The sequence below is a fragment of the Lonchura striata genome, chromosome 1 (genome assembly GCF_046129695.1).
Source record: "Lonchura striata isolate bLonStr1 chromosome 1, bLonStr1.mat, whole genome shotgun sequence".
NCBI lineage: Eukaryota > Metazoa > Chordata > Aves > Passeriformes > Estrildidae > Lonchura > Lonchura striata.
The window spans coordinates 142506191-142650369 of record NC_134603.1 but is presented as its reverse complement, the minus strand read 5'-3'; the positions used below and the strand labels follow the sequence as shown (position 1 = coordinate 142650369).

At 39.6% G+C, this 144179-nt stretch overlaps 2 protein-coding genes across 12 annotated transcripts; both read left to right on the top strand.

The window, feature by feature from the left end:
• The first annotated feature begins 7674 nt into the window (after positions 1–7674).
• Positions 7675–41493, top strand: KIF5B (kinesin family member 5B). Of its 2 annotated transcripts, none has more exons than XM_031503806.2 (26): positions 7675–8013; positions 15247–15334; positions 16897–16970; positions 17411–17515; positions 17923–17971; positions 18253–18308; positions 18420–18507; positions 19905–20029; positions 21497–21601; positions 21996–22141; positions 23898–24046; positions 25368–25561; positions 26495–26563; positions 27671–27877; positions 29636–29779; positions 30434–30619; positions 31420–31537; positions 31927–31988; positions 32102–32211; positions 32388–32489; positions 34473–34533; positions 34644–34715; positions 34889–34993; positions 35493–35709; positions 37404–37533; positions 38934–41493. In XM_031503806.2, the coding sequence occupies exons 1-26, from the start codon at positions 7888–7890 to the stop codon at positions 38938–38940; spliced, it is 2895 nt and encodes a 964-aa protein (XP_031359666.1). In that variant the 5' UTR covers positions 7675–7887; the 3' UTR covers positions 38941–41493. The 2 variants fall into 2 exon arrangements, with proteins under 2 accessions (XP_031359666.1, XP_021398647.1); XM_021542972.2 differs by having other exon boundaries at positions 7676–8013; positions 30431–30619.
• A 26819-nt stretch (positions 41494–68312) lies between these two features.
• Positions 68313–141899, top strand: ARHGAP12 (Rho GTPase activating protein 12). 10 transcript variants are annotated; one of them, XM_021542974.3, is made up of 19 exons: positions 68317–68393; positions 69330–69430; positions 74415–75166; positions 100805–101068; positions 106173–106313; positions 107891–107971; positions 116208–116333; positions 119558–119632; positions 122401–122462; positions 124071–124152; positions 130333–130437; positions 130770–130868; positions 133372–133480; positions 134222–134341; positions 137189–137287; positions 139350–139427; positions 140211–140345; positions 140593–140695; positions 141116–141898. In XM_021542974.3, exons 3-19 carry the CDS (start codon positions 74498–74500, stop codon positions 141288–141290), a joined length of 2523 nt encoding a protein of 840 aa, XP_021398649.1. In that variant the 5' UTR covers positions 68317–68393; positions 69330–69430; positions 74415–74497; the 3' UTR covers positions 141291–141898. The 10 variants fall into 10 exon arrangements, with proteins under 10 accessions (XP_021398655.1, XP_031359667.1, XP_021398648.1 ...); XM_021542975.3 differs by lacking the exon at positions 68317–68393 and adding an exon at positions 68791–68883; XM_021542980.2 differs by lacking the exon at positions 69330–69430 and having other exon boundaries at positions 68313–68393; positions 130336–130437.
• The last annotated feature ends 2280 nt before the right edge of the window (positions 141900–144179 follow it).

Below are 144179 nucleotides of genomic sequence, written 5' to 3'. Positions count from 1 at the left end.
AAAACCGACCTAGGGGCCTTGGGGGATTTTTTTTCTACACTCAGTATGGGACATTACATATTATTTCTGACACCCTTATAGCCAGCTATATAAGACCACTGGACAGATTCTGATGTGCTTGGAACTACCCAGGATATATGACTAATGTATTTTGATAGATAATACATGTCATATATATTTATGGTCATAAAAATACATAGCTTGACATCTCCTTCTCATTCAGCCTACTTTTTGTACTCTTCTTTCTCCAAGTTTGGGGTCTAGAGGACTACAAATTAGCTATGACCCAACACAAATTATATTAGAGTGGCAGGGTTTTTTTGGCACATAAAAGCACTTACATTAATAAAGCAATAAAGCAATAAAGCATTTGTATGGTCTATAGACCATACCGATGAGGAGCTGTGGTTGGCACTTTACAATCAAGAATAGATCCAAAGATTGTGCATCCTTTAAAGTTCACAGTGTAACTTGTGATCCCTATATTTTTGTGTGCCATTTAAAAGTTGAGGAAAAAAAACCAAGACTACATTTTGAGGAAATAAGCAAAGCTTCAGTTTCAAATGTAGACCTTTTATTCATATTTTTGTTGCTTCCAGGCAAGATTATCAAGATATGCTACTTCAGAAGAAAAGTGCTGCCATGAAGAGAAGGAGAAAGTAAAATTGAGAACAAATAGTGGGAAATAAAGAAGACCAATTCCAAAACTGAGTCAAAGAAAAGTGTTGCATTCAGATTACACTGGTGTTACACAGTTAAGGCTGACTTACATTTCACATTTCAGGCTGCTTCCTGTGAAATGATAGTTTCCCCACCAGCTAAGTATGTAACAGAATGATCATCTCAGTGGGATTTCTTGCCATTTCTGCATGCAACCTGAGGTGCAAAGCAATGATGTTCATAGCCACCAGTGATTTGAAATCAGGTTATAGTGAGACCACCTTTCCTGTCAATACCAGATCTTTACAGGTGGATCAGCCAAGAGCAATTTTATACTCTTTTGAACCCTTCAGATGTTAATTTTACAAAGCTTGTTCAATGCATAATTTCTTTGTCTTCAAGAACTTGGAAATTTCTCTCTATTTCTATATATTGCTATATTATAGTACTGGCATGAATTTTGTTCTGCAGCACCCCAGCCAGCTCTTTTCTGGAGTACCTCAATAAACCACACAGACACTCTCATGATCACACTTTGCCCCTGCCCCTCCCACTAACAAAGCCCGTGGCAGCTATAGGATGGTGTCACTCTGAGCGTGCCAAGCTTCATGTGCTCGTTCCATGTGTCTTTGCTCACGGTAGAAAATGAGGGATCATAAATCCCATTCCTGATGCTGAAAGAGCTCTTGCAGAAATCACAGGTTTTTGCATGGTTCTTCTGTGTTCCCAAACTTCTGGTTTCTGCTTTGCCTCTTGTACCCCAACTACTTTTCTTGTTTCCTTCTGTAAATTCAAAACAGTCCCGCTCCTTGCCTTCAGCTCTGGCTCTCAGATCAAACAGACTGAAAAAGCAAAGGCTGCTAAACCCCCTTGCCAAAACACGGAGCAAGATCATTTGTTCACTGATTCACACACAAGAACAGACAGCAGTGGGCATGAGCTGGGACATTTTAATTTCAATAAAAGATTCTGAAGGACTCTAAAAAATATGTTCATATTATGTTTTTCCTAAGTGTCAGCTTTGGTGTTTTGACAATCAAAATCGGAGCCCTACAAAAGTCTCCCCACCAGATTTCAGTCTTTAGGTTCTCTTTTATAATTCCCACATTAAAGGATTCTACATTTTCCTTTTGCAACAATGTAAAACAATTTCTAAATTAATTTAAAAAAAAATAAATTATCAATTTTTGCACAACTATAAAAAACTATAGCTTCAGGCAGGCACCCAGAAAGCTAAGATTCAGTGGTCCGTTTAGTAAGGGTTATAAACAATGAAAGCAACTAAGAATAGAGATTTATGATAGGATGTTCTACACAACATATGCTGAATGCTTTTAATGGTTAAGAATATAAACAAGGTCCACAAGTGTGTTTCTTCTTCAAAGAGAATTGGAGTTAATGCTTTAGGTAGTGAGCAGACAGAAATTTTTGCATTAATTTGCACAAATTAGCTGAAATAAACATCTAAAATGTGACATTATTCCCAGAGTTTTCTTTTACTTTTAATTAGTCTATCGCTATCAGAATATTAAATATGATCTTGCTGATTAGGAACAAATTAGAGGGTTTTCGGGTTTTATGCATTTCCAGCTAAAAAGTGGAATAAAACTGATTTTTTAAATTAATTACATTTTTCCCAAGAAGAAGTTACCACATATCAGCAGGAACACTCTCAACATATTTCACACTAGCTCACCTAAAATCCATAACTTGATTTAGACAGGAGATCCATTCCATATCGTATTATTTGCTGGAATGAAAAAAAGCTTTTTTGCAACCAGATAAGAGCTTAAAATGATCTAGTTGGACTCCAACAGTTTCTAAGGCCATTGAACTTCATTCACCAACCTTCTAATCTCAATAAACCAGTTAGTGAATTTCTCAAGCTGAGCTGACCAGACACATTCTCTTGGTAAAGAGACTTAAAATATATTTATATTATTTAAGATATATTTGCACAAGCTGCTTGAGCCATAACACTTTGTTCATTTTAATTACACAGTTTCAGTGTCAGGTGATGTTGCTAGACTTCATAAGTCATCTTAATAACCTTTATTTACAGAGTGTGCTGCAAACAACCAAGAATTTTGTTTGAGGTACACTGTATCTGGCAGATTAATCTCTCTTTTGTCCTGCAAATCCACTTGCAAATTTGGAAGAAATTTGACCCAAAATGCACCTCAAATTCTCAGAAGTAATGTAATATATTTTCCCAGCACACTGCAAATTAAAATGAGAAGAGTACTTGTGTTTGCATAAAGCACTCTGAATGTCAGCAAGTGCTGTCAACCGATGAATCTCAGAATTTAATCCTTTAAAGGGGCATGAGGAAGCAGCTTTAATTTGCTTCTCCACAAACACCCGGTTTAAAGATTTATTCAAATATGTAATGTTCTTTTAAAACCAAATCAAGATCACTTTTGCTCTGCTAGAACAATTTCGATGGTTAATTACATAATTATCCCGATATAGCTTCCCTGTAAGGCTTAGGTTTGCCAATTTGCTTTGCTTTGCAGGTTTTTATTGCTGGGAAAGACTGAAGATCTGAAAGAGCCATAAGTCATAAAAGAATTTGCAGAGGTTTATTGCACAGTTCATAAATGGAAAGAAACATGGTTAGTGAACTAACAACACAAATTCCTCACATAAATTGCTTTAATAAAACATGTTAGTCTTTACTAAGAAATTTTACTAAACTTATTGTCAGCTACAACTGAGATATAGATTTTTTTTCTCATTATATTACTTTTAAAGATAGTCTCTTATCCTAAGTGTCAAAAAATGTATGCTATAGACATTACATAACAACATAGAAGACAGCAAATATATTCTTAATTGGCAAAGAAAGTGCATTCTGTTATTACCACAAAATGGGAAACTTTCCAGGATGCTTGGTCTCTGCCATGTTCTCAGGAGACCACATCTTTAAACACAAGTCCTCAAGGCTGCTCTTCTGACACATCTTGGCGCCAGTAGAGATAACACAGTGCCCTCTTTGAGCACACGGCTTTGTTGTGTCAGCCTTTAAGTAGGTCATGCCAAGGAGCAGTTGCTATTTTGAACAGATCAGAGAAGAGAAACTTCATGGCAGTCCCTGACAGGGATCTGAGAGCACACGAGTGGTTCAGCAGAGCACCTTCACCAAGAGCTCCCACAGCTGGGATGGGACACCATCAGCCTCTTCTCCTATGGGCTCACACAGGACAGCTTCAGAGTGGCCAGTTCCTACTACAGAGTTCACACATGCTGACATCTTTTGTTTCAACATAGTTAAAACGAATCATTATCTACTCATGTGTCTGTGTTGTCCTTGTGGAATGTCTGCTCTGTCAAACATTCAACAGGTAGGTAAGCAAGGCCAAGCACCTATTTTCTTGACAATCATGTAATCACGAGGTTTCTTTTTTGACTGAGATGTTCTAACATCGGGCACTACATGTCAGTAAATGCAGATAAAGGTACATTCCTTCTGCTTACGGATAACAAGAACTAGAAGTTTCTTCAATACATTAGGGGAAATGATATTCAGCAGGTGAAATGTACTTCTGTGAGTAATAATCACAAAGTTGTTTATTATGCAGCTAATATTGCTTTTTCCTGATGTACAGAAGTAAATTAATTTAAAAAGTAGTAAATATTCAGGTTCCTTTCATAAAAATAATAACCTTCTGTCACAGGAAATCTTTGATGATTCAAATCCTACAGCTGCATAAGAATATTGCTAGCCATAAGCTTGTGAATAATCCCAGAAATAGATGAGATAGAAGCATTAATACATCTTGCTGCTTGAGATACAATGTAATAATATCTAACATAGCAACCAACTAAAACAGGTTTTCTGACATGTAAAACCTAGTAACAATTATGTTTAAAGCATTTTATTGAAATCTGTAGACAGATGTCTGTGTATATCTCATATGCTAGATGTTGTGGACTAGCACTGCACCTTCTACAGACTGAGCTTATATCTTGCTTTTTCCAGACAACTATTTCCACATGTGCTCATAGGTGTGGACACATCATTGTTGCTGCCCTGAATAAGACAGCACAGTCCCGCTGCATTTTTAATCACAGTGGAAAAATAAACTTGTTACAACATGAACTCAGTTTAGAAGACATAGCTTACCTCATAAGATAAACTAAGCACAGAAATATTTTTTGCATTACTCTGTGAAAAGAACCTATAAGTGCAACTAGATTATTAGGTTATTTTTCTGTCATGTGGAGCAGTTTTGAAGTGTTTGCCTTGCACACCTATCCTAAGTAAAAACACATCACTAAAATCCCTAAACTGAACATCACTAAAATCCCTAAACTGAGAAGTCTTAAAAATGGGGGATGGCTGATTACAGATGGTCCCTGTTAAAATTTACAGTAGTTTCTCCTTTTTTATAATGAAAAATGAGTATTTTTAAGTACACTTAAAACTGCTCTTCTGAGTAATTCTGGCTTACTAAAATACACTAACTTAAGAGAAAGGCTCCCTATTCTTTTTCCATTTTTAAAAATTAACTTCAAGGCTATTTGAAAAATTACCAGTACAAATTATGATTTCTGTCAAGAAACTGGCTGAACTCAGCCAAGCTGTGAGTTTGTACTCTGTTCCAATCTGAAAGTTCATGCTTGGATGAAAGAGGCACAGTTGTAAAAGTGTGAGATTTTTGGGGCTCTCTGTTAGAATTGTTTACCTGATGCTTTTGTCTAGATACAGTCCCTAAGTTTTGGTCAACTACATTTAGAGCCCCTATAATAAATATGTAAACAAAACTTGCAATAAATTAAGCTTAAAAAAATTCCTGTCCAGATTTTCTTTTTTTTTTTCATTTGGGGTGAAAAAGTGGTGAGAGTCTCCATCCTGGGGGCGACATAATGAGCTGTGAGCTGTGTGTGTTCTGATCCCACTCGCTGGGTTCCTGCTCCAGGATGCACACAGGCAACGAAGCTCATGGGCACACTGGCATCTGTGAACACCTCATGGGTGGGAATTTTCTCTCTTTTAGCTAAAAGAGGAAAAGAAATGTAAACAAACAAACTAAAAAACCCCAAATATCATAGGTTCCTATCTCAACCACCTGCTTTAAGCCTTTACCTCACACTCAGCCCCTAAGGTTTATCACACATACACTGCTGTCCCCAGCAGTGCCATGCCCTGCTGGGGTATGTCTGACCTGTCCAACACCAGCTGCCAGCGGAGCTGAGGTGGCAATGCAGATCGGTGTCTGACATGGCCATGTCACCTGTCCAACACCAGCCACCAGCGGAGCTGACGGAGCTGAGGTGGCAATGCAGATCGGTGTCCGACATGGCCATGTCACCTGTCTGACACCAGCTGCCAGCAGAGCTGAGGTGGCAATGCAGATCAGTGTCCGACATGGCCATGTCACCTGTCCGACACCAGCTGCCAGCGGAGCTGAGGTGGCAATGCAGATCAGTGTCCGACATGGCCATGTCACCTGTCCGACACCAGCTGCCAGCAGAGCTGAGGTGGCAGCACAGATTGGTGTCCAGCATGGCCATGTCACCTGTCCGACACCAGCCGCCAGCGGAGCTGAGGTGGCAATGCAGATCAGTGTCCGACATGGCCATGTCACCTGTCCGACACCAGCTGCCAGCAGAGCTGAGGTGGCAATGCAGATCAGTGTCCGACATGGCCATGTCACCTGTCCGACACCAGCTGCCAGCAGAGCTGAGGTGGCAATGCGGATCTGTGCCCCACATGGCCATGTCACCTGTCCGACACCAGCCACCAGCGGAGCTGAGGTGGCAATGCGGATCTGTGCCCCACATGGCCATGTCACCTGTCCGACACCAGCTGCCAGCGGAGCTGAGGTGGCAATGCGGATCTGTGCCCCACATGGCCATGTCACCTGTCCAACACCAGCCACCAGCGAAGCTGAGGTGGCAATGCAGATCAGTGTCCGACATGGCCATGTCACCTGTCCGACACCAGCTGCCAGCGGAGCTGAGGTGGCAATGCGGATCTGTGCCCCACATGGCCATGTCACCTGTCCGACACCAGCCACCAGCGGAGCTGAGGTGGCAATGCGGATCTGTGCCCCACATGGCCATGTCACCTGTCTGACACCAGCTGCCAGCGGAGCTGAGGTGGCAGTGCAGATCGGTGCCCGACATGGCCATGTCACCTGTCTGACACCAGCTGCCAGCGGAGCTGAGGTGGCAGTGCAGATCGGTGCCCGACACTCCTCACTAGGGCGGCAGCGGCCTCATCCCTGCAGCCCTCTGCCCATCACCTGCCTGAGGGAGCTGGGGGTGATTAGCCTTCAGAAAAGGAGGCTCAGGCGTGATGTTTTTGCTCTCTAAAACTGCCTGAAAGGAGGCTGCAGCCAGGTGGGGGTCAGCCTCTTTTCCCAGGCAACCAGCAACAGGGCCACAGGACTTAGCCTTAAGATGGCCCAAGGGAGGTTCAGGTTACACAAAAATAATTGTTAGACATTTGAATGGGCTGCTCAAGGAGGCTGTGGTGGCTGTCCCTGGATGTATTTAAGACTGGATGTGGCATTTAGTTGATATACATTGTACTGGATGACCTCAGGGCTTTTCCAGCCTGATTCTGTGTGGATGATGCCAGGCTGTGCAGGAACGTGGAGGAGTCACCATTCCTGGAGGAGTTTAAGAGGCATCTGGACTGGCGCTGGGTGATATGGTTTGGTGCTTTAGGGGCCACAGGTAGTGCTGTGTTGACAGTTGGACTTGATGACCTTAAGTGTCTCTTCCAACCTTGATGGTTCCATGATTCCATGATTCTATAATTCTATGATCCGATGAGTTTACGGCCCCATGACCCCAGCGGCACCGCGACTCCAGGCGCTGCCATGGCGCCCCGCCCGCCTGAGGCAACCCCGCCCCTGCCCGCGCCCTCGGCGGCCCCGCGGGCACCGCCCCGCCCGGGGGCGGAGCCGCGCCTGCGCACAGGGCGGGGCTGGGGCGGGGCTGGTGCTGCGGTGGGTGACGTCACCGCCCGCCCCTCCGGCGGGGCGGGGCGGGAGCCGCGGCCGCAGCCGCCATGGCCGGTGCCATGTTGGGGAGGAAGTGAGAGCGGGAGGCGGCGGCGGCGGCCAGGAAGGAGCCCTTCCCTTTTCCCTCCTGCCGGGGCGGGCGCGGCTTTCCCGGCCACGGCGGCTTGCGAGACCCCCCCGGTGCGGGCGGTGCGGCGGCGGCAGCTGGCGGCGGCGGAGCTGAGCGCCCCGGAGGCGGCGGCGGCCTAAGATGGCGGACCCGGCGGAGTGTAACATCAAAGTGATGTGTCGCTTCAGGCCCCTCAACGAGTCCGAAGTGGCCCGAGGCGACAAGTACATCGCTAAGTTCCAGGGCGAGGACACCGTCGTCATCGCGGTGAGGGCCCGCCCGGGCGGGAGAGGCGGGAAGCGCCGGGGGAGGGAGGGAGGGAGGGAGGGGGCGGCCGGGGTCGGCGGGGTCACGCCGCGGGGATGGGCGCGCTGTGGGGCGGGAGGGCTCGGAGCGCCCGCGGGCGGGGACCCTCGGGGCGGGGAGCGGCCTCCTTGGAGACCGAGGCGAAGGGGAAAGGGGGCAGGGACGGCTGCGGGCGGGGTGAGCCGGTCCGGGTATGGGGGGCGGTGGGGCAGGTCGGGAGACCTTTGACAAAGGCGCAAGTGCCGAGGTGCGGAGTGAGGGCGAGTCCCGCAGTGTCCGCCGGCCGGGCGCTGCCCGGGCCGGCCGGCCGTGCTGTGAGATGCTAAATGCACGCGTGGGGGCTGCCGCCCGATCGCTGTCTGCGGAGAGTTTGGGCAAGAAATGCGGAACGGCAGTGCAGGCTCCAGAGCTGTACATCGGTCTTCAGCTGATAGCTTCTTTTTTGTTGTTGTTAAATCAGAATAAACAGACCATTTGCCTTACTGCATGTTCCTAAGTGTATTTTAAGTGGAGTCTCCTTGCAAGGTCTCCTGTTAAAAACATTATGGATGTTGTAGGGGAAAAGATAATCCTTTCCTTTTTCTCCAGTGAATCATAGCTAGCTACAAAGTGGAGCTAGAATATAAAAATAAAGTGCAGTTGTTTGTTGCCTGGTTTGGTTGATGTTGTACAAACACACTTTAGCCCCAATGTTTGTTTTGTTTTTGTTAACTTTTAATTTGTGTTTTCGTGTAAATATATTTCATGAGAAACTGCTGATTCTTGCTGAAAGTAACTTAGAGACCAGTTATCTGTCTAAAAATTTTAGGGGTTTATGTTTTGTTTTTTGAGGCTACCAATAATAGCTTTTTTTGCACAGTATCTGAAGCTGCAGGAAGCAATAGAGGCAATTTAATAAAATACTTTTTTTGTAATAGGATTTACTAAATACTAGTGCTTTAGTCTGATAATATTCAGCTGAATTTGCCAATAAAATATGGAATTCCATGAGTCTGGAGTGACAAGAACAATAGCATTCTTGTGAAATGAGGTAATTTGGGTTTATTTCAGCTGGCAACTTACTATCTTGGAGTACATCACTTCTTCCTGAGGTTGTACAGGTAAACTCAGAGGAAGGAAGCAATCCTGGAAAATGGAAAATATAACTTGAGTGAATAATCTCACTTTCATCAGTAAATACCCATTCATTGTGACACTGCATAGTCTGTTTATAATCCACAGTTCATTGTAGAAACCCTAATGTGTTCTAACTTAAAAATAAATTTTCTTCAGTAGCCCTCGTATAAATGAAAGCTTATATTTCTAAAATATTCTTTAGGTGCATTTTTAAAATATCTAAAATGTAGAGGTAAATAAATATCTGAATATCTAAAATGTGCAGAGGTAGTTCTGTATCTGAGTAGAACAATTTGACATTATGTTCCTGAGGGATCAGGTGGGCTTTCTGTTCAGAATTGATGTTTAGTGTTGCCAGCTGTACCTTGGTGATTTCACCTTGGAAAAAATCACAACAGATTTCCTAGTTGTCCTGGATCCAGGACTTGCCATGTCTAACTTGGGGGAAGATGCCCCCAAAATTATTAAATGGGGTAGCAGTGACAGTATTTGTGTCTTGTTTCACAAAATTTGAATAAAGGTTTGATAATCTCTGATTTTGTATTTGTATAATGATGGCTATAGGACAAGATTGATATACTCAAAATTTTGACTTGAATCTCTAAAACTGTTGACAATAACTTGTGTTTGGTGCTTTTGTTTTCAATAGCTTGAGTGAGTTTTTACAAATTTAGAGAGCCTCTAACCTGGGCCTGTAGTCAGGCACCACTTCTTTCTGTGTGTTGCAGAATTGCCCAAGGGAGGATAACAGAAGCAGTGCTCCTGAAACAGTGTCTGAAAGGCTTCCTCCATAAGCTGTGTGTGTGGTTACCTCAGCTCTTTGGTTTCTGCCCTTGTTGCTGCCTGTTGAGCAGTAATTGAGCCACTTTTGGTTTTTTATAGCTGCTTCCCTCAGCTGCCTGAAGGACTTGCACCTCCCGTGGGTGCCTGGCTCGGGGCTGGAGCAGTGGAGGCTGCCTTAATAATCCTGGGAGTTGCCTGTGATGGTCGATGGGAGGGGAAGACTGGGAGGCAGCAGAGCTGATCCCAGGCTGCAGGTTTGACTCCTCTGGAGGAGGGTGGGGAGGAAAATCAGTGACTATAGCCAAACCCTCCTCCTTCCTTGATTCCCCTGTCATCTCTGAGCTAGCTGTCTTCCCTTCTTTTCCTAGCTCCTGCAAAATTAATGTCATCTTTGTCTTTCTGGACAAGTGAGTCATTTTGATCTGTGTTAGATAAAATAAAAGTTTTAACTGTAGCTAGTGTGTAACAGCAGTTTTAGGGGACATAATGGTGTTGGTCTGCTTTAAAGAGCAGATTCTGAAACACAGTATTTTCTTTCCACAGGATGAAACTTTTTAACTAGTAAAGGGCTTTTAATTTTTTAATTGCAGGTGACTTCTTTCTATCTCAATAGTATATTAATTATTTTTTCCTAATGGCTTCTTCTGTTAATTAAATACAAGGATTTTGTTAAAACAGATTACTCATTATATGACTTTTATGTTAAACATTAGAAATGTACCTGTATGTGAAAATTGATAGCAATTTGCTAGTGGATTTCAGGCTTTTGAGTAAGATACAACAAGGAGGAAGAGCAGTTTAATATGGGATTATGTCCTTTGTTTTATCAAACATAAAGCTGCTTGCAACTGAGTAGCTTTAGAATTCTGCATAATGTATCTGAACATCTTTAAATAACTTTCTATATCTAGTCTTGTTAATCTTAAAACTACCCAAAAGATACATTACTGAATACAGTGACACTCTGGGGTTTGGAACTGAAGCCTGAACCAAAAGCAGCACTCCCCAGTGGCTGCAGTGATGAGGCCTTGTGGATGTGCACAGAAATGGGTAGTGTGCCATTGTTGTCCAAAAGGATTTTGGTAATGATAATTGTCCGTTCCTCATTTGTATGGCTTTCAGGAAAGAATCATGCCTACTTATCTATTTTCATATTTAAGATGTACCTCTGTAATCCTGGGAAGAGCTTGAGACATTTGGCTTTCTTTTTTCATTGTCTTTTAAACTAGTGTTGGATTGTAAATGACACAAGGCTAGGTTAGAAAGTTGTTAGAATCAGGTAATGAAAGTCACTTGGTACGACTGCAGCTTTTAGTAGTATGTTTTCCAAAAGAAAAATGCTGAAGACTGTACTGGACTGTATAAATTCAAGAAATTAATTACCTTATTTAAAGAAAGCAGTGTTTAATTAGAGGAAAAAAAGGCATCAGGTCTATAGTGGAACTTTAAATATGAATCAGGAATTGCAATCTGTAGCTGAAACAATACTATTCTTCCAATGTTTCTCTCTATTTCTTTTTCTTAATTTATTCCATTAAATGTTGAGTAACAAAGGTGCTTTTCAGGTGACAGTGGTGTGATGATTTAACAGGAATATTCCGATGTCCAGGAATCTGTAAAGGCAGAGCTTTTCTCCCTGGCTGCAGAGCCACTTGCGTAGAAACACCTTGCTCATATTTGCCTAAGTTTTCTGTCCTGAATTTCACTGAAATTCAGTGACTGTTTTTATAAACAGCAGTACTTGCTTTTCTCTTCAGAAGACACTTTCTACTAAAGAAAAATTTTGGCTGAAACTTTTATTCAAAAAATATTCTGTTTCTGTTCTGGAAATTGAGTTTCTAGTCACAGTGTTAAATCACATGTTTTAGTCATTCTAGAGCAATAAATAACTGCTGAAAGAGTTAATACTTGAGTTGCAGTATTTCCACAGAAATAAGAAAAAGAGGATAAAAAGCTGAGATTCACTGACTGTTCTGTATCAGCTGCACTTTTGTATGCATGAGGCTAATGCAAGAAGAAAATCCTCTTTCTTTATCCTAAAATTAAAATACTCATTAGTAATTGTGCCTTTTCACCCCTTGACAGTGTTAGACTTGATTAGGTGTGTCAAAGCATCAATACCTTAGCTTAGTAATAGGAAGAAGTGAGTCAGGTATCTGACATAATACTTTCCAGAAATTATTCCATTTTCAATAAATCTTGTAACACATTTTGTGCTGATGGGAAGAACATTCTTTAATATAGATGGAGATCTTAAAGGCAAAGTAAGCCCATTATGTACTACTTTAACCTTTCACCAAGAATAGGCTAAGCGTGGGTAGGTATTGTAGCACTATTTTATCTGTCCATTCTAGTAAAAAACATTAAAGAGCTTCTGCCTGTGTTCTGGTAGAAAAATATGCTACTGATTTTTCAAGTGAGTTTTTTACTAATGATTTAGCTTCAGATATCAGTGCATAAGAAGTAAGGTAAACTCAGGTGATCTTATGAAAAACCAAGTCTGTACTTTATGGAAAGTTGCAATAATAATAAGGGATTTTTAAAATTACATTTATGGAGATAACTTTTAGTATTTCTCAGACTTTTGATGTAAGTTTTCAGTGTAGTTGTGACTGCAGATTTTTCTGTAGTCTTCATTGGATATGTTGACAAAAACCTTTTCCACATAAGTTCACGTGTACTCTAAATTTTGTATAATTTAGATTGGCTGAGCATCCTATTATATAGTGGGTAACTAGTCTTTAAGTTAGCTATGGAACTGTACTTCAGCATCATCCCTTTATTAAGACTCAGTTTAACTACTGCTAAATCATGTTGGCAGCTGCACCTTTCTGAAGGCTGTGAGGGCACTTGGAAAGTTTTGCTGTGAGACCACGTCCCTTCAAGTGCAAGGCAACTGCAGGAGCTGCAGTTGTCTTGTGGTTGACTACAGACAAAAGAAATGCTGGGCAAGGAACTAAAAGAGCCTGAGAGAGGAAGTTAAAAGTGCTGCTTGTTTGCTTGCTATTTTATGTCTCACTTATAAGGCCATGTGTATTAAATTTCTAACAGAATTTGAGCACCGGTTTCTGAAAATTTCAGGAGTGTGTCAAAGCAGCCTCATACTGTGTTGGTGACACTGCTACTACCCTGTTAGGGACACCACACAGTAGTGCTTGGGCCCTTTGTGTCTTCGGCTCATTGTTAGATCTGATTGTTTACTGCTTGGGGAAGAAAAGGCATCTGGTGCAGAAAAAATATCTGACACTTTAATCTTTCTTGATTAATCTCTTAAAGGTAATGAGGAGACTTTCTGGGCATGGTAATCCGTATAATACTGTTTTAGCTTTGTTTACTGCAGAAAGTAGACTGTGAAGAGAAGTGATAAGACATAGTATAGTGTATGTCAAAGATGTGAAACCATACTGAGTGGGAGTAATTTGCATTCTTAAAACATAATTATCTTGCAACCTGCTTGTCTAAACTTACTTGATTAGATACTGACTCAGTGATGATGAAGCAGGGACATGCCACTAATAGGGATTTTCACAGGTGTGATAAAAAATGAGGATGTGTGAGGAAATACTCCACTTTCCACATGCAAAGGATGAAGAATTGACAAGTGACAACAGGACCCCTTGTGAGGATTCTCTTGGCCAAAATTATTAAGTTTTGTATATTGGCAGCAATTGTTAACTTGAGGGAAATTGAAATTGGTCATGTGCTTCACAGCTTTCACCATATAAATAATCAAGATCAATTAAAGGCAAAACTGCCCAAGTGAAGGCCTTGCAGCTTAATTTTCTATTCCACAATGGAATTATTTCAGTGCATATAAATATGCACTAGAGTACGAAACAGAGCTGATTAATGTTTTGTGGTGTAACTGACTTGCAGTGTGTAGTGTAGTTGATTGATATCTGTGAAATTGGAGACTTTTTGAAACTACAACTGCTACTGAGAAAGATGGTGTCATCTTTTCTACAGGATCTTCCTTTTTTGTGTAATGTGTTCTCAGTCTTCATTTTCTTACCTCAAGGGGTACTTGTTAGTTGGCTCCCTCCTGGTGTATCTAATGGCCTCAATTCTACCTGTAGAGCATAGGGATTTGAGGTGTCTTTGGAGCTGAAGTGAGTAATGGAGAAGGGTGGTGTTTTCCCTGCTGTGAAACAAGTGTTCTGACAAACTTCAGCCCCTTAGGGACAGCTTCTGCCTACCGAGTCTTGTGGTTTCTTAAACATATTTATTCAGTGAACACTGTAATTACTTTTCCAAGAGACTGCTCATCCACCTGATTTCAAGGCCTCAGATAAATGTGTTTAGTCTGAAAAAACTTTGTTTCATACGGTGCCAGATATTATTAAAAGACAAATGGAAGGCCAGGCTAGGGAAGGCAGATGGGTGTGGGTAAAAGATGGAAGCCATACTTGTTCCTTTGCTGGAAGGGCAATTCCAGAATATCCTTGTGAGAGGATGATAATAAATTAAATTTAGGCAGAATGGAACACTTAACAGTTGCAGGGAGTTTAACAGTGTTAACTGACCTAGGTTTTTGTAAACTTTGTCCATCTGCTTGGCTACCTACAAAATCAAGCTCTGAAAGTGCTACAAAAATTGAGCTTTGTAAGATGAGTGTAATGATTTATAGCCTAATGGATTGTCAGCTGCTTAGAACTGTTGGGTTAGAGCTTCTTAGAACTCTGAAACAAAGCAATATCCAGCATTCCTCTCAAAATTTTGTCAGATCTTCCTCATGTAGTCTTTTCCAAAATGAGTCTTGTGAAAGGTTTGCTTCCCCAGTATCGCCTTTTCCTCTGCTTGGGGAACTTTATTTTAAGTATATCTTATATGGCGCAATAGTTTATGTTGAATGTTTCTTTTTGGTTTGATTGTTTTCAAGAAATACTACCAAGACAGATACTTTGTCATGGAGTATGTTTTTAATAATTTGAGTTTGCCAGAGTAAACCTACTACCAAGGAAGGTGAGAAATAAGGGGTTCTCAGATGTACAGACCAGGCAGTGGCTTACTTTGTAAATCAAGTGACTTGAGGTCATGTGGCAGAGTAGTTTTGCAGAACTATGTAGATAATACTTTGAAACCAAATATATTTAATTCAAGGCCTTCCTTGTAAGTAAGCGTGTGAAGATTTAGGCAGCACTATTTAAGCTGATTTCCGCACTACAGTCTTCAAGTGCTTAAAATAGAAGATTGGGCTGAGACAGTGTAGAGTACTTCTAAATTATTAACAAACACCTTCCAGTTCCACTTCCAGCATTTTTTGATAAGTATTTTGTTTTGTTTTTGTTTTTACAGTCCAAGCCGTATATATTTGACCGTGTATTCCAGTCGAACACATCACAAGAACAAGTATACAATGACTGTGCTAAGAAGATTGTCAAAGGTAAGGTGGAAGAGCAAATTTACCATAAGAAAATCTCATATTCGTATGGATTTCAGTGTTGGAAACGAATACTTCTATTCCTGCCTTTTATCTTTGGAATGTGTGATAAGTGCCAACATGATTGTAGCACCATACAGTCATCCTGTAGTTGAGCTAATAAATTATGTCAGTGCTTAACCTGCTGTTTCATTTGATTGCAACATTTGATAACATTTACCTGTTATGTTTTAGGGTTTTTTTACAGTTCTCTGCAATGATAATTTAAAACAATTTGTCAGAAATTAAACATAATGACTATTACTAATAAGTTTGAGATGTCATCTACTATCCACATGTCCCCCCAAATTTACTGGTGAGAAGCATGATACAGAAATTCATTTGGAGGAATGCAAGAGGAAATTAAAATTGTGAAATATAAGTTATTGCTGTGGATGCTAGGGTGTCCAATTTCTCCAAAACTGAATTCTCAGATTTGGCCTAGTACCTTCAGAAAATCAAGTCTTGTCACAAAGAAGGATATGCACAGTAAGTTTTTGTAGTAAACAACTAGCTAGTTCCCTGAAAATAAAATTGATTAATTTCTTGAGGACATCAGTAAGTTCTAATTGATGCGCTTTCAAAACAGCTATACAAAGCCTTGTCAGAAATCCCTGAAATACCAACTATTAATTAATACCAACAGAATATTGCGTAAGCATACTGTGTTTTTCATCATTAGAAAAGTAAATTGCTGTGGGAAGTTCATGCTGCTGCAAGTATTTAACCCTTTAATGAGTTAAACAATAATCAGGCTCAGATCAGAAAATTGAAAACTGAATTTAGCTAAGAATTGTAATACTGCCCCTCTTCTCCATGTAAGACTCTAAGCTCTGTGTGACATTTCTCAACTGTGCTGCATCAAGTGGCAAATGAGCTCTAGTGGCAAGACAAATGGATTTAAGAGTATGGTGGAGTGGCAAATACCTCCCCATTTGGAGTATCTCCTTGTGCTTGTTTTTGGAAAATAAAAGTTTGCTTGCAGGATGTAGTTCTAGAGTAACTTACACTTAAACAACCCAACCCACAAGCCCCTCCCCCCTTAATGTAAAACTTTGCTTGGTTCATTCATAATTTGAAATAAAAGCTTATGGCCTAAGAGTAAGATACTTGACACTTAGGGCATTACTCATTGTCATCACAACTGGACAATTAAACTTCCCTGAAGGCAGAAAATATGATGGAGTTCTCCTTTTTGGTTTCTTCTGAGATATCAAAGACCACCTCTTCAGCGTGGCAATTGTATCAATTTCCTTTTTTTCCTAAATGTGAAGTCTTGATTTCTCTGGTTGAAGAAACAGGTGCTTTAATCAGCCAACTTCTAAGACACTGTCAGTGATGGCAAAATGCATTAAAAGATATAGGGATGAACACCCTCCCTTCCCTTAACTCTAGCACAAGGTTCCCAAACATTGAGTGATTTAATTTGCTGGGCATTTTAGGACCTGCTTGCTTGCATTCTATTTAATTCAACTTATTTTTAGAAGAAGGAAATCAACACTAATGAAAATACTCTTTCCCTTTAGATGTGCTTGAGGGATACAATGGTACAATATTTGCTTATGGGCAAACATCATCTGGAAAGACACACACTATGGAAGTAAGAAATGTTAAAATATTTTTCTGTTTCTGTCACTGTCATGTCTTTTCATCATAATAGTCTTTGCTTTGTAGAAATAAAATGTCAGCTTGTTTTCTTCTTGCAACATTTTGATATCCCATTATTTTTTTTAGGACTGAGAACGGCAATTAGAGTGGGGTTTTTTCATGCTCAGTAACAGGATGAGAAACAGAGGAGTAATATCACTAGCATAGTTTCACTTGTAGTTTGGGAGAGTTCTGAGGCTGTTCTTTTAACTTTTGGGGAACTGTGGAACTTTTCACTTTGGGGGAACAGTGGGGCTCACTTCATGGAGTAAAAGCATCATACTCGTCAGCATTTTGTCTGTTAAACTGAACCAGATGTTTTGTGTTTGAATACTGTTTGTAGTGCTGGATTGAGTATGAATTTTTTGTTACATTCTATCTTTTTCTGTTAAGGGGAAGCTTCATGACCCAGATGGAATGGGCATTATTCCAAGAATAGTGCAAGATATTTTTAATTATATTTACTCCATGGATGAGAATCTTGAGTTTCATATTAAGGTAAACTTTTCTTCATTTTTACTTTAATTTGTATTCAAACTCAAAGGTATTCGGTGTTTCAATGGATATTCTATATCTGTTTAAAATATCTGTAACTTGGAAACCTGATAACTCGAGTTATTACTTAAGTAACTGATTTTTCCTAAAGAAGAATTATGTTAAAACTTTCATTTTGTTCTGGTAAACATTGATGGAAGCTATGCTGATAACCTGTGGCAGTGCTGATAGTGATTGAAACTTCTGATCAAAACAGTTTCTTCTTAAAGATGTGTTTTAATTCAGCCTTAAGAACTTGAGCTGGATGTAGTGTTGTGTGGGAGGTCATAGTAATCATACTGAATTCTCGTGATCAAGAAGCAAAGCATTTTTGCCTTCTGATGTATCTCTTTTCCTCTTCTTACTTCTAGGTATCATATTTTGAAATATACTTGGATAAAATAAGGGACCTTTTGGACGGTAAGACTTTTATTTGTATGAACTATAAAATAAGTTATTCTGGAGGGACATGAAAAACCCTTTATGTTACTTAGATATTCATTGTGCTAATAACTTTGCATGATAAAGGTACGTCATAATGGGAAAGCATGGAGGTCCTCTGTAAGATATTACTAAAGCTGCAGTGGTGGTGCTTTCTCACACATTAAGTTTTTGTCAGGTGCTGCTGAGAGGTACCATTTATGACTCGGGCATGCATTGTATTCAGTTTTGCCTTAACTTTGGAATGCTTTCTCTTCCAGTTTCAAAGACCAATCTTTCTGTTCATGAGGACAAAAATAGAGTTCCCTATGTAAAGGTGAGCATCAGTCTGATGTATTTTCATCTTTCACTCCTCTAGTGTGCACCACTTACTTGTGTCTTGTTTACGTGGTGTTATTTTTCACAATCCTTCCTTTTTCTTTCAAAGGGTTGCACAGAGCGTTTTGTATGTAGTCCAGAAGAAGTAATGGATACTATAGATGAAGGAAAATCAAACCGACACGTAGCAGTTACAAGTAAGTGTCATCTTCTGTTTCCTTTTAGCAATTTATTAATTTGCTTCTGGTATTGCCTTTAAAAAGTAGGTGAGGCACAGATAGCAAGCTAAACAATTCAGGTGTTTGAAAGGGTCTGGCATAAGCAGTTTCACTTCAGAAACAAGTATTTGAGTTCATTTCTGATTAGATCAGGTTGCTCTTAGACTGGGATTGAAAAGAGAAAGTAAGTAGTCAGTGAGGAACTATGCATCACTGGAGAAAAAGGTGTAGTTCTGCTTTAGGAATAGTGCAAAATCCCAGTTTGTGGAATTTATTTCAATTAACCTAGAAATCTGTAAGTGTGGCTTGTCTACAATTTGATCATTCTGTGGCATATTCTAAGAGCAGCTGATCAGAATTCAGACCTGCTGCAGATTTAAGCAGCATCCCAAGATTTTTTGCTGTAGCATGCAACTGAGTTGCAAGGAGCCATGCTGTAGGTGTGCAAATTCCCACAGTCGGCAGGATGTGGAAATGACAGAGGGGGTTAGAGAAGACAAGGGAAGATGTAGGTGCGTGCAAAGTAAGATTTGAGCTCTTAGCAACTGAGGTGACTGTCAGAAGTTTCAGAGCGAATTTGAGGATGTTTCACAATCTTTCTGTGTTTATTTAGTTCTTCAGGAAGAAGGATTATACAGTCATTAAGAAAATACAAACATTTTCTTCTCATTTCTTAGGTTAAGGATAAAAATAAAGAAATATGTTCCTTTTAAGGAATTTCGGTCTTGTGGTTTTGCTTCATTGCTCCTAAGTAAAAAGGTTCAAGTGGAGACTGCACAAAGAAAATTTGGATAGAATATTATTTTGTGTTCTGTGCTTCTTTAACATCAGTAAGCTGGTACTTTTAGAATTGTGAGAGATGTATACTTAAAAGGAAGAAGAAATGGCCAGATGTTCTCATTCAGATTAAATTTTTTACTGGATTAAAATAAAACTTTAAATTCAACAAGCCTTGTTTTCTCTTAGTGTTTCACAGCAGAGGAGGCAGTACAAGACCAGAATGAAAGGCTGTGGCCAGTTAAAATTTTCAGAGAAGGATTAAATAGGTTACCCTGGAAGTCTACAAAAGACTCTCCTATGAAGACCTAAATATACTTTCTCTTCTAATAAAGTAAATTAATGTGTGAAATCCATGGTTGAGAAGCTAGCAAACCTGATGAGTGAATTTATGTGATATTAAAAGGAGCCCAAGGGAAAACTGGATCTTTCTTACCCAGTTAGATTATACCATTGGTTTTGCTGCCTCTAGGTCTGCTGCTATTGAGAGATTTATACAGCTTTGTTAGCTTTGGATCTCTTGCTGCACTGTGGGGAGGTATTGTTTTAAAGGAGACTGGTTGTACAAATCTTTTTGACGTGTTTATTTTGAATTACAGATATGAATGAACACAGCTCCCGAAGTCATAGTATTTTTCTTATTAATGTAAAACAAGAGAATACTCAAACAGAACAGAAACTAAGTGGAAAACTTTACCTTGTGGACTTGGCAGGTAGTGAGAAGGTAATTATAAGTTTCTCTTTCTGCTCTGAAACAGTGTTTTTCTTTACAGTCAAGTATTTTACATTACTATAATACTGATGGTTCAGTTGTCATCTCTGAGGTATGTTAATTTTGATGTTTAAACATGGTTTCTGAATCCTAGGCTGACTTGGCTGTTAGACACTTTAACCTGATCCACATTTCTACAGGTGAGAGTTTGTAAACCTGGACTAGGGTGGGGAAAGAGGACAAAGTTCAGTTTCAGTATCTGAGAGTGCAAAAAAAAAAAAGTGTTACAGATGTATGAGTTAACCAGGTACAGGAATAAAGTTTTATGGCTGTGGAATATCTGGATTTTCCTATGTAGTGATGCCAAGTTTCTTAATTTGAAAATCTGATTAACACTGGTTGACAGCTTGCTTTCCTATATCAGTAGCTTAAAGCAGGGAAGGAAATACATACTGTAATTAGTCTTGTAAGAAGAGCTGGATTTCTGACATTCTTTTCATCTTAGATTCTGGGTTTATCCCTATCTTTGCCTCCAGTTTTTTCAGACATTTCTGCTTGCTGTTGTTTTTCCTTACATCATTGTTCTATGACCTGCTTGTTGTGTCTGATGCTATATTTATTCTGAAATGTGTTTCTTTAGTCAGTGTCTTCTTTTCTTTTAAAGAAGAGGACTGGGTTGCAGGTCTCCTTTTTCTGTAGTTCCTTTGTGTTTCAAACTTAACTTTTGTGCATTTCCCCAGTCCCTTTGAAATACTTGGGGTTTTCTAACGCCTTGTATCAGTTTATAGACAGGAAAGAAGAATTATTTAATTGTAGTCATGGTCACAGCTTGGTGGAAACAGTAAAGGAGATTTATAGAACTGTAAGTCAAATTCAGCCCTTGAGGCAAAAGAGGCAAGGTAAATATAATGGTATCAGGTCAGATTTTTTCATGTCTGTGCTACTTACTTAAGTTCCTAGAGCACTCATGTAGGTCAGATTCTGCCTCTAAAATGTGTTCTCACAGATTTATGCATGTGAGGATTTTCTGGTGTATTTTCCAGGGGTAGTAGTGGTATGTGGTTTGGGTTTTAGGGTTTGTTTTGTTAGGGTTTTTAAAGGGGAGAGGTAGTTTGGTTTTAAGGATGATTTATGGACAAACTATTTTTAATGCTTATTTACTTTTAAGGAAAAAATCTTTTTTACAGACTCTAAAAAACTTGAAGTTGTTAATTTGACAGAAATTATTAACTATGCATTTTTCTGCTACTAAAAGGTGCACTTTGCAGGGAGAATATTCACTTTAGTTAAAAACATGAGAAATATCTTCAGACACTGAGTTTTTAATGAGAAATTGATAATGAATTGGGAAAATAGTATTAAGAGTTTGCTTATGTGTACCTCATAAAGTTAGGAAGACTGAAATTACATAAGTTTTCTCTTAAATGTTGAAGGTATTTTTTGATGATGCATTTAGTAATGTCCTGAAATGTTGTATAGGTTAGTAAAACTGGAGCAGAAGGTGCTGTGCTGGATGAGGCCAAGAACATCAACAAGTCTTTGTCTGCTCTTGGAAATGTCATCTCAGCCCTGGCTGAAAGCAGTGTAAGTGTTCTCTTTTGTCTTTTTTTACTTAAAGGTTAAAAGTTTGCATCTCTGAACATACTGTGCAGAAATTCTTACCAGTCTCAGTGATATGAGCCAGTGCATTGCAGGTGGCCATTACTTTTGTACTGTATTGACAGTAAAGATTAATGAGTTGCATTTAATGCTGAGGGATCTGAGCATCATACTGAAAATTTCTTTGTGCTCTAAAGGTTACCAAACATAGGAATACAATTTTGTCATCTAATGGAACTTCAGTCTTATGATTAATTAATTAAAGTAGAATTTAATGTATTTCTAATGAGGTCATACCTAGCAAAAGTGTAGTTCATATTTCAGCAAATTAAATGTGTCTGAAAATACATGACTGATCATTTAACTTCTTCCTTGGTAGACATATGTTCCATATCGTGATAGCAAAATGACCAGAATCCTTCAAGATTCACTAGGGGGTAATTGCAGAACCACTATTGTTATTTGCTGTTCTCCATCTTCTTACAATGAATCTGAAACTAAATCTACTCTTCTGTTTGGCCAAAGGTGAGTACATGACTTAAGAGGAATAAATGCACACTGAGAAATAAATAAGTTGCTCTAAGATTCCTGAACCAAATTAATGAGAATGTTTACTTTCTTTGTGTAATTCTTCAGTGTATACATGGCTAAGTGTTGTGATCGATCTTGTCCCGTAATACATAAAAATCCTTAAACCAGCCAGGATCCTGAAGACTGTATTTTCAGGAGAAGCATATAATTTTGTTCAAATTGTGGTTTAACGTAAAATCTTGGAGGGCTACAAATACTTTCCTATCCTCTGCCCTCCCTGAAGTGAAAGAAGGTAGGAAGGGGCTCTTCCCTGGTAAGTTGAATCCTTTATTTGCCAGGAGAGCCTGTTCTCTGGTCTGTATGTAACAGTCCAGTAAACTTTGAAGTTATACTTGTGAATTCCTGTGTCGTTTTTAACTGAATTTATACATAGTTATTTCCAGTTAGGTACTTTGTTGGTAGTTTTTCTTTACCATTGTATTATTGTTGCTGCTCTGTTATACTCCAGTTCCTGACCCCTAGATTGAATCACACCATTTAGCAGAGCACATTAGAAAACCAGTCAATGTTTTGCTAGTCCATCTGGTCTTTGATGTTAGTGTACCTCTTCCACCTCAGTCCAACAAGATAGTTTCCTTCTGGTGTTCTCTGAGAAGTTCTGTATTATGGAAAATAGACCAGATTAGAAATCTGACAGAATATAAATATTGAGTGTGGAGTAATGACTGCATTCTGCACTAGTGGAGATTTTTGGTTTCCTTTTAGAAGGTAGGAGGTCTTTTCCTTTTATTATTTAGTGAATGAGCTACTGGAAAATGTCTTCCAGCTGCAGCTATGTAGTTTCACTGCCTTGTGCTCTTGATGTCTTCAGGAGTTAACAGAGTGCATTCCTGTCTCAGCCACTACAGTTAGTCCAGCATAATAATTCAACTTCCTAGGGATATCAAATTTATGCTGAAGCTCTCAGCTGTAGGAACTGAAGGCTATGTAATATTCATATAATACAAGAGAAAATCATATCTCTTTTCGTAGGAATGTCTCTCTAAGATTTTGCAGAAGGGTACTTACAGGAGTCAGTGCAGGGCAAGGGAGATGTTTAACTGCCATTAAGCTTTTTTTGGAGTGGGATATTCAGTAGTAGAAGATCAAACAGGGAAACTACTGAAATAAGTGAAGTATGGCACTATAGTGTAAACCATATGTTACTTTATGAATATGTTATCAGTGTCTGTTGTTTTGTCTCCAAACCTAATTTAATGGAATTCACCTGAAGATAGAGACTCACACTTGCCATTACCTAAGTAACTTGTAACACCTTTTTGGTTAGTGGAGATCCAGTAATGGGACTTCTGGTTGAAATGAGCTTGTTTCTTAGATAAGACAGATGGTTTGCATGCTAGAAGTGTCCTCTCCATTGAACAGTGTTTGCTAGATGTGGAATACTATGCTTTTGTTCAAAACTGTGTACAGCTGTCCTGACCTCAGTTCTTTCAGATGAAGGTATGCAGCTTAATTTTTCCAACTCAATCAGCTTGAGATTTCTCAGCTTTTTAAAAGTTGTGTTGCTCTGTCCTTTGACAGTTTTATCAATCCAATTGAAAGAATAGTAACTTGACAGGGAATAGAAATAAGGTTTTGGAAGAGATGGGAATGTTTGTTTTCACTTGTGAAATGTGAACATGTTATTTAGTAGCCTTTAATTCCTTTATTTGAAAATGAAGTTTCAGAGCTTTTTGCTTTCTCTGTGTAGAGCAAAGACCATTAAAAATACGGTCTGCGTCAATGTGGAGCTCACTGCAGAACAGTGGAAGAAAAAGTATGAGAAGGAAAAAGAGAAAAACAAGACTCTGCGTAACACCATACAGTGGCTGGAAAATGAGCTCAACAGATGGAGGAATGGTGAGAAGCAGTTATATTATTATTCTGCAAACTTTAGACAAGCCAACACACACTGAAATAGGCTTCAGGCTACCAGATATAGCTAAGAGCACTATGCAAGGCAGTAATAAGGATGTTAAAGCTACAGTAGTAAGTCAGCTTTGGAACATGATATTTTTTTGCTTTATTGCAGCTGAAATAACTTCTGATAATCAGGTTATGACCAAAATGTCTGAAGGTGTATTCCTTTTACATTGTTCAACACTTGGTTTTCTAGCAGGACTAGAGTTACTTACATTCAAAAAAATTTATTTTGGGGGATAAACTGATATTATTTGTAAGTGCAGAAACTAAGTAAAATGTTTCCTCTCTTTTGGTTTTCTGATTCAAAACAATATCACAAGATCTTGCCCTCATTTAAAACTCAAACATGTGAATAGACAAAAAACTCACTCGAACCCCAAAGTTGCTGACAGTGCCAAATACGTGCTTGTTAATTCTTCCTGAATTATTAACTTCTTATCAGTTCAAGTTGCTGGCAAAATGCAAGTTAATAGTGAAGCCATAAATTCAGGATAAGAGAACATAGGTCATACAGATATACTCTGGAGTTTCACAACTGTAAAAGATGATTTTGCAATCTGACAACTGCACCACATCCTGATACAAATCTAATAAAAAATGGGTTTGCTGAAATATGTTTGGTAGGATGTGGGGTTATTTTGATTTTTGTTGGGGTTTTTTTATTGTTTCATAGAGCTGATATGAGGCCACACCTGAAATGTCAACTTTCTGAATGAACTATACCTAACATGAGATACTGGAGTGTTGAAAAGAGCCTATACTTTGCAAGGACTGCATAAAATGTTTTGAATAAAGCACTAAGGAATTTAGTTTAATTTACCAGAGAAGTGCCTTGGCATGTTCTGTCCTCTGTGAAGTTAGTGTTCTCATCAGAATAATCTTCATGAAAATAAAAGGATAAAAGTGTAACTGAAAATATTTTAGATTAGAAGCAGAGCAATGTAAAAGTAAATGTGGCTACCTTGTAAAACAGTGCCAAGGGAGAGAGAGAGTGTTATGTCTCCTGGGAAAGTTAGGTGACTTTCTAGAAGACAATATTTGATGAGTAATTTGGAGCTCATAGCAGAGTAACTGGGTGAAATACAATGTTTTGTGGTAAGCAGGAAATAGTTTGAATGATCTAATGGTCTTTTTTTTTTTGCCAAGTAATCAGTTGAACTCATTAATTACTGTTAGTAGGAAATATGCAATAACTTTTAAGGGTAATTTTGTGGGAAGTATGTCATGGCTAACTACTAAAATTAAACTTACTTTTAAGGGGAGACTGTACCAGTTGATGAACAGTTTGACAAGGAGAAGGCAAACTTAGAAGCTTTTGCAGTGGACAAGGATATTACTGTTATTAATGATAAACCAGCTACCACAATTGGAGTAACTGGCAATTTCACTGATGCTGAGAGAAGGAAATGTGAGGAAGAAATTGCCAAACTTTACAAACAACTGGATGACAAGGTATGCCATTCTTACTTAATGTAAGATCTCTTGAAAATGTCTTGAATTATATTATTGTATAATATATCTTCAGCATTCTCAAGAGGAGAAGCGAAGGGGCAGGTACAGATTTCTTCTCTCTTGTGACCTGAGGGGGAGTGGCCGGAAGTTGTGTCAGGGGATGTTTAGTTTGGATATTAGAAAAGGTCCTTCATGCAGAGGGAGGTTGAGCACTGAAACAGGCTCCCCAGGGAAGTGTTCACAGCACCAAACCTGACAGAGTTCCAGAAGCTTTTGGGTAATGCTCTTGGGCACAGGGTGTGACTCTCAGGGTGTCCTGCACAGGGCTGAGAGTTGGACTTGATGAGCCTGATGGGTCCCTTCCAACTCATCTTATTCTGTGATTCTGTGTTTAATTTGTCAATATTGTTTTGTTAGCTTAGCTTAAGTATTTGCTGAGAGTGCTTCCTCTTAATTCTGATTAAGAGAAATCAAAGTTGCCTTATCTGGTGCTAAGGGATTGTTGTTTGTTAGCTGGAAAACAATAAATGTGGGAAAATTACTCATTTGAAGACAAAATTTTTCTCTCCATGTTTTGGATATTTTAATTGAAATAAATAATCTCAAATTTAAGCAGTAGTCCTGTATTTGAATAGAAAAATATTTTAATTAAATATTAATTATTCCTAGGAAGTTAGAACATCTTAGAAAAGACTTGCACAGGTATAAGACTTTTATCTCTGAGGCATGGGGTATTACACATACATGCCAGTTAGGAGCCTAATGAATCAACCACTGAAAAGAACTGGTTTTTACTTTTATTGCTTTGTTGTGTGATTACCTTGTAATAGGGAAAGGTTAGATACCTAATGTCTGCTGTCTGCAGTCTCATAGATTACTTTTTTCTGACTGGTATTTGTCAGTTTAATGAACACAGTCTTATCTCAACTACAGGATGAAGAAATTAATCAGCAGAGTCAACTAGTAGAAAAACTGAAGACCCAGATGTTGGATCAGGAAGAGGTGGGTTTTGCTCTTGCATCTCTATTTTATTTTCATTTGTCTTTCTTTTAATGAAATTGGTGGTGTTTGGAATAGGTCTCAGTTTATGACCAGGGAGGAGAATGACAGCTTACTACTGCACAATAGTTCTCTTCTGTGCCTTATCTAAATGCTCTGCCTGTTCATTCCTCCCACCTACACTGTGCTGATGGCCAAACTTAAACCAGCTTTACTTGGATCTTAAGTACCCATTAAGATTGAAAGAATTGAAGTATTTTATGCAAAGACAGCCACAGTCTTCCCTATGCAAAGTTAGCAGGTTGTCAGAGCTGAAGGTAACTTGATTTAATGTAAGAAATCTGTTCTAAGGTTTGCTTCTGGTCAGTTGCTGTACAGAGAGAGAAGGAAGAGGAGGAAAATGTATTGGCTCATAATGAAAGAGGAAATATCTATGTGTTAATTCAGACCATACTTGCTGGCATATTCAAATTATTTGTATGCATATGTTGCCAAGGATGTAAATTAATGAGGGTAAATTTCTATTAACAATGAAAATTTAATTTAGTAAAAATATAGGAAATTATTTCTCTATAACACAAAAGTTTTAAAAAATGGTAATCCTTGTGTACATACTCAGAGGGAAATGGGCCAAGGAGTAGGGAAGTTGGAGCTACTGTTGAATCTAATTTAAATAAATAAATCTGTTTTTCTAGCAATTGTACCCTTTGTCTAGTTACTCTTCAGCAGCTAACAGTGTTAAAATGCTGGAAGTTTAGTCCCTAGACTGTTGATAATTTCAGACTCATGAGTAGTGTTCAGTGGCTTGAGAATTTGCAATGTTCTGTGTGCATTTCTAGTTGCTACTCCTATACGTCTTCATTTGTAATCAATTCCATTTTTAAGATGTTTAAAAACTTAAAGAACTGTGAATATAGATTGTGAATTTAGTTGTTCATTATATTATGTTATTATGTTCTTGGAATCCTTACTGCATGAAGCTAGTCACTTGGAATATAGATACAAGCTATTGTAGCAGCTAAAAACACTAATAAAGTTCAATATATATGTGGAATTTTCTTAATGATTATTTATTGTTGTATTTTTATTAAACCTCTGTCAATATTGCAGCTTTTGGCATCAACCAGACGGGACCAAGACAACCTGCAAGCGGAGTTGAATCGCCTTCAGGCTGAAAATGATGCTTCTAAAGAGGAAGTGAAAGAGGTGTTACAAGCCCTTGAAGAATTAGCTGTCAACTATGATCAGAAGTCTCAGGAAGTAGAAGATAAAGCAAAGGAATATGAACTGCTTAGTGATGAACTCAATCAAAAATCGGTATGAAATTGGGATAAGAAATTACTGACAATCTTCAGTGTGACTTTCTTGCCTTACCTGTACTTTTAAAGTCATTTGAAAGTATATCACAAGGGAAAATGAGATCCTAAGTCTAAAACTTACTTGGTTTTTGCAGCAATCTGTAAGCTTAAGAAAAAATGTATGGTGATTATTGACCTTGATAGTGCTTGTCTTTTTAATGCCTGTGGCATTTTACTACCTGAAGAGTGTTCAGAAATGTCCTAGGTGTCAAAACTTAACACTTTCCTTTCATGCTGGTTTTGTTTTTCTTTCTGGTGCAGTTGGAGAAATCCCAGCTTAAGAATCTGCTTCTTCCAATCTTGAAGTTGCAGTGATCATGCTGCAGTTTTTCTTGAAAGGAATATGTATTTGCCTGCTGTGTGTTTGGAGTGTGAGATGACTTACCTTGATGCCTTGAAAAATAAGCAGTTTGGTTTACTTTCTGAAAGGAATAGTTGGGGAGATATCCCACAAGATAACCCTTGTTAAAATACAGATGCAGTATCAGTCTCACAGGCTACTGTGCACCTCCTTACATACATGCAAAGTTTCTGAATGGACAGTTTTGGTAGCCAGTTATTTGGCATCCTCAATCAGTTTTAAGCAGTCAGTACTCTACCTGTGGTCCTAAAATTCTAAGTAGTGGAAAGGATCAGATATTTGCTGGCATTGCAGACAATATTAATGTCACAAGTCTCATTCTTCTCTGTTCTTGAAGATGATAATAAGAGGGTCTGGGTCTTCTAGTGGCTGTGGCTTTCAACTTTCAGTTAGTAAGTTTTGACTTGGTAGAACACTAGTGATGTAATTGAAGTTCACAAGATCATGAAACTTCTCTTTAAACTTCTGAATATTCTAAGCTGAATAATCTTTACTGATAACTTACATTGCTTGAAGATTGGCCGAAAGTCAGAGAATTATGAAAGTCAGAGTCTTAGGAGCAGCATTTAAAATCTGTTGGAGTAGGCTTGCTTTGTGTGTGTGTATGATTCTGAAGTGTATGGGGTTTTTTTGCTGGTTTTTCTTATTTGCTTTATTGATGTAATTTTGCTTATAGGTACTAAAAGGTGTAGGTACTAAAAGTTATTAATGACATCCATTGAATGTCATTAATAACTCAATCTGCAAGAAAGCATCTGCTCAGAGGTGTCATAAAATTAAGACATCCCAATCTGGCACTGCTAACCCATGCAGTAACCATCCTTTGACATCTCTGCCTGAAACTTTTCTGCTGTAAAACTTCTAGTGTTTTTTAAAACTCGACAGCAAACAGCAGACTCTTGAGCATACAAGCTGCTGAGCTGCAGATACTGTAACCACAGCAGCTCAGACCAGCTGAAAAAGTGCTCAAGAATAAGAGTTATGATTATGAAATATCAGTACTGGAAGAGTATTCTCATTTTTTGATTTGCAAGTAGGGTTAAGAGCTCTGCAGATAGAGCTGAAATTGTTTTCATTTATCAAAATAGGGTGTAAAGTGTTTGACTTGCTGTCCATTTACCTTTTTTCTATATATGTGATTCCCTGCAATATTTAATTGTATGTAACTCTAAATGCTGTTTTACAGTGTTAGCACTAATTTTGCTGCAGAATTTTAAGATCTTGAGTTGAAGATCTCTGTCCCCAGTACTTTTTAGCTCTTTCAGAAAAAATACTGGTTCTTTGTAAATAGTATGAAGCTAGTTCCAAGAAAAAGAGTGTGTTTTGTTTAATCAAGGGTAACTTGTTTTACTGTAGGTCACTTTAGCCAGTATAGATGCAGAACTTCAGAAACTGAAAGAAATGACCAACCATCAGAAGAAACGAGCAACAGAAATGATGGCCTCCTTACTAAAAGATCTTGCAGAGATTGGAATTGCAGTAGGAAATAATGATGTCAAGGTAAGAGTTAATCACTGCTGTCTTCAGTGCCATGTATTAAATGCATTGTGGATAGGTGGGGGAATTTTCTTAGTATGGTAAAAATTGCCACTATAGGAAGTTTCATCTATATTAATAATTTGGACATAAGCTTCTCCATTGCTTATATTGTGACTTAATCAGGTCCCAGACAAAATTAGATTATGCATAGATGAGGAAGAGCATGCATGATTTTTTTCTGAAGCAATGTTCTCATTCATGTTATCAAACTGCTGTATGAAGTGGTCTTAATCAACAGTATTATCTTGGAAATCTAATATTGACCTGCAGTCATGATCAGGGTGATATTTGTATTAAAAATAGCATGAGGACATGAAATAAAAGACAAGTCTAGAAGATGGCTATAGGGCAAGAATATAAGCAGTATTAGAAATCAATAGTGAATTGTATTTCCTTGTTCAAGCAACTCATTGTCCTTGTACAAACTTCTAAATCATCCATCAGAAAACTTAAATACCAAAATGTAAGGTTTTTTTTGGTTTTTTTTTTTTTCCCCTTCTGTAGTTATCAGTTGTGGCTGGGGATGTGTCTTGGGCATTAAGACGCTCCAGTGTGCTGTTAGTTCACTTTTGTTATGTGAGCTTGCTAAATGTGCTATTTCACCCTTTCCAGCAGCCTGAGGGAACTGGCATGATAGATGAAGAATTCACAGTCGCAAGACTGTACATTAGCAAAATGAAATCAGAAGTGAAAACAATGGTAAAACGTTGCAAACAGTTAGAAGGCACACAAGCTGAAAGCAATAAGAAGATGGAAGAAAATGAAAAGGAGTTGGCTGCCTGCCAGCTCCGGATCTCACAGGTAAATATTTCTCTTCAGTGCACAGTGTTCTTTATAAATTAAATTCATTAACCTGTTGGGGAAAAAAAAATTGCAGAGTTTTTTTGGCACCTAACATAAGACTCAGCTGTTTCCTTAGTACTCTCATCAGATTGGATGCTTCTAAGTAATTCAGCATGGCAGGATGTCAGAATTCCTGCCATTTATCTGTAGCCTGCTAATGCATTTGTAGCACTTGTATTAAATACTGGAGCCTGTGTGTTCTCCATCACAGGTGGCTAGTGGTCACTCTGCCTGCTAATGCCCCAAGCTGGAAGTGGGAGAGGTAATAGCAGAGTAAAATTCCAGGAGGTTTGCATAGCAGATTCAATTTATTTCTAATGTGGGAAAGGCTGTTTTAATGTGATTGTTAGAAAAGATAAGTAATGTGACTTCTAACATTAGATCTAGATACACAGTTTAATATTTCTATATGTTGTTTTTTATACAGATAATCATTTCTTTTAAAATCAAGAGATGCACATTTCAGAGCCATCTTCTAAATACAGTGGGCCTCTCTTGCCTCTGTTAGTATTTAGCATGCAAAACGTCTCTTCTCCCAGCCAAAAATGTATTTCATTCCAACCCAGAATAAAGACACTGTGTTAAAAGCTGCATTACAGATCTACTTGAGTAGTCATATTCTTCTAAGAGTCTAGCTGGGACAATTTTTGTTTTGAGACAAGGTTACTTGTTGTGTGAAAAATAAGTATGAACCGTTTATGCAGATGTAATTCCATGGTACCTAGTTCCAAAGCAAATGAATCTTTTCATTCCACAAGCATGAAGCCAAGATCAAGTCACTGACTGAATATCTTCAGAATGTGGAACAGAAAAAGAGGCAGCTGGAAGAATCTGTGGATTCTCTTAATGAAGAATTAGTTCAACTCCGAGCACAGGGTAGGACTTGCCTCCCTACACCCCACTCACCACCACCATTTGAACACTACAGTGATAAATATAAAGTGGAAAATAAATAAATTATAAATAAATATATAATAAATTATAAATATATAAATTGGTCAGTTCTGTTTAGGTTGAAAGGTAGAGCTATAGAAAGGCTTTTTGCTACTGAACGTGTAGAATTAATCCATGGTAAAACATGTTTGCTGCTTCAAAGAACTGTTATTGATAGGAGTAAAGATGTTATTAATTCAGTTAATTTTTGTGGTGGGAGGGAACTTTTTCCAAATTGTAAGGTGTTGGCAAGGGAAGGGAAACAAATATCATCATCCATGTGATTATGTAGGTACCTGGCTGAATTGTGGTTTTTGTTCTGTCCCTTCTAGAAAAGGTTCATGAGATGGAGAAAGAGCACTTAAATAAGGTTCAAACTGCAAATGAAGTCAAAGTAAGTTAATTTCATTGCTTGAAAAAGAAGAAAACCTTAACAACCCGAATTCCCACAGAGTGAAGCCTGGTGGTAACTCAGAATATTTAATACGTTCTGGTTTTTTCTAATAGCAAGCTGTGGAGCAGCAAATTCAGAGCCATCGTGAGACACATCAGAAACAAATCAGTAGCCTGAGAGATGAAGTTGATGCAAAGGAAAAGCTCATCACTGAGCTTCAAGAGTAAGTACTTGACTTTGTTTTAGTGGTGCCAAATGTCTCTGGGCTGGGCAAGTACAGAAGCACAGTACAGGGGAAGGAAGTGGTGAGAGTTTCCTGCAGAACTGTCCTTCTGTCTTCCATTATGTTACTGAATGGGCTGAGAGTTTCAGCTGATTAAATATTTACTTTGTGTTCAGCCAAAACCAGAAGATGATGCTTGAACAGGAACGGCTGAGAGTTGAGCATGAGAAGCTGAAAGCAACTGATCAGGAGAAAAGCAGAAAACTTCATGAGCTTACGTAAGTTATAATGATTCATAAAACAAATGTGTGTGTAGGGATGCTTACTCTATAAGCTAATGATCTAATATTCACTTTATAATATGCTTGTTAAAGAGGCCTTCCTGAACCTTTTTTGAAACCCTTGCATTGCATGAATACTGAAAATAAGAAGTAAAATTATGGAAGATAATAAGGCTATGACTGTGTTATGGATTGGAGTAAATAACTTTTCAATTTGCAGCTAAGTATTTATTGCATTCTTTAAGATTGCAAGAATTTTCTAACAATTCCCCTTACTCTTTTTCTAGTTCTTGTGTTCCCTTAATTTTTTTATGGTTCTTATGTGATTTAACTTCTTAGGTGGCTCTAATTGGTTTATTCTTAAAATTAAACAGTTGCATGTTTCAATGATTAACTAAATACAATGTGTTAGTGAATTAGAGACTCGAAAGTTGGTGGAAAAAATGGAATTATATTCCGCTTGCAGGTAAGTATCCAAGTTCAAGCTCAACAAGAGTTCTCAGCTTCTAGAAATCTGACCTTAACCTCCTGGAAATCTTTCTAAGTGTATCAGTTATAACCCCTTCCTGGTGCATACAAATTATCTTTACAGAAGCTAAAAATACATTCTACTTAAAAGTACTTTTTGAAAAGTTCTTTTTGGTTATGTTTAAAACACACAGTGATTTTCAGGGATTTTTATCATGAGATTTGAAGTAATCAGAGGGACCTGACTGATCTGTGCTGGTAACCAAGAAGCAATGCTTGCTATTTTTTTTTTACCTTTTTGTTTGTTTGTCCTGTTTAACTGACTGAAATTTTAACAGTGCTCTGGTATTGTGATTCCATTTTATTTTGATTTATTTATCTGCCACAATTATTACAAAACCTACAGTAACTACAGGAGGTTTTCTTGTCTTGTAAGACTTGCTATACATACCACATTATTGCTTTCTATTTCAGATTGTAGGCTCAACTACATCTAACACTGACCACTTTAAAGCACCTGCTGTATAGGAACATTTCTCTTCAAAAGATTTGCAAAGACTTCTAAAAATTGTGTTGTGTCCTCCCCCAGACTTTTTAAATCCAGTTATTTTCCATTGAATATCATAAATGTGTATGGCAAATGACAGACCAGGAACAATGCATATTATTCACTTTAATTTTTTCAATTTGAAGTTGCAGAAGATGCTGGGAACTATTTATCCAGAGACACCGGGAAAATGGATAGGATAGTGACATTTAAAATATTTTAATAGGTCAAATATTTACTCATTTAACTGTGAACAAGTAGTGAAACTGACTGAGTAAGGAGAAATTCCAAGAGGAAAAGAAGCTTTTTAAACTACTTAACAGGAGCACTACACATTTTTGGCCTTTCTATTCTAATCTCAGGTCATAAAAAGGAAAGTCCACATATGTTTCCTGTATTCTATTATCTTGGTAACTGCAGTGACGTACAGTTCTGAGTTTCCTGTGCAGAAAATGCTTTCACATTAACTGGCAAGACAGCAGCTCTGTACACTGATAATCATCAGGTTCTATTCCGGTACACTGACATTGTTGTTTACAATGCTGGTTTTGCCAATGTGTTGAGGGTGAGGTGTTAAAAAGAAGAGAAAATTTTTAATCTGGCACATGATATTTATCATCTCAGCTAGTCACAGCTAAGAACATTTGTAGGATAAGATCTCTCCAAATGTTCACTCCAAAGCTAACTCTGAGAGTCTTGTCTTTTACTATTCTAGAAGCTTATATAATTTATGCATCTGAATGTACTTGTTTGTATTCTGTATTAAAAGTACATCCCTCTTTTTCTTTTGCAACTCCCCAAGTCCCATCACCCCCATGCCATACAGATTTCTGTTGCTTACGTCTTTAAGACTTCAACCATAAGATTTTTTTCATTTGTACCATAGAGTGCTAATTACTCTAGTCCTCTAAAAAAAATTTTCTGATTTTTCTAGGATATTTCAGGAACAATTTATTCTCTTTTAGGGTTATGCAGGACAGACGGGAACAAGCGAGGCAAGATTTAAAGGGTTTGGAAGAGACTGTGGTAAGATAGTCAGAATATATTCCAAAGGAAATGTCAATATTTGTCTTTTTTTTTTTTCTTTCAGCGTTTGTTTGGGTTGGTTTTTTTTAATTTCTTGTCTTTAATTGTAGGCAAAAGAACTTCAGACTCTTCACAATCTTCGGAAGCTGTTTGTTCAAGATCTGGCTACTAGAGTGAAAAAGGTAATGTGGTGCTGTAGTTAAACCTGTTTCTGAAGATGCTGCATGAATTTCAGTTTTGAACTAAATTAGGAACTGAAGTTTATTTGGTTTAATTTTTAAGACTTGATCTTAAGTATAGAAGTTCAGGTGTGTACTCAGACTCCTGTCTCACTCCCCTGCCTTTGTTACTGCAGAGTGCTGAGATCGATTCAGATGACACAGGAGGCAGTGCTGCACAGAAACAGAAGATTTCCTTCCTTGAGAATAATCTTGAACAGCTTACAAAGGTTCACAAGCAGGTACAGTGTGACTTCATTTCAAATTTTAATGAAACTACTCCAGATCCATTATTACAGAAACAACTGTCTATTGGTCATAAAGTAACTTTTATAAGTTAATACCCATACATCTTAAGTGTGTCTCTTGATACAGGAAAACTTTAGTCTATTATTTTGTAACATAAATTAATTAGCTGTTTTAAGTGCATGTGAGCGTATAACAAAATAGCTGCACTTAGACAGGGATCCAAGCTGGTGTTAAGACTACATATATGAGTCTAAAAGCTGCTGGCCTGTCTCAGATGGAAGAGGTCTCTCTGTTGGATAGCAGATTCTTCCACAGTGACTGATTTTTCAAATTACATTCTCAATGTCACTGACCTCTGTAGATTTAGTAAAAGCTTAAGCAAAGTTAATATGGTAACCCTACTGCTTTACCTCTTTAGGGGTGAGGGGGGGTTTTCGTTAGCTCCCCCTATGAAGAGGGATACTAAGAAAATAATCGCTTCTGGTTTTGTAGCTGGTACGTGATAATGCTGATCTTCGCTGCGAACTTCCTAAACTGGAGAAGCGACTTAGAGCTACAGCTGAAAGAGTTAAAGCTTTGGAGTCTGCACTGAAGGAAGCCAAAGAGAACGCTTCTCGTGATCGCAAGCGGTACCAGCAAGAAGTAGATCGTATAAAGGAAGCTGTAAGATCCAAGAATATGGCCAGAAGAGGACATTCAGCACAAATTGGTGAGTAAAGAATCCCCTGCCTCCTAAAGCTTCATCTGTGTCCTGCTTTTTTTGTTTTGTTTTTGTGTATATGTGCATCTTTCAGTCCTCATTGAAACTGCACATATCAATATGATCTATTTTCTACTGTGAGTTATATTTTGGTTAACAGACTGTGTGTGGAGGTGGTATTTATTGTTGTTTGGTTTATTATTTTTTAAAATGGCTTTCGAAAAGGCTTACCAACCTAGAATTCTAGCCTGAATATGTTACATTTCCTAGAAGAAACAATACACCGCATGTGAGTCTTAATCGCTTAGGTGATTCCAATTCCATTCCAATTTCTAAGACTAAATAGGTATTTCAAGGAAACAAGAAAAATTAAGCCATCACCTTCAACAACAACGACGAAATTGACCTGATCTTATGAGGCAGAGGAGCAGACAGAAACCCACAATATCCGAAGATCTTTAATTACCTTTTTGGTTCTTTGTTCCAAAACATACAGTATCCACAGCCCTCTCTAGGGGAAAATAACACAGGTAGGAAGGTGGAGGCAAAATAGTCATATTCCTTTGCTCCTCCCCCTGCTATTACTCTGTCGAGTGCTGAGGACCAAGAAGGTGTGTGACCTGTGGAGAGCTTAACTGTGCACATTACACTAAAGCTGAAGAACTGAAGGACTTAAGTCATCAATACACTTCTCTTAAATGTTAATGTGACTAAAATGAGCATTGCAGTTAAATTTTGCTCATATTCCGCAGATCTGCAAAGAGCTGTTGCAAAATAGTTTTTTGGTCACACGAAGTGGCAGCTTGCAGACAGGTGCTTTTTTGTCTTAATTTTCTCTCAAGTGGTCTCCAAGAAGACAAACAATTCTGTGGTGGCCTCACCTGAGGTGTACAGCCTCTTGTGATTAAATGTCTAGATGAACTAGTCATGTCTTCCTGAAGGTCAATTTCCTATAAGGCAGTAATTGAGAAGTGTTTCTCTGCTGCAACTGCTACCTGTAGGTTCTTTTTTGCCTGCTGAAATTTTAAGTGCTTCCATTTAATATTACAGAATTTTGTGAAGTCCTATGCATACATTATGTGTGTTCTGTTAAGAGCTAAGTGCAAAACTGATTGAAAATACAATTTACTAAGTGTATGCAGCTTATGAATGACCTGTCAAAACTACTGGATTTTTACTTTGGCTATTGAGCAAGTTTTATTTTTATGTGGTGGTAAGTTGATGAAGTAGTGTTATCTATGGAGTATTGGTACACAGAACCACCTACAGAGTGACTAGTAACTAGTGACTTTATCAATAAAGTAGATGTGGGAAGGACAGCAATTGTAATGATTCCTTACTGATACATAACTCTCAGGAATCTGTCTAGTGTTGTGTCTTATTTGAGTTCTTATTGCCCAAAAAAAAAGGATTCATAGAAGGTAATACATTAGGTGGAACAGATAATTCTTGTGAAGGTAATCTTTGTCAGAAGCTTTGCAAGCCTTAACAGGGATCAGTAATGCAAATTTTGTCTATTTTCCATAGTTTGTTGTAGTTGACACTAATCTGTTACGTTCTCAGAATGCCATCCTCTAAATTTGTTTTCTTATTCAAAGTGCATTCAATTGTGACTATTACATTTGGCTAATGATATCAGTAAATTTGAATAATCCAAGGTCTTCCTGTATATTTATTTGTAAGTCACATTTCTTGTCGTGCAGCTAAGCCTATCCGCCCTGGCCAGCATCCAGCAGCTTCTCCAACTCATCCAAGTGCAATTCGTGGTGGAGGTGCGTTCACTCAGAACAGCCAGCCAGTCGTGCTGCGCGGAGGGGGACGGCAAGACAAAGTGTAAGTTTGTCTTGTGGCATTCTGTAAAATGTGGGATCAAACTACTTTGTATTAAGTTTATTGTGGTTCATTTTGTGGCATAAAGTCACTTGAATAGTCAGATAAACTTCTTTTTACAGAGTTTTATAGCCAGTGGAATGGTATAATGTTCCCTGACTAAAGATGCTGCTGCTTTTCTTCTGAAACATGTTTGCTGTAAAATGGTAATTCTGGTGGTGTTCTGCAGGAGTAGAACAAAATGTGGAAACAATCAGCTGGGAGATGGTTACCAGTCAAAAGCGGTAGTTACTGTTTGGGAAAGGAGAGGATATTTTAAATTCTTTTGGCTTGCTAGTATCTTTTTAAATATGGTTTTCTTCAGGAAAACATTCAGCGATGAAATAAAATTTACCATATTTTCACATGTTATTTATTTGCTTTTCTTACTGTGTTTGCACACTGCTTCATGTGTCAGTGATTTGGAATTATTTAACAGAAGAATTCATGTCCTCATCCAGTAAACTTAAAATGTTAGCCTAGCTAAAATACCGTTACAGTAATTGATATTAAATGTGCACTTACTTTAAAACATCTCTAATCTCCAAAGTAATTACATGTTGCATGGTATTTAATATGTTTAAGTTGCTTTATAGAATCATGTCTCTTTTTAATTAATATCTGCTTTATGGTTGATTGATCTGTTGTTCACCTAACAGTAATGCTGTACTTAATATTCTCTGTTGTCATCTTCACTTTTGAATGTGTCTATAAATGTCTTGTAGACATTCCCTTAGTTAATTATCTGCATCTTCAGTTTGAAATAGTTGTAAAATGGGGTGGGGTGCTTGAAATCTGAGTGCTCTTCTTCTGAAGGGCTCCAGAACAGCTTATGTGAATCTTATTTCTATTTATTTCTTTTCATTAGCTGACTGACTTTTCCAACCTTTCTCTCCAATTCAGAGAAAACTGGGCGGTAGTACTAGTCAAGGTGCCTGGTTCTGTTCAGTAATGTTTCTTAGTAAATAAGAGATTGAACTGATAGGTACATTAACCTTGAATAATATTTGCCTTGAATGAGCAAAGAGTTGCCACTAGCCAGGAATAGCAGCAAAAGTCATGGGAAATGGAACTGGACTCTTAAGTGGTTTCTGTCTGTAATGTTGGCTCCATTATTGCAGTCAAGATTGCATACCCAGTCAGTTTGTGGTTCTGTGAAATCATTGGTAGCACACAGCATTGCTTAAATTCTTTGTATGTTCTGTAATTTCTTATTTTAAAGTGGGTTTTTTATTAGCACTTATCTGAGTGGTTTAAGAACCAGGCTCTTAAGGGCCATGTAAATAGTGATATGGTCTACTGTAAATGTGAATAACTTTGCTTTTTTGTCTTAACTATGATTTTTTTTTTTTTTTCATTTGCAGTTGCTGAAAAGTAAATGCAGCATGAGGAAGATCAGATATTGTGTAGAGGGAGTCATTCCATGACAATAATCTCTCCTTTTGGGGACTGTAGGATTATTTTTTGAAAATTGTATAAATTATACCTGGCCTGTACAGCTCTTTCCCCTTCTACAAATTCTGCTAACTGATTCCCAAAAAAAAACCAACTAGAGTGCAATTTTGGCGTCTTGAAAAATGACATGTTACTTAAAGTGTAGCTCTGCTTATTACACAGTTTGTCTTTCATGTCTTAAATTTAGTCCGCACTGTGCCAAGCTGAATGTACGTTGAGAAAAATCTTAGTTCAAATTTTCTAGCTTAATTTGTGTACATCTTATTGTCTTAGGGAACGTGCAACAGTGTTTAAATATACTTTCATTTTTATCACTTCACATAACACTACATGTCCCACTGAGTTAGGGCGGCACTGTACCTTACAGTTTTCTTTTGGAATGCTGCATAGAGCATTGGAAGTAACTGTGTGTGTATGGTGTGAGGATCCTGAAGTGCTGCCACAGCTGCCTGAGGCACCGCGACACCGCCGGCCTAAAGAGTTGGGAATGAACAAGGCTCTGTAACTGTTATCTCCTCCCGTGCCCGGCCACCGGGTGACTTAGAATTAAATACTGTACAGTAATAAGAGTAAACCCGAGTTTACAGAAAAGACTTTGGCAATGGATTATCCCATCTGTCCTGTTCCTGGTTCTGCACACAGTACAGTCTGGTGGAGTGAAAACATTCTGCTTCATTCTGATGAGCCTTTCTGTCCATTTGTCTATATCCGTGATAGTTCACTTTCACTATTTTGTAATAGTGAAATGAGGGCAATCTGAACTGTAAAGTTATATTCCACTACATAGAGTACTGGAATTTTTGACTAAAATTTTAATTTTAGGTTTAAAAAGCCTTTTTCAGCAACAGGCCAGTGAATTCAGACACATAAATAAAGGACACAACTTTTTAAAACTGATGTATCCTGAAATGCCAGAGGCATGTGTTTAAAATAACAATAAAATAAAGTGCTACCCTGAATTGTATTTGTAATTCATTTGTAAGTAGGTATATGAAATGTCCAAAGTAGTAGTTGTTGAATATTTTTCTTCTCTTTGCAATAAAGTCCTGTAAAGTGGCTAACAAAGTGAAACGTGGGGGTTTGACTTTTTTTTTTTTATTTGTTTGTTTAGAGCCCCAGTACTCTCACTGAGCTGAATATGGGGTTTAAAGTTTTATAGTATAATTTACTTAACTTATTCATAGGGTTTAGCCACTATAATTTTTAGGACGGCCTTCTCCTGTATAGAAACTAGTTAGTTACCAGGTCTTTAAGAAAGAAGAAATTTACTATTGCTGGAAGAATGCAATGAGTTTTTCAGACCTGGTTGATACAACTTTTTGTTCTGGCTTGAGTTGTTTGCTGGGTATTCAGTTATTGTGGAAACCGTAGAAACTCTGTTCAGACAGCAAATCACTTTGAATTTTTTTATTTTAAAATAGGCAAAATATTTATATTATGATGGATTATAGTCAAATTTTAGACCTTGAACCACTTTTTTTCTATATCTACAGTAGTCTGAATTTTAGTAGTTTGATTTTTAAAGGTTGAGTGTATCAGTTGGAAATCCCACTATTTTGGAGTTTTCAGCTTTTAAGACAGTTTTTTTCACTAAGGCCGCCAAGCACTCCAAACTTGCAGTTGTTTTAGAGCACAGTTGAAGGCAGGATGCTGAGGGAAAAAAATAAAGAAACAACAAAATATTTTGAGTTAAATCTCTCATCATGGAATAAGCACTGTCCATTATCTTTCTCTGTGTGAACTACAGGTTTTCAGGCCTTCATTTGTCAATGTGCAATCATAAAAACAAAGCAACACACTCAAATGAAGCAGGATTTTTTTTCTCATGCCTGTGAATGGGGGTTTCATTCCTGTAGGTAATTGTCATGGGTTTTGGTGCTGAAAATTGCTGTGTTTAAAAAATTAGATTAAATAGTAACTAGTGTGTAGCTCCGTGTACATCACCTTTTTATATTTAAACTTTTTTTTTATTTTAAACCTTTTATGAAGTTTACCAAGAACTGCCTCTTAAAATGTAAAAAAAAGAAAAACACACAACTTTCTTTGCTTTCTGGTTTGGCTGTCATAGGTCAGCCAGACAGGACAATTACTGTATTTTGTAAATGAAAGTATTCAGTCTATACAGGGAATGTTCAACACTGCTATTTCAACTTGCAGTCTTTGAGTGGTTCTTATTCTTATGTTCCTCTAGATCATATTTTTAAAAGATGGTTTAGGATAGGAACTTGGTGAAATAATATTTATTTCTGGTGAACAACTAAATTATTTACATAACTTAAATGCTGACTCACTACTGTGTGTAACTCTAAATTTGACATGAGGACAAGTCTACCTGTGGAATCTGATTTAACTTCAGTACACTTAAGATGCATTAAAACAATTGGTTTGGGGAAGACGCCATATAGTTTTAACTTACCTGCATGCTGTAAATGTATTTGTGTTTAAATAAAGAGGAGAAAAATCTTTGAACTTCTTTGTGCATTTATTCCATTTATTATCTCTACATGTGGTCAAATGTGGTGATGCAACAATCTTGTCCAGGTGTGTTGTGTTGTGCTTGGGGCTCTCCTGAGTGTGCTGTCAGTTGTCTGTATGGTGGTGCTCAAAGCTTCGTTACCCACATTCTTGGACAGTTGTTTCCAGAATCCATGTAAACGTGGTTGGAAAGGAGTTACCATGAGTTATCACTGGCTGTGTGAACCTCTCTTTTCTTAAACTTGGGTGTCTGCTGATTTGGTGACCCTTCATTCTGGTTGAGACAGATTAATCCATTTCCAGTGTTTCTGTGCCATCTAGACTTCTGTAGGCTTCTCCTTTCAAGGGACTCATTTTCCTTTACCAATTATCTGTAATAGTTGATTCTATTTTTCTTAGTGCTATTGAACTGATGTTTATTATGGAGCAGTGTAGTTATGCAAGGCTGCAATCAACTTCTGGATAATTTCCACAGAAAAAGATTTAGCCAGATATATAGCTTTGATACATATATATATACATATATATATATAAAGCATAAAAGAGGTCATTATTTAAGTCTGCCAATACAGTTACTGTAAAAGCAAAGATCTCAGGAGGGAGAAATTGCATCTGTAAAGCTGTTCAGCAGTGAGCTGGTCTATACTGTAAAATATTTCATAGTGTACCCTGTTAACAGAAGATGGTCAACTCAGACCTCTTTAATTGCAGACAACCACTAAGGGATGCTCAGAAACGAAAGGAAATCTTTCACTCTGAAGTTTCCTATGGGCAATGGAATGGTCCAAAATCACTTTCGAAAGTAAGCAAAACATATTACTGCATCTCTGCCAGGGAAAAGCTGTGGTTACCTGCACTGTCAGACTGGTAAGGAATTCATTGGCTGGCCTAGGTGCCTTCCCCCTTGAATGCACCGAGGAGTTGTAACACCCGCTTAGGAAGTGTCAAAATGAATCACTATTTAACACGTGCTATGTGCAAAACTGCCACTGAAGTACTCATTAAAGACATAATAAAACCTCACTAAATTACGGAGGAAACACATCTGGAAGATGATCACTGAAGTCTGATGGGTACGTCAGAATTTTCGCCTGGGGAGTTTTGAGCTCACGAGTCTCGATGAAGTCCGCACGGGGCTGTTCATTGTTTGATCTTGAGCCAGCCCTTGCTGGGGGCAGTGCGGGGAGAGCACTTGGAGCCGCGGACTCCTCCGAGTGTTTCACTGCCACAGCTGGAGGGGCAGAGGGTATCAGCCAGTCAGCTGCGCTGTCCAGGGCAATGGGCAGAGGAAATGAGGTGAAGAAGGAAAATGCTGTACAAAATAAAAGAGCCTGTTTAGCCTGTTTGCATTTGAAAAGAAAAGTAAGAGGCTAATGATTATAAAGGGAAAGCTGAGGCATTGCATAGCATGGTGTGGTATATCTGCACCCTGGGATGTCCTGCAGGCTCTGCTCTGCCTGGTGTGGGCAGGGCGGTAGAACAGAGCTAAATCCATCGACAGTCTCACCTCCAGTACCGAGGGAAGTGTTGATATGTACCTGCAGCAAGGAGGGCAGCATAACCCACATTCTCCGCGTTCCTGAATCCACAAAACTGGGTGTGGAAATAACTCGGAGGTGCCCCCGGGTGTGTGTTAAAGAGATTTATTTCCACAGCTCCTGTTGTGAGGAACAGATGCCTGGAAGCCCCTGTCCTGTAAGTCAGCTAAATTGTCTCCTACACTTGGACAAATGGACACTTCACAGTTTATAGTATTGAAGATACCTGTGAAGCCTCTTGCTGTTTCAGTGGGTTCTTGATTTTGCTTTTGTCAGGAGCAGCATTAAAAAGTAAAGGTAAATTAGCTCAGCAAAGTGTAAACGTCGGGCGTTATCCTGTTTGCTTATCACCTTCATCAACAGGCCCAGTTCCATCAGTCAGGGCGTGTTGTGCTGCCGGGACAGGTGTTTTAAGTGATCACTCATCATCCGATAAGCGAGTATTCGGAGGATATTTTGTAATGATCTTCCCTGGGAGGGTGTAAATGATTCTTTAAATGCTTTTACTGCAGGAAATACGCTTCAGCAGAAGCCAGGACAGAGTTTAGTTTGCTGCCCAGGAAAGCTCGTTTCAGGCACAGCTCACTGCGAGCCTTCCTGTGCGTGCACTAGCCTGGTTTGCAGGGGCGGCAGCAGGGTGAGCCTCTGCTGCTGCGGAGGGAATTAGGAAGCTGCTGTAGGAGAGGATATCCTCTCACACCTGGTAGGGGGTTGTCTAGCAGAGGCAGCGCAGCCCCTGCTGCTCACACACATCAAGAGAGAGTCCTGGTCCTGTCACCACCAGGCTCAGCCCCTGCCACCCTTCCCCTTCAGACTGCAGAGCTCCCCTTTGGCCACCTCGGGTGTGAGTGACTTGTCCCTGTGCTGGGGGAAGGGACGAGCTGCCTGCTTTTCCTGAAAGATACTGGTATTGCTGCTCCTACAGGTCTGCTTCCCACTCAGGCACGAGGCCAGGTGCTCAGGGTTGCACAACAGAGAGGAGCTGAGCCAGGCTGTGGTGGAGTAATAGAGGTTTTGAATTTGGTCTGTGACACTTTCTAGGTCTGAGGTTCAGCTTGACTTCAGGCCAAATGATGAGCTCCTTCACTGCCAGGGCTGTCATCCTCCCTGCCCAGCAAAGGACTGTTTGTTGATGAGCCTGCAAGGTCGTGATGAAGTGTAAGCCGCTCTTGTTATCTCACTGCTGGGAGCACTAAACCCAGAACTGTCCACCCGGGGCTGCAGTTCCAGCGGTGCCGAGCTAGGGAGGGACAGCAGCACTAACCCGGCCGTGCAGGAATCTGCCCGGGACCGCCCGGCCGCGAGAGAGCCCGGGGGCAATGGGGGCTCGTCCGCCGGGCCAGCGATCCAAGGATCCGCTGCTCCCTCCCTGGGCCCGGGCCTCTGCCCTGCCCCGTCCGTTCTCCCGGCGCCGGCCGGGCCCCGGACCGCTCGGGACCGCGGCGCGGCGCCCGTCCGGCGCCAGGGGGCGCGCGGGGCTCCCGGAGAATCCCGGACCGCCGCCGCTCGGCCCGGGGCTCCCGGAGAATCCCGGATCGCCGCCGCTCGGCCCGGAGAATCCCGGAGAATCTCGGACCGCCGCCGCTCCCGGCCCGGCCCCGCTCGGCCCGGGGCTCCCGGAGATTCCCGGCCCGGCCCCGCTCGGCCCGGGGCTCCCGGAGATTCCCGGCCCGGCCCCGCTCGGCCCGGGGCTCCCGGAGATTCCCGGATCGCCGCCGCTCCCGGCCCGGGGCTCCCGGAGATTCCCGGATCGCCGCCGCTCGGCCCGGGGCTCCCGGAGAATCCCGGATCGCCGCCGCTCCCGGCGCGGCCCCGCTCGGCCCGGGGCTCCCGGAGATTCCCGGCGCGGTTCCGCTCGGCCCGGGGCTCCCGGAGATTCCCGGCGCGGCCCCGCTCGGCCCGGGGCTCCCGGAGATTCCCGGCCCGGTTCCGCTCGGCCCGGGGCTCCCGGAGATTCCCGGCGCGGCCCCGCTCGGCCCGGGGCTCCCGGCGCCGCCGCGCACCCGCCGGGTCCCTCTTGTCCTGCCGGGGGCCGCGGCCGTGCTGCTCCTTCCCCCCGAGCCGCACAGGAGTGAATCCTGGCAGCTCTTTTCCCAGTTAAAACACACAATATGTTTCTGAATAAGTACCAGAGTACCGTGCTAGGCATTTTCCACTCTTTGTTTAAATCACAGTTTTTTACAGGAAGATACTTGGAAATGTCGCAAAAATTTGGTTTCTTTATTTGAATTGCAAAATAAATTGTATGAATTAATGACAGGAAGTCAGACCTGTGCAGTGGGTGAATCAAGTCCACTCATAGGTGAAGCTTGAGACATTTTTGTATTTTTCTCTCATTTCCAGCTGACTTGTCTCCATTCATCCACACACTTGAGCAGCACAAAAGAGGTGGGAAGAGTCATTCCTGATGAGAAATGGATTTTTTCCTCCTGCGCTCATTATTGTAGAGGACTGTCAGTTTCCCTTGGCAGCTTGTACAATGGGCTTGCTCTCTAATAAATGCAGATAGCATTAAATTAACATTTCATTCCCACAGCGACAAACAGTGGCATCCAATTCCAGCACAGGATAATTCAATGACAGTATGGCAGCAGACATGTACCTTGCCTGTTATGGGCTAATCAGCGATGCAGTGTTCAAACTGGACTCAAAGCATCCACAAAGCTTGGAGTGAGTTTATCAACCTTTATTAGCTGGTGAAAATGAGCTGGGAAGTGCAAATTGAGAGAATATGAATAATATTTTTTTTTAAGAGCCAAAATGCATAAAAATAAGCATAAAAGCATGAGTCAAATTGAATAAAATTTTTATTTCTACTCTTCATCTAATTCTAACTGGAACCTATGCAGGAGCTGTCAGGGGAGGAGAACTGTTTCCACAACTGACTGCAGGGCCGTAAGCATATGTGGACATGAAAAAAAGGATCCTTGGTTCATATGCTGGGCTGATAAAGCTGGTAGAAATTGCACTGCTAGCCTAGGAAAGGATGGAGTTTGGTTTTGTTGTGTTCTTGGTCGGAGTTTGGCAACCTAGGACAAAGCAAGGCTGTGGAGAAGGAGGCCCAGAGGTGTCTGGAAGCTGTTACACCAAAGATCTCCAGTAGAGAAGAGCAGATATCCACTGCAGGAGACTCCAGGGGCCAGTGAAGGGTGAGCAGAGCCCGCACACCCTGCCGTGGTGCTGGGAAGGGAGCTGCTGGCCCTCAGGCAAGAGCTGACTCAGAGGTTCCTCTCTGCTCCTGCTCTGCTGCCTTTGTTCCTTCCTGCTGCAGCTTCCTTGGGCCCGACCCTGAGTTCTTCTTTATTTTCTTTTGGAGTTACAGCACACGTGGGAAAACACTCCAGAGGGAAATGGATACTGAGCTTTTTCAGACAACTTGCAAAGAAGAAGAAGAGGTTTTGCAAGGACAGGAAATTCAGCCTTCACTTTTACAACATGCCCCGGGGTTTTGTTCTGCACATCAGCAGATCTGCAGGAGGGAAAGGACCAATGTCAGCCTTGGAAAACACAGGGTTCCCCTTTCGCTTGTGCTCAGCTTTCTGGGCTGTGTGGTTCTGAAAGGCTATTTTGGTGCATGCTTCTCAGTGAGAGCAATGCTTCAGTTAGTGCTTGGCATAAAATCTTACCGGTGCTAGTTGCTTTTTACTTTTCATCAGCTGAGATATTTAAAAGCATCTCATTCGTGTCCCCTAGAATTAGTCTGAAGATTCTCATCACACTTGGTATTTTATTAATGGAAGCTCTTGGAGACACATCTGGCATATTTTATTGATCATAATCTCATGGCTGGAAGATCATCTTGGTAGCTATAGCAACAGAACTTGTGGTTTTTGGTTTGTTTTTTTTTCAATCGTCAACAGAGCTCCACAAAAAGTGAAGTAAGGAGGAGTAGATAATTTAAATTACTAGACAGCTAATAACTCCTTCTTCTGTAATAACACCTTCTTCTGTAACCAGTTCTGAGATTTCTGGTTTGATACAATAAATAATGATAGGAACTAAATCTTTCAATGACTACCTCTGATATGGAGGCTTGTGAAATGGATGGATGTGCTGTCTCAGGAGTCTTTTTTTGCTGATTGCCCATAGCTCCCATCCTCTGCTGGGCTGCAGGGATCATGAGCGGGCTGTGGGCACAGACCATGGAGGATCAAGAGTACAAAGTATGCATTTGCAGCCCTCCCCCTACTACCCAGTCAGGCAGGGGTCCCAAACACTGCCCACAGCAGCAGGGCTTGCTCCTGCTCTTGGAGGCAAGAAGCACTCCCAAAACGTACCAGGGAGTTAAGATGAAATTATAACCTGTAAGTGTGCTCTGATGCCTAAAGACCCCTATGAGGTTGGCACCACTAAGTTTTCTTATCAGAGATTTTCTCAGGTGTGTCTACTCAGGCACAAGTGGGACCTGCAGATAACTTGGCCTGCACTGTGGGATGGCTTTCCTCTGCTTCCAGCTCAGTGTTTGGCTCTGAGAGCACTCCCAGCAGTGTTTCTTCATCCTGCCTTACAGCAGCATCCTGCTAGCACTTGAAAATGGTGATGCTGGGACAGCCAAATAGAGCAGTGGGTGGGTGCTGTTGCCTCCCTTGCTTTCCTTCAGGGCTTTCCAGCAAGGCAAGTGGAGAACCACCCTCAGCCTCCAGCCAGAGCAGAAAGTCACATCCAGGTCTGCAAGAAGATGCATATGGGTATAACCAGTACTCCCAAAAGATTCCTAGACATTCAAGCCTTCACAACAGCTTCTCAGCAATTTAAAAAAAAAAAAATAGTCATTTGGAAGTGCTGGAGAGCACAACCCTGAGAAAATTGCAGAGGGTGAAGGGCAGACTCCTTCCCTGGGGGCTGCAAACTCTGCCGGGTCGGGGCTGGAAAATGTTCTCACCAGCTCCATGGCTGGTGAACATGGCAAAACACTTTGGTGTCCTTAACTTGTTCCCCCAATTGGTGATTACATTCCCCAGATCCGCTCGGGTGGGGGGAGTTTCCCTGGGCCACACAGCCTCAGGCAGGGCTGAGGTTCTTAGCAGCACCCTACAGAGGGCCTAGGTGATGATGGCAATGATGATGATGATGGAAGCCAAAGTCACAGCAGTCAGGCAAGTCATTCAGGGGCTCTGCTGCTCTAAATGTCACCTCTTTGACCCCCACTTCTGTGCAGTCCTGTCCTCAGCCCCACAAACAACACAGCATGAGGCTGTCCCTGCAGATGCCTTTCCACCCAAGGAACCGCATAGATCAGCCTCTCAAAACCCACGGTGGGTTGAGTTTGGTTGGGTTGCTTGGTTTGTTGGTTTTTTCTTTTCCCCATCGTCTCTCCCGGGCTGCGTTAGCTCCATCTCCTCGCCGCGGAGCTGCGGCCGATCCTGCCCGGTCACCGGGCGGGAACAAGCGGGGATTGTTCCCGGGGCTGGGGAGTGCAGCATCGCTGGCGCGGAGAGGGCAGCGAAAGCCACGCCGCCCCATCCTGCCTTCCCTTCCGTGAGTGCCGAGGGCTGGGTGCTGAAGGGATGCTGGAATCGGTGCCGAGACCTCGCTCCTAACGAACACCACGGTGGCTTGGCTCGGGTTGGCACTGGCTTGGTGAAACACGTTTCCCCTGAGCTGCACCCTGGGAGAGGAGATAAGCATCGGGAAAATATGCAGCGATAGCGCTGCCAGGGGTTTGACACAGCAGAATGAGTGCTTGTGCCATTATGGGTTCCTGCTGGCTGGAGTGCACCTCCCTGCCAGGACAGGTCCCTCACTCCTTTAACACTTCGAAACTGGGGGAGGTGAGGCCGGAGGAAAGAACCAATCTGCCACATGGGTAAGTGTGGGCCCCGTGGGCTTTGCTTGCTGTTAGTCCAGTGCATCACTGTGAGGAGTCTGCGCTTTCATATGGTGAGAGCGAACATGGAAGTATTCTTTATTAAGTAGGTCCGTAAGAGCAGACAAAACCAATGTGCCTGAAGAGATCTTCAAAGACAAAATGGCTCATGTGACTGGGGAAAGTCGAGGGGACTTCTTCAGAAAATGAGTGTGGTGTTGTACTTGAAAGGAATAAAGAGGTACAGAGTATTTCTTTGCTCAATTTAATTTCTTCCCCTGCCTTTACAATTCCTGAATGCTATCCCAGGAAAAGTCTTTCGCCTTAAGCAGAGCTTTTGCTTCATTAGCATAGCTGAGGGCAGATCAGTGCTGGAGGAGTTTGCCTTGTGCTGCTGCTAGCAGTGGGCAGCATCACTGACAGGATCATCAACAGAGAACTGAGCAACCACTGGGAAGTGTTGAACTCATATAGACCTCAGATATTTTAGAAAAAATTAATGAAGCCACCTTTTGTTTTAATTCCCATTGTGTCTTTATAGCCATGCAGATTGCATACCACCCGCATCTAAGAGGAGCTTCAGACAAAATCATAACCCAAAATTTAGGTGCACCACAGTAACCTGCTCTGACCCAGGACGGTTCCAGTTCTGTTACCTCCTCCTGTTCCACACTCACAGACATCAAAGTCCCTGGATGTATGTCACCTTCTGGGACACCACAGCTGGGGAGAGGGGAGGTGCTGACCCCTCACACTCAGATTAGGGCTCAGTGTCCCAGATTGTCCTGCAGGCAACATTACAGGTTACATTATTTGGTATTCAGCATTTTCAGGTGTGAGGATGGGAACCTCTGCTGATGAGTGGTGACCTCTAGGCCAGGGACTCACACTGACTTGACCCAAGAAATATTTATGGACTCCATGAAGAAGTGGAGAACTTCCACCAGTGGAGCTGAGAGGTCAATAAGAGCTTGCCACTGCCCTTGGGCAGAGGAAGGGCTAGACCGGGAGTTCCCATGTCTTGGCTGTTTTAACCACAAAAAACTCCTAAACCAGAGGGTGAATGTAGCAGCAATGAACACCAAACCCAGGAGCTAAATGAACTGAAACAGAAAGTCATGACTCATGTATGGTGTATGGGTCTGCACAGAATTTCTTACTCCTACTTCCCATATACCTTCAAAGAGCTGCAAAAACCCTCCCCTCTCCCCCACTCTTTTTTTTAAAGCTGAGTTTAGAAAGAATATTTGCAAAAAACTATTGCTTAAGCTGTCATAAGGAGCAGGGATGGGCTCTACCCTCCTCAGCAGCTATTTCAGCTCCTGCCTGGGGCATACTGCACTCCCTGCACTGCTTTTTGCCTTGTGGGTACTTACCTACCTCTTCTGCATACCCTGAGTAGTTGTGATATTATGAATGCTACTCAAAAATGAAATATCACAGGGTGCTATTCCAGCCTAAATCATCCCTGTGACTCTGGTCTGTGCTCGTAGCTAGTTTTGTGTGATTATTGTAGCAGAATTGTTTTCTAGGCTTGGAGCTTGTAAATGCCAGCTAGAGAAGGAGAGCAGGGAAATGAATTTGGCTGAGGAGTTAGGTTTATCTTCTGTACAAGTTACTGATATGATCATTTGTATTTGACTCAGTCAGCAGTCATTTGTTACACGCATTAACAAACACTTATTAAAGTCATGTAGAAGCTGACTGCTACTTAGTACACTAAATACCTCAGGCTTCTCCCAGCACTACAAAATTATTGTACTATTTATTCATGTATATATATATATATATATATATATATATATACACACCATGTGTATATACAGAAAGATGTGTGTAGATGCATGCATGTGCATGCATGTTTGGAGACTGTTATGTTCTGCTGATCCTTCAATACAGAGCCATCCCTGTGGATGCTCTCCAGTTGAAATTACCTCACTCAGTTTACACCACGAGAGTGGGTGAGGCAGGGCTGCTCTCACTGTCAGTGCAGCCCCAGCCCACACAGCCTGAAGTCAGCAGCAGCCCCACCAGTGCCTGGGTGGCCGTGGCCAGAGTTCCTCCCACTCCAGGGAGCAGAGCAGCTGTGGATGAGCATCCCTCTGGAAGGTGGGAAAGGAGCAGCTACTCTGTCCCAGCAGGGCATTGGCTGCATAAACCAGCTTGGTGCAGACTGGGCCTGGTCCCAAGTGTCAGAAGAGGTCACATTTTATTTAGTGTGTCTGTTTTCAAGGCAAGAGCCCGAGGTGGCTTCAGTCCTGCACTGAGAGCTCTTTGCTGCCCACTCCATGGGGCACAGTGAGCGTTCACCAAGGAGCAAAACTGCCCTGGAATTGCAGTGTGTCTCTTAAAACTGGTCACACCATGGTGCTGGTGGCAGCAGCCCACCAGCTGCTCCTGCCAGGGCAGACCAAGGGGGCACCTTGTTGTCAGGGACCAGGGGTGGCTGCTGCACTTGGGCACCAGGGCATGGGGGTAGGCAGCTGTTTTGTGCCACCTCTCTTCTGCACAAGCACCCCCAGAGCATCAGTAAAGTGGAAGATCTTGTCCTGCACTCTGATTTACTTGGAAAAAGATATGTCACTAAATATTGCCTCATTCTGCAATGAGACTAATACTTTCCAAACAGCTGCAGGTCTCTCCTACCCTCTGAAGTATTCTTGTGGGGGAGTGACGTGGAATATGTTCCTCTCTGAAATATTATTTTCATTTGATGTGTGTTCTAATGTGTGCGCAATACTGTCAGTGAGATTACCCCAAACTGTCACGTGTTGAAGACTCTGTGCAATTTGTTCCTATAATGGCACTTCTTACTGCTGAACATTTTAAACTTTTTTATAAGCAGACAAATAAGTATTGGGAAAGTCTCACTTGAAATAGGGAAAACAGCTCCTGGGGGAAAACAATTTTTATTGTTCTTGGTTTATGAAACACTTAACAGAGGTCAGACTTCTTTTCTGTGTAAAGATTGCACATGTGGGTACAGAATGATTTTTTGAGTCTCACAGTATGTCAGTAGCAGCAGTAGAATGCCATTATTAAGCATTAAATAATTAATGTTAATAACTAAGATGCTGATGGAAGGGCTGAGGTGGTAGGGCTGCATTCAGACGAAAGCTCCTTGCTCCTGGTCTGCCTCTCACACTGCTCCAAAGCAGGTGCACACAGCGTCTTTGCTCTGCCTGTGCACTTCAGCTGCCTGACTGAGCTCTGCCCTGACCTTCCCTTGCAAAGAAGGGCAGGCTTTTGCCCACAGGGAAAGGCAGATTAAATGAAAACCAAACCAAAAGCAGCCTGCAGAGCTCAGGCCAGGGCAGTGTGTTTGAAGGGAAGCAGCTCCCAGTGCCCGGTGAATCAGCCTGTGAGCAGCAGCCAGGGCACGGCCGGAGCAGGATGTTGCTGGATGCCAGGGCAGCCCTGGGCACGTTCAGAGGAATGGGAGGTTCAGGAGCAGGGGGTGGCACACGTGGCCCTTCCTGTCACACACAGGCACAGCCCAGGCTCAGCACAGGCACGGGCAGTGTCACCTGTGCTGGAGCCATGCCCTCAGTGACTCCAAGGTCCGCAGGTGCAGGAGGGGCTCAGCAGGGAGGACCCAGGTGCCCCATGGCACAGTGACTCCATGCTGGGTCCTGCTGGCTCCCCGCTGCCCTGGAGCTGCCCCAGGCAGGTGTGGGCACCCCAGCTGCTGTGGTCCTCCCCTCTGCTGCTGCTCCTCCTTAAAAATTAGGAGATTAGTTGGTGTGAAGAAGTATTATTTATAGTCATATTTCACTACATACACCTCCAAGCTGGCTGTGATGCCAGGAAAGATATGAGGTTAACAAATCAGGGAGTCAAAATCTGCTCTTCCCACTTGATGAAAGAATGTATGAATTTCACCCTCAGACTGTGACTTGGGGATGTACCTCCAGCTAGCCCCCAGCTTTTGCTGCCACTATTTACCTAAGATTCCTTGCAATTTTATAGCTGTCGAATGTCTGGCTTAGGTAGAGCAAAACCCTGAAGTATTCCTACCAACCCTGTGTGTGTGAACAAGATGAAGTATAGAAGCACTCACCAGGACAACAGTAATTAGCTGCAACTTGTAAATCAAAATGCATAATTAATGCTGTGTCACATACTGAGTATAAGTCATGCAATGAGAGGGTTGTGATGGCAATTAGAAATTCCTGAGCTTTAAGACCATTGCTGTGTCAAAAATCCTGCTCCACTTATACAAGTTGTCTGGGTAGTATCAGGCCTTTGTGCAGCATCAGGCTGAGGGACTGCTTGCACCTCCCAGGGACCCTCTTGCAGCTCCCTCTCTGAAGAAACAACAATTCCTCTGTCCTGGAGCACACCTCTGAGTGATAGAGTAATCCTGAGCCCAGGTGAGAGCCAGCTCTCCCCCTGCAAAAGGGGAGTATTGAAGGTCCTCCTACTCACTTTTCTTTCCTTTTCTTTCCTCGTCCTACACAAACACCAAGTGCTCCCTCCCTCTCATATGAGTTTCTCCCATTCCATGGAGCGTGGGGAATGGTCATGCCATGGCCCAGGGCTTCAATCTGATCAGTGAAGAAAGCTGATCTGTGCCTGTCCCATGCCCATGGCACAGCAGTGCTGGGCTCTGAACCAGGGGGTGATGCAGCTTGTCCTACCTCCAGTGCTCCACATCCAAAATACCTGTCCAGGAGCTGAGACACCTTTGCAATGACTCAGAGCACGTGTTGCCTGTCAATAACATTTGCTGTTTCAAAGGACATCCAAACAGGGTGCCACCCTGTTTGTCCTCTGGTCCTGTCAAATGCTTCCAGCATCACAGAATGATCACATCAGACGTGTTTGGTTTGGGGGCCCAACCTAGTATTTCCCAGTATTTCCCTAGTATTTGCCACTGAGACTGAAATTTAAAATCATGCTGCTTGTAATATGCTAAGGCTCTTATTAAAAGAGGGAGGTGCAGACAGCGCAGTGTCCCGTGCCTGGCAGAGGGAGGAGGGGAAGGGTGATCTCCCCAGCTTCCCCCTTAGCACCACTCCCACTCTTTCTCACTGATTTTTAGGAAGAAAATTTCATTCTGCATCAAACACCTCCCACCTCTATACCCCACACTCTTCATGGCCTGTAAGTGTATTTCTACAAGCATTTTGAACTAAATGCTGCTTTCGAACATGTCCCCAAACCCTCCTGGTACTCCTGGATCATCTTTTTGAGCCTTCCACCATTTAATGGCCCTCTTACAATATTAATGGTTTAATGTTCTTACAATATGAGATTAATCTAACTCTGCATTTTTTTACATAATAATTGTTATTAAATCTCTGTGTCCTGACGAAATATTATGAAGAGGTTTCTACCAGCTGCTACAGTGGTAAGGCTGGATGCACAGACCACTGATTTCTTTTGTTTTGTAGAAGCTGTACAGGACTGAAGAAGGACCACATATTATTTTTACTGCAGACTTTCCACAGGTCACTAAACTGACACCTACAGTAAGCAGATCACCATTATTATTCTGAACAGGGAGGCAGCCCCATCCCAGCATTATGAACTAGTTTGAGAAAATTACTGATTTTTTTTCAGTTCAGCAGCTGAACCAAAATGTTAATAAAAGAAACAAAGAAGCAATTACCAAAATGAGCAGTATTTAAAATTTGCAGGTGTTTCTTTTAGCTAAAAAAAGCCTTGCCCACAAAACCCATTCCATCTAACCCACGTTAAAACGTTTTATTTCTTTGCATTTGTAAAAAAAAAAAAAAAAAAAAAGAAAAAAGAAGAAAAGGAGAAAAGGAGAAAAGGAGAAAAGGAGAAAAGGAGAGGCTCCATGCACATATCTGCTCCTACACATTCATGATGCCAGCCAGCATCAGCTGAGAAATCCTCCCTCAGAGAGCAGCTGTGCCCCCCTGCACTGGGTGAATGACAAGGATCTCACACTGCCCCAAAACGCTGCTGCTGTGACCAATTGACCAATAAATAATGTCTTGTTCAAGGATGATCTCCTGAAGAGCCAGGCAATCGCTGTTCCTTGCCTAAATGCTCCTTGATGGGTGGGGATCCATTAGGAGGGATGCTTTATGGGTGAGGGTTTTTTTGTGCAAACTGAAAGTCTGCAAGGGCATGGGGCCAGGAGCATCCTGCAGTGTCCTCTCTCTTTAGTGGGGTAAATTGTCACCAACAATTAATCACATCTTTGTTTGCTTGTTAGTTATTTTTCCCCACAAATTTGGGTCAAATTGATGAGCAGTTTTGGGATAACTGAATTACTTTTTAAGGATAATTTGTATTTTCCTTCTAAGAAACTGCTGAGATCTACCTCAGCAGATTATTACTATTAGCAGCTCTGAGAATCCTCTGGGCAGCTGGAGACCATGTAGAAGAGACAGAAGTGAGGCAAAACATTTTCCAAGCAAAGATATAATTAGGGATTAGAGAGACTGATCCCACTGCATAGTGTAATTAGGAGATTATGGCGGGGCATTGACTGGGATTAGATTTGACAGAAAAATCTGTGCCCTACTATATAAAACCTTCCAGGTTTTGAAATGGAAACCTATTAACAAAAAAATCTTCACTGTCTTAAATCCATGTTCTGCAGCAGCCTGGCTGCATGTTGAGGAGTGAAGGGAAGCCTGTGTGAAGTAAAGAAACCCCTGACAGGAGCTGACCACAGCTCTGCCTGCTGCTGCCCCTTCCCTGCACAGAAACTGGTCCCAGCTGAGCTCCTCTGGTGCCCCCACCAACCCCTGAGCCAAGCCTTTCCTTGAGCATCTCCTGGGTGGCAGCACCATGGGGCAGTGACTCGAGGACCCCCTGCTTCTCCTCTGGCTTCTGGGCTGCTGGGATCTCCCCTTGGGTTTGGGAAGAGGCTTGAAGTGCTCCTGCCACCTCCCTGGCCCTGGGCATTGCATGGGAGGACAGAACCACTCTTTTACTCAGTGAGTGGGGCCAGTGCAGGCACCCTGTGGGCTGGAGGGCAGGGAGAGAGGGAGAAACTCAGCTGAGCACAGGCCTGGTGTCACAGTGCTGTGCATCAGCCAAGCCAGCCCCTAAATCCAACTACCACCAAGAAAATTGTGAGATCCACCTACATGGATCACATTTCCTTATCTCCCACCCTAAAGCAGTTCTAAAATCAATAACTCAAAAAAATCCCTAAATTATACCTCTAGATGAACCTCCAGCAGGACAGGCTTGGTGTGCTCTCAGTAAATTAATTATTTTAAAAGTCAATAAAATACCCCAGTGAAGCACCTCCCAAAACAAGCAGTAAGACCAATTCTGCCATTCTGCTGCAGTATTTTTTGTGTTGCCCAGAAACATAGATTCCCTGGGGAGAAGAGGAAAATTGGGAACTGTGGTGCTCCCCTGCAACTCCCAGAACTTTGCCATGGGTTTCTTTGTCACACACTACAGTTGCACCAAGCCTGTCCAGTTTCCACAGCATTTTCTTCTCTCTTTTTTTGCAGTATTAATTCTTCATCACAGAGCCACCTTTTTACTGTGTTATATCTATTACTGGCTATTCCTGGCAGAGTCGATTGTAAATGTGAACAACTGTGACTACTTCACTTGTCTCATTGTATTCCCCAGCGCAGGAGTTGGATAATAAAATAACAACTCCATCCTATGGTCAATTAAGAGGAATAAATCTGGGGATGAAATACATGTGACAAACCCCCAGCGTGAGAAGGAACTGCAGCCTCTGCAGATATATTTTTTAGTTTACCAAAAATCAGTGTATTGCAAAGTTTCAACAACCTTCACAAGAAGATCTTGACCAAATCAAAGGCTTCTTTTACTTTGGGGAACATTGATTTTAGCAAGGTCAGTTACCTTTCTCTTGCTGTGCAATCACATAATGAAAAAATTGCAGAATTTACAGAAAATGGAGAGTCATCAGCACATCATTTGTCAGAGCCTGATTTGTCTGGAGACAAGTGACTGTCAGATTTCCTCAGCCTAGGAAGTTAATCTGGGTACTATCTGTCATCTAGTAATTGTGCTAAACTTCCCAGCACTCACATCAAGCCAAACATTCGGGATACTAAAATGCGGATTAAACATGTGATTTTAAATAAAAATTATTCCAGAGCAAGTGCTTGGATTTTCAAATCTTAAATTACTGTTTTGAATTGTTTTGCAATTTTATCTCTCATATGAACTAGATCTTCCTATACACTGTAGGCTTGTGTAGCAAATATCGTTGTTTCTCCTCTACATTCTATTTTCCTTGGTTGGAATTATTACCCACTGGAGTACCTTACTTCGCCTTTTTTCTATCTGACAAACTAATTAAAAAGTTACTTGAAGTTGCACATACAGAAGTAAAAGATTTAGAACTATAAAAAGTAATCTGTATGCTTCTATAAAAGCATGTCTCTGGGGGATATAAAATGACTGCGACATACAGTCAGGAATAAATGGTAACCCAGCAAATCAGAGCTGCAATTTCATCTCCCATTAAGAGATTAAATAATTTTCCTTTGACAGTGATTGCAGTTGAGCTTCACCATAGCTGAAGTTGAGCTTCACACCTGAAGGATGGGATGCCACACAGAGGGACCCGGACAGGCTCAAGCAGTGGGGCCATGGGAACACCATGAGGTTTAGTGAGACCAAGCACCAGGTGCTGCCCTGGGCTGGGGCAAGCCCAGGTATCAGCATGGGCTGGAGAGATTGAGAGCAGCCCTGCTGAGGAGAGCTTGGGGTGAACAAGAGGCTGGACATGCCCCAGCCATGGCACTCACAGCCCAGAGAGCCCAACGTGTCCTGGGCTGCATCCAAAGCAGGGTGGGCAGCAGGGCAGGGATTCTGTCCCTCTGCCCTGCTCTGCCCTGCTCTGCCCTGCTCTGCCCTGCTCTGCCCTGCTCTGGTGGGACCCACCTCGAGCCCTGCATCAGCTCTGGGTTTCCAGCACAGGAAGGACATTCTTGGAGCAAGTCCAGAGGAGGCCACCAAGATGATTAGAGGGATGGAGCACCTCTCCTGTGAGCAAAGGCTGGGAGAATTTGATTTGTTCAGTCTGGAAAAGTGAAGGCTTTGGGGTGACCTAATTTCAGCTTTTCAGTATCTGAAGAGAACCCACAAGAAAGATGGAGAGAGACTTTTTACAAGAGTATGTAGTGACAGAACAAGGGGAAATTGATTCAAACTGAAAGAGAATAGGTTTAGATTACATACTAGGAAGAAATTATTTACTATGAGAGTGGCCAGGCACTGGCACAGGTTGCCCAGAGAAGCTGTGGATGCCCCATCCCTGGAAGAGTTCCAGGCAAGGCTGGAGGGAGCTCTGAGCAACCTGGTTTAGTGGAAAGTATCTCTGCCCATGGCAGAGGGTTGGAACTAGATGATCTTTAAGGTCCCTTATAAGGACATATAATATAAAAGCATGAGAACTTGTTTTAAAAGTGTGTGTTGACAAAGTACAGTAGATTTTCCTCCCACATTTGGCCCAGCAGGACCATTAGGTCATTTGTCAGAAGCTGCAGAAATGGTCAGGATCTTCTGAAATGGGAATTTCATTCCTTTTTTTCCAGAGAAGGATATTTTGTCTTTAGTAAGATCTTGGAGATCTTACTGTTCTTAAAATACCTGCTTGCTTAGGGAAATTTAAAATGTGAGTCTTCTCACTTGTGTTTATTTATTGAACCCTTGGGAGAAAGAAGTCTTCTTGTATATCCAGCAAAGTACCCTGAAAAGATCTCTATTTAAAGCAAGCCTACTCACCTGCCTGACAGCCCAGTTCTGTGGAATAATCCCATTGCTTGGGGCTGATCCAGAGCCCTGGGAGAAACTCAACACCCCCAAAGTGCCACTTGCACTGCAGTGAGCCCCGGGTCACCCCCCAGCCAGGGCCCTGGCCTCACCTGTGGAGCAGGGCTGGGTTCCCTGGCAGTGCCCGCTGGTTTTCCAGCAGTTGGCAATAAATAACCCACAGTGGGTGAGGCAGGATCTGAGCAGGGGGGCAGGAGTCCCCAGCAGCCCTGCACATCCCTGCGGTGTGGGGAGAGGCAAAAGCAGGCAAGAGAGAGCAAGGCAATGAATAATAGATTACTAAAATCTATCCAGCGAGAAAGTGCATACACAGGAGAGGGATAGAGTGCATAATTCATCTGTGCTTGGGTGGGGGGGTTAAACAAAGAAGAGAGCTGGGTTTTGTTTCCCTTTGTTTCTCTTTCGAGTTTTCCAGCAGTGTAAATGTGTTTTTATTCACCTGTCTTGGCCTTAGGGCTCAAAGATGACCCAGCTAGCATCCTGCCATCTGTCAGGTGATGGGGCTGGTCACACATGAGATGCCAAGGTGTGACTGATGACCTAAAAATTACTGTAGCCTATAATACTGCAGGCCCAAAGTGGTGAGCGTTGAGGATACACCTTTAAAAAGACCGGGACAAAATGCCGATACCATCTTGTCAATGGCTATTTCACAGCTCCTGAAAATACCCTGAAGGAATTTCTATCCTGTGATTCATGGTTAATCATCCTGCTCACTTTGCAAGCCATAAAATGTAGTGAGGTTGACTTTTGTCACAGCAAATGAAAACCTGTTTAACTTTCTTCTGTTCCTGTAGAATGAACAAGGGAGCAGAGGTTGGCTAACTTGGAGTCTGTAAAGGATGTTTCCTTGGGAATTGAGTATGTTTGTGTCTAAAAGTGACGATTCTACGTGATAACTTACACCCTGCAGTTGTAAAGATTAAACACCACTAATTCTTTTTTCATTACAGAAAGTCACATAAATATAGGCCCATAGTCTCAACTCAAGCGTTCTGCTTGTGCCAATATCCTGTCTCTGAAAGTCAAAAAAATTAAGCTCTTCTGGAGGAATAGCAAGTGAGACAACATGCCCTGGTTTCCTAATCACCGGGGGGGAGGGATAAAAAGCTGGTCTCTGCTGTAAAACCTGAGCATTTGTGACTGCCGCTGTTCCAGGGCTACCTGTGTGAAGTGCCTTTTGTTTTCTCATCTTGCTACACTCTTGGCCTTGGTGAAATATTTTATTTCAGGGTTTCCTGGTACTGATCTCTTCCAAAGATTAATGGTTTTAACATCTTAAAAAAAAAAAAGAAAAAAAGAAAAGGCACAATAAAATGGGAAGAATGGATAATGCCCACTCAGAAATCATGCAGAAAACTAGAGCTGCTCACATAAGATAAAGCAATACTTCAGTTTCTGTGTCTCCCCTGTCCTATTCTGAGAAGCAAATGCAAAAGTAATTGTTTTGTGGGGGTACCTGATTGCAGGAGCAATAGCTGAAGACCTATGACTTAGAAATTAGTATCTGCTTATTATTTCCTCATTGCTGTATCAGCAGATGTGTTTTAACTTCTGCTGTCATGGCAGCTTCTCAGCCTCCACAACAATAACTTGTCTCATGCTTATTGCTGAATTATGGTGTGTCCAGCACCTAACAAAACACTCAATTTGTGGCATGCACAGACCACCAGCTCTGCGCTTCTGTTGCTATTCTGTTAAGATGGAGCTGATGCAGTGAGTGCCAGAGATCATTTAGTGTCACACAGACTGACACAGAAAACTGCACTTTGAAACACTTGCTCAGAAGTAACTGTCCTGCCCTTCATTTTCTGACCAAGAGATGATTGTCGATACTGTGGTTCTTTTGAAGATAACTTGTGGTTATCAATGCACAAAACAATTTCCAGTAAACAGGACTAGAAATGGGTAATATATTTCCCAATGAATAGTAAATTAACAAGAAATTTACAGTAATTCAAAAAATTCAGATTTGATCTGAATTCATTTGAACGATGCTGCCTAGGGAGAGCAAAGGAAAAGCGATGTCATTGTATTCCTATCACAGAGCTGGGGGAGGGGGATGCCTCTTTTGAACACTCAGGCTTGGCATGAAAAATGCAGGTTCAGTATCTGCTTGAGGAGATTTAATCCCCCTCTACCACCTATTTCTCAGTCCTTCATCACTAGCAGCCACGCCATTTAGTATTCTGGGATGCCTGCAATCCTGTTGCTGCTGTTCCACTTAGCATTAATAATTAAATCTTCCCTGCAGAGGAACTGGGCTTGAGATATCTTCCATCCTCGAGAAGTGCTCCAGGCTGAGAAGCATTCACACCCTTTGTTTAAATGACTGCTCATATATTTTCCATGCGCCAAAACTGTGGCAGTCAGAGGGACCAAAGGTGGCCCATTTAGTGTGACTCTTGTGGTTAGCAGGCTAATCTGGAAGAGATTATAGACATTATTTTAAAGCCAGTTTCTGCTTCATTTGAACTAAACTACAAGGTCATTGTTTGGTATAAAAACTCTAACATTTAAATTTGTTTTGACCCCGGTCAGGACCTGTTTTTAATTTTGTTCCCTCCCCCGCCCTCCTTGCTTTTATTTTTTGTGTCGGCAGGAAGCCGAGAACTCTCCCTCCCTTTTCATTAATTGCAAACATAATGCTAACAAAACTCTGAGCCAGTGAACACCTCTCACTTGGCTTTGGAGTTCATTCATCCCTAAGGTAGAGCTATTATTTCATAATTGGAAGCACCTTCAAGGGACTCTTTTATCAGTAGTTTAATAGACACAGCTCTGCCACCGCTTCCTTGTGGATCTGCCTTGGTGTTAACAGCTTTTATCTTGGCTCAGCTGTTTGCAACTGCTCTGGGGCTCCCCCCTTCCAGGACATAGTTTCATCCTGACCGAAACCAGCATCCCACACAGCTTCACTCTGTCATTGCTGCAGACAGGTGCTCACCATATTTCTTCCCATGCTGCAGGAAGAGATCATGACCTCAGTTAGGTAAAACAGTGGATGGAGAGAACATATTATGTACTGGTAAAGTCATGACCTGGTATGCACAAGGCCTCTAGACTTTCTAATTAGGAACTGGTCTAATTAGAACTGTCTAAAATGCCCATGTAGTGCACACATTTTTATTTCATGGAATTCAAAAGAGATATAAGCCTCTAAAAAGGTTTAGCATTTATTAAATTGAAACATGACTTTTCAAAGGAAGTCTGTGATTACATGAATCAAGAATTTTAATGAGAGTTTGGGAATTGCTTTAATGACTTTGATAAGGGTAAGGCATTTTCACAAACATTTTAGGGAGTGCCAGCTCAGTGAATGGCTGAGGCTGGGGAAAAAGACATTAGACCACAGCTATGGCAAAGAGTTGCAGTGCAGTGTCACAGCCAACACAACTTCTGATTTCTCCTTTTCTTTATTGCAGAGCAATTGTAATAGTCAAACCATGTACATGAAACATTCCAGGAGATCCTTCACATCAGCTTGGGATGTAAAACTGCGATGGTTGAGCCAAAATACAAAAAATTTCCATTCTTTATAATGAAGCTTCTATTTTACTATTTAAAAACCACATGAAAATAACAAAGACACAGCCAATTCCCTTTTATCACTTTGTCCCATGGTTTCCTCTCTAGTGAAAAGCTGGAATGACTCATTTCTGGCTAGAAGTAGGTGAGACAGCAGCAGCATTGACTGTGTCACCTATGGCGTTATTCCTAGGCCAGCCCTCGAGCAATGAAATTCTTTATAAGGGTTTCTGTTCACTTTTTGGTGGAAAGAGGAAGGAAAACCAGCAGAGAAACTTTCAAGAAAGCAAACAAAATACAAAATGTGGACTTGGATTCCTTAAGATATCTCTGTTTGAAGGAGTGATGGATTAGAAAGGGTTTTGGCCCTGAACTCCAGTGACTCCTTGGGAATGGCTATGATATACTGAAATTACTAAGAACTCTGAGCCAGCACATAGTTTCCTTCATACCAGCCCACTCAGGGACTTGAAATAACTTTTTTTTTTTTTTTTTTTTTCAGAAGCAAAACTCAGAAATGAAAGATAGAAACACAGCTTGCCATGGAAAAGACACAACCTTCTACCTGACTTTTTCTGCAATAGCTATTGGCACAGGAGGATTGTTTTTTTCTTTTATGAAGCAGGATAAAATTCAGAAGAGTTGGTGCAGGGGCTATGATGGAACAGAGGAACTGGAGAAGGAAGACTAAAAGATGGCATCTGTACTAGTCAATTAAACACAGTCACAGGTGCTGGAACTTGATCATACATACTGTGAAATTGTGAAAGCAGTCCTCCCCATGGCTTTGGTGAGAGGCTAGCTTGCCATCTCCCACACATGTTCTGCAATAGGACCATTCCCAGCCAAGCTTTAGGCTGTGATTTGCAAGAATGTTGACTCAGCTGAATATTGCAGTTAGCAGATTAAGTATTTTTCTGAGTCACTGGGATGCATAGAGTAAAACCTCTTCCACCAGGATTGCTCTCTAATTCAATTTTCTTCAAGAACAGCCCCATGGTGACCAGGCAATACCTTTAAGAAAGAAAATTCATGCTTATATACCAAAAGAATTTGGAGAACATCTGAAATAAAATATGTGTGTCCATTTTTCATATGATTTGAGGCAGCTGAAAATTAAAACTTATGTCACTCATTTTTCTCTCATGAATTTGTCTAATTCTTTATGACAGTGATTTCCAGTAAGTACATGAACAGACTCTAGAGTGCAATTGATCTGAACACATATGGGTGTCTACCCTAAGAAGAGATTAATTAATCCCCAGACTCCTTTGGTTGTGATAAATAGAAGTCCACTGAGTGTGAAGGGAGTTTTGTCATCCATCTTTGATGTAGGTATACAATAATATATACCCAAAAAAACTTGGGCAGTATGAACCTCTCCTCTGACTTTTAACTATGTTTGTTAAGCTGAGGGGAAACCAATCCAGATTGTTAGTTTCTGCTGTTCCTCAGAAAAACCACCCAGCATTGACCAGACAACCTCACATAACTTCACTTTGACTCCACTGGGAGCTTTGCTGGACCTTGAGAAGCCTCTGTGGTTGCATGGGACCAGCAATGGGCAGTATGAGTTGGAGCTTCCAGTTTCAGAGCACCCACCAGTGACTGGGTTGTTTACCAAGCCACACCAGAACCTTGCACTGAAGGAAATACTGAACTTCTGTGATTTGAGGAACCAGAAACTCCTCTGTGAATCCTCTCTAAGACTGAACTTGGTGCAGGATAATAAAATTAACTTCAACATGAGTAAAACATTTATCACACTAGGGTTTATTTAATTCTTTTTGTAAAGCTATGTATTATTTAGATTCTGCTTATCAGTTGTTGCTAAACAACCCTTCTTTTTCATTAGAAAATATACAAAATATATAAAACTTAAAGTCACTTATGCAGGGCTATCCTTAGTTCTCAAAGGTATAAATGGACATTTATGTTGTGCCTTTGAATATGAGCACTTTTTATTATAGGTTTATCGAAATAGATATTACTATTTAAAGGATAAATTGCCTGTTAGCTCAAACTGTGGTGAGATGAAGACATGACTAGCTGTGCAAAGACTACTAAGATTTAGCTTAGGAAAAGGTCTTAGGTCAAGGTAGCACAAAGAAGTGTCCGCCTTCATCTACTGTAGGCTTTAGCTATTCAGTCAGAAAATTATTCATTACTTTTCTCAATTTTTAATTCTGTGCTGTGACTCAGAGGTATATTTTAGTGCTCCACACAGAAGTGATACAGTTTGGAATTGATAAGAGAAAACAATAAACAGTTTAACTATACAGGTGAGTAGGGAACCAGCTCTTGGCAAGAGCAGAATCAAAAGATCAGTTCGACCAAAACAAATCTCACTTTGTTCTTTAGTAAGGCTAACAGTCAGATAGCTGCAAAAAAATGTCCTTCAGTTGCAAACTGAGACTGCAAATACAAACAATAGGTATGTTTGAATTTTTGTTAACAGCTTCCACTGGACACTCTGAGAGAGATGTGAATCCTGAAGATCACAATGGTGATGTGGCTAACAAACAGCAAAGTGAAAAACCATTTGTTGGCCACTGTCCATTCTGCCTAATACAATTTGCAAAAATAATCTTCTGGCAAAATGTAAAAAATTTACAAATTCCTTGCTGATTTTTCACAGTACAACAAATCATCTTCTCTGAACTGTGGATAAAAGTTCCTCCTTAAGGCAGAAAATTCCTTTGTAGTGTCATGGTGAAGGAAGTTCTTTACTGAACTCATGAGAAATCTGGGTTCCTTTTTCTGTAGTCTTTACTTTAGTTGTTCCCTCGTCAATTGATTTTCCTTATAATGCACAGTTATATAAATAAAAATGGCTCATCTATTAGTTGAGTCAGGAGATAGGGAGTAAATTGACAAGTTCATGCAAAAAGCCCACAGCATCTGCACTTTGTGAAAAAGTGTTTTTGTAGTACAGAGAAAGAACAGAAAGAAGGAATTGATTGTATGTCTACGTGTAGGTGGTAAGAGTATTTTTAGATAGAGGTGAGAGGCTGGAAGCTGTCAAAAAACTGAGAGTAGGAGCAAAGTACACAGGAGATGTCCCAGGTAATGTGTTTTATATCAGGCAAGCTTAGCCATTATATAAAATACATTTGTAAGTAGGATTAAAAGTAAAATAAAAATATATTCTAGTTATATAAAAAATATTTGCTGAAATAAGTGCATTTGTCTAAATTCAGAATGGTTTCTCTACAGCATATCACTGCTAAGATTATAAGACCAAAAAGAGAAAAGGTCACTAAAAAGGAGTGAAAACTTGAGGAAACAGCACAATGAGCAAGGTGGATATTTGCAGTATATGCCTGTTAGATGTGACAAAGCTTTTTGTATTTGCCTTCTTGGTCATTTCCGAAAGAAAGAATCAACACAGTTCATAATGAGATTATGTTTGGTAAGGAGGGGTGGCAAACAATGAATAAACAACCCAGATTTAATACCAATCACGTTTTCAGCAGCACATTTCTGCTGGTTACCTAACACCAGTTCTGGCACTATGAGTAACAGGATGGCAGCAGCCACTCTCAGATACGCATTTCTAATTAATTAAAACATGACACACATCTAGAATTACTGTGACTGAGGCATAAAATAATGGACAGCTGAACTTGCAGAGATTTGATATAGACTCAGAACTAAAAAAAAAAAAAAAAAAAGGCAATTTCACCTTCAAAATTAATAGGCTCAGCTTTTTATACATCTAACACTAGTACTTGAGAACTTTTGAATCTGAGAAGTGAAAGCAACATTTCTATGCCTAATTCAAACACCAGAAATTGATTTTTTCAAGACTGGATTTTCAGAATTGTGAAGCTTGTTTTCTATGGACTTGTGTTTCATCATAGATAGTAACTGTCCTCTTTTCCTCCACAATTGCAGCATTTATAATGTCACTTTCTTATGTGGATTCTTCTCCACCTCTATATGGCTGACTGCTTCCACAGACCTTGTGGGAGCTTAACTACCTTTAAGGGAACTCCCTTTTGGCAAACACAGTTAAATTTGGACAAAGGCTTTGAAGGCTTGGTGTAATAGAACAGCTAGACACTTCAAACATTGATGTTTCATAGGGAATCAGTTTACAAAGAGAGAGACTGATGTTGCTGTGTGCAAGGTATGATACAGAACAGTCAGAACATAATAGATACATGAATTGAGTCCTGTACTCTCTATCATAGCTCGCATGTACTACATAAAGCAATTATTGTTGGCAGTTCTTTCAGTCTGGGATTTGTGAGGTCAGTACATGTACTGGATGTTTCCAACTAATATATATATGTAGTCCCATCTGAGGTATGAGTATGGCAGCATTCCTACATCTCCAGGAAAAACAAGTCATGGTGAGTAAAGGTGATGAACTTTAGCTCTTTCTAAATGGCAGAGAAATCCTTCATAGGCAGAATACGCAACAGCTACTAAAATTGGAACTTGGGCTGGACAGTTTATTTGTAATGTGGAATCTTTCATGACTGCACTTGGGCAGGGACTCAAAATTACATATCTTCTGGCACCTTCAGCTCTATTATGCTTGTTGATCTTATGTGGGACCATTGGTTCAACCCTGACTCAGAGGGAAGAGTGCCTCAGACTGAATCACCAATGCTGTATCCTGCAGCACTCTAGTGAAGCCTTGGCAGTAAGGAAGGATAATTACTATGTGGTTACCACAACTGATTTTTGGGATGCTTTTATATACACCTCAGGCATGTCAGCAAGTAAAATGCAGTCAGCTTGTTCAGAAGTACCCAAGTGTTCCAAGTACATTATTTTTTACCACAAAACTGGGCATACAGATAGAATCCTACTAGACAGAAACATCCAAGAATTACTCTATATCTTTTTCATGTATGTGTAATTCACAAAAGAGTGAACATGGATAAGCAACTACTGTCCTTTTACATGTTTCTTTTGCCTTTTAAGGATAAATAATGGACATCTATATACAAGATGTTCTTTCTTTCCCTTACAAGAGAAATGCTGGTGTCTAGTCTGTTTTTTCCAGACCCTGTGAATAACTGCTGAATGAATGGGTGTGACAGTGTTATCAGTCTTACAACACCAACAGAATTTTAGTAATTATGTTTTGTGAACAGACAGCCCGAAGTCAAATGGTCCTTGGTGTCAAGGGGACATTCTCACAAGTACTCAGGCTTGAGAAGAAGAAGCTTTAAGGTATATGCAGTGTTTTCTACTTATCTTGCATGTTTGTTGCATTATACACGTGAGATTTCAAGGAACTATCAATATTGAAATTTCAAGATGGATTGCAATTCCATATGAAAATATGTGCACGTGTTCAATTAAACCTATAGATGCTGTTTTCATCTTTTCTTCAGTTAAAGTCTGTTTTTCTCTGCTACTGGCACTTCTCAGGCATTTTTCCATTGCTTGTCCTTCCCTCAGCAAACCTGTTCTTTCCACCTTTTGATGGATTTACTGTCTCCTTCCTCCTTCCGTGCATTAAAATAGTCAAAGCAGAAGTTAGACCAGCATTATCCTTCATTAGATTAATAGAGTGCAGAGAGTTTACACATCTCCATGCCATTGTTTCAGGCTGTTTGCAGATGCATTCAGATACCACAGTATCAGTTACAGTCAGTTCATGCTTTCAAGGTTATCTTTGCAACCAAGAGAACTAGATACTGCCATTTCAAAGAGAAAGATAAGATTACTTACAATTTGAAAACGCGATGAAGGCCACCTAAATATTTTCAAACAATGTTTGAAAACTTTCTTTAGTATAGTACGAGATACCAAGCGAGTTAACTGGAAATAAATGTCAAGGACTATTTCTTATTATTTCTCTTCGGGCAACTATTTAAAAAATGTGGTTTCTTCGGGTATCGTCTGTTAGACAGTCAGACCGACCCCTGTTTGCAGCGAGGAAGGTGCGTGGTTTTTGTTTTCCCTCTGCTCGTTTCGGCAGGGACGGAAGGGCCTGGGTGTTCCACGCCCGTTCAGTTGTGAGCTGCTGGCGCGGCTCCGGCAGCCGCACCGGAGCGCTCCGGCGGCCCGCGGCGGGGCGGGCGGGGGACGGACGGCCGGACGGACGGACGGACGGGCGGCCCCGCCGCCGCTCGCCGGGGGCCGGGCGGTCCCGGGCACCGCCCCCGCCGCGCCCCCGCCCGGGCCCGCCCCGGCACGTGACCCGCGGTGACGCCGCCGTGCCCCGGAGCCGCCGCTCGCCGGGGCCGCGGCGGGAGCGCAGCGGGAGCCGCGGAGCCGGAGCGGGGCCCGGGCGGCAGGTGGGTGGCCGCGCCGCGCCCCTCGGCCCGCCGGGGAGGGCGCGGACGGCGCGGGGACGAGCGCGGCGCGGCCGCCGCCGGGACGGCCGGGCAGGGCAGGCTGGCCCCGCGGGGGCACGTCCGCGCCCGGGCCGGCTCGCGGGGCCGAGCCCCGGCGCCGCCCGCCCCTCCCGGGGCGCCGCGCGGAGCGCCCCCCGCGCCCGCCGGCGCTCCGGGCGGCGCCGCCCCGCGCTGCCCCCGGCGGCGGCGGCTCCGCTCCGCGGGCGGCGCCGGGAGCGCCGAGCTGGCGGCGCCGGGAGGCAGCTCCGCACCTGGGCGCCGCCGCGGGCCGCGCTGCCGGGCGGCGGGGCCGGGCCGGCCGCGCTGCCGTGTGCGAGCGGCGCCCGCTCACCTGCGGGAGACAAAGGGAGGCAGCGGCCGCCCCGCCGCCCTTCCCGGGCGCCCCCGCCGGGCCGGGGGGATCCGCCGCCCTTGTGCCAACTTGAGCGCGGTAACTTGGGGTGCCTGGGCCGGGCTGGTCGGGCCGGCCGTGCCCGCTATTTAGCCAGTCCTCGCCGTCAGCAACTTAACAAAAGCCGCACCGGGAGCGAGCGGGACTGGCGGGGAGGGAGCGGGGGGAGGGGGGCGCGGGCTGCAGCGGCGCTGAAAAGTTGTCCTGACACTTGTTTAAAATGCATCGCTTATTCAGTGGTCTGAGTCACGGGCAGTTATTAAATGGTTGCTTATTATGCCTCTAGCGTTTAAAGACGTGTGAGCTCCGGGTAGGTAGTTTGCTTGCAAGCAGTGCTCCATTTCGAACTGTGTTTGAGGAAAGAGCGAAGGGCTAAGCTTGTTTTCGTACAGCTTGTAAATTGTCCGTGTTTTGTTTGTATCTCTCGTTTCCATTTGCCTCTATTTGTATGCAACTTTTGCATGCTGTCCATGCATGCTTTGCAGAGGGTGGCTCTTGCAGGCGTTGGTGAGGACTGGTCTGCAGGAAGATACTGGCTGAGGAGTCACGTGTGCTGGACAAGCAGTGGTGTCCCTTGGGAAGAAAGGTATGAATGGGGCTGAAGTCTGACAAGGGTCCAGTCTCCCAGGCAGTGGTCCTGCAGATACAGCCTGAACCCCTAAGAGAACTGCCCAGGGAGAAGCAGAATCATGGAATCTATTGAGGTGTAGCCAGAGTATCTCATCTGGCCTGAACTGTTAAGAATTTGTCTTAATTTAGCCTTCATAATTGAGTTTATTTCTGTATCAGCACTGCGGAAGGGTCCATTTCAGTAGTGGGTGAAGTTTGATGCTGAAAATGGAAAAAGATTGCACAAGTCAACTGCTGCTACTTTGTAGGACACTGCGAACAAGGTCACGCAAATAAATTTAAGGCGATCCGTTTGTACTCAGTAGCATTTTTTACAATTTATCAACTGCTTGTATTGGAAAGTAAGTAACAATTCCCTGTCCCCAGTAAGGCTTTTTTTTTTTTTTTTTTTTTCCCTAGAGGAAAATTAAAGAAATAGCAAATAGTATTTTAGGTTATTTCCCAAGACTCAGTTACCTGGTTCTGGAAGATGAGAAGTAAATGCTCTGTCCCTGATAATTTCAAAAGAGAGGGTGGGGATGAGATTTGAATTCTAGGATAATGCTGAAGGTAGGGGTGATCATCTCTCATATGATACATGAGCTTTTATATATGGATCATACATGGTCATATTTATGATTCTGTGTCTTAGAACCGTGCTTCTTTCAAGCATTTGCATGGACTTCAGGATCAACCCAGAGAGCATCATTCTGTAGTTGGGACTGGGTGCTCTGAGGAGATGAGGGTGCAGCTGCAGGGTTTAGGTTGCTCCAGGAGAGGCTGAGCTCTGAGCAGACCTACAGCTCTCCGAACCCTTTCTGAGGGTGATGGGAGCTGTCACATCGGGTCTAGACAAAAACGGTCTCGTTTTGTGGGGACGCATATAAAGATGTAGCTAGAGGCGAGTGTTGGCATGCCGAACCCCTGCTGCTGCGTGTGCACCCGCTTGTGGGGAGAGTTCCCCGGAGCCCCGAGTGCGGAGCGGGCGGTGCGGGGAGGCTGCGATGGGGCAGGACCGGCCCGGTACCGGGAGCCTCCGATGGGGCAGGACCGGCCCGGTACCGGGAGGCTGCGATGGGGCAGGACCGGCCCGGTGCGGGGAGGCTCCGATGGGGCAGGACCGGCCCGGTACCGGGAGGCTGCGATGGGGCAGGACTGGCCCGGTGCCGGGAGAGTCCGATGGGGCAGGACCGGCCCGGTGCCGGGAGAGTCCGATGGGGCAGGACCGGCCCGGTGCCGGGAGGCTGCGATGGGGCAGGACCGGCCCGGTACCGGGAGGCTCCGATGGGGCAGGACCGGCCCGGTGCCGGGAGAGTCCGATGGGGCAGGACCGGCCCGGTACCGGGAGAGTCCGATGGGGCAGGACCGGCCCGGTGCCGGGAGAGTCCGATGGGGCAGGACCGGCCCGGTACCGGGAGGCTGCGATGGGGCAGGACCGGCCCGGTGCCGGGAGGCTCCGATGGGGCAGGACCGGCCCGGTACCGGGAGAGTCCGATGGGGCAGGACCGGCCCGGTGCAGGGAGGCTCCGATGGGGCAAGACCGGCCCGGTACCGGGAGGCTGCGATGGGGCAGGACCGGCCCGGTGCCGGGAGAGTCCGATGGGGCAGGACCGGCCCGGTGCAGGGAGGCTCCGATGGGGCAGGACCGGCCCGGTGCCGGGAGGCTGCGATGGGGCAGGACCGGCCCGGTGCCGGGAGCAGCGGGGCCGGCCCGGGCAGGGGCGCGCCCGCGGGCGGAGGGATGGGGGAAGGGAGGAGCTGACCTCTGCGAACACCCAGGGTTGCCAGCCTTACTCAGCCTTAGCTGAGTAAGAGATGGGAACGGTTCCACGGGCAGCCGGAGTCCGAAGGGATCTCTGCCCCGGTGCCGAGTGAAAGCCCTGCCTGCCCCTCTCTGCCGCACCCGTGCCGTGCCTGCCATCGCCAGGCTCCGCTCCCGTGGGACAGCGGGAATGCTCCGTGAAATGGTGCTTTGTGTTTCCACGTGGGGATGCACCCACCTTAGATCATTTGCCAGTAGCGATTGGGGTTTTCTTTTCCAGGAGAAAAGCGAGGTCCGAGTCTCTTTTTTGGTGTTCATGATCATAGGTTTTCTTAGTGAGACCATTTGTTATTAATCTCTCAGTCAGATACAGAGACTTTATTTAACGTATGAAAGCTTACAGATGTTCTCTGTGGAAGTAAATGATTTTCCATACTTATCATTCTCTAATTAGAGGAGCTTAATGTTCTTTAGCAATGTGGATGCCATCGAGCATGACAGGTAAATGGTAAGGAATAAAAAATACTGTGAGGTTACAAGGGCTGACCAGCCGTGTCACTTCAGCTGTTGACTAGTAGCACAGTGAAGTCAGAAGTCCAAGTGTCCATATTGTCCATTCACACCTGCATTGTTGTGAGCTCCTTACAGCAGGGGTTTGTCCAAGGCTCCTGTGGCTCTTTAGGCTGTGTTCTATGAGACAGCTTCATGAAAGGGCATTACAATTAGCTGTCCCCTGGGCTGTACAGAGAGTGTGGGCGGTCTATCTTTTGTGACACAAGAGCTGCATTAAAAGAATTAAAGCAAAACAAAAATTAATGCGTTTGAATCTGTGAAATCAAGGCCTTGATAGTTGTTTGCTGATCTACAGGGTTAATTTCCCACCTATACCATACATATTTCTTGCTTTTTTGGGTTGAGGAGGAGAATTAGAGCTTTGCTTGATCCTGTTGATATGATGTGTTCGTAAAACTGTTTTAGTATTCTGGCTGAACACAGCCTGTCTCTCTTTAATCATATGTTCAACATTACCAAATGTTTGCTTTCGACTTGATTATTTTACAGCTTGGATGAAGGACCAAAACCTGTGCTGCTTATTTTTGTTATTTCTTCTTTGTTGTTATTTTTTTGGAAGGGGATTAGGCTGCAAAACTGACTTCAAAAGTGGATAGAGCTATTTTTGTAGTGGTTCTTGTATTTAACTTGTATTATTCAAAATTTAGGTTTTTTTTAAACATAACATGCAACTTATTGAACCTTTCTGTCTTAAGAAAATGTTAAGCATGCATTCTCAATAAATAGTCATACAGAACCAGCAAAAAGGGAGTGAAAAATCCAAGCTTTTAAACACTCAGTAGTCCTGTGGGAAACTAGAGGCTTATGTCCTCTCTTTGGTTTCTGTGTGGGAGAAAGAGATTTTGAATGGATCCTTATCCTATGGTTCAGCTTTTTGAGGTAACAGAGCTTTGAAGTAGACTGCAGCTTGGTAAGACTTGCATTTTTCTGATGTCTGACCTGGAAGCCATTAAAGGGGTTGGTAGCAGCTTTGAGGAAGTGTTGGAAGGGGTCAGGTTTGCTAAGAAGAAAAAAATAGCATTTTCATGGCAGAGCTTCCAAAACCAGGAAGAGAGTGGGAATGACTGCAATTTATTCATGTTTACCTTCTGCTACTGTTGCTAAACAACTGCAGAGCTGCACTTAAAAACACCTATTTATGTAGAATAGCAGGTAAGCAAGTTGTTTTGTACTGAGGCTGTAAATAGACTTTGAATGTCAACACACCATTTTATGGTAGAGAGTAAACACCAGAATACTGGTATTCTTTTCTACTGCTTTGTGTTCCTATTGTCAGCTTTGTTGAATTTGGTACCATCATTCCTTCTGTTAAGTCTTTGATAAAATTGTAAATCTGACTTAGTGATTCTGTTTCGAGCCTGGAAAATGGCGGTGGCTTCCTAGTTACCTGTAGGAAATGCTTCTTGGAAGTAAAAGAAGATGGTCTGTGGAAGAGTGTCACAGATTAAGGATGGGCACTTCTGTCTTGGTGTAATAGTTTAGCTTTTTACCTTCTACTTTGAGTTATGAGGCAAAAGTATTTTATCAAGGCTCAGATCAAATAACAAAAATGGCAAAAGAAAATAGAATGATCCTTAGTGGTTTCTACTTTAGATCTCCCCAGAAGTCCTTTTCTGTTGTTATTTCTGTCCTTAGTCCCATTTAGCAGCTGAGTTTGCTCTGCGTGTGTGTGCCTGCATGGAATTGCATTAGTTCCGCTCTGTGGCAGGGTGAAGACTGCAAATCTCTTCTCAAAGTCTTAACTTGCAGAGCTGCAAGTTTCTACATAACTTTTCTCATTCGTGAAACGTGCATTTAAAAATAAAAAGCTGTGTTTGTTAATCTTCGTGAGATTAAATATGGCAGCATTTTACTTGAATTCTCCTGTTTTCTCTGTGAATGATGGAGATCTTACATGCTTTGATTTTCAAAGTTAAAACCCCTACCTTTCATATTAATTTACTATATTGTGTTCAGAGCAAGTTGGCAAGACTAATGCTTACCCATCCATGAATTTGGACATTGATGCTACATGATTAAATGGAGAGAATTTGTTTGTGGGTGTGGACACAGTGGCAGTTGTCTGAATTATAAAGATGCTGAAGAGTACTTTTCAGAATTTTTGTGTATTATTAATTATTTCATTACCCATTTTGATTCTGTTTTGTCACTGTTTTGTCACTGTGGAGGTTTTTGTTTGCATTTTAAGATCTAGCCCTTAAACATTTGGTTAGATCAGGTTTTCTGTGAGGTAAATAAGCCTTCTCTGAAATATTTTGATTAAAACTAGTATATTAATAATTTGTTTAAGAAATTAAGCCTATATGCAAGCAAAAGATTGATCAGTCATTGGGGGTTTGGTGAGGGGGTTGATCTGAGTCAATGTTAATCAGTAATAGAAATAATAACTAATTAATTAATGAAACTAATGAGCCACTTGATAGCAGGAAGCTTGTGTGAATAGGACAGTTCAATCAGTGAGCCAAGTTGTTCTACTGATTTTCTATTTCAACATGCAGAAGGATATCTGAAAATACTGCATTTTTCCATCAATTAATCTAAGTAGGCAGGATTTTTTAAAAATAATTTTTATCCAAAGTGCTCTTTAACAGCCACTTGATTACATAAACTCTTTTTTCCCTTACAGCTCTGAACATTAACAGGAAAATAACACTGAAACAGAATGTCGCTTACCTTTTGTCTGAAAAGGTGAAATCTTTTCAAATAGAAATGGCTGATAAGGGTGGGAAGATGCTTCCAGGACAATTTTACATTCAAGTGGAGTATGACTATGAGTATGAGGCCAAGGATAAGAAAATTGTGATCAAGCAAGGGGAGAAGTACATCTTAGTGAAAAAGACTAATGATGATTGGTGGCAAGTCAAAAGAGATGAAAATTCCAAACCCTTTTATGTGCCAGCTCAATATGTGAAGGAAATACCCCGGAAAGCACTGATGCCACCTGTGAAGCAGGCAAGCATGTTGCCAAATAACACCTTGAAGTTGACACATGGATTACAGAGATCAACAGAAAATGTGAATAAGTCACCAGAGCTTTCTAGTTTTGGAAAATCTTCTCCAGTTCAAGTGTCTTGCTTAGTTCGAGATGCCAATCAAAATCTGGGACCGAACAATAGCCCCTGTCAAACTTTTGGTTTGAGTCTGGACCTTACCCAGAACAATGGAAAACTTAACAATGAGTTGCAATCTCCCAAGGTTTCCAATCAGTTTAGAACCATTTCCATGGGTCATTTCCCATGCCCGGAGTTCTTGGAAATAGAGAAGACCAGCTTTTTGCATGAACAATCTTGTGATTCAGCAGGAGAAGGCTCAGAAAAAATTCACCAAGATTCGGAGTCTGGAGATGAACTCAGTAGTAGTTCCACAGAACAAGTGCAGGTAAGCTAAAAAAAAATGGCCCTCACATCTGGTTTGTTTTCTTTTGTTATCACCAAAATTGTCTGCTACTGTTTTGAGACTTATTCACAAAAATTTCCAATTGTTCAAATAAAAATGTCTTCTCTCAGCATGAAATTGTTACTAAAATTGAAACATTTTTTGTTTATTTCTTGCAGAATTTCTGTGCTACAGGAATTGATTCCATTTACACTATTCTGTGATTTAAAGTTAAAGAAAGAACAATAGTGTTTCCATATTAAGATTGTTTTAAGATGACACAGAATTTGGGTTATATTTTCTTTCAGAGGAAGGCAGCCTACTGCTTTAACTTCTCATGACTTGGCCTGTTGAAATAATAGTGCAAGTTACTGTCAGTTTTCCCTAAGTGTGTATAGATAACATAAGAACTGTAAATTAATTTCTTAGTGGGTTTAATTACACTTAAGACTTACATGGAGTTGAATTTCTGGCTTGATCATATTATTTGTAGACTATTTTAATGAGTCAGCCTTGCCAATTCTGCTTCTCACAACTTTACTCTGGATTAAAACTCAAAACATGTGAGTTTGTTAATTAGTATGGAAGAATCTCAGGAATGATGTACTCCTACTTCAGGCTAAAACTGAGCATTGACGGCCTTTGTCCTTGGTAAAGCAGTTTCTCTCTTTTTTTTTTTTTTTTTTTTTTTAAACAGACATCCCCCTCCCCCATCAAAAGATTAGAACTGTGACTTAATCGGGTCACTTCTGGTACGGGTAACCATGTTAATTAGTCTTTTGTAATCCAGGTTTGCTCTTAAACCAGTGATGTATGTGTGCATACACATAGTTATATATTTATATATGTGTGTATATACATAATTCCTCCACCTCACACTTGCCTTCCATGTCGTTCTGTAGGGACATATTCAATTATTTTAAATTCTGTTCAAAGCTCCCTACTCTTGAACTTAATCTGTAGTGTAAAACTGTTTTTGCTTGGATAAAAACTGATTGTTACAGTAAATCCCACTTGGCAGTATGTGTTCAGAGTACCAGAGTATCTCAAATCGAACTTGATGCTAACTTTAAACATGAAAAGTTTTATCATGGAGGGCTGTGAATCAGTACTTTGCTAACAAGAGACCATGAAGACAAAGCTGCTTCTATCTTTTAAGATGTTCCCATACTGAACAAGTCAGTACATCTTTAAGATAGAAGATTGCTTAGGTGAATTATAGAGTCTTGATCTGTGTGTATATGTATTTATTGAAATACTCGGTATCTATAGTTTTTCAATATCCTACTATATTCTTGGCCTCATTCTTGATATTCAGAGTTTCTATAGTTATGGGACATCATGTCTCTTATATGTGTATATTTTATGCTAGTTTTAACTTCACTGCCCCTCCCACAAATGTTATGGAATGAATAGGATTACTGGATTTATTTTGTTCAGTGATGTGTTTCTTATGCAGTGTGAGAATCCATGAGCTTTCTTGCACTTTCTTCATAGCACTGCCCTAGCTTAGTGTAGTTGATATGAACCACTTAGAACTTGGCACGATAAAGTGATTACTAGATATTTATTTTAGAAGTGTGTGTTGGCGTGTTACTGCCATATTAATCAATTGCCAAACAAATTATGAAAATACCAAGTAATGATTAGAAAGTATATCCTACTTTAAATAGTTTACCACATTAAAATTTATATTACATGGTAGGACAGTTCCTTCTTCTGTGTTGACTATAATTTGATGCATTTCCTTCTTTAAAGCAGATGGAATTAATATTACATGGGTGTCTTTTGTCAATAATAAATATATGGCCTGCAGCTCAGTTTCCACTGGAATTTGTGCCTCTTGATGCAGTGACACTTAATCTTTTCACCATTCTCTCCCTTCCCCACTATACTTTATTCAATGATACAACTGATTCATAAATTTATATTTGAGCGGGGCAGCAATGCATGTATTGTAGACACTGTTATGGGAGGTCTGAAAGGGGGAGTTTTCACAGTGTTTAAGAATAACAAATGCTAAAAATGCCACATTTTGGCTGTGGAAAATGCTTGGCAGTTTCATTTGCCATTATGAGAATCTTGGGCAGCAAGAGTGCGGATGCTTGCTATGCCTTGCAGTTTGCTTTATTTTGTAACTTAATCTCATGGTGTGTAATTGTGAGCTCTTTAAATGCAGTGAAAATGCTTGACATTTAGTAGCCGTGGGGATTAAAGCAGTGGTAGAACTGATGTCACCGTTAGCTCAGTCTAGATGTTCAGAGTGCCAGCCTTCTCACTGGAACAGCTTGGCAGTTTTTTTAGAAGTCTTTCAATAATGAGCATTGTTTAGTAGAAATCAGCTGTGTAGAAATTAATGGCTCAGAAAGCTGTTTTTATTACTCTTAGTCTGTAGTGAGAACATCAAGTTCCTGGCTTTCATGCACAAACAGGATTTCACTTCACAAGACTGACTGCTTCTCCCTCCCCTGCCTGCTGTGGAGGTCAGTTTTATGTGGTCTGCATTATAATAAACTCTAAGCTACAGGTGTTTTCTCTTAAATTTGTAAGATTAGAAGCTAGAATTGCCTTAATAATGTGTTCATGTAAGTAATTTTTTGGTGGTGTTGGGGGGATAGCATTCAGCTTTAGCCTGACCTTCAGTGTGTTTTCGCTGCCCTTGAGTGCAAATATGTGAGACACAGAGGAATGCTTCTCTTGTGAGATCTTTCTAAGAAGTGGTTACATTATTTGCTGAAGATTATCCTCCTCCTTCTTTCCAGTAATGAAGTTCAGGTTCTGCAACTGTACAGTCCTGAAGTCATTGGCTTGCTGGCTGTAGAAATACTGGAAGATCCAGAGCCTCCAAAGTAATGCATAAAGGAAGGATTTTTTAGCAGATAAAATATGTGAAGTGAAGGACAGGGAGGTGGCAGTCTGAGCAGAAGTATTTGCTAATGAAGATGTAGCAAGGTGTTGGGTCAGAGAAACATCAGGACTGGATAATGAACATTCTTGACATTTTACACAAAGAAATGACAACTGTTTGTTGCCACTCTGGTGGATAAGGCGTTGTGAGAACCCTGTGTTAGTTTGTGGACTTGAACTGTAGGAAGCTGGAGGTAATTAGAGGAAATAGGGCTTGAGAGGAAACAAGCTTCAGTTTAACCAGATTTAATTCTCTGGTGTTGACAGTAACTGCAGGTCGAATTGGAGATGAATGAAATGGTTTGAGTGAATGCACAACTGGGTGCGAGAATCACTGAGACAATGGCGGCACTCAAAGCTGTGACAATCAATGAAGTTAATAAAATTTTAGGAGAATGGTGTCAGGTGTCATGTCCTGATCCCAAGGAAAGGGCAAAAATATTCCTCAGGGAGGCCAAGGATGGGGGGAAGAAGGAAAGTTCTGAAAGAGTGATTCTTTAGCAGATATGGACAGTACTTGAAAGAAGCAGATGGGATGTCTGAGCAGTATGCAGTAGAAGCAGAGACCTGGGTAATTGTTCTGAAATAAAAAAAAAAAAAAAAAGGACTTACACGTTCAGGCATGCCTAAACAGGCAGGAAAAGCTGAGGCAAAAGAAGAAGACATTAAAAGTGGTCTTTAGAAAGCACCCTGGGCAATGCTTGCTTTCCTATCAAGTTTTGAGAGGGAAGGTGTGCAGACAGGGAAAGAACTGCCTAAGTTCAGAGATCATGTCAAGAATGTTTAGGTGATACCTTTGAGGATGATACTTTGGAATTACAGACAGAAATTAAAATCTGCTTTTGGCAATGCTAATGAGTAACCTATGGGAAATAACTATGTTTCTGATGCATGTTACCTCCTCTTTTGTCACAGGAGACATAGAACATACTTAAGAATAAATACATGGCTCTGTGTAAATGTTACTATTTATGCTTATTAAAAGTTACTTTTAGCAGCAGGTTGGTTTTAATCATTATAAATATAGACAGTGACCTATTTGCAAAGATTGTTCTGTCTTTCATCCTCTTTAGTAATTGACTATTGCATAAACTGTGAAGCACTAAAGGGGATTATCACTAGGATGGCTGTTTAGCTTTGATTAATTCTGAGTAGTAAAGATCTTAAAGAGTTCTTTCTGTCTTGAAAGAGACAAGATGCAATTTCTGCAAATTCTGTGGTATTACAGTAACTTTTTAGTCAGGAGAACAAAACATTTTCTGTGGGTGTCACAGCATATCTTCTGGAGGTCTTGGCATTCTTGACTTCATCACTTAGTTGAAAGACTGGTGGCAAATCATTAGTGCTGGTGAAACATTAAACATCTGAAATAAATGGCTAGCACTGCTTTGCAGGGCACAGAATCAGTTTGCTTCTATGATAAGAAATTTCTTGCTGCTTTTTTTATTTCATTCATTTGTCCAAGAGAGGAGTAATTTGACAGTATGAAGGAAGCATGCAATAATTTTTTTTCTTAATAAAACTGAACATGTTTGCAGATTCATGGTGATATGTATAATGTAATAGTTTGAATTATGTTTTAAATGCCATCCTTTAGTCTCTTACCTTCTTAAAAACAGCATTTGTTATTCTAATTATGTTAAATGCTGAAATATGCACATTATAATGAGGTGAGGAATAATTTTCAATGACAAGGAACTAAAAGCTTTATAATTTAAGGACTTTTATAAAACATTAATATATATTTTTTTCTGTGATTTTGGTAGCTGCTGCTAGACTTTGTAAGCAGCTTGAAAAATTTGCTAAATTAGATTAATAACTCAGAGGTTCTGGACAGATAATATTAGGAAATAATTTTCCTCTCTGTTTTTTTGTATATTTTTTTTCTACACAGTGTCAACATGTTTGGATAGTTTCACTTTACAGTGCTGCTGTTTGTGATCAGCTTGGCCTCAGTAGTTTTAATATGTAATTCAGGTTGCTGATAGCTCTCCCTCTCGTTCCAGGTGAGTAAATCTGGGTTTAGGTGCCCTAAAATGAGCAGCCCTTGTGTGCCACTAACACTGCATGCAGTCCATATCCCATATGCTCCTCTACACATCCCTGCTGCAAATCAGATTGACCTTCCTTAAAAAAATAAACAGCAAGCACCAGTGTTATCAGTGTGAGGCAGTTGTCAGAAAATCATGACCTGTGAGACAAGTTGGATTTAGTTGACTGGTTTGTTCTAATACTGGTGTTGGAATGCTCAGCTGAGTAAGCTACAGATCTACTTGGTACATGCAGCTTTGTGTTGTGCTTTCAGACTTGAAACAAACATCCAGTGCACTGTCAAAATTCTGCAAGTGCCAACACAGTCTTTTGATTCTTGCACCCCTGTTTACCCTATTTTCATGTAGAAAATGATGAAGTGGAGCTTGGAAGGCACTGATTTAGATGAATAAACCTGTGGCTTTTTATCATGGTAGAATTATTTCCTAGCTCAAATGAAGCTCAAGCTGTGCTGCGTAAGGAATAATAGTCATCACATGGAATTGATTTTTCTGTTTTTATCTAGTAAAGTGTAATTTCTAGTGTGCAAAGTGTGAGTTTTGGTGCATGGTGTCTCACCTGCCTTTTCTTTTGAATTTGTGACAAGTGCCAGCCTCAGCAGGGTGATGACAGAGACTTTAAGGGATGGTGGAGTAAATGCTTAAACAGCAAAGCAGCCCTAGGTAAAGGAATGGGTGTTTTGTCTCAGTGCTGCCTAAGTTGAAAGCAGCTGGAGATACTGGGGACCTGCTTTTTCTCGTTGGCAGTGCTTCTGTCATTTGAAGTAGGGAAGGCACAGAAAGGACTGTAGTAGGTAAAACTGCTTGTGACTGTTTTGAGAATATTTGATCATATCTTGTTCTCTCCCATAACTCTGGGTACAAACAATGGCTTTTGCTGTGTCTTCACCTGGTTATGATCTAGGCAGTTGTTGAATATTGCAGTGCTTGCCTATAGAACAAAGGTGCTGTTATTCTGTGGAATCCTAAAGAAAGTATCATTTGTTTCACAGCAGTGTGACAAAACATCAGGGAACATATGACTCTGTAGAATAAAACGCAAAACACTTTTTTCCTTTTTTTAGGCAGCTCTCTGGAATAGTAGACATTTGTGCTTAAAAAAAACCACAAAGCAAAATCTGTGCATATCTAGTACCCAAAGAGCTGATATGTCTCTGATGTGCCTTGCCAGGTATGTTTGATTTAAAAATGGTAGGGACAAATGACAAATAGTTTTGCTTTTATGTGGAATTTGTTGTAAAACTAAGGACAATACATTTGGGCAAAGCTGTCTTTCAGGATATTAAGAACTAAGGATTTTCAAATTACTTCCATGATCATGAGTAACTGGACAACATACTGCTAGAATATTTGTATCCATTTTTAATTTAGCTTATCTTAAAAGGACTTCTGACCTAGTTCTTGGGAAATACAGTAGATTTCTAGTAGATTATAGTTCTATTCTGGTAGATATGAAACTGCTTGGTTAGTGCAGAGAGGCATTCAAACAAACAGAGAATGCCAGTAGTAGGAAATGGTGCAGAACAAAAATACAGAATGCAAATTTCATGGTGTTCCTGTGTTCTAAATAACATGCAGTTGCTGGCCTCTCTCATCTTGAAAAGGAGGTAATTGTGGTATATTTTTCCCCCATCTTTTGATAGTTTGTCCTATCTTCGTAAACTCTTTTTACAGAGGTTTGGAGCTTGTGTCAGTGATGCTATGAAGACTGGCATAAGGTGTTTGGAGTCTGTATTTTAATTCATTCTAGTTTTCCATCTGATAAGTTTTGTAAATGAAAGCTAGAAGTTGAGGAGCTGTCTGAATGAATTTAGGTTATTGCTTATGTTGAGTTTTGATGTTAAATTATCTGGCTTCACCTTCTGCTTATAATCAAAATCATGATTAGAAACTTGGACTCTTATTTTAAATCTGAAATTATGTATTATATTTTGAATTTAAATAGTATAGTTTTAATTATTCCCTTTTAAAATAGTTTACCTAAGGCTTCTGGATGATCTTCAGATCATCTAGTTAAATTAAGTAACTTCCCTGTATTTTGTTTAAATGCAGTGCTGAAGAGCAGAGTTCTGTCTGTTTTCTGCTGGTGTGTAGTGAACACAGTTCCTGTCTTTTGCTTTTGTGGATTGCTCAGCTGAGTCACTTTGCTGCTCTAGTCCCCACCTGGCTCTACAAATATTTATTTCCAGTGCTGCAGGGAGGTGGTAATGCTGGCCTGGGCAGTGTTGTGACGAGTGTGTCACTAGCCTGTAAGGAACTCCTTTATGGCAGCCTGGATAGTCTCAGTCTAGTGCAGAGCCAGCAGATCTGAAGGACTCGAGGGCACACTTGCCTTTTTACTGTCACTGATGTGATGGGACTCAGGCAACAAGTGTGCTTACGCAATACTGTAATAAAATGTTATGTCTGATAAAAACAAAAATATAGTTAGCAAACTTTCTGGACTCTCAGCTGGGTGTTCAACATGTCTAGTAATATTGCATGCTCAGTTATTTTCTAGAGAGCTTGAAGGATCACTGGGATATTTGGAAAGGATTCATGGTACAACAGAAATGTTGCCCTGTTGCACATAACTATTGGATTTTTTTTTAAAGTATTTAGAAGAAGTTTTATCCTGCACTAAAGTGTTGCAACACTAAACGAGGTTATTGAGTGACTTTAATTTGACTGCTTTTCCTACTGAAATTGAATACAGGGTCTTCCCTCCTCCCCCCAGACCCCACCACTGAAGATTTATCAACATGCTTGGCACTATCCATATCGATTTTTGGGTATCTATCTTCATCCAGCTGGAAAAACTAATAGGTATCTGTTATGCATAACTGCATTGTGCTTTAGGCACAGGGGACTCTGTATGTGTGTGGGTATATATATCTGTATACCTATGTTCTCTGTATGTATGAGGTATAAAAAAAACAGGGGCAGCTGTTCTGTTTGATAGCACTTTGATCTTGATTTGCACCTCATATAGTGTTACTACCAACTTTAAACTTTCTCACAACAACTTTATGAGATGTACTCATCAGTACTGTCCTTTTTCTGTCATCCGGATAAGTCTGTTTGTCCTGGCTGTGCCTTTGTTCTGTTCACCCTCCCGGGTGCTGCACTCTAACTTGTAATGGCATTTTCATGCTTCCCTGAGGCTGTGTGCTTTTCCTGCTGCACTGTGTGTTACCCCATGGTGCTGGTGCCCACCAGCTGTGCCAGGGCACTGCAATGCTTCCTCCTGGGAGAGCTTTCACAGCCAGGCTCTGCGGCTGCCTTGCCTTAGGCAGGGAGCAGGAGCGTGGGAAGAGGCAGTGTGGCCCTGCCAGGAGCCCAGTGGTCACACACACATGGCTGTCCCTCTGTCCCTCTGTCCCTCTGTCCCTCTGTCCCTCTGTCCCTCTGTCCCTCTGTCCCTCTGTCCCTCTCTCACTGAGCTCATCTGCTCGCCTGTGCCCATGGAAGTTCCTCATCAGTCTCCCACTGCAGCCTCCTCAGTAAAAGCTGGAGCCTCCATCTTCCCTTGCTTTCATTCTTCTTGCCTTTGTCAGCCTGAAGTGTTGTTCTTATGTTGACTGCCTGACACACAGGGTGAGGGATGCTCAACTTGAGATAGGTTTTCTTTTTATTCTTCCATGATTCAGTCTCAAAGAGCGACCTGTCTTGGTGTTTCACAAGGTTGTGGGTTGTGCTCCACCAAGGTGTAAATTTTACTTTTAAGTTTTGTTTACTTTTCAGTTAACTATATATAAAAACTGTATTGTGTCCATTTTTGCATTTTGCTAGTTCATAAGTTGCTACTGTAACTATCAGTTGAACAAAACTTACATATGTACTTGGGCTTGTGTTTTGTTTTTTTTTTCCTATGGAAAAATAGAAAAATCCAACTCCTGAGTGTTATGCTAAAAATCTAGCTCTAAACTCTTCTTATTTTCTTCTTTTGTAAATAAAGGCTCAGCAGATTATGTCCAAACTTAAGGTGTGATGATTCCCTGTACAGAATTTGAGAGGGCTGTAAAGCAGCTCTTTCCAGCTGCTGCAGGTCTTTGGTGTGCTGTTGATTAAAACAATTGAAGTGAACATTGTGCTGAGATGGTAATACATTGACAAATTCTTTCTTTGCAATTAATTTTCTGAGGAAAGTAGCTTGAAGGGCTGTATTTAAATTCTGTGCCCATAGATGGTCTCAGGAATTGTGTGTGCTTGTCCTGCTCTCATGTCATTACTGTCTATCCATAAACTGCTGTTTTGCTTCTCAAAGTATTATGTTAAATGGTGATTTGAGCCCTGAGCCAGCATTCTGTGTTGTCCTTGGTATGGTTGGGTCTGCTTGAGTGCAGCCTCAGAATTATAAACTAAATAAAATTCCACAAATACTGAATCTTTTTATATCTTCTTAACTGCCATCTGAAATAAAAATTGCTGGCTTAATATTCATTGAAGTAAAGTCGAAGTAGCAGGGTTACTTTAATATTTTCATGTTGAAACACAAAATTCAGTGAAAAAGGTATACTTCTTTTTCTAGAAACTGATTTGCAGAAATAGCCGTTATTGGAAATGAAAGACATTCTTGCTAATGTAAGGAAAATAAAGGGGAAGAAAAACTGCAGAAATGCATGGCTGAGAGTTTCATGCTTTTTGTCCTTACACTGGGTGCCAACAAACTGTCTGCAAGTAGAGAGAAACAGACTAAGAAATACAGTCAAAGAACAAATACTTCTATTTTCAGTAGTTGTAGAGAGAAAAAAAGATGCAACCTCGTTGAGATTCCCATGAGAATTTCATTGTTTTGCTTAGTTCCGCTATAAGCAGTACATATAATCTATTGCTGAGTATTTCTAGGATTTTGAGAAGAGTCTGTACAATTGTGTATTTGGCTTTAGCATTTTCAAAAGCCCTCAAAAGTGATCTTAAAAAATGTCTAACTTGTGTAAGTTAGGCACCATGGGTTGGATATATTTCTAAAATTGTTCCTCCTGCTATTCAGTATACTTTTGGAAAACAGAATCTCAGTGTTAAAACTGGAGTGATCATAGCCTGTTGTAGCTCAGTTAAATTTGAAAATTAAAAATATCTTAGAAGCACCACGGTATAATTATGTACAAGCTTCCTTTTGTGTGGTCTTAAATAGCTGCGGAGGGAAATATTCCTGCTCTGCTCAAAATTTGAAACAGCTCATATAAATATGTTAACTGATATTATTTTGCTCATCCTGTTATGTCTTTTAAGGCAAAATTTTAAACTAAGTCTTGACCTAATGGCCTCTGTATGTCTTCTCTGGCATGAGACGTGGCTTTCTACTTTATCCTTCATTACCAGAAAGAAATGTTATAGGTGATGTAATAGGAGGCATTCTTTGTCCTAAGTCATTAAAATACATGAGATTGAGGGGGTTCAAGCAGCCCCAACAAAACCTCAGAGTTTTGCTTGTGTGCTGTAGCACATACATTGTCTTGAGAATAGAAGCAGTGTCTTGGCAATTTAGAAGGCCTTGTGATATTTTGTCTTAATTCTTTTTATCTCTCTCCCCTCCAGTATAAATGCCAATATATGTGGAAATTTTATGGTTTACTTAGAAACTTCACCATGCTGAGTATTTATGTATACTGGAGGTGACAATATATAAAGAGCCTGTTAAGAGCCCAAATTATAATGGGAATTTAATTTAAAAATTCTTCTCTAGTGGAGCTGTGAACTTCATTTCCATAATGCCAAAATCAGAGGTATTTTTCCTAGTCAGAGGAATTTTAAACACAAAACACATGTAAAGTATTGGAAAAACCAGAAATATATTCATTTTAATGTAAAGTATTTTTCCCATCTATTGCTTTTTGCCTTAAGGTTTGTTTGTTTCAGGCAGGCTGGTGAATGTCCCATTCTGATATATTGGGTGATGGGGAGGATTCCAAAGAAATGTAGTGTCCTAAAACACCAGGGTCTCCTTTAAAAATGGAATTGTAATCTCCTCTCTCAGTCCTTATACAGTGACTTTGTCTTGCACCTTGTATAAAAAAGTCTTGCTGTCTGTCATAGAACCCACTAATCATATTCAGTGTTGCACAGTAAACATGTGAGAGAATACTGGATCTGAATACAGATTTAATAAGGGATAATCTAATACAGGGACTAGTGTGTTTTAAAGACAGGGAAGTCTAATATGGTGACTATTCTTTGAAATCTGCTAGGTGAAAACGAATTTTGATTTTTAAAATAATGAAATTTAATTTATCTATTTTAATAATAAGATAAATGAGAAAGGACATGATGTCTTAATTTTAATATCACCATTTAAAGGATTACTTGTTAGCTGAAATTGTTTAAATATGTTAAAAATTTTGAATAGTGTGGGGCAAATGGCTTTTTGTGTAATTTCTAAGCTTCAGTCTTTATTGAGGGCAGGTTTAGGTGGAGAAAGAAGCCCATGAAAAGCCATCAAAACCATATCAAACAGCTTCTTGGTCTGAATCTTCTTCACGCTGCAGGATCTTCTCATATTAATGCATAATGCTAAGCATATCAATAAAGGCATGACTTGCGACAAGTGACTTTTAAAAAAATTGGTAATTGTAACGTCTTGATGCTACCAGATGGATTTTGGTATGCCAGCCAGCATCGCCCAAAGCGCGGCAAAAGGGGGTATAAAACTTCAGTTTCTGCTCAAAATAGATGAATCTACATGCTAAAATGGAAAGTATGTGTTCTTAGCAATTTAACATCTCCCTGTGTTCCTCTGAGGGGATTTATGGCTGCAGGGCTCATCTTGAAGCTGGAGGCTTCACTGGAGGTTTTGTTCTGATTGCTGTACTGTTGCTGTGCCAGGTAGTTTGCCTGTCCTCTAATCCCCAATTCAGTGGCAATCTGAAATGTACAGCTAATGCTTCCAGTAAGTGTTATTTAGGAGATAGAGCTAATCACCCTCCATACTCAATTACTGCTCTTGTGAAGACAAAAGCATTTGGAGCAATGTTAGCCTAAAGCCTATTCAGGCACTTAAATTTTCCCAATAAGCTTTTTATCTTTAATATAGCTGTTGTACTAAATCTGGTTGAACAGTGAAATCTTAACAGTCATGCAGCAGAATAAGCTCTGCCACTGCCAGCAGTGTTGCAGAAAGCTCTCTGGGCAGGGGACTGACCAGCTTCAGTCCTGTTACTCTACAGACCCTCGTGGGACCTGGCATCCAGAGCTCCTACAATGCTGCAGTTGCATAATTCACCTTTATATGTGAGTTCAATGGAAATCTCGCTGTAAAACAACATAGAAATAAACAGCAAAATATTAGTGTGTCCAGTAATTCAAAATACATTAATGTTTCTCTTGAGACTCCCAGGAAGTTCAACTTCCATTCCACCTGTGCTTTCTGCTGATGAGCACCAGCTTTCTGTCAGCGTGCAAGAACAGCTTCATAGGAGCATGACTGTATACTCAAGCAAACATACATGTCCTTTAAAGCATTTTTTTCCCCCAACAGCTTGGCAGACAGTGCTGCCATACTTTATTATACTTGCAGTTTCAATGAGAACCTTCTCTAAAGGATGGTGGCTCCAGCTGATCCGCTGAATGCTGAGCACGGAATTGTAATTCAGCAGCACGGGGGAGGGCTGTGCTCGCTGTGCTGGGCACAGGGCACTGCTCACTGCCTGTTGCTTAATCAGCATGAAACCATTAGCAAATTCTTGCCATCTCAGCTATAATGTACTGCTAATAGGTTTGCTTTATTGCACAGGACAGTCAAAAAAGCCTGGAATGTTTTAGTAATTTTGAATAAGCATAACATTCCTCTTAATGAAGTTTGACAGCATTTTCAGAACTCCCTCACATTGTATAACAAGAGTACCATTACACATTCCTGTGTACTATGTGCTGGTAATTTATTTGTGTCTTTTGCAACACATCTCTTCTTACATGAAAGCTTTTACATTAGAATTTAAAATTATGTTATTTTACAAAGTAGATTCCTTGCAACAAAAGCATCTGTGTGTTTTTAGTCCATTTAAACATACCCTCTAAATTTAGTCATGGTTTTACTTGTCAGAAGACTTTGTAAATCCTACTTCAGTGAAAAGCAAAATCACAGAAATTATTTGGGGTTTTAAAAATTAATTTAGATTATGTCTCACCCCCCAGTATTTTGCAACATGCTTTGCAATCTGGAGCACACAGTGTGCTAGTGTGGCCTCTTTCACTTGGATCACCAGAAGTAAGTTTCAGAGAGAGTTAGTGCCACATATCTGAATCTGTTTCTTTTCCCTCTCCATCTTTTGTTTAGGGGCAGGGTTTTTTTTTTGGTTTTTTTTTTTTGTTTTGTTTGGGTTTTTTTTTAGGGCCATTTAATAAATCCTTCATTTTACTGATAAATTGGAATGAATCTCTGATACCTAGGGCTTGGATGATTTTCAGTTTTTCTTGTCAGCAGTGAAAAATGGTGTTGCACGGCAGAAAGAATTCAATTATGTCAGTTCATTTTACTTTTAGTAAGTTGTGAATTTGTCTTACAATCATGGGAGAGGTGAGAAGGGTCACTGTGTTTCCCCACTCCCCAGTGTGGTACCAGACAGACAGCCCATGCAGTCTGCATGTTAGGCAGGGATGTACAAAGAACTCTGCTTCCTATTTTTATTGCAGGGTCTGGTTCTCTTACTTCTGAGAGTCTTATCTCATTCCTGGAGCCCAGAATTCAAAAAAAGATTTTTATGGTCTTAATCCAGCAGTGCTGCTAATGGTCAGAATGGCTCTACTTTGAATGCAGTGCATCCCTGGGAGGACCAGGTGCAGTTTTTGTGATCAGTACATCTTTAGCAGACCCTCTCTGGATTGGTATAACCGTAACAGCAGGCTTTGGGAGAAGGAGTCTACTTCAAATATCAAAATACTTGACCCCCTTCCCACACACACCTCCTTCTCCTTTCTGGCAGACCATACCTCTTTGTTTCAGCTTTTCATAGGAGGTCTTTCAACCTCAAACTTTGTTTGAGAAGGACCTGCAAACAAGCAGGGGGATTTCTGTTAAACATTTATTACAGTAGATGTTCATACTTGTCTGAGTGAATGAAATCCATACAGAAAACTAGAGTAAGACTTTTTGTGTTTTTGACAGTTGGCATGTACAGCAAACACTGCATTTTATCTTGCATACATAGTACCAAGCCTTTTAATTGCTCAGCAGTCCATGTAGAACATAAGGGACCATTAAAACATGTTCTGACACCTGTTTTGCAACACATATCAATGGACATAATGCGGTAATTTTCTGTGTGAAGCATGTAACTGGGTTATGTTTAAGGGGTATTGTTGGAAGAGGACAGATACTCAGATTTAGTTTTGGCTTTGGAGGGTGGATAACTGCTGAGCTTCTGGGGCAATTGTTGATGTGCCCATTCATTATTCTTTTTTGGGTCTTGTGACATATGGTCTTTCTCTCCCCCCCTATTTTTAAAAAAAAACAAGTTTCTAGACCATGTTACACACTGCTTTAGTCCCTTCACCAATTGTTTTATGTAAGATAGAATAAACATGCTATAGGCACTATGCATTGATGCTATTTTGTGGTTCTTTCTTGGTTACTGTAGCATACAATCAACGGAATTTCTTTTATCCTCATGGCCATGTAGAAGTTATGTTTGTACTGTGAAAATCATAATTAACTGCTTCTGAATGGATGAATACTGGATTTTAGACTGTACTGCATTTACTCAGAAGCATAAAGAAGTTAAGCAAAAGCCCCAAAGCCCAGTTCATTTCATTTGCAGGACCTCTATTTTGTGTTGCAAAATGCAGCATGTTTCATCACTTGTGTATTTGCAACTTCTCAGGGAAGAAAAATGACTTTAAGTTTCCTGTCAGTGTTGCAGCTGTGAAAGTGAACCAGGGGGACATGGCCACAGGTCCAATAAAACTACTTTTAATTAAACATGTGTGGTTTGCCAGGTCATAACATTTTAGGGTTGTTTTTGCAAATTGTACCTGGGAATCGACTTAACAGCTGCAGTTCTGAGGATGGTGATGTTGATAATTCACAGTCAGGAGAGAAGTACAGTTGAAGCACAAGTATTGCCACTTGTTGGCACATTTCGGGGTGTTGCCTTGGGTGACTTAAATTCTGTGCCGTACAACTTTTCCGTGTCGAGATGATTTTACTGCCTTTTTGATCATCTCTGGACATGGAAGTAGGTTTGTCCATTCTTGAACTTGCTTGCTCTGAAAAAAATACTTATTAATCCCACAAAGTACAGCACTGTGTATATTTTCTTGTCTGGTTTGTTTTGCATCTTATTAATTTTTAGGAGTTAACCACCTCAGTGAACTGAAAGTGGGGGCATGTCATTTTTTTTTCTGAAATCTGGAAAGCTTGTTTGTCCATAACTCATTCCTCACATTTGTGGGAATGTCTGAAATTGGAAGGATGACTAGACCCAGTGGTAGTCTCTTGTTTTATCCCTGCTAGTTTTGCTACAGGTTGAAGAAAATTGTCCTTAAATGTTTCTTTTTTGGGAAGGTGTGCAGAGGGAGGTGAGAGAAAATGTCCTCTTTCCATACTGGTATGATTTTATAACACTTCTGGATTTTAACTTATTTTGAGTATTGAGATACCCTAGTGGTTTGCAGAGGAGAGGAGAATATAACATCTTCCCTGGCATAAATTGATTAAAGATATTCCCAACATTCCTGACCCAGGTTTTCCTACTAAAAATTAATATTAGTAATATTTTTAATTTTCAAGATGGTGTGAGGGAAATGTTTTATTTTTTACTTCATATGTAAAGTATGAAATGTGTTAGATTTAATGTCAAAACAGTTTTTCCACAAAATTCTGACGAAAACCATGTTCTTCAGAATTCATTTTTTTTCATTCTAAGTGTGGGACTTCAGGTAGTAAGCAAAATATCTTTCTCTATTCACTCTTAGCTTTCATCCTACTGCTGCATTCTGTACTCTGAGGTGACAGGAAGAGCTGTCATTAGTCAGCTTAAAAATATTTTTTTATTTTCTGCCTGAGCTACTTGGGGTACTTAATTCCTTCTTTGATGGCATGACGTCTCTTCAGCTTCAGTTTTTGAATGTTCTGATCACCATGGTCCTGTATTGCTCTTTCTAACAGGCTGCTGATTTTTCTTAAGAAAAAACAAGGACTTAAACCCAGCATTGCAGTTGTGCATACTTGTACAATAAATCAGCTTCTTACTATACGCTTTTATTAGCTTCTTCATTTGTTTCAAACTTCAGATATAAATGTGCTGTTTTTCAGGATGAGGGTTAGAGATGTGTAGTGTAACCTTGTTTACAAAGCCTTGTGGGAGTAAGGAAAATACAGAACAACCCCATTGTGGTTCTTTCTCACTGCATAGGGACAGAAGCAAGAATACCAAAAGTGCTATTGAAGGTTGTGGACTAAACTGCACTTAAGCTTTCAAGGAAAGTTCCTTATTTTGCTGATCAGGCTGTTGCAAAATTTGGTTCCTTGTTTGCTCCATATGTAAGTAACTTTTCCACCCCTTCAACCTAGCAAGTTTTTTTTTACCTGTCTCTGGGAGAAATAGTTCTTTACTTATTATTGTTTCTGTAACTGATTCTGTTTTAGATACTTGAAGATAATTCCTTCTCTCAGCCACCTTTGGCATTTAATTAGGCAGCTAAACCTCCTTAAGAACTAACACAGAGGTTTTGAAAGAGAAGGTCCTGCTCTCCTGTCACCTTAGGCAGACACTTCAGAGGTGTCTCTGCCTGACCTTGCAGTGACCTGCAAACACCTAATGAGTCCAAATATAGGAGGGCTTTTTGTTTGTTTGTGGGGGTTTTGTTTGTTTTGTTTTCGAAGTCTCAATGGGGTTAATTTATTGCCATTCTGGTTTTTTCCATTCCTTTGCTGCAGGCTCACATCAGCATCAGGGTTGCAGAGGGCAAGGGAGATGGGGTTGCTCCTTCTGGTAGCTGGTGGCGTAGACCAGCATAGCTAGGTCTTAAAAATGTATCATGAATCTTTGATTTTCTGAAACAAATAAATTTGTGGTTTTTCTTGTTTTCTAAACTTTGAGTTGTTGCCCGAGTCTGTTGAACTATGTGCTTTATTGATTTGGTTACCTGAACTGAATTAGCAAAAGCATTTGCTGAACTTCTGATTTTGCAGAAGTGTAAGTGTAGCTTCTGCCTTTCTGCACAAAGGAATTTCTTTGTGTGCATGGGTAGTTAGGGTAACTAACTCATTTAAAGTTACTTTATACATACAAGTATAAAAATACAAAAGTAACATACAAGTTACTTTTTTCTTGGCTTCCCTTTCTTCTAAGGTTAGCAAATAATTTTTTTCAAAAGGAAAAATATAAAAAATGTTTGTTTTTTTTTAATAGTAGACATTCTGATGTGTTAGAAAGGATAGCTCTTGTGTGTAGAGACTTAAGAACATTCTGAGATTCTTACTTCCCTAATCCAAGTTTGTTTTATATTAGAGTATGAATACATTATTTGATTAATAGATTTTATGGTAATTTCTCTAGACTTTGAGTGTATAATTTATGTTTTGGTTGGTAACGGTATAGAGTTAATATGTAAAATGTGGTTCTTCAAATTGTATATTTTGAAATTGTTTAGTCAGTCGTGATACCTAGAACATGCTTTTTCAGGTATTCCTGTGTATAAGTTGAGCACTCTTGAAACTTGTTTCTCAAGAACTTAATACAATGTTTATGGAAGCCAATGTGAATAGCTACAGCTACATCAGCTGTTTCTGAGGTTTATTCCCAAGTGGGCAGTGTAATCAAGGAAATTATTCTCTGGAGTTTTGGGGCACATGAGAGGTGTAGTTGCTTGTGAGTGGTAATTGCAGGTAATAAACTCAGGGAATGCTTGGAGAGGCAGATGTGGAGGATAACAGGGTAAAAATTGACTAGAGCCTACCAGTTACTGAACAGAATGTATTACTGTTAATATATTAGTAAGGCAAACTGGCAGATGCCATTATAATATCTGATTTGATACTTTGCTTCCTAGGCCAGTTAACTGTGTTCTTCACTGGGGTTTGCCACCTTAATTAATTCCATAAGATAGTTCCAGTATCCCAGTAAGTGTGCTCATACATCAGCTTTGCTCATATGTTTGAATACTGGTGATGTTCTGCAGCTGTATGTGTTATTAAAAACTTTTAAGTGTTGCAGTTCATAAGCTCAAGAAAATATTTTGAAATTATTCTAACACCTAACAAAGAAATAGTACCATAATAAATTCTTGCTGGATTTGCTGCCATGAGCAACATTTGCTGGAGCAGAGTTTCACACAAGTGAAATGTGCTTTTGCAGCAGAGTAAAAGGACAGCAGCTGTAAACTGAGTGGGAGTTCTGCATTTTCTTGTCAAGTGTTTGGAATGAAATACCCTTTCTAACAGAACATCTTTTTGATGACTGCTCTGTTTTAGAACTATTGCTTGCAAATTGTTATTTTCCCTATTTTTTTAAAGAATTCCCAAATGTCTATTGTGAATGTGAACCATTATATTACACATATAGAATTTCTTAATTCTTCTGGGTTTTTCCTTCTCCTTCTAATAGGAGAATATTACAGTTTTTGTTCTACTGAATGATGGGGTTTTGGTAACTTGTGTGGTAGTATTTAGATTTCATTCTGTTCATTCAAGTGGTTCTCAAGCTATTTTTTAGTTTTTGAGCTTGCTCTGTATAACTTCAGTAACTTGGGAATTTTATCAGAGGTGGTGTTTACTTTCCCATCTGCAGTTTCATGGGCTCCTGGCTTTACACTACTTTGTGTAAGCACTGGACCCTCAAAAGTACACTTAAAGGCTGTGGGATTTGTACTTTTGAAAACGTAAAGTGTAGAAAAAATTGCTATTCAGTTTGAAGTGACTGTAATGGAAACTTTTCCATGACCTTTAGGCTATTATGAGTTCAAATAATACTATTCTACACTATTCCCATGATAATATTTCATAGGAGCTAACTTCTTAGATGTGCTGTGTTTCTGTAATGGATACAGCATACAAGTGTTCCATTAAGGTCTTAATAATCTGCCTTTATTAAGTATTTTTCACCTCTCTGAGGCAAATGAGATGCATAGCTATACATTAAACTAGTTAAAACAGTAAATGCTTTCATAAGTGAGGAGTCTCCTACTTCTGAAACTTCAAGAGATTTTTCTGCTATAACAGTTCTAGAACTATTGAACTGCTTGTTGTGCTCTTGTGATACTTGCCATCTGAAAAGCAGTACCTATTGGCCTATTACAGGATAATTTTCCACTGGACAAAGCAAGCTAGGCTTTTCTTGTGTTTTCTTAGTGTACTATTTTAGTTTTTATTGAATATATCCTTGAGAGAGAGATCACAAATTATTCGCAACAACTTTATTATTCACAAATCTGCATTCAGACATGTCCTGTGAGTTTCACAGATCTCAAGAACTGACAGTAGTTGAGCTAAAATGGAGAAACAACTTGAAACTAACTTCCCTAAAAGTGTAGGAAAAATAAATGTGTACATCTCCTTCTGTATGGCATATCCAGGTTGTTCAAGATGTGGGCTAAATTTCTGAATTAAGTTGCAGATAACTTTATTATGTGTGTTGAAAGTATCAGCATTTGATTTGGTGAACAGGGGGAAAAGGAGTGAAGGACATTTTACTGTCTGACTTTTGAACATTGTCAAATTTGTCTCCTTTCTAACTGGGATAAGCTTGCTGTGTAAGCATGTATGATGTAAAGTGTTTCATATGGTATTGAAATTTTCTGCTATAGGAAAAGCAGCTTTGTCTATATCCTTGGACAAAAGCTTTTTTATGGAAGGCAGAAGCTAGATTGTGCAAGTGGCAAAGTACAAGTACGGTAAACACTGTCATCTTTGTGCATGTTTGACAAAGGATCCCATTGTAAGATCTTATTTCCGTTTTTTAAAATATTTGACATCACTGTTGCTGTCCTTCAGTATACTTTCTTTTACTGCTGTAAACTTCCTATGTTCATATATAATAGTTTGCTCATGCAGTGAGCAACTGCAGGAATGTGAATGGGAAGTTTGCAGAGCATGCAGGAAAAAAATGGTTTTCCATCCATTTTCTTTGATGGGTCACTTATGATGGATGATCTGGGAGTGGTCTCTGGTACTCCAAGAGCCAGCCAAGTGCTCCCTGCTGTCACAGGCTGTGTCCTGCTGCTGCAGCCAGTTTCCATTCCTGTTCCTGGGTGCTTGTCAGTGCAGCAGGAGCAGCCACCTTTAGCTTTCTGTGCTGCAGGATTTTGCAATACAATTAAATGAATTATTTATTTTTTTTTTATTATGAGAGAGCTAAAACAGAAGGGAACTTATATGGCTGAAATAACAAGTATATTCAGGCAACCCTGATGTCCTAAGACTTTCATAATCTGGTTTCATTAAGCAAAATATTAATAAAAGTAGACATAATAAAATTAATTGTATGCAACTATAGGAAGAAGTAATATCTCAGCCTGGGGTTTGGTGTAAGTAAAATACAGAATTTCCTGGAAGATAAAATTAGCAAAGGTGAACCATGCTTAATTTAACTGTTTCCAGTCTAATAGGAAGTTACTGACTAGCCATTAAAAATTACTTTGAATCTATCTGCTTAATTTTTACATGGGACACTTTTAACTGCTGAATGGCCTTTATTAGGCAGATATATTTGAATGATTTATATGGGATGATTTTATTTCTGTATTGCTTTGTCATTTTTTTTTCTTACCAATTTACAATGGCAAGTCAACTGAACAGAAGAACTTCAATGCACTTAAATAATATTTGCATTACTATAGCTTGTCTGAAATTTATAATCAGCTGTTAACAGGCTTATAATATTTACTCTCATTGTTTTATATGTTCCTTAGACTTACAGTGTGAATTATCAAGCCTATGTTGGAGAAGCTTGTAGTATAAAAAATTATTTCAGTTCCTGTTTAGATTTGGCTTGTTAAATTAGCTTGCTCTGTTAATCTCTGAGGTAGTAGAAGACTCACTGAGAAATCTCCCCCATGGGTTTTTGGATATAAATTGTAAATAGGCCTGTATCTGTTAGAAAGAAAACAGAGTCCAGAACACGTTTGTAAAAAGATAAACCAATAGCAGAAAGAGGAAGGAAAAAATGAGTTAATTATTCCAGTTGAAGCTGTCACTTTATGGACATGAAACTGTAGAGTTTTTGAGATTTCTTTTGTATCATTCCTGTTGAATAAAGCTGGTATTGAAGTCCCAGGCCTTCCTAAAAGGACAGTGGGAATTTCTTGGCAAGAAGCTCAGTTGTAGAGGGAACTGGGATGCTTCATTCCCGGTCTCAGGATGTTGTGGGATTTGCTTGTTCTTTCTTCAGCTTGCTGCTGCAGTGACTGTATTCCCTTGCTGCTACTGAAATGAAAGCTTTTACATTCAGGTTCCTAGCATTAAAAGAAGATGCAGAGGCAGCACAGTCAAAGCAATTTGATGTGTGGTAGGTCATGTTTTGCAGGCTAGCATTGCAGTCATTCTTTAAGCAATTGTTATGTTTTACAAGTTTTTGTCTTGAATTTAAGTTCTGCAAAAGGAAAAAGGTAATTACCAGTTTCAAGCGAACTTTGTTTTCTGGCTTCTGCCACTTCACAAGGTACTTTTCATGACTGAAATGTGTAGGTTTGCTTTCCATTGCACTGAGTTCAGATTTCCAGAGTCCTGATAGCATATCTGTAGCCTTTGTTAAAAATGTTGACTGTTCATTCATGAATGATTAACAGGTTGTTTTTTTAAAGGTCCATATCTGCTTTCTACTGTGCCAGTATAAAAACTGTGCTCTGAAAATGCTGTGTGTGCAGTCTCTGAAGAATGTTGTGTGTTGATCTGGAAACTTGGTCTTGCTTGCATGAAACTCTCTTCTTTATCAATTAGTGAGGACCAATTAGCAAGGATCTTCTGAGAGTCTGAGGTTAAATGTGGCAGATTTTTACAGTATTATACAGAGTAGTACTGAGCTCTGGGAGAGGTCCTTTTGTTCTTGAAGTTACCAGAGTGTTTAATGGGCTGTACAATTTTCATTCATGTTGTAGTGTCATAGAAGTATTTCTGCTTTCTAATTTTCCTACATCACTTTTCCAGCAAGAGTCCTTCACTGTTCTTAGCAGGAGAAAGCAACATGAAAAAGTCTGAAATGCCTATAAAATAGCAAATGAATGTTGAAATGTTTGGAGTATAAGGCATTTAGTGTGTGCATGCATGGGCATGTTGAAGGACATGTTGTTGCAATTCTGATAGTGAGAAGACAAGGAGTCTCTTTGGGAAGATTTAATTCCATGCTTATGAGCAGTCAGAGTTTGATAGTAAAAAAAAAAAAAGGCCTCAGGGAGGGAAGTTCTTGCTGGAAATCCTGTTTAGTGTTTAGCTTATATTTAAGTCTCCCTTAACTGTGTATGGTTTTGGGTATACACCCATGGAAGTGATCAGGAACTGTTTAGGTCTAGGTAATATGTTTGTCTATTTGTATTAATATATTGTCAGCGAATAATGATTTTGATAAATGAAAGTTAAATTAATCTGCCTTTTGTCTTGAAATTATTCAAGTTGTTTTGCAGAACTCAGTTGGGAATTCACAAAAAGATGATTTGAAAAGAAAGGGGGAGGTGGTGCAGTGCCCAGGAGCTCTACAGGGATCCACTGTGACCTGCCTGTGTGGGACTCCCCAGCCCAAGGGGGGATTGACCTTCCTGCCAACACTGGCATAAAATGCACACTGATGTTAACTTCAGGAAACTCTGAGCTTTCTAAAAGCTGGTTTTCTTATCAATAAATAAGATATTAACAAAATTAGCCTTGGTAAGGTTGAGTGCTCTTGAACTGAGCAAAATCCTAGACAAAACAACCTACCTCATCTTGTGGCTCAGGGTATGAGGAAGTTAAGTTGTGTGCTACAAGGTTATTAAAAATAGATCCTGATAACAAAGTCATATCCCTCAAAGACGTACTTATGAGCTAAGCTGTGTGTTATGGTCAGATTGGTGGCTTTGCATTTTTTTAATGCTTCACTAAAACCAGTAATTTCCAGATGCCTTTCAAAAATCTTGCAGTTCTCTGTGAAAAATCTGTCAGAAGGGAAAACAACAGGGAATGAAATTAGCTGGATGGATAATTGTTGTGGCAGGATGTCTAGTTGTCTTGTTTGTTGCTCAGGAGAAAAGTTCTGTCTTCTTGAAAACCAGAAATTGGTATCTTGAGTTTGGAAGCACTAAACATTCAGAAAAAAATCCTTCATTGACACTTTCATATCATGTAACTGTTTTAAACTTATCTTGTATGCTGCCTGAGTTAGGGGCAGTACTTTGGCTGTGAGCTCCCAGTATTGGCTGAGCACATCCATGTCCTGCAGTTTCACCTGGTGTTGTGCTGGTTGTAATGCTGGAATGGCTGAAAACCTCTGTGTGAAGCCTCTGAGCCATATTCCTTTGTGTTGCTTAAGAAAATATTCCAATGAGAAAATATACCAAGCATCCTGTTTTGCAGGCTATTTAGAAAACACTTTTATTAATACACAGAACTGTTCTTTTACTGATAGCACTTAACTGTCTTAATTAAAACAAAATAGTAGCTGTTACATGTGGGCCAGACAGAGAAGCTGCCCTATTGTTCTGTGTGGAAGAGGAATTTCAGGAGGAGGTGAGGGTTGTGCCAGCCACCAGCCCCTCGTGGTAGCAGCCAGGGCACTTCGTGGTGCTGCTTTTGCCACTTCCTTAAAAGAGAGGAAGGAGCAGGAGGTTTGTGTGTTCTGTGCTGTCATTTCAGTGACAAATCCTGTGGTTTAATGACAGGCTGGTTTACGTGGGAGATGCAGCTCTGCATCAAGGCAGAAATGGTGCTCTTGAATGAGGAGGCATCAAGACTACTGCCCCAGCATCCCAGAGAATTGGTTCGTCCCCAAAGACAGTAGGGTGGTCTTCATTCACAGTAGTGATGTTTATGCTCTTAGGGCTCTCAAGATAAACTCTAACAAAGGCAGCTGTTCTACCCTCCTCACAAAAAAAAAAAAAAACCAAACAAAAAAACAACAAAACAAAACAAAAAAAAAAAAAAAAAAAACAAAAAAACCAAAAAAACCCCACCCAAAAATAAACAGAACAAAACAAAAGTCAACATGTGTGACTTGGATAGTAGAAAATGCCCTTTTACTGTTCATCAAGTTTTGTAAAAGATTTTATCTTTGAATCAGGTATAGGAGGATACTGGTTGATTTTGGCTTTCAGATTTTGCCAGGGCTTCATGTTTTTGTTTTCAGCACTTGTGGTTTGCCTTAGCTGTACTGTACTTGCTATATCTGGCAAGCTGTGTTCTCTCTTTTAAAGGCACGCAAAACAAGTCCATGCCCGTTACAATCTCATTAAGTTCCTCTCTAGCTGTTTCCCCCTTTGGTTGTGGATATTGCCCATATTTGGTTCTACCTATGGTGCAATCAGTTTATATCTGATTGTGTGGTATGATACGCTGTCTTGCCTGAGCAAACCCTGATAATTTATGGTTAGATGTGGCCTAGATTAGCATCTTATGATTTTAATGTTTAAAAGTACATTATAAAAGATCTTTTATGTAATGCAGTAGCAACAGGAGGCACAAGGACTTGCCTACAGCAAAGCTGCTCAATTAAAACCAAGGGGATGATATAAATGGTATAGTTTTTTTTCCTTTGGAGTACCTAAATATTGTGCCCTAAAATACAGAAATGGCAGTCTATAACCAGGAAACTCCTTAATTTGGTTTAATAACTACCTGTATTCACAATCTCATAATCACAGTTCTCGTGAAAACACGTGCTTTTACACTCTACATGGTGTGTTTGTATTAGACTTTAAAAATTGAGAATTCTCCTAAACACTGTAGGGGCTCATTTGGAAGTACTTGTGGTTTCATTAAGTTCTTTGGTCTTCTAACCGTAATTTCTGCTGTCTGTCACATTAGCAAACTATTTATTAATAAGCAATTGTCATTAGTGTTTTGTTTTCTTGTAGGTATTAGTTGTTCTACTTTTGTGCATGTATCTGAACAAAATCAGGTGGATAAGAATATCCACTTAATTTCTACAAGAAGAAGGGGATAATTGAAACACTTAGTGATGTTGCCTAAAATATTTTCAAATAAGCATGTTTGAAAAGGCATACAGGTGAACTCTCCAGGTGTTTTTCAGAATTTCTTAGTCACAACATTGTGCTCATCTTTCTGACTGAGATGCTTGTTTAGACCTTGCTGAGAATGCAAAAGTGCTGCTTTACATTCACCATCTCTGTATCAACAGTGAAGTGGAAAGGTTGGGGAACAATCTTTGCCTAACAAAAGGCATCTCAGAAATGCTACGTATTGTCTTCAACAAGATCACATTACTTACAGTTTCTGAGCAATATTTGAACTGTAAAGTGAAGTCTTCCAGCAAGGCATGGCAAGCATATAATTTTTTGATGACGATTCCAGTGTATTTCAAATCCACTGTAAGACATAATTATCAGCTGTCATCTGGAGAAATGCTGGAAATTTGGTTCAGTATTAAATAAATATAGCTTGTGATATCTACCTTAGAATTAAGAATCTAGTCTTCTTACACCCCAGCATTTTATGGCTGTCCTTTGTGCTTTTGTACTTAACAACAGAAGGAGTTTGTTGGTTTGTTTTACCACTGTATTCTGATTTGTAAAGAGCATTCAAAAATCCATTTGCTCGTTAACAGTGCATTTCTTCTCTCAATAGCCAACTACTCCACCAAGCCAAGGGAGGCCTGATTCACCAGTTTATGCTAATTTGCAAGAACTGAAAATATCTCAGTCTGCACTTCCACCTCTACCTACAAGTGCTCCAGTCCAAATAAATGGGGAATGGGAAACCCATAAAGACACGACAGGACGCTGTTATTACTACAACAGAGGATCACAGGAGCGAACCTGGAAACCTCCACGATGGGCCCGAGATGCAAGCAGTAATAAAGGGGATTCCCAGAGCCATGCAGATCATGAGGTAGTTCCTTCTGAGATCAAAAACAATGAGATTGTAATGCATATGAATGGTCTTTTGCTGTGGAATTTGGTATCTCTTGGTTTCAAGGTGTCAAGGAGTGTCTTTCTTTGTCTTTTTTGTTATGTGTCTTGGTATGAAGTAGTCAACACTTTCATTCTTGAGTTGCTTTTGTGTACAGGAATGTGTACATGATCTTTGTAGAAGAGTAACATCATGTAAAAATGCCTGTAAAAACAGCCCCATAGCAGATACTGTTACTTTTGATTAGGTTACATTCAGGCCATAAACATATTCATGGGTATATCAATGGATTTTTTCATTATGTAAAAGTTCTGCTTTTGCCAAGCCTTTTGGAAAAGCTTTGCTGTTGACCTTGCTTGAGATAGTTGAAGCTTACTGTGAAGTTATTTATGTTAAAAGATGATTTGGACTAATATTTGAGGTGCCAATTTATTCTGTGCAGCCAGTTGCTAGGGAAAGTCTGATTGTGAAGTGTGTTTATCTGAGCTGCACTGCTTCAGATAAAGTCAAGGAATAGTTGGGAGATGGATATTACTATTTAGATATGCTTAAAATACTGTTCTTGTGTCCAAACAGTACTGAGGTTAACTGGTTTCTTGATGGAAAGAGAAAGCAAATATTTATCAAAATATCTTCTACATATTTCACTTCTATATTCCCTTTTCAGAAATATATATATATATATAGTTTTGGTGGATTTTCTCCTGCGCCAACTATATAAAGTGTCTCTATGTATCATATATATATATATATATATATATATATATATATATCTAAGCTATAAAACCAGAGTTTAGTTTTAAAATTGAATTATGGATGACTGAAAAATTTTGATTGCTCGAAGCCTGTCACAGAAGTCTAAGAAGTCTACCTCTGGAAAGTTATTAACAGGAACAGGAGAGAAAGGGAAATGGAAGCCAGTCATCTCCTTTGGCACTGGCCTTCACAGCAACTGTGACATTCACAAGCATTTAAATAGACAAATTTTGTTGCCTCAGGCGAATGGCAGCAACAGGCAAACAAATGGAATGTTTATGCCTGTCCCTTTGGTATCTCTGGTGATGGTCTCTTAATTTACCACTGACTGTCCTTTTCCTGGAGAAGACTGGTTTTAGTCTGGGTAAGCCGATTGCTTTTTTGAGTAGTGGTTCTCCTTGTCCTAGTAATGGTTCTTCATTGTAGTTCCATCTCCTAGTAATGGTTTTCTCATTGTTGTAGTTCCATCTCCTGATAATAATTTTCTCATTGTTGTATAGTTCTTCCTTCTTTTCATGGAAGGATTGCAAGAGTTCTTTCTCCCTCTCTATCTGCAACCAATCCCTCTGACTCCTACTCATACATCTGTACCATCACTTCAACCACATGGTTGCATCTTTGGAATGCTTGATTTTTTATTTACTTTTTTTAAATTGCCCACAACTTCTTTCGTCTCAGTTCTTCTGTTTATTTGTGATGCTTCAGGTATCACAAGTTGGCCATCAGGCAGTTAGTTATGTCTATCAAGTTTGCAGACTTTGTGAGACCAATGGGCAGTACATGTTTTGATTTTTAACTAGACGCTAAGTCTGTATTTCCAGTAGCATAAGCTCCTTAGGTAACTTGTGTCTTGACTGGGTAATCAAAATATGGATCTAGGGGGAGATGCACCTTGCATGGTCATGTCAATCCACTTACCAGCAGTCATGTTTTGATTTTGAAGCTGCCTTTCCCCCCACCCCTCTTTCCTTTTGTTTCTTTTCTGTTCTGCATTTGGGAACATGCTTCACACTCCACTGTTTGCGTTCCTTTTTGGAACCTCTGGGCATTTAATCCAATATAAAGTAAAGATTGATATCCAAGCCTGAGCTGCAGGAAGTTGTAGGGCATCTCAAATTTTGTCTGATTAGGAAAGGTTAGTGCTAACACATAATAATTATAAGGTGACTTTTATGCTAGTCTGAGTTATGCTCTTTTAAGAATAAAAGAGTACATGCAGAAGGATAAAAAGCTAGTTTCTACTGATTTGTCCTCAGAGGAACTTGTGTTGTATTAGGTAGCAAAATGGAAGGTGATGTAAAAATGAGAACTGAGATATCAGATATTGTAATATATGAAACATGACATAGTTTATAGTTGGTCTTTGAACTTTGTGATTAGCAAATCAAATTTTATTGGATAATTAAAAAGGAACAGAATTGTACCTTATTTGCCAAAGTAGCTGGTCACAGACACGGTACAAAGAAAGAAGTTGTAGATCATGACATTTAAATGGATGTTATGTTACATGGATGGGATATGGGGAAGCAGTGAAGTCCTATGGACAGGGCCTGTGAGAAAGTGTATAAGCTTTTGGAATTGCAGATAAAATGTATTAGAGGCAGTGATTTGTTGATGTATCTGAGGAAGGTGTGCTTAACAGTAACTAGGATGAATTTGTCAAGTGAAGTGATTTAATTAAGTTGAACAGTAAAAGGAATGAGTTGTCACAATATCAGAGAGGACAAACCCTTAATACCTGGATAGGAGGTCATAATGTGAAGTAGATATCCACAAATTATCCAACAGCTGTAGAAAAGCAATGGGTTTTAATTGAATTTCAAAACTAGATTTAAATTGTGTCCAGAATGTGATTTCATTCTGTGTTTTTTGTTTTAATATAAACAAATGGGAATGAAGGGATGATAGCTTCCTTAATTAGTATTCTTCCTGATTATTTTCACTTTCACAAGTAGTAGTAACATTAAAAGCTAGAAAGGTTAAGTGATAGAAGGGAAATAGATAGCTGTTCCTAGTAAATGCATGGTGATGAACTGGTCTCTGCCCCCAGGAACTTCCTATGTAAATAGAAAAAAAGCCAAGAATGACAACAGAAGCAATGCTGTGGGGTGCCTTTTCTGTAATTCTCTTTAATGTCACAGCAAAGATCTTATGAGGTGTAAGGTTGGACACCTGTCTGGTTAAGATGGCTTTATTTAAGTGTGGGATAGTGTAAGTGGGGATGAGACTTGAGATAAAGCATGGACAATATGAAAAAAATGTATAGGCAGGCAATACTGAAAAAGTGTTGAAAGTGAAATTGAAAGCTGTGGAACGTGGTTTAGCCAGTGCTCTCTAAACCATGTTGATGCAGCTTTAGCAGCTGTTCCTGACAGCTAGGGGACAAGGAGTGCCTTGACTTGGTAAAATTTGTAATAACTCAGGAATTTTGTTGAAGTTTAGGTCTGCAAATGTACAGGATATGAGTTAAGCCTTGCAGCATCTAAACTATTATTATATGGATGCCATGCAGACAGACACATTAACAGTCATCCTACTATACAACAGTGGTTTTTCTAGGGGAATTTTTGTTTTTAGGTCCTCTGTTTAGTTTTATCTGTATAGGGTGTTTCTTCAGTATCAGGAGTTGCTTGGAAGAGGCAAATACCAATGTATTTTATTATTAGGTAATAATCTCTGCAGATAGTAATAATAAAAATGTCCAAAGTCTTCTATATTGATTTGCCATATGTCAATGCAATTAATATGTAACTATTAAAACCATGTAAACATAACTACATGTATACAATATAGCTATGCTATGAAACAGTAGTTCAAATAGGGTCAATAGCACCCTTGGCAGCCCTTCAGTCTTCATTCTTCAAGTGTAAAAATGGGCTGAAGGCTCCCTGCTCCCTTTGCTCTGCTCTCCTCCCCTCCCCACAGTAGTTAGGAATTGGCACATGAGAATTTCACATTGCCCCATGTGCAAGAGAGGTAGCACTGGTTAATCCATAGCTTACATGCTCACATTCTGTAAGCTGTAGAGGACATTTGCATTTTGTCATGTTCCTTAATTAATGGTCTAAAAATTTCCTGTGGGTTTTCCTGTGCTTGGTAAACTGGGTCATGTCAATTAAAGGAACGTGTGTCACACAAGTGGCACACAAGGTACTCAGAAAAGTAACACCAAAAACTATGTAGAAATCATTTGGATATGTCACTAAACATATATAGTCTTTAAACCCACGTACTTTTAAAAACTGGGGAGCTTCTGATAACTGAATATTTTTTTGTAAGGCTTGATTTTTTTGGGAGAGGTTTTTTTCCTATTTAGAGTTGAAATTGTCTCTCTCCTGCCTTCCAGTTTTTCCTGAAAGACCTTATACCAATGTTATTGAACCGTAATGTTTTATTCCTGTTGTTTCTGCGTAGCAGGGTGTCTTAAATGTTTTGCCTCCTGCTAGCTGAGGATCCAAGACACTGTAAAAGGAAATCTGCATAGAATTCCTCAGGAGACCACAGTGTAAAGATGTTGTGGGAGATGAAAGAGGGAGATTTTTTTTTGATGCATGGAGTGGATGCTTAGAATAAGACTACAGTGTGTTAGCAAGGAGATCAACAAGGTTTATGGGGGAAAAGAAATTGTTTGATGTGTTTGTTAAATCTTTTTTCTGCACTACACATTAAACTTGTTCCTAGGATAATAACTGATTTCTACCTTCAGGAAACAAATTTTCACCTCAGCTAGCTGTGTCTTGTGGAAAGCGTTGCTTTTGCAATGCTCTTTTTCATGTGCATCAGAGTTGGAAGGAGGAGAGTGGAAATTCATAATATTTTAAGTTGCAGTGGACAAATGCTGTAAAATGCTGCCATCTGAGAAGGTGAAACTGGAGTTCCAAGTTGTCCTTAATCACTCCTTTGTTTCCAGATGTATTTGAGAAAAGGAGAAGGATTTAGGTATGAAATTAGGGATGGTGGTAGAAAACCGAGGTAGCAGGGCTCTCAGTTTTTTTTAAAGCAATGCAGATTACTAAAGCTAACTCTCTTCATCAGTAATGTAAATTTGTAGGAATGAAATTTGGATAGACAAAACCCCTGGAGTTTAAATTTGCATAGTGGAAATTAACTGAGTGGTGGAAATGAAAAAAAAAATTATCAGTAAAAGCTAGTTCTGAAAATACTTTGTCTGCACTGTAAAAATGCATTTCATTCTCTCATAAGATATAAAAATGTGAACTCCCTGTTTTCATTACTATTCTCTTTCTAGTCAAATAATCTTTGATCTTTCAGATTTTAAAGCGCTTTCATTCTCAAAACTGCCTTGTATGTTTCTGACTACTTGTAGCATCTTTCATCAGAAGAAAACGACCACAGTTCTTGTTACAGCCAGTCAGATAGTCAGTATGGTTCTCCTCCAAAGGGTTGGTCAGAAGAGTTGGATGAACATGGTCAAACCTTATATACCAATGACTATACTAATGAAAAGGTACTTTTTCCTTCTTCTCATCATGTGTTCTAAATCTTTTCCACTAATTCACTTCTAGAAATGAAACCTTCATTTCCAAAAGTGAGGAGTGTACCTCAGCAGTAGCTCTCTTTGTCTTTTTTAAATATGCATGAAGCTTTAGCAAGTGAACAGACCCTTTTCTTATGTATGTTTTTGTTATCTAGAAGAAGTTTTATTTCCATTTATGTATCAGATTATATTAAATGAACATACCATGTATAATTTTTTTAGTTCCTGCCCTCCCCCTTCCTCTTGGTTATACTTCAGGAACGAACTTCATAAGTTTTTCTTACTGTCTTTTAAGAGCTGCTGTCTTTTAAGACCTTCTAGTTAAGATGTTTTTAAACTGAATGTAATGCTGCTTTATCACTTTTGTAATTTCCTTTGTTAAGAGATTTTTCACTACTGCTTTCAGATGTAGACAAACTTCTTAATTAAACTACAGCCATATCAGCAGATTTATGCCCTGTTCTTACAATCTGATTGCTACTGACAACTTACTGGGATTCTGGGCATGCCATAAAAAATTCTCCCACTTAGGATAAATTACAGTATTTGTTTATATTTGTAAAGCAGTCCATTTTTCTAATTGTTCACTGAAGTTGCATTTTGAGTTTTTTAAACTTCTAAAGTTCACTGAATCAGTATTTTATCATATTGTAGCACCACCTGGTCTTGAGTTGAATTAGGCAAGTTTTATTTGCAAGAATTTTCTAAGTAGTTAGATTTTTTGTCAGTTTTAGAGTTTTATCCTCTTCAATCTGTTTCTGACAAACATCTGTAAAGCACATTCCTATGTTTTAGCAAATATACAGCCTTCTTTTTTAATTGCACTGGGATTGATAAAAAATGGCTTTTCCTACCACAAAAAGTTATAGAAAGGCAATCTTGTGAAACCTGCTTGAGCCAAAGCCTTGCTGTGAGTGTTTCTGTGTTTTTCTGTAATCATCTTGTTGAATTTTGCTCATTACAATTCTTTTCTTTCTCCATGAACAGTCCCAGTTGTCATGGGTTTACTTCTTTGATTGTGGAAGGTGCTTGTAGAGGTTATAGAAATTATATTGTCTTCTTCATGATTTGTCTAGGGACTGCATCTCATGTTTACATTGATATTTTAAAAAAGTTGTTCAAGTTGTTCAACAAGTGCATAAATCTCTCATATTATGAGCACTTGCTGTTTGATCTGCTTTTTTTGTAATTTTGTGTATAAGATCCTGATGCAGATCTGATGGAAAAATTGTGCCTCCCTAAACTGACAACATAATGTTGATAAGAATGAGATATGGCACCTTTAAAAAAAAATCTATTTATCACAATCTCTTGTATGATATTGTGGGACTTTTTTCTGAGGTGTTACAGACGGAAAAAATCAGGATGCTGAAAGCTGTTACTCTTATTGCAATCTAAGCCTGGTTAGTTAATGGAGGTTGTGCATTAGACACGGCTGAAGTGGATGGCACTTAATTAAAAATTAACTTTAAATCTCAGGTCTCAGAGATTTACTGTTGTGACTGTCACTCTGATTATATTTTCTATCATCACATTTCTTTCTGCAGTGGATAAAACATGCAGATGAACAAGGTAGACCATACTACTACAGTGCTGATGGTTCCAGATCAGAGTGGGAGTTACCTAAGGTGAGTGACCTAAAAAAGAAACTTCAAAAACTTGGGGCTTTCCCCTCTTCCTGAATGCATGTTCTATCAGGCCTTTAACGTGAGGTACTAACAGCCAGAGGACTCAGATATTGCTGTTTGTTATTTATTGCATTTTTGTGGAATTTCTGATGATGAAAAGGAAAAAAATGCACTCAAGGACATGAAAAATAGATGTATGTAGCTTATTCAGATGTCAAAGGAGATCTGGTGTCTTTGCTGAATAGAGCAAAGGTTTTATGCAGGGCTGCAGAATAGTATCTGTGATTTTCGTGTGATAAAGAAGGACTGTATAGAAAAAAGGAGAAATTTTCACTGAGAAATTGTAGTCTATTTTTAGAACCCTTCTAAGTGCTAATACAAATAAGTGTTGAAAAACAAAAGTTTCAGCACAATTTTGTGGTATCTTTGAGGATGGCACAGTTTCACCAGAATTGTGTTCTGGTATTTTTTAATTTAATAGTCAAAATAGAAATTTGTAGGGAAGTGACATATCTGGGGACACTTGGTAGTCTGAGGATGTATCTACTACTATTTAATTCTCATATTCACTTCAAAAAACTAGGGCATTTGTGATATGGATGTATGTCTTCCCTGCTATTTATTCAATACTACATAATAAGCTATGGCCGTGAAAAAATTGCTTCACACAAAACTGTGTGCATAAAGCACAGCAAAAAGCACATTTCTCCATTATTGTTTTATCAGTACAAAAATCAATGTCTTGAGTCACTTCCACTTAGAAAGGAGCAACTTTAATAAGTAGTGCTTTTTACTTGTGAGAAAATATTTACATGAAAATTATGAATGAAGTTATATACTAAGCTGTTTTGTTATGTCAGTAGAAGAATGTGCATCTGAAGCACTGAAGAGTTGAGTTAGCTTTGAGAATTCTCCTATGTCAGTCTGATGTGTTGGATAACTTAAGTTTTGTAGCATCTGAATGTAACAATATAATCTGTACCTATTGGTTTTAAAAGCTGTTTAGCATTTGATTAGTTATTGAATTTTTTAGAAGTCTTAAAATCTGATAGACCAGGTTTTACCAGAAGTAATTATTACTTCAATCTGTATAATTGAAATAATTTTGGGGAATAATGTCATGAGTACTTCATTCTGTGACTTCTGCTATGCAGAAAGTTTTGACTTGGAAGACATTGTATTTCACAAAAATAGATTGAATTGGGATTTGAATTAAATAGCAAATTGCCTTTAATCCAATTAGAATAAATCGCAAAGGTAATCCAGAACCATTACCTGAGGTATGTTAGGAGGCATAAGGGAGGGGGTTCTAGTATTTGTTTAATAATACATGTTATTCTAGTTATTGTAAACAAAGTCTGAGTTCTGTTATATTAGCAGCCACTTTGAAAATTAAACATAGCCTTTGGTTTGTAATTTGTGATCTGAAAGTGATCATATATTGATGTTAGAAATTTTTCTTGAAAATTACTTCTCATGATCCATTTGGGTGGAATGTACTTTTTAATTCCTTCTTGAAACTAGTAAATCTTGACTGGTAGCAAATAAAAGGTTAACAGAAGAAAAAGAGCAATTGACTCTTAGATTCAGAATCCTTGGCTTTTAACTCTAAATTCTGTGGAATAGATTAAATATTTCAGTGAAAGATGTAGATGGTTTTTGTAACTATATATTTGAAGATGTTATGCTTGTGAGTAATTAAACATGTTTGAAGATTAGTCTCTCAAAGATCTTGCTGAAGCTGGTTGTAAAGTACTCACAACAAATGAATTTGAAAGAGCACACAGACCACAAAACTGCTTTGACGAAAAATAATCTATGCTAAAAGTTCTCCTGAGTAATGAGAGAAAACCATAGAAAGATATCAGCATTGTAACACTTGCTTAAATGAAAAGTAAGTTACTAGGAAAAATCCTACTCTTGTTCAGTTTTTTTGGTTGTTTTTATTTGTGGTTTTTTTTTTTTTTTCACCAGTGTATTTAACACCAATATTGCCTTCCAAATCTTGTGAAATAACGTGATGTAATAGCATGGTCATGTACTGTTATAGACCAAAAAAAGAATAGAATCTTTTTGTTAGATGGTTCTTAATAATCTGGATTTCATTAGACTAAGAATGGTTCAGAGATTTCTGGAAATAGCACACTAGCTGAGCTAATACTGTGACATTAAAAATCTTCAGAGTAATCGAATTAACTATAAATGTGCACATGCTTGGGAATAACACACTGTTCTTGTACATGTGTTTAAAATTGTGAGGGTATATGTTGGGAAGGGAGGACAGTTACAAAACAAATCACTTTAGACAGTCTCACAGAAAGCCCTCCAGTCATGTGGATTTAAATAACATCTAGGAATAGCTGGATGCCTCTGGCTAAAAATGATGTTTCAGATGCAGTAGCTTTGACAACTGCTGAAAAGTCTATTAAGGCTCATGATGAGTGTGACCCAGCTTTCTGCAGTGGAACAGAAGAACATATTGAATTAATCTTTAAAATGGTTAATAATATTTTAATCATAGTTTCTACTAGATCCTGCAGAAAACTTAGATTTCTCATCTGCAGCATTCTCCTGTATTCAGTTTTTGGTTCTTGCAATTATTAAAAAAAAAACAAACAACAAACAAAACAAAAAAACCCAACCAAAACAATCAAGCAACAAAAGACCCCAACAAACAATCAACTAAAAGTTACAAAATAAAATATGTTTATTTCCTGTTCAGTGAAAGAATATTGTCTCAATTCAGTTTAAGGGCTACAACCCTATTCCAGAAATGTAGTTTTCTAATAAGAGTTTTATGACTTAAATGAGAAATCTCTAGTAAGGGTGAGGGGAATTAAACTCATCTCAGGAGTGCGACCTCCCTAATTTCTGAAGTTTCAAAAATAAGTTAACCTATCAAAATGACCACAAAAAAAAAAAAAGGTGAGAAATCTAATAAATATACAAATAAATAGCTCAAATAAGAGTTAGAGGGGACAACCTAATAGAAAGTAGATATTAAAAATCTCTCAGACTTTTAAAAGGCATTCCTAGGCCAACACCTGACATAAGAGCATGATGCTTGGCCTTCCTCTGAGCAAGCTCACTGATCCAAGAGTAGCCTTTGGAAGAAAATGTGTCTCTGTAAGCTTCTGGAATGAACTCAGTTTTAGTGTTAACATTTACAGACTGTGATATTGAAATTGCCCGTGTTCTTCTCACAAGTTCCTGCAGCATAAGCTCTCCTTGCTGTAGCCACAGAGGAAGCAGTAGCTGGAGGAGTTTCATTTTTGGCAGCGTTCATGGACCAGCAGTCTGGTAATTCACCCTGTGCACTGCCAGCCTGGGGGTGAGCTCAGGGGCCTCACTTCTGGTACTTGGTCTGACTGATGGGGACCTGGAAGCTGTCAGAGTGTGATAGCTGAAGAAATTACAGTAAAGCAGGGGGCAGGTAATGTCAGGAGCATACTGTGCAATCAAATGGTGAAGAAAAATAAATATGAGAACATGCAAACAAAACTTGGTTGTCTTGTGGTAAATTTGTCTTGTTCTGAGCTGTGCTGCTGGATTTGAGGTTTACCCTCTGTGCTGGCATTTGAGTCTACTGCAAGTCAATGCACTAGGTAGTTTCATTAGCAGTAGTGACATTCTTGTGCTTAAATTTGGGATTGGCTGGTGAAAGTTGAGACAGCCTCAGTTGGTGTGAGGATCCAGGTGGTTTTCAGCAGCACAAGTTGTTAAAAAAACAAACCTGAGTTAAGTATGAGAAGGTAGTCGGCTTTTTTTCCTTTTTCTTTAGTATTTGTATTTCTACTCACAAAACTGGTCCATCTTCCTCATTCATCCTGGGGTTTAGTGCTCTTACCTCCCCCCCAGCCTTTGCTTGGGCACACAGCAGGACCTGTGGCAATCAGCAAGGACTTGGGGCTGCTCATCAAAGATGAGCAGCCTTGGTGACCCTGAGGATTAAAAGGGAAAGCAATGGGTGTCCCAGAGAGCAAAGTGAACAAAGTAAGTTATCCAGAGGTGTCTTTCAGTCACTGGTACATTTGAGCTCGAGCTGCTTGTCCCAGTGGTCTCATTCTGCCTGGGTTCTGTTCCTTCTGTGTGGCTGAGGCCCCCAGCTGCTGCCACCCTGACATTCTCTGGCAGAGAAACCTTCATTCCCTAGAGAAAGGAAGGGAATGAAATCCCTTAAAAGGGCAAAAATAATCCTTATTTATTTAGGAAAGTTTAAGAAAAATTGATACAGCTTTTGCGTTTCTTATCAACTAAATCAGTAACACTAGGTGTTACGTCTATCACAACAACAAAAAAGTTTATTCAAAGCCAAGGACAGTAGGAGTGCTAGAAAGTAGTTTTGTTCTGAGGCAGCTTTAATTTAAGGAAGGTTCTTCTATTTCAGGCAGTCCTTTGGGACAGCTGCAAATAACGTATATGAGGTGCTAAAGGGTACTAGGATAGCGCAATGTTTTTAAATGCTGCTGTTTTGATCTTTGATTGCAGTAAGGTTGTCTAAAATGCTTCACTTCAGGTCCTTACCAGCTTTCAGTATTGGTTGCTTCCCAGTCTTTTCTCACTTAGCCCACTCAGTTCCTTTGGCTGAAGATGTTGCTAACACAAACCAAGAAGAATCTTTTTTCTGTTTCTTAAAACTGGCAGATCTGTGCAGTCTCTGTAAGAATGGGGACAACTGCTAAAATAACTTGGAGGTGTTACATTTGTTTCAGCCACAATTAGGTTAGGGCAGAGCCTTGAGCCATGCCATGTATCAGCTTAAAATTAAATTGAAATCACTCAGCCGGTTGAGAAGATAGAGGCAAAGATATTGAGGCAAAGAAAGCCTTTAAGTAGCTGGAGAAGGTTTTGAACAAATTCAGCAATGAAAAGAATACTCTCTGACCTAAATTTACACTACTGGTGTCCTTGAACTACAGCAAGAGCTGTTACAAAAAAAAAATAAAAATCCCTGTTTTGCGTGGTGTGTGCAGTCAGAGAATGAGCTATTTGCTCATGTGCCCCCTGTGTGATAAGAGATGCTCCCAATGAAATGAGGAACAAGCTGGGCTGATGTACCAGAGGGGTTAGTGTAATGGGACAAATTTGAGTTTGTGGAGGATTTCCACAAGGAGGATTTCTCAGGTAGGCTTTCCAAGGACAAATTTGGAGTTGTGTTCTGCGTTTGTAAAAGCTTTAGCTCTAGGAAAATAACATTGCATGCTAAGAGAATGCTGTTAAGGCATGTGGTGTAGCAGGGGTTGACCCACCAGGCAGTGTGTAGTCTTGAAGGGTCAGTTTTATTGCAGAGGACAGCCTTGCCTGATCTCTGTCTTCAGGATCACACCAAGTCTTAGGCATAGAAATCCTGCTTATGATTATGTAAAAACAAGATTTTGTTTGAGGGGAAGGCAAGCCCAGCCTAGTTTCTGGTAAACAATGGTAAATACTCCAAATGCAGGAGGAGAGAGAGCAGCTCCTGTGCAGGTAGGAGTCCTGCAGAGTGCCAGGGAACCAGACCTGAAGCTGTTCTGCAAGGCTTTTTGACCTGAGGTTGGGTGGGGCAGAGCAAAGGGTCGCAGGGTGCTGTCATCCATCCAGGTGAGCCTTCCAGTCTGGCCACCTCTCCCTGGCCAGTGGACACTGCCTGGTCTAGAGGATGATGAGTTCTGCTGGACATTGAGGAGTAGGGAGTGGTGCCTCCATCTCCTTCTGATTCTCTTTGGACATCACAGACCAATTAATGTATTTTAAAAGTGGAGACTTGTCTTGAGCCCAGAAACATAAAACTTTATTTCCACATCACCCTTCCCCACAGTGTGTTTTATGGTTTATAATGAATAAAACAAACAAAAAAACCTCATAGACATCTGAGAAAAAAAAAATTACTTTAAGTTTCTATTGTGAGAAAATGGGGCAAAAATGTCAAATGTTCCCTTTAAAGACTTGTCAGTTTACTAACACTGTTTGTATCACCAATGCAAATTATTTAATCTGCTAACATGCATAGAGCTCAGTGTTCCTGAGTTGTTAGCAGTGCTTTTTTGATGAGCTCCCTATACTGTTGCATTGTTTTCTTGTTAAATATGTTTAGTAAAACTTGAATTTCATGTTACAGTTCCTTTCTCCTTCAAGGTGGGGTTGTCTGTTAGAGAAGTTAACTCCTGTGGCTTGTGATAGTATCAAAAGAACCACTAAATATAAACCACCTGTGCCTGTATCCTAACTTTTAAAATGTACTTAAATTCAAGATAAATTACTTCAAAAGATATATTTGTTTGTTAAATTCCTTGAGTTACTCAAATGGAAAGTGCATGGAAATCTCCATAAATAATGTATACTAGTGTCAGTAATGTGTAAATCTCTTTCTGAAAGAAGCAGTTATGTTTCATAGCAAGAAATGTGTTGGAATTGCCCACTTAAATGGGTTAGAGCTGCTGCAAGGAATGCTGTTTGCTGCATCCTTTGTGATTTAGACACAGTTTGCTGGAAAATGTTTAGATTTTAGTTTTGCTGGCAGGCAGTTTTGCTGCACATTGCTCAGTGTGCTGCTGTGGTTTGGGTTGCAGGAGCTCTGGCAGAGTGGATATTTCCTTATAACAAGAAAGCAAGTGGAGCACTAGGGTCCTTTCAGCATGTATCACAGCTCAGCTTTTGATTTAACAAGGAGACAAGCTGGGAGCTGGTTAAACCTCACCAGTTGTCCTGTGAGGGGGAATGTGCTGAAGCCAGTAGAAAGGCAGACTCAGAAGTGACTTTCTACAGTGACAGCTGATATGTTTCTGTCTATACATGAACTACCAAATTTTATTCTCAGTACTGCAACATCCATTCACTTGGAAGTGTTTTACTAGTCTTGTGCATATTGAAATAATGTAACAAAATGCTAAAGTTATTTAGCTTTTAAGCATCTGTTAGCTTATTGGAACATTAACTCTGTTCATAGTAAACTACAAAGCTAACTCAAGCATTGTGAGTGCTATAACAGTAGTAATGCTGGTTCTTTATTTGGGCAATAAATATAATTGTATTACACAATTTTGGTTAGATTTAGTGTTTATGTTGTTTAGATTAAACCTTGCAATGCTTTGTTTTGTTGGTATGTGCAGGTATAGGTTATTCTGCCTTTGAACACCTGAGGCTCTGAGCTTATAGCAGGAATCAGAACTAAACTATGGAACTCAGTGTCCTTGCAGAGGTTATTGCTTTAGGTAGAAGCACTTCACTTTTCTTTGTTGTTTCCTACCTAGTGGATTCTAGTGCTTTATGTGACTCCACAAATGCTGCCTTAAGTTTCTTTCTATGTGTGGATTTTAGTCTTTTGATACTGACTAAAAAGAATGAGATTTTAATAAATTGCTTAAAATCCCCATACACTGATGTTGTCTCTTCTGGTTTCTGTTTTCAGTATAACACTTTGTCTAAAATATTTTTAGAACTTTTTATAATATATTGTTATGATGTAAAATGGCAACGCTATTAATGAAAAATATGCTGCAATTGTGAGATCTAGTTAAATGCTCTGTCCTTCTCATGACCCTCATATTTTCTCTGTGAGTTTGCATACTCTTGAGTTACTAGAAAACCTGTGTTAGATAAATATAGTCTCTTCTTGGTCGTTACAGCTCAGCTAGGCCTTAAAATTATTTCCTGCTAAATATTTATCTTCCATGTTTATGGAATGTGTACATTTGTATGTGGTAAGTACATTCCACACCAGCAAATTATTTTATAAGCAATTTGATCTGTTTGTTCTGAAAAAGCAAGTCCTCACCCTCGTGTCTCCTCTCCTTAGGCATTCCAAATCTTTGGGTCAAAGAGAGTCATACCAGGCAATAATAAAAATCTAAGTATCTTACTGCAGGATAATAGATTTTCTTTTCCTTACACAAGAGCTGGTCAGTTGCTGTAGAACTGTCAATGCAATATGAAGACTGGCTGTAATTCCTTGGTGGTTCTCAGTACCTGTTGAGTTGCAAAATCGGCAGCATCTGCTGCAGAAGAAATCAAATATCTCTCTGTCAATTGTGTGTATTATCCCAACACACCAGTCTTAGTTACTGTTTCAGAGAGGACTACAGGAGAAAGGACAATTCTTGAAGACTAAATGCAGAATAAAACCAAGGCTGTTTTCATGCCCTTGGGTGGTGATATCAGGAGTCTGAAAATTTGCATTATTTAGGCATATGAGTGGTATGTCCAGGTCTTGTTTGCATGAATTAGATCCTACTTACAATTTTATTTTTCTTTTCTTTAGTATAATGCTTCACCACAGCAGCAGAGAGATATAATAAAGAGTAGGAGTCTGGACAGGAGGCTACAGGAACCAATAGTTTTAACAAAATGGAGGCACAGCACAATTGTGCTGGATACCAACGACAAGGTAGGAGCAAGTTATCAGCATGCTGAAAGGTCACTGATTTCTGATATTTGACATATTTAATGTACCAGAAGTTACTATGCCTGAATTTCTGAAATTTCGTTTTTCTTTTGGTCTCTTGTATCATTGTGGCAAAAACAAGGGCTGTTCAATAACGTCACTACTGTTACTTTGTGAATAGTACCTCTTTTATTGTCCTAGAAGTATTTTAATTAGTGGCAGTTCAGGGGAAAACCTGTGCATGGTTACAACAGGGTTGTGATAGTGTTATTGAAGGGCAGAGGACAGTACTGAAAGTGCTGAAACACTTGGCTTTGAGCCTCTCCACAGCTGAGCTGGTGCTTAGTCTGGAAAATGCTGTGGGTGAGTAACAACAAAAGCTGGTTTCTGCCCATTCTTAGGGCATGTTCTTTCTGTGAGAAAGTGAGAGGTGCTGTTTAGGCCAGCAAGGAGGCAGGACCTTTCCCTTGCTCTCCCTCTGCTTTGACCTTTTTCTTTGCCATTTCTGCTTGTGCTGGGCCGTTCTGCCTATGGGTCAGGAGAGGTGATGTGAGCTGAGCAGGGAGCAACTGAAATGGGAGCTGTACAGTGGTGACATGGTGGTTTCTGTAACTTCCATCCTAAGATAGCTGGAAAATGAAATAACTTGGTAGTGCTGAAATCTTAGCACAAACTTCCCAAAATTAAATACCAAGAAATGGCATTGTAAGCTCCCTTTTCCTAAAATTCTGGAAAAAGAATTAAATTACTGCAGATTTGAAAATGTAAGGAAAAGCTTGTGAGTGGTCTTGTTTAATCACATGTCAAAGCCAAACTTGAATGGACAAAACACAATAGTTGTAATGACAATGGATTTGCTGCCCAGTTACTTGCTCGACCTGTTGTATCCATTTTAATGGACTTGCTTTCCATGAGTTGACTTAGCTTTTCAGAACAGGATTTATTGGATTTGATCTTGAGCTTTTGAGTTGTCACTTTGGGATAGATCATGTGTGGGGTTGAGGAGGCAGTGGGCCGTGCTTGGCTGGAGACTTTGCACCTCTCGGCGTGAATTCAGCTCCATTCTGAGATCCTGCTGCTGCTCCTTTCTCCTTTCCCCTCCCTCCTCCTCCTCCTCCTCCTCCTCCTCCTCTGCCTCATGCATCCTTCTGCACTCAGTGTGTTGTGGCACTCCCTGAGCCAAGCCTAGATGGATCCCTGATAAATCAAAGCTGAGTGGACACTTCTAGCCTCATGTACAGTTTATGCTTCACAGGTATGAACGATTTTTGTTGGAGATAGCTTAAAGCTGTGGCTTCGCTTTTAAAGAAGACTAAACTTTTTATTTTTTGGCATAAGATGTACTGAATGTTTTGGAAAGAACTGCTGCACTGAATAAAGAAGCTTTTGTAAAACATTGAATTAGTGGAGCTGTTTACATTTCTTTAAGGGTCAGTGTTCACATATCAATAACTTAAACCTAGTGAAGCAAACATGTAAATGCACAAATGTTATGGGTAATAACCAAAATAAACTCTATTTGAGCTGCATTTGTGAAGTCTTAAGTCAGCAGCCTAAAGCTCCTTTAACAGTTTCCAAACATGTAGGCAGCATGTGTTTTTTATTGGTAAGAAGAAAATAGTTTATATGAAGCATAACATTAAGGCTTTGAGAAAATTTAAAACAGGTAGTGGAGCAATAAACTAATGTTTTATGGAAAGACAAATAATTTTTAGTTCATTAATGCAGCTGTTTTATTACCGCTAGCAGGCACACTGTTAATATATTCTGTTTTAAATTAGTATGTGGAAAGGGAATGTTTCATTACCACAAATACTGGATTTCTTGTTCCAGAGTTGCTTTTGCTGTATGAAAGCTACCTCAAATTCAAATGAAATAGAAAGGAAAGCAAGTGGTATTTTTCTGGATGGGCACATGAACCCCAAACTTTTTTTTTAGCTGTCTCCTAGGGAAACTGTTTTCTGTTTATTTTCCTTATTTGTTTTTTTCCTAGAAAAACAATGGAACTCGATGGTATGAAAATAGGGCAAAAGAGTACTTGAAATGTGTCAGAGTGAAAGTGTGGGTTGCTGGGACTCATGGGAATTTGATGATACCAAACATTCTGGTTAACAATTTATTGGCTCTGTCACATATTTGGGTAGAACCATCAGCTAAAAAATTTGGTAAGCATAGGAAAAAAAAAAACCTTACTGGAAGGGACAATTGATTTTTTAAACTTGAACTTTTTTTCTTTGCAGACATGTGAAAATATGGAACATTTAGGCTGTTCTACTTAGGAGTGCTAAAGTTCTCTGTTATTATGCTACTAAAAGAACTAGTGGGCCACTTTTAGGTGGATTTAGGTGCAGAGTGCTATGTAATGCTGCAAAAGCAAACTGGGTTTAGGAGAGCTATCAAGGGATTTAAAAAGAGAGAGGGGGAGAAATGTGCTAACAGTAACAGAGAACAAGTGATGTTTTTCTTCCATTTGAAATTCTTTACCAGATTTTCAAGCAGGGTGTTTGTGCAAGGCACTCATTACTTTCATTACTTCAGAGAAAACACATGCCTTTTTTTTTTTTTTTTTTTTTTTGTTGCTCCAGATGGGCAATTTTTCTAGTTTTCAGAGATTAAGTATTTTATTTTGGTCTGTAGTTAAAACAGTTCAAAACAAAACCCCAAATCTCTAGTGATTTTCAGTGTTTGATTATATCAAAGGAGATTAATGATCATGAGTCGCAAAAATTAATAAAGTTGGTATGTGTTTTTCTACATATATAATTTTTTAATACTAATCTTGTATTTATTGTGCATAACCACATAGAAACATATTGTATTCTTTAAAATCATAGTATTTGTATATGCTATGTTGTAATCATTTTAAATATACATTTTAATTTGATAGCAATGTCATACAAAAATCTACCCTTTATAAGGATGAAGGCTTTGCTTGAAGCTGATGCAGCATGTACTAACATCTTTTTTTCAAATGGTTATGTACTTATTAACCCAGTTTGAGTGTTGTCTGCAATCCTAAACACTGTTTAAGTAAGTTTAGAATGTAACTGAGAATATTATGAATTCCTAAAAGAAGTACTTTTCTAATCTATGAGTGTGTAAAAAGAAAGAGAGAGAGAAAGCATCTTTAGGTTAAAAAAATAAAATAATTGTGTGGAAGATAATAGTATTAGTACTAATAGTAATAATATCAGTACCTGTTGACATTGTCTATTTGAATTTTATAGGAATCATCAACTGCTTCTAAGGCCAGTTTTCCAGAAAATGAATCATCTCCTTCTTCACCAAAACATCAAGCCACAGTCAGTATGCAAAATGTTTAAATAAATAAATAGATGTTGTAGAAACTGAGCTATTAATGATTAGAGAATTGAGGGCAAGCCTTCTTTTTCTTGGGAAAAATAATGGGGTAAAACTTTTTGAAGGCTTTGCATTTTAAAAGGAATGCATTACATCTAGCTCTGCTTTCAGGAAAAAAATGTGAATGTCCTTGGTTTCAATGCAACTTAATGATAGTAGATTAAGTAAACAAAAAATCACTGTGGCCAGATTGTGCCTAATTATGTAGAACTCAGTTTGCTTCTTTCAACAGTCACATCTTAAGGAGCATCTAGAAAGGTAAAAACAGAAAATTCTCCCTCTTCAGAGAATCCCTTACTGTTAGTCAGTAATAGTTGATATCTAATTTTGGCTTGTGTTTCAATCTTCTTAAAGAGACATAAGGGACCTGGCATGAATAAACTGTGTCCTTTTAATTTAGTAGAATAACTTCTGGGAGAAAAACCTTAGCCTGCTAAATAGCTTTTTAAATTTCAGTTTATTTTTAAAATGTGAATCATTCCTTTTTAAACAGCAGGAAATTATTAAAAAAACTTCATTTTTATATATATATATATATATATATATATATATATATATATATATATATATATATATATATATATAAATTTTGGAACTGTACTACAGTAGCATTGAAATAAGTAACTTGGTCAGTTTTACCAGCCCCTTGATAGGTAGCTCAGGGCATTAAAGGCACAGCTTCTCCCGTTTCTTCCTTACTCTCTGTGCAGGGGAATAGTTCTCTGGCTTAGTCCTGATAATCCATTCTCACAACACTTCAAACAGTTTTTCAATAAAATAAACATTTATTAAGCAAGCACAGCTGATAGCCTTACACAAAAGCAATTATTGCTGCATGTAATCTAATTTCATTAAATATGACTCAAAACTTGAAATTTTGAAACTATATTTTGTGGAAGAGCTCACTCCTGATTTAGGTAATAGAAAAAACATCTGGGATTCAAATATTCCAAAGAAAGCTGATACATTTTTGAGAATTTTGATCCTTAGCCTGCTTTCCTCTTCTTTTTCTTGATTCCATTAATTTTCCCATTAGTACCCCCTAGTGTTGCTGCTAAGTAACAGTATGATACTTTCTCTGAATAATACTCTGGAACATCCCCACTGGTTCCACTGTGGGTAATTGACTAAAACCATGATTTATTTTGGGAAGTGAGCACAAGTTTTTCAATCACTGTGAAAGTTGGTAACAGGCTGTTCTGCTTGTTAAAAGCCTGTTAAAGTTGGTTAAAAGGGTGTAATACCTGGCACTGCTGGTCCCTGGTCCACATGGATCACAAATAGAGTAGTCTAAAGAATGGGATGATTCATTTGTTTGGCCTTTTGGAGAGTGGATGAGGAGAGGAGCTCACTTCTTATGTTATAAAAAATACCAGTTTTGGAAAAATAATGCTTATGTTATTGGCTTGGAGAAGCATTTCAGCCTGGTGAAGATATTAAACTGAGTAAGAGCAGCAGTTACCACTGCACTAAAGTAACATCTGATCCACCAGCTAAAAGACTTAATAATGTGTCTTTTCTGTATTTTATGTGCTGGGCTTGAATCATGCAGGTAGAATTTTTAAAGTCCATGAAAAACAGATCTATGTCTCTGATAAGAGTGTTGTCCATGGTATCCCAGCAAAAAAAAAATTTCTTCAAAATTGTATTGTGAAGTTATGGTCCATTTAAATTTGAGATTTAGAGGAAAATTCTGAAGAGGATCTATCTTCTGGTTTCATTTGATCTAGAATTGAGGTCATTATTTTAATGATAAAGCTAATTTGGATCCATTCCCTAGTTGATTGTTTCAACTAATAGCTTATTACACACATTAGGAACTTTAGAAGCTGTTACTGAAAAGGAATTGATGATGTAAAATAATTTAGCATTCTTCTAACACCACTAGCTGGTCAGACAAGGCTGGGGTGTCAGACAAAAATGGTAGATTTTGATACCTCATCTTAAGGTGATAGTTTAGGTTAATCTTTTTCTGCTAGAATGCTTTTTGAACATTCCTTCATTTTATTATGAGAGACTAGAAATACTCACTTCAAATATTTCAAACTTGCAAATAGCCTTCTTGTTCAGCAGTGTTCTTCTCCCACCAATCACTGACTGGTCTTCAAATTCTTTTGTAGACATGCTAATATAGATGGTTTTCATCAACAAGACATAACTAAGTAGTTTAAAATTCTGCTATTTTCCATGGGGATAAGAAAAAAGAGGACATCAAAGAAATGCTTCACTCTTCTGTTTTTAACATGAATATGTTAATTTTTTATGCACATTGACCATGTTTTATTTAAAATAAGAAATTATATTAAAATTAATAGGGAGAATTTATATTGGAATCCGGGCTGGTTTTTGGTCAGCCACCTCCTTTTTTAGTAAAGGACTACTGTGCTATTATTATATTATTATTTTGCAAATCATTGTAAATTTTACATTCATAATTTTCACTACTTTCACAAATTATTTAATTTGGATTGTCCAAAGAACCTTGGTCTTGAAGGAAAGCTTTTTACCCTCTGAATGGTAATAAGTACTTTCCCAGAGGAATTTTGATTTTGCTGATCTCTGAATATTTAAATCTGCTTAAAGACAGTTTCTTGAAGTTATGACATGAGTAAAGATGGCTCACTGCCAGAAATTGATTATTTGGACTTCTGTGATGTTAATAGAAGCAGACTTCCTTTTATATTTATTATGTTTTACTTTTATCTTACAGGGTCAAGAAAAGTATGGGTTATTAAATGTGACAAAAATCACAGAAAATGGGAAGAAAGTTCGGTAAGTCTTGGACTTTAAAAGTACATGTGCTTACAGTTTATCAAAGGTCTTTTTATGATGACAGCATACTGGGGTTTGCAACTTCTTGCTTTTTGTCTGAATTTCCCTTAGAGGTGTTCCTGTGTAACACAGCTTAACCTTACCCCATGTGTTTGTCCCAGTGAGCCAAAGCTAATGGACTGCAGAGAGCCAGAGGCTCATGGATCAAGGCTTCACACAGGCCAGCAATTTCCTGAAGGTGTATTGATGAGAGACAGCTCTTTAAAATGGGATTGACTGATTGATTTACTGAAAAACAAATCTGTATAGGTTATAGTGTGTCTTATTCCTTGGATAAAATCAGTATAAGAGGAGCTTTCAGACTTTCACTTGTTGTCCTTTAACTTCCAAGGAGTGTACATCCATGTGCACCCTAATTCTTCTTTCTCCGTGCTTGTGAAGGGTTTGGAGCAGTGCATTGCCAAACATCAGTCTCCTGTAGCTGATGAGTGACCTCATTTCTAACTTTGCTCTGTGTCCCAGGCAGCAATTTGCACTATAAATCATAATGTGTAATCAGGTGATGCTGTCTGACTACTTTTCTGGTGTTTTGAATCAATAGCAAATACTGCAGAGGTGTGGCACATCCTCAGAGTTAATTTAGATTTGTTTCTTGCCTTTTTTCCCCTTTTTATTGTTTTTTGGTTAATACAATCTTTTAGATCTAATAGTGTGTTATATCTAGTTCAGTGTTTCCCAGACTTGTGATACACGAAGCATGCTCGTTTTGAGGATTAACTAGCCAACACCACCCAGCTGTTATTGTAGAGCCACCCTGACCTAGTCCAGTGTAGCTGAGCAGCACATCTGACCTTCAGTTTGGTTCCTCAGAGCTGCTTCTAAGAGTTTTGTAGGGCTGGGTAGACAGCAGCGTGTGTGAGCTGCTGCTGCTACAATGTTCTGTCATCATTCATGTTGCATCTGCTGGAATCATTGATCTGGATTGTTGCACTGCTGAACAGAAAGATGCATTGTGGCTATGCTGTCACTTTGAGAGCTGTTAAGTAATAATTCATGTTGGGTAATGGGAATAGATATTCAAGACTTGTCAAGGTTTTTTTTTTAATAACCAAAGAGGATGGGCCTGCTGGCATAAAATCAAATAGTCAGACAACTGGAACAACTCGTCTTTCTCTTAATTTTTCTGATGTGTAGGAAATACTTTTTTGCCAATATAAATGAACTTATTGCATGAATATGGGACAGTTGCATGTCAGATCAATGGATTTCAGAATTATGCAGTAGTTTGGCATGATCTGTTAAGTACACAGGGAGCTGAGCGTTCCAGATTAGCCCCTTTGAAATTATAATTGCATGGTGTTTCTCTTGGTGTACTGCTTCTACTACTAATTAGCTTTGTTTGATTTAGACTTTGATGGTCAGGCTGGGATTGTGAGCATATGTTTCCTTCTACAAATATGATAGCAATTAAGACTTACTGATGCCACTAATGACTATATATGTGCTTAACTATATTAACATACAGGTCAGCTGAGCAACAATGATCGACAGTTTAAATATCTGCTTTCAGAGTAAATTTATTTTATGTTTGTTTATAATTATTTACAGAAAGAATTGGATGTCATCATGGGCAGTATTACAAGGGTCATCACTGCTGTTCACTAAAACCCAAGGAAGTGGAACTGGCTGGGTAAGCCCAGGAACAGCCCTCACCCTCCCTGAAGTGTTAGTCATGTAAAGCACAATAAACTAAAGCACTCTTATTTGCAGGGCCTAAACACCTATATATATATATACCTAACACAGAAAAAAACCTGTGTAGAAGTTGGCAAGAAAATAGTTTAATATAACCGTAATGTAATTATGATGTAGAGCAAGAAGAAAACCATATGTATGTATTTTTGACAGGAAAGAGACTGATAACATTGAGGTGCTCCTTAGGCTGGACATTATTTCTCCAGGCCAAATACTTTTGTGTTCTTTACTAGTGTGTTTGTCAGTTTGTATGTTTTACCATTCTTGGATTTTTTTTTTTTTTTTGAAAACTTCAGGTAATTTTGAATGTGATGCATATAATAAAGAAAATAGTATGGCTTCTTGCATTACCCCATTTGAGCAATGCAGTGTTGTTGTCTTATGATTTAGTCTTTGTCTTGCTGGATTCCATATTTTGTTCTAGGTCTTCATAGTGCATGACAAGCACTTGTGCTTATTTTGTTGTCTGATGAAGACCAAAAGTGAAACATCACACTGGAGAGGATGATTATTCAATTTTTTATCACCTCTAGTGTAATAGCACTGTCATTAAATTTGCTGTATTCATCCAGCTGCATTCCTGCATTAATAGGTATAGAAATGGCTCTTTATCTGTGGCTTTCATAGCCTCCTTTAGAGGTCTGACATTAAACTCTGTGGATCTCCTGTAATAAGTGAAGACAGGCCAGAGCCAGTGTTCATTACTTCCATGCATTGTCTTGTGAATTCCAGCAAAATTGTCTCTTACAGATCTGTGCTATCGTACTGTGCTTTACTGCTCTTTCTTCTTGGCTCACTTTCTCCTGCTGGGCTTCATTATGGATAATGAATTGAAATTGACAATTCCTTTCTTTAGTATTGAGTTTTTTTCAGACCTGTAAATTTATTTTTCCCTCCTTCTGTAGAAGGGGTGGTTGGAAAAAAATAGATGAGGATGGATAAATAAAGTTGGGCAAGATGATCAAGCAGACAGAGGAAAGGAAAACCACAAAGATGAAAGGCGTGAAAGAAGGCAAATTCCACTGTATGGCAGGAAGTGGATTTTGGTGGCTTCTGTGATTGACTTTTGCAGCCAAAGATCCAAAAAGTGTTTTAGTTTTACAGATATTAATAGGCATATTACAAAGTAAAAGTTCTGCCTACGTAACTAGTCAAGTTCCAAAATCTCAGTTACAGCTACTAATACTCTTAATTCAGGTGTGGCTGTAAATCAAAAGAACTGTCCTTTTCAAATGTATATTGATATCATTAAAACAATGCTAAACAGTTCATGAATAAATAATAATGTTATAAATGATGTGTGCCCAAATTAATTATCCATAAAATAACGGACAATAAATCATTGCATGATTTATGGACACTAGTGTAAGTCATGTTGTACCAGATATAATAATTAAAAATAAATAAATATCTTAACAAGTAAATTTAAAAATAAAAATGTGTAAATTCTTTTGATAATTTAAGTGGAACGGAAGTCCCATAGTCAGAGTATTTCTGTGAGACAGTGTTAATTGTGTGTATTGTAAAGCACTAGAGTAGGGTCAGCAAAATAAATAGTAACAGTACAAACAATAAAATGAAGCTGAAAATATTAAGCAAAAATATCTTTCAGGCTCCTAATGTTTTACACCTGCGTAATCATAGCTGACTTTGTAGATATGTCAGAGTGTTCAGCACACACTCTTATTGGTCTCTGTAGGCAATTTTTTTATTTTTTAGGTATTCAAAATTCCACTTCACCTCTCAAACTTTGTTCTGTGTCCATATTTTAATAAGGTGAAGCAAAGTCTAACAGTTTGACATATGATAAGAATTATATTTCTTCTTCACCTTACGAGAATACTTAGCATTCGCCTAGTGATTGATATAACCATATCTTCTTTTTTTGTGCATTGTTTTTTGACTTCATCACTTTTCTTCCTTTTTCTCATCAAGTCATTTTGCCAAGGGGGCTCAATTCCTGAGCTCTTGCTCTCGCTGCTTTCTTCTTGGAAAAATGCTCTCAGTCATCGACCTGCTGTCACCTATGTAAACTCTGCCCAAGTTTCAGCTGTCACTGTATGTGTTCTTGTTGCATGTCTCTTGTCCCTGTAAGGCTATTTGCCACTAATCCTGAAAGTAAATTTGATTTTTTTCAAGATTTAGTTTTGACACTTCATATAACAGCACATGTATCTTGTTTGCTGTTTTTGAAAGTCATCCAAGGGGCAAATTAACACAAGTTTATTACAATAATCCTGTAATTGTTCCACTGGAACAAAGTAGAAAGTATATGTAGTTCATTGGTGCTAGAATTATAATCCCAAATTTGCCTACTGTTTGAACCACTAGTGCCTTAACTAATAAGCAGCATGATATTCTGAGTTTTTGAACAGATATTTTGTCTAATTCATTCTAACACAACTAATGTGGAGTCTTTGTATGGTGCCTATGATACCTTTGATACAATGGTGTACATGGTGTTTGATAATTATAGCTGTAATGGGAATACCCAAAAATGTAAATGTTATGCATAAGGGGGTGAAAGGAAAAGAGCACAAGGATGTTCTGGCTATATTCCACATTCAGAAAGCTGATGTAAATTTATAAATTTATATGTAATAATTTGATTTTTATATGTAATTTAAGCATCTGTAATTATGTTTTGAAAATGCCAAGCACAGAAGAGCTGCCTATCAAAAATTCAGTAATTAACTTCATGTTTAAAATTATGCAACTGTCTTTTTCTTGTTTGTGAAATTAATTGCTCTGTATGTGGAAGCCTGGAACAGACAACTTGTGAACAGTTTGGTAGCCTTGTAAAAGGCTACTTATTATAAGGAGATCTGGATGTTTTTAAAAAGTATTTTTCATTCAGTTTTTGGTGTGAATGAGATGTATTATTGTCAAAATGACAGGGCTTCATAAAGCAAAGAAAATTGTAACTGCTTAGAAGGATTCATTTGTCACCTTTCTGTAATAGGGACATGTCCTCAGTGACAAGTGCAGTGGTGGCAAACCAGGCTTGTAAACTTCCCAAGCATCAAGGAAATAGATGCTCTTCAAGATTCATCTGAGCAAACTCTTGTGGATGTTACACAACTGTGATTTTAGCCAAGGATGTTGTGTACATTGCTGCAGTTCATCAGTATTGCATTGCTGATTATGCAGGAGCTCAGATGCTCTTGTGAGAACTTCTTGAAATCTAAATGGTCCTATCAGTCTGCTTTAAGAACAATCCATCATTTTGCTGTGATGATAAAGAATTTTTTTTTTTTTTTGCTTAAGCTGTTGTTTTGAAACTCCCCTGCCAGCCAAAAAGATGCATCTGTCTCCACAGCTTTCTTTCCACAGTCCTTCCATGGATGAGGAGAACTTGCAATGAAAACATCCTACCCAACTCTAATTAGAAGCAGAATTACAAGAATGTCAGATGTCATTTGTACATCCAAAGTCTTAAATAACTTCCAGTTCTGTTTCCAAAGAATGCTAGAATGTGTCACAGTACAAACTGTGTGCTGTCTCCCTGTGCAGGCTTTCAGGACTTAAAGAAAATCCTGAAAAGATTGAAAAGGCCTTCTATTTATTGATGTCAGTACACATCTTCAAGGCTGTCCTTAAGCTGCACAGCATCTATTCTATATAAAGCAAACACCCTATTCTTTCCAAAGTTACCTCTCCCATACAACCAGCATAAGTTCATCCCATGACTATGTTTTTTGTCTAAAAAAAGGCATCAGAAGTGACTGTGGGACAGTTTGTATCTAGGACAGCTGGCAGCACCACTTATAGACCTCTCCCTCTTTCTATCTTACACTGCTGCCCTTACCAAAATTCCCAGGCACTCAAAAAAGAAATCCAGTAAGAGTAAGGTGTCTGCTCAGTAAGAGCTGGATTTCTCATGACTGGTGCTGGCTAGGTAGCACTCTGTTTTGAGAAAGCAAACTTAATATCTGTGTGGCAACAGATGCAAAAGGAAAGGCTTTTTTTGACCTCTGTCTTCAGAAGGGTTCAATTGCCTTCAGCAAGCTTTGTGTGCAGGTTGTGTGAGCAGCCCTGTGCAGCATTTGCTACTGAAAGCTTTAAGGAGGGAAATGACTGCTGGCATCTCATTTTTATAGATCCAGGAGCAGAAAAGAACCTTGACAGGAAAGCTCAAAGGAGAGCCTGCATGCTGAACTTAAAATGTCCTTGAATAAAAAGGTTGTGACAAATATGTAATGTGTTGGTGTTTAAGAAGAGCTTTGCAGGGTAGCTGGATTATTTGCCTGAGTTTCCCCACCCTTGGATTTCACACAGCACTTTGGCCAACATTTGAGTGAAAGAGTGGTAAAAGTATTTTTTTTTCCCCTTTGGTTTTAGTTTTTACTTTCTTCTGTGCTTCTCTGAAATGCTGAGGGGAGTCAGGCCAAAAAGATGTGTACAGTGTAGGTATCTGTAGGAGGTAGTGCTGTGATCTGTCAGGTGTGGGTTCAGCAAGCTAATGTAGTGGAGGGCTTTTCTGTTGGTCAAAACAGCACTGACAGGTAACATTTTTTTCTTGTTATGTGCTGATGTCACCTGTAGCAAGTCCTGTCCTGTGATTCTCAGCATCATGTGGGCCATAGTTTTAACTAATCACCCCCCTGCCCCCAATCCTGTAGAGGACTTTGACACTAGTTTCCTGTTCTCTCCAGTGCCAAACTCTATAAAATGATTTAATTTTTTTTCCAACATGCAGCAAGATTGATCTAGACTGCCAGGAAGTGTGTCTGGGACACTTTGCATGTGTGTGCAGCAGTTCTGTGACTTTCTCTCTGACTGGGCAGCTGCTGCAAGAGCCAAAATGGCCCAGAGATTGTTCCTGTGGACTCTGCTGCTGAACTGGGCTTCTCTCAAAAGCTCTACTATAATTAATAAGAAATGTTCTTGGATGAGGTATCTGAGAATTAAGTTAGAAAGTGAAAGGCGATGGGAAATTTTTTCCCAAGTGCTAATTGGCATTGGGTAAAATAGAAGTACAGCCCTGTTCTGATATTTCATGGGTAAAATAAAGAAGTTAAGATGCTGCTTTCTATTCAACACTTCATTGCATTTAGGACTCCAGACGTAGAGATTTTCTAGTGGTAAACAGCCATTCTGAAACACAATTAGCATTAATTAACATCCATGCTGGGAGTTTAATCAGAAGCAGCAGATTAGTCCTGTTTTCTGAACCATCTTTTCTCCCCGTGGGTATGGCTGTTCTCGTGCAGGCTGGAAACTTGTGTTTGCAGCAAGGAGCTTGTCCTGGGGCTTAGGAGGGCCCCCAGAGCTGTCACAGCAACAGCATCACACATCAAAGTCTTTGTGAAGAAATAAGAACATTCCTGGGGGAGCAGATGCTACAAGCTTTCCCTGGAACTACAGCATGAGATTTCTGTCCTATAACTGAGTGACTTCCAGCTTTCCCTGTTCCATATTTTACTCATGTCTCTTGCAAATAGAGCTTTTTGTTTGTGTGGGCCACTGAACTGGTTTCCTTGAGGAATTACATTTCAAAGCTATGTGGTGTATGTTGAAATCATAGTAAAAGTACTTTATTCTAAAAAATTCGGATACCTAATATAAATGTGAAGGTAGGAAGTAAGAATAGCTCCCTAAGGTTTTCCTCCAAATTGTTTGAAGGGTTGCTTATTTGCTCTTCAGTAGACCGACAGTGAGTTCTGTTTACTTGGTAGGACTGCTCCAGTATAGCAATAGAAGCACTACAGAAAAGTATAAAAGTGTTGTGGGGGTAAATGTTTTTAGAAAAATTGTAAATAGATAAATATACAAACTATATCTTGGCTAAAATCAAGCTACAATCAAATGTTGTATGGACTTCTGCTGTTTGTGATAGAAAAAAAAAATCTCTGCTGGAATCTGATTGGCATTTCAATTTGTGGAATTTGAGGGCTTTAAGCTGAGCAGCTTGTAGCAGATGTGCTTAAGAGTTGTTCTGTGGAAGGTTTTTTGAATTCCTGGTGTCATACCTGTTGATTGGTGGCAAAGTACTGTATCTGGTCTAAGTTCTATGGACTCTTAAGTATTACATGTTGTATTTAAAAGATTGCAAGACTGTAAAGAATTTCCTGAGGTTTACTTTTATCATCACTGTTCATAATTTTTTTTCCAGAAGTTTGGTGTTAATCAGTCTAAGCCAGAATTTACAGTGGATCTCAAAGGGGCTTTGATTGACTGGGCCTCAAAGGACAAATCCAGCAAAAAGAATGTTATTGAGGTATTATATGCACTTCAATTACTGATGCATGAAATTTTCTTTAAGCTTAAAATCAAAACTCATAAAACTGAGTTTTATCCACTTCTACCTGCTTAAATGTAGCTGTTACCTTAGTACCTGCAAGAAATGTCTATTTTTAATGTCTGTATGGGATATGCTTTGCAATATTAAGCAGAGTGTTGATGGCTATTCTCACTGGTAAATGTTTTTGAGTATCTGTGTATTAGCTAACAGTTTTGCCAGTGAGAAGTTTAATTTGATTTAAATTATTTTACTTTTGAACTCTAGTGTGTTTATCTGTTCTGATGATATCTGTTTTTATTTCTTTAAAGCTAAAAACCCGCCAAGGTACTGAGCTCTTAATTCAATCAGATAATGACAGCTTTATTAATGAATGGTACAAAGTTCTTAATTACACCATCAATAATCAGGTATGTATTTATATAATGAATGTTCTATTATCACAGTAATATTATTTAGTAAACTAATTGATATAACAACTTCTAAAGTTTCATGTGCATCTTCATTTACTAATTTTCTTGAGAGCAGGCAGGAGTTTTAGGATATGGCAGTACCTGGTGGTGGTGAGTGAAATATAATTAATAGTGGCAAAGGGAGAAAGATGGTCCACTGGCTTAAGATGCAGTCAGTGTGGGCTGACATCTATCTCAGAAATTAAATTCTCTGGCCAAATACTTGTTCTGTCTCAGTGATCTGAAAGGTTCTGATAGAGAGGGAATGAAAGGGAGAGAATGGCTAGGGGACAACTTAATGACATACATTCTGTTAGCATTTCATGCTGCTCTTCACTTACTATGGCTGCACTGAAGTACAAATTAAAAGTCCTGGCAAAATATTCTATTATCTCTTCTTATCTGACAGCATAATGCCAAGTATTTAATTATCAGAGAAGTGCTCAAGCAGTTCCTTTTGATATTGCCAAACAGGATTAACAGTTTTTTAATTCAGAAGTTGCAGGAGATCTTGCAGAAAATATTGCTCTCTATCAAGTGTACTTCATATGTATTCTTACTTTTTAGTAGTTCCAGGCTTGGCTGCTGTCCATAAGCTCCAGTTTTGCTGCTTTCAGTGCCAGTCAGTGGCTTTCATTTCTCTTAGCTCTGTTAGTGTTTTTCACATATGGATGTTTTCCACCAAAACACAGCAGGCTAATATGAATGGTTGAGTTTCTTTCTGAGCAGTCCTAGTTTAGGTTCCTAATCTGGTCTCTCATGACCTTAATGGCCAGGCAAGTCAGTGTCACCCAGTCACTCAGTGACCCCTTCTCCTGTCTGCCCTGTATAACACAACTGAGGCCACTTCTTCCCTTTCTTCCCTCCTTATAAATGAGTGAAGATGGAAAGGCTGAGATATGCTGAGATGTGAGGTATTATGTGATAGGTTGAGGAATGGGGGAATAAGGAGAGTTTATCAGCATTCTGGAGGAAATGGTGGTGTATACTGCTGGGAGCTGGTAGCCAAGACTACAAGGCATAAGTCAAAAAAATTATTAACTGATAATTTGAAGCACTGAAGTTTTGGGTACAAAAATCCATTAGATCTAAAGCCAACTTTTAATTTTGGAAAGTTTATGGTAATAGTAGCTGTGGTCTCTTTCCCATGGCCAAAGCACTATTGCTAGCATGACAAGACCTTCCCAAAAAGAAAGGGGAGATCAGATTCTGTTCTCTTTGCTCCCTCAGGCTGCTGTTGTGGCAATATCCTGTACGAGAGGAACAGCAAAGGATGTGGCTGCTCTTTTTTAAATACAGAAATTTCCACATTATTACTTTAGACTTGTTGCATAGTACATACAAACTAGATCCCAGGTGACTTTTTTCCAAAGCATTTAATAGTTTTAAGATATGCCAATCCTAAAAAGCTTTGAGGCCTCTTGAAAAGTAGCAGAGGATCCTTAATGGGGACATTATTTGGGCAATTGAACATATTGATTTATGATGTGTAAAAAGGCTATCCAAAGCTTTTGAAAAGGAACAGGAATGAAGGTGTTTAAAGGGAACACTGCTCTACAGGTTAAAGTACAGCTTAGTCCAGGAAGTGATGCTGCTGCTTGGTGCCCTGGAGTACACAACCCTGCCTCATTTTTACAGTTTCCTTCCTTGTAAAAGAAGGCACTCTGCAGTCAGATTTTGGCAACTGCATAGCAGTCCAGCTCACTTCAGTTGAAGTGAAGTAAAACATGCACAGTTTGGGAAGGGAATATGTTGTACTGAAACTGAGGAAGTTTCTTTCCCCATTTCCTGGTATGTCTGCAGTTATGCACGTAGCCTGGGCTGCAGGTAAGGTCAGCAGACTGGCATCTGCCTCCACACTTCAACATGGTCTATGTTTTCACTTGACAATGTTTAATGAGAATATGCTGAGATAGCAGGAACACTGGGAAAGAATTTTAGACACTGGTACACTTATTTTTCAGAGGGTATTCAGTGTGTTTTGACAGTAGTGAGATTTTCCAACTGATAGTTCTATTTTCTATTAAGAAAATTTTACTTATAGATAAAACAAATTGGGAAAATGCTCTAGAAATTTTTTTCTACTCTTATCAGTCAGGCATTTCTGTGGCAGACCATTAAATAGCTGATGTTTGTCTATTGGATTTGGAAAATAAGCCCAACCAAAAATAATTTCTGTTGTTTATTGGTTGATGTAATGAAGTGTTATCATGATAGGCTGCTTGTACTTTGTTCAGTGTCCAGTTTTATGATTAAATAGTATTTCTCAAAATTACTCTGCAAATTAGAGTGGTGTTGTCTCTGAAGATGTTTTACATCTAGTGTTCAAGAAAGAACAAACTGAATGTCATGATAGGGGGAAAATTGTGGATTGTAGAACTGTCTGCAGGAAATGTGTGTGTTAATGCTGTACTTTCTGAACTGGCAAACTGAGCACTGCATATCTTCTTAAATCCAACAGGTAATAGAGTCTGATGAAGCATTAGATGATGAGGTACCAGATTCCCCTGGAGTGGAAAAACAAGACAAAGAGAAAGAGAAAGAAAATAAAGACTCTAAGAAACTTCGTTGTGAGTTGAAAAATTTCCATTAATTTTTTCTAGCAATGCCAGTTTTTATTTTCTACATCTCCAGTGTTATGCGTAAATAGGGAAGAATTCAAAAGGACAGCTAAAAATGAAACTACTGAAGTTTGGAAACAATCTTAATATAGTTTATTCTACATCTTGAGGCCACTTGGTAAATTTTATTCCATGTTTTCTTAATTATACTTTAAAAAAGGAGGAAGAAGGAAAGAAGTTTGAAATATCTTTAGCTCCTGTTGTATGACACATTTAAAATGGGGGGAAAAAAGCAGTGGTGAAATTAATTATTTTCAAGGTGTCGGATGCAGAGAAATAGTAGCTGACTTACCAGGCAAACTTTCTTCTCTGCTTTCTCTACAGGCTCTATATGTAATTTTCAAAAAAGTATTTATTTCTTTCAAGATATAATTCTTTCAAGAGAGGCAGGACTGGCTTTGAAACATAGCTGCATTTTTAAATTTCCACATCAATTCCATACATAAGCTATCATTTAGTTAGTTTTGCAAGTTTTTAGTGACAGGGTTGTCTCTTGGTAGTTTGAGAAATGGATATTATTTACAAGGAGTTTCAGAAAGTTAAGGAAGAAATTAGGGCTGCGTTGCAAATTTGAAGAGGTTTTTTGTGTATTTTGGATCATAATGGTTTTTTATTTAATGTTGGTTCCTTGGCTAATAAATGCAGTGTTGGTTCTGTGGGTGGTAATGGTAAACGTGTTTCTCTTTTCAGCAGTGAAAGCACCCAGCAATATAGACTCCACAGATCAGAAAAAGACCAAAACAAAGCTCAAGAAGTTTCTTACACGGCGCCCTACATTACAAGCTGTCCGTGAAAAAGGCTACATTAAGGGTAAATGAACCTTTTTAACAAAGGACATAATTTGAAAAGCTGGGTTTAGTAGTTCATGTGTAAAATGGGGTTAAAATGGTCTAGTTTCAGAGTAAAATATGTGTGTATAGTTGGTTGAACAAAAGTCTTGGATGTATAGTGGAACTGGTGATTGCTGTACTTCTGGGTGCTGTTACTAGCCATTAAACTGCTCGGAGGATGCCCTCTCCTTCGGCTCACTGCTGGCCAAACTGCAGTGAAAACTGGGGGCCCAGGAGCCCGTTTGGACTTGGACTCTAGCTAAGAAGCACTGCATTCCACCCTTCTGAGCTGGAAATCCAGATATCTGACCCTCATTTGTGCAAACAGGGGAAAGAACAGCCCTTTGGGTACAAAGCTGAGTGCGTGTGCTCACCCTTCAGAGGGGTGTTTTGGTCCATGTGGAACCAGACAATCATGTGCCGTATCATAAGAAATGAAATATTTAGGAAAACCAGGATGAGGTTACAGGAGTCTTAACTTAAACATCTTTTTCCCATAACCATTTTTGAATGTATACATTGCTTTAATTATTTCATGAAGAGTGTTACTGATACTCTTGCATCAAAGTTATGAGAGATTTCTTTTTGTCACACTTGTAGAAATTTGAGACAACAGTATTTGCACAGGTTTAAGTTACTGTGTTTGTGTAAATTATTGACTTGGTACTCATTGTAAAACTTCATTTATTTATTTATTTGTATGCTTTAGCAGGACTTGTAGGTGGTGCTCTACTAGGGTCAAAATAGCATATGGGTAGGCAAATACCAGACAAAATCCTACTGTGATTTGCCTCACCACATACTTTTAACAGGTGTGCTTCTGTTGCATGTAGCATTTGATATATTTGTGTATCTGCAAATATAATTTACTTGTAAATGATGGAAATTTTGTTTGGAATAATGGAGCATTATTCCCAGACTTTGACTTTTTGCTCTGCTTTACAACTTAGTATTCATGTCATGGCTCAGTGACGTAACTTCTGACATTGGCAACAGTGAACACAAAGCCAAGTTTAACTTGTACATGTGCGTGCTAATGATTGGATTTTTAATAAAGGCATTAAGGAATGAGGAGTTTGGTTTTTATTTAAAAGTATGGTGTAAACTTTAAAAGTTGGATGTGCACTGTACAGCTTTACATTTATTGTATGAATGAAGAATACAGAAGTCTTCATTTAAAAGCCCAGTGTACTTTTGTGGCTGCTGCAGAACAAGCTTAATAAATGGAAAGCTTGGCAAACCCAGTATGAGCAGAAAAACTAGTGAAAAGTTCTGGAAGAAAAAATCCACTTGAAACAGCATGCACTAAGTGGAGAAGGAACTGTGTTAAAGTTTAGTTACATGGAAAATCAAAAGTACAGATATTACTTTTAAGATGTGAAGAAAAAATACTACTCCTGTATATGTTTAAATTATTAAAGTCAAAGGCAATTGTAGCAAATTACTTTGTTACATGCTACTATTTTCTTCTGCTACCTAATCTGCATTGCTTTACCTGCCACAGCTGCATGCTAGCCTGGCTTTCTGCTGCGTGGGCTTTTTCAATCCTTTGCTACTGGTTCTGCTTATAAAGCTTGCTGCGTGAGTAGCTGCCACAGCACTGAGGTGGTGTGGACCACTGGCCTTATCATATCCAGCTAATAATGCCATTAAATGCCCATTTTCATACTGTAAAATTGGTTTGGTGTTCTGTTTGGGTTTCCCAAAGCACTAGTCAAGATGCAAGAGTTGTTAATCTACTGACACTATTGAACATGAAAAATGGGCTAGATGCTGTGCATGATGCGAATGCAAGAGCAGTCTCTCTTTTGCAGAAGCTCTGAAGTAAGATACACCAGATTCCAGGAAGATGGCCACTTATGTACCTACTTTAACATAGTAAACAAACCAACAAACAACCCTTCCCTTTAAGAGTGGAATCTTTGCTTCTCTGTCTCATAACCCCATGTCACCCTCATGCAGCTGAACAGAAGAGGCCATCTATTATTTGGGCATCTTTGATGAAAGACATAGAAATGGATCTATCAAAGGTTTTGGTGATAGCAATCTGAGCAAGAAGAATTAACATGCTGCTGAAATTCACTGAGACATTGCAAGACTCTCCTCTCTGTCCAAGCTAATTTTCATTTTTGCTCCACTTTATGATGGAAAATACTCCTGAATTGTGCAGTTCTGAAAATAAGATTCAGATTTACCATTGCCCATAAATATCTGTATTTAGATTCTGACCTTGCAGCCAGGTTGCCTATGTATAGTCAGACTTGCATCCATTCAGAGCTCTGAGGTAGAAGTCTATCATTTACAAATTTGTGTCAGAACTTAAAAATGTCAGAAGACTCTATGTTAAAGTAAATTAATATATAATTTACTGTGTTAAACAGTGGGTGCAGTGAAAGATGACATTTTGCAAGGTTTTTTTTCCCAAGCAATGCCAAAAGCTTTCACTCCAGTTAAAGTTCATTGTCTCTTAGAATTTTTAACAAAGGTTGCAATAAATGCGTGTTGAGCTTGGGACAGGAATGGAGTGTAACAGGACACATTTGTATCCATTAAATTTCTTATAACATTATTGACGACATGACTCTTTAAAAGTATCACCTGATGGATTAAAATTATTTCAGTAACAAAACTTCTTCTCTTCATACTGAGAGCTTTTTCTCGCTGGGAGCTGCTGAGAACTCTTTTCAAAACTTTCCTATTTCCTCTCCAATGCTGCGACAATTGTATCCAGTAGACTTTGCCCTTTGTAGAGGTTTGTTTTAACCTGAACTAGTTCTGTCACTTGTGTCCTGTTCCACTGTAAATCAGTCTCTTTACTTGGTTCCAGATCAAGTTTTTGGTTCAAATCTCACCAGCTTGTGTCAAAGAGAAAACAGCACGGTGCCAAAGTTCGTGAAGCTGTGCATTGAGCATGTTGAGGAACATGGTATGGTTGAATTTTTTGTTTACAAATCTCTCTAGCTCACCAGTCTTAATGTTGAATGTTTTAATCTTAAAATTCTGTTGGTTTATTTGGGGAAGATAATCTGAAATTTGTATCTGGAGTTAGCACTGGGTTTTCAAGAGTGAAGACATAGGTGGGATCCAAAGTGGGGAGAGGGGAGGAAATCCTTATATCTGAGAAACTGATCTACTTCAGTATATTTCAAACTAAAGAAAAGGCAGGATGGCCTTCTGGCAGCAAGGCTCCAAGGGAAGAGGGATTCCAAGAAGTGTAGTAGAAGAGCTCAGCTCATGAAGTTGGTTTTTTTTTTTCAGATTAAAAGTGAGACTATTGAAATGCAACTATTCATTTTTGGAAGGTTTAAGCATGCTAACAATCACTTCTATGAAAACTTCCTTGAAATGAACTTTTAGGAAAAGTTGTGTTCCTGCTCTCTGTATGCACTGACTGCCAGAAGACCAGCCTGTTGGTTTGATGCCCTTCAGCCAGTTACACTAATAGCTCTTATTTTATGCAGTTCTGGAGATTATCAGTGTCTACATATTGACTCCGTTTTTGTTTGCTTTGATTGAAAATATGTATTTCCTACCTAATAACTGAGAACACTTTCTTTGAAAGCTATATGTGGCATTCTGGGTTTTCTGCTGTAAAGCACATCTTCACATTTTTGTTGAAAGTGTGTTGGTTGTGACTTGGCTGTAGTCTCTGCGGGTTTTCTTGCCTGTTTCTTGCTGTTGTATTTGCCTTATCTCTTGGAAAAGATGACTGAGAGGGGATTATGGAATCTCCATAATCATCATTCAGATATTTACCAGTCCGTTAATCTGAGAACATTCTCTTGAGTATCGGGGTAAGTGTTACAGGGGAGTACATGTGAATTCTAAGGCATCTTCCATGGGAACTTCATTAAGCCTGTAGTCCTCTTTGTCAATGCTTCTATCTTATGGCCTGGGAGGGGAGAAAAACTGCTTCCATTGCATAATTCCAGCTTGACAAACTGCCACCTTGCTTGTGGCAGCAGGCTTTATTCCGCTTGTGTTCTGAAGATTGTGAGAAAGGGGTTATTTTGCTTTGTTCCTTTTCTTTTTCTTTTCTTTTTTTTTTTTTTTCTTTTTTTTTTTTTTTTCTTTTTAATTTTAAAGGCAGGACTACAGTGAAAATAGTGAAGTTTTCCTTTTTTAAATACCTGAAGGGAAGCTGACAGAAACGAACAGTTTTTTTTTCTACCTCTCCAACTCTTCTTCCTTCTACCAATACACTTCAAATCAGTCCATTCTGTAAAGGAATGACTAGTGGATTATGGGGAAAAGGGATATGTCAGATGGTGCTGGTAACTGTGCTGTGTTGCATCAGACAACTCCTTGAGGAGCTACAGGGACTTGCAGGTATTCTGGCAACACTCGCCCTCTCAGTGGCACTGACTCACCTGCTGCATCCAAGTGGCTTTTCAGATAAATTCTTTACCTCCTAATCACTGCTGAGTAACTGCAGTAGCAACCACAGAGACAGTTTTCTTCTTTCTGAGTGTGCAATCCTGTGAGGCAAGGGCTGCCCATTTTAGTTCTGTAGGCTGTTGGGTAGCTCTGAGTGTGCATGTGCATCATTCCTTCTCCATGTAAACCTGGTCACTTGACACCTTTGAGATGCTCTCTATGCATGACTTGATTGGGCTTTTCTTAACCATACATTAAAAATTGAACATTGTATCCACAAAATACCTGGTTATTGCATGTTGGACTCCCATGTATTCCCTGCCCACCCACCAAGAGCATCTTAAACAAGACATCTGATCTCATTTGGGAAACTTGGAGCTGTTGTCTCATTACTACTTGAATAGGAAGTTTTAGAGATTACTTTGAGCTCTATGCTGCCAAACTTGTGTCAGCAAATTAAACCCCCTCTGTTTTATATGCCCTGCCCATCAAAACAAGCTAGTTTAACTTTTTATTTATGTGTTACAAGGTGGGTTTCCTTTGCTTTTAATTTTGCTGAGTAGACCTATACATATGTAAGTTATTAAAATGGATTTATCCCTTTATTTCAGGATTAGATATCGATGGCTTATACAGAGTTAGTGGCAATCTTGCAGTGATACAGAAGCTGAGATTTGCAGTCAATCATGGTAAGCTTCCTCCAGTTATTACAGTGGCATATATTTTCAGATTGTTGAACTCCATAGAAAGCTAAGGAAAAATATTTCTCTCTAACTGTAGTGTATCAAGAGAAATGACTGTCATCCGCAAAGTAAAATTACTTCAGAATTACAGAACTGACTGTGTAGCATACATTACTTGAAAAACCTGATATTCTGGAGGTTTAGTTTCATGCAGACCATAGAGGCATTGCCAGAACAGAATTCTAAAAAAAGAGGGTAATAGAATTTGAGGAAGGGGGATTATTTCTAACAAAATAACTCAACACCTTATGGAAAAACAGGAAGCATGTTAAGCTTTCACTAGCATTGAAATTGTAAGTTAATGTTTTTTTTTAGTGAGATTTGCTACTGCCTTTTAGTGGGGGGAGGACTTAGCCCCTCTTCACTGTACTCTGTGTTTAAAACCTTTTCTTCTGGCAGTATCTTAGTGTAGCCCATCCAGAATCTGACCTTTCATTTCCTGGTTGACAGGATTAACAGTAAATTTTGTGTTATATCAGCAGCTCCTGTTCCCTTCTGGAAAATGCTCTAGGAGCAGGGGAACTGTATGTAGTGCAGTAGGCAGAGTTTAGCCATCTCCATCTGCTGCTGCAGCTCTGTATCCCAGAATGGGATGTGGAATGTGCTGAAGTAGAGCAAGTCTTCACTGCTTTGAAAGCAATAAGTACAGAAGAATGTTGAGTTAATTTTTTAAAAAAAGAGCTTTTATAGTTGAAGTATTATCATTAATTATTTATTTTTCTCTCTCAGATGAGAAGCTGGACTTGAATGACAGTAAATGGGAAGATATACATGTCATTACAGGAGCTCTAAAAATGTTCTTCAGAGAATTGCCAGAGCCGCTGTTCACTTACAACCACTTCAATGACTTCGTCAATGCAATTAGTAAGTCTGGAGAACTTGCATATGGTGTTTGGATAAGTCCTGTACAAGTTAAAAAATTATTTTGGATGTAAGAATGTTTGTGAAGGGGGTGACTTGTCCGTGTTGCCGGAGCCGGCCGGGAGGTGGCAGTGTCCCATCTTGGATAAGCGCTGCAAACCGTGCCTTTCATTCCCAGCCTCTTAAATTTTATGCTCAAGTTTTAAACAAAAATACTGAACTTTTGTTTCTCAACCTCATCCTTTTACAGAGCAAGAACCAAGGCAGCGTGTCCCTGCTGTTAAAGATTTAATCAAACAGTTGCCAAAACCAAATCAGGACACAATGCAGGTACTCTTTAGACACCTGAAAAGGTAAGTAACAGATAGCAGGAAAGGCTTATGTGTTGCTGATCTTTTCTTAAAGATAAAGAATCTAATTTAAAGTACCAAGTGACTGTTCTTACTGCATTTTTTTTATACTGGACTTGATAAAAGCATGTATGAACTGTTTGGATATGAGCTTTCAGAACACCAGACTTGAGACAGTATGTTGCATAATTGTGATGTTTGCTGCCAAATCCTTTAGAAGGACTATGAGAGGACCAAGAATGACATTTCAAAACAAAACTTTTTTCATAGAGAGGAGAATTACAGCTGCTGTATGTCCTAATAGCAAGACTACTCATTAAATAAATACTCTGAATAGCCATTTGCTTTGGGATGTGTCTTTTTCCGTCATCTCGTTGCCCTAACACTGATAAATCTCTTCTTGTGTATTGTTTTCTCTTTCAGAGTTGTAGAAAATGGAGAAAAGAACCGAATGACCTATCAAAGTATAGCAATAGTTTTTGGTCCAACCTTATTAAAGCCAGAGAAAGAGACTGGTAACATAGCAGTCCACACAGTGTACCAGAATCAGATTGTAGAGTTAATTCTACTGGAATTGAATTCCATCTTTGGACGCTGACATTTTTCTTGGAGCAGAAACTGGAAGTGATGGGCTGGCAGCACTACTCCATCAGAAGGAAAACCTCTTGCTGTATATGATGTTTTATGTTTGTGGACCAAGCAGCAACTTGTTTTTTGCACTTTTGGGGAGGGGAGAAACAGGAGAAATGTTTGACCACTATAAAGCGAATTAAAGACAACAATTCAGATTTCTTTGAAAAGTTCAATATAAAAAGTGAATTGAAAAGTTTATAGTTTACCTTTTTAAAGTATCATTGGAAAAATTTAATATAGGTTCATACACTGGATTTCATGGAGAATAAAACTAATAATCTCAGACTGGATAATCTGGAATTTAATCTCAAAATTCTTCCATATGATGGGGAAAAGTCTTACCATTTTTCCCAGTATGGAAAAATTCAGTGAAGTTACGTCTTAAGCTTGTTTATTACAACCTACTTAGATCTGTATGACACTTTTCCAAGGGGTTTCTGCATGCTGTGACTGTCATAGACTTGCACTAACAGTTTGGTTTAGTTACTCAAATCTAATTCTTCCCTTGATGTCTGCTGTCCTCTGTCATTCTTTTTCTCCTGTTTTTCTGTTGTTGGTTTTTTTTTTTTTGGTTTGTTTTTTTTTTTTTTTGGTGGGGCTTTTTTGTTTTCTTTTTTTGTTTGTTTTTGATTTTTTTTTTACTTCTTTCTTTCTTTCTTTCTTTTTTTTTTTTTTTTCCCTAGTAACCTCTCTGGAAGTTCTTTGCTGCTTCACAGAGCAGCACACTATTACACTATTTCAAACACTGAACTTGTAAGAATATCCAGCAATGGTTATTTGTCATGGGGCATAATTGAAGTAATATTTAATAAACATGTTCATTTTTTCAGGGTATGTGCTGAACTAAGTTTGTGTTATACTGATCTAAAGCTAAAGTCCTGTGTGAATGCCGACTGTAACACTGTATTGAGTTCTTGGTATAATGCTGTGGTAGTGGAAGTTCATTCTGGATGTAAATACAGGCTGTCCTTTTGATTCCTGTATATAAGTCAGCTCCTGTATAGTTTAAGAACACTTTAGTCACACATTTCTAATAATGGGTAGATTAGCTACAGTAGCATAATGTTTCCAGTGGATGTCTGGGTTTCAGCAGGGAAACAGGTTATGGGGAGGGAGGGAGATCTAACTGTGTGCACTTTTAGACGTTAATTACATTTGCGGGCAAATAACTGTAATGCAAATGGTACTGGAGAAATACTGAGTGTGCTTGCTAAATTGTTAATGCACTACAAGAAGAGCCTTTTAGGTTATTTAATATGTACAGAATTCATTAGAAAAAATGTATTATGAATTCTAACATCTGCAGATAGTGAAAGTCATGTTTTGATAGATGTTTGATGGAATCCACTATGCTAAATTTAAGATTTTCTTTTTACATTAATGTAGAATAATTTGTAAAATTGGTTTTGAAAGATTTTGTTACAGGGAGCATGGTCAGCTGAAGATTTTTTTAAATGTATTTTTCTAGACTAACTGCTGTATCTGACATAATTGTTATGTCTAACCTGAATAAAGAAAACCAGTAGTTCTTTTAGAGTTTACCATCCCCACTTCAGACAACACAAGCCTCCTTTAAACAAGACCAATGTATCTTACCCCTTAGCATGGATGGATACCACTTGTGACAAAGAGCTGTCACGCTGGACTGAAATATGAATGCCTGCTTTATAACCTGACAAATTTAGAAACTTCCCAGTCCCTTTCTTTAACAACTTGAATTCTAACATAAGGTTCAGAGAGGGCAGAAGTAATTAATGGATACAAATTTGCAGTCTTTAAAACACATCCCAGCTTGGAGCCCTCTGTACAGGAAACAGGTTGAGGAAGGGATTGTGTCAGGAGCCTTGGATCTGCTGTGTCCCTCTCACACACAGCCCTGGCTGCCAGCAGAGGGGATGTGTGGTGACACTCCGAGCTGTAACCAGACTGATGGTACGAGAATTTCACGAGCATAGGGCTTGCATGAAAAGTTTTTGGAGATGAGCAAGAAGATTAGTAACCTTGTGGCTTTCTCAGTGTCTTCTTGTGGTAATGGTGAAGTCTTGTGGTTTGTTGCAAAGCGACTGGGTGAGGACTGTGAAAGCCCTGTCTCAGAGCGTGTTGTCAGCCTCCCTCTGGGCTGTCACACTGAGCAGTGCTGAGCCTGTGCCCTAACCTACTAGAAAATATCGACTGATTGGAATCTGTGGCTGTACATTATTCATACCCTGCCTTTGGCTGTAAAGAAAGAATTCCTGCTGCTACATGAGAGGGCTTGTTCACCGGTCACCTTTTGTTGCGAGTGTTACCTTTTTCAAAGGAAGAATGCCTTTTTAAAGCAATTTGATTATGATGATGTCACACTTTTCCTTGTATTCCCCAAAAATAAAGCATTTTGTTATTACAATATCTAGTGTGGTTTTGTCCAATGAAGTTGTCTTAATATTCAAATTTTTAGTTTGGGGAGGGGAGAGGATCCTTAATTGAAGAAGGTATAGGCAAACATTTGAGACATTTAGGAAGAGGAGGAAGTCCAAGCTGATGGTACATTTGTTGTGACCAACATAAAACTGTGTACGTCACCACACTGAGTTTCTTCACTGCTTGAGATATCTTGTCCCTGCAGTTAGCTTTCTTTTAAGTATGCAAAATGACGGATCTGCACAAACACACCAGGGGATAGCTATGTGCATTAGAGGAAACATAGTTAATTTTTTATATTACTCAGTTCAGACTCTATATTGGATTTGGTTCTGGTTTAAAATCAATTTAAAGCCTGAATATAAATTTTTGGGGCCATAACCCCTCAAAGGATTCTGGAGGTCCAACATTATGTATTGGTGCCAGCTGAGATTTTTGTTCCAGCACTAGAGCT

Bases quoted from the DNA above. Each gene is read 5' to 3' on its own strand.
- ARHGAP12 (XM_021542973.2), top strand. From the start codon at position 74,498: ATGGCTGATAAGGGTGGGAAGATGCTTCCAGGACAATTTTACATTCAA. The intron at 106,314-107,890 runs GTACTTTTTCCT...TTCTTTCTGCAG, and splicing joins ATGACTATACTAATGAAAAG to TGGATAAAACATGCAGATGA. The intron at 134,342-137,188 runs GTAAATGAACCT...ACTTGGTTCCAG, and splicing joins TGAAAAAGGCTACATTAAGG to ATCAAGTTTTTGGTTCAAAT.
- KIF5B (XM_021542972.2), top strand. From the start codon at position 7,888: ATGGCGGACCCGGCGGAGTGTAACATCAAAGTGATGTGTCGCTTCAGG. The intron at 17,972-18,252 runs GTAAGACTTTTA...TTTCTCTTCCAG, and splicing joins AATAAGGGACCTTTTGGACG to TTTCAAAGACCAATCTTTCT. The intron at 22,142-23,897 runs GTGAGTACATGA...TTCTCTGTGTAG, and splicing joins ACTCTTCTGTTTGGCCAAAG to AGCAAAGACCATTAAAAATA.